This window comes from Carettochelys insculpta, chromosome 2, assembly GCF_033958435.1.
Source record: "Carettochelys insculpta isolate YL-2023 chromosome 2, ASM3395843v1, whole genome shotgun sequence".
Lineage (NCBI taxonomy): Eukaryota > Metazoa > Chordata > Testudines > Carettochelyidae > Carettochelys > Carettochelys insculpta.
This window is the reverse complement of record NC_134138.1, coordinates 108859890-109004068: the sequence shown is the minus strand read 5'-3', so window position 1 is coordinate 109004068 and position 144179 is coordinate 108859890. Positions and strand designations below refer to the sequence as shown.

Sequence of the window (144179 nt, the reverse complement as noted above, 5' to 3'; positions counted from 1 at the left end):
CAACCGGATGGTTAAGCTAGAATAGGGCAGGGAAGGAGCTCAGTACATGCTTTGCGATCGGGCAAAGTAGCCCTAGAGAAACCAACCCTCCCTAAACAACACCCTGAGGTAGAAGCAGCCTCAGAGCAAGGCCAGATGTCCACCTCCAGGGAAGATTCACACCCTGGAGAGGGGAAACAGGAGCATGTTCTGATGAGTCCAAGGGGAAGTGACCTTGAGGAGGCAGGAGGGGTTGGCAGCTGCCCTACTTCTCCCTCCCCAGCACTCTATATGTGGGATTATGCCTCAAAGGCAGGCCGGCCTCTAACTGACAAAGAGATGGAGTTCCTCATGCAGATGGAGGACAGGCGTGCACAATGAGAAGTAAAGCTGGCCAAGATAGCGGCAGAGATGAGGAGAACGGAACTAGAGGCCCAAGTTGCACTGGAAAAAGCTAAGTGGATGGATGTTTCAGGTACTCCACCCAACAACCCCACCACCATCACCATTCATCCCCCCAGGAGACTCCCCATGTACCAAGTAGGGGATGATGTCGAGGACTTTTTCCTCAACTTTGAGAGGACCTGCCAAGGGTAGAACATTCCTTCTTGTCATTACATGATGGAGTTAAGATCATGAATCACTGGTCCTCTACTAGCGGTGGCAGCTGACCTGCCAGGGGACATGGTGAATGATTATGAACTGTTTAAGCAAGAGGCCAGACTCAGGATGGGACTCACTCCTGAACAGGCCCCGTGTCGCTTCAGGGCCTCCAGGTGGACCCCAACCACACCCTTCCCCAAACATGCCAGTCGTGTACTAAAAAACTGGGAAACATGGCTCTCTGGAGAGAAAGCCCACACCCAAGAAGAAATATCTCTCCTGATGCAGATGGAACAGTTCCTTGAGGGGGTTCCGGGAGAAATTAGAGGGTACATCCTGGATGGAAAACCAAAAAACTTAAGAGAGGCAGGAGTACTCGGAGTCCGATGGATGGAGCTGAGGGGGAAAAGCAGCCAGGAGAGCAGTCTGAGAGGGACCTTCGACAACCGGCAACCATCCAGACCCCCACCTTGCAGGGAAGAGCCCTACACACCTCCAGCAAGACTCCAGGGTTCTCCCATCCCTCCATTCCATCCCCTGGGAATCTCCCCCACTCCAGTGGTGCACCCATGGTGCGATGCTTTAAATGTAATGAAATGGGGCATGTCAAGGCCAACTGGCCCAAGGGTACCAATAGGCTGCAGCTCATCACTCCGGGGTTGCCCCCAGAAGCCTCAGGCCCCGATGTCTCACAGATCCCCCCAGAGCAGCGGGAGACTGTGAGTATGGGAGGGCGGAGATTGTTGCATGGAGGGACACCGGATCACAGGTGTGAGCGATCCACCAATCTCTAGTGGACCCCAAGACCATTGACCCAGAGACTCTGGTCACCATTCAACCCTTCAAGGCTAACCCCTTTGACCTGCCTACTGCCCAGTTACCAGTGCAGTACAAGGGCTGGTCAGGGACTTGGACTTTTGCAGTCTATGATGACTACCCTGTTCCTATGCTGCTGGGGGAAGATTTGGCCAATCATATGAACCAGGTTAAGAGGGTGGGAGTGGTCACACATTGCAAGGCTAACCAGACCTCCACACCTAAAACCTCTCCTGAGCCCAACAGGGATCAGGCTGTATACCCAGACACCCTGGACCCTGCAGTGATGGTGCCTGAACTCAGACCAGTAGCTGCAAACACGGCCTGTGACCCAGTTCCTGAGCCCCAGGCAAGGCTGGCTCCAGAGCCAGAGGGGGTGGGACAGCCAGTGCCAGGGTCAGAGTTGGCCACGGGGGACACCATGGAGTCGACAGTGACAGCTGAATCTACAATGCTTCCCCACACCCCGAAAGAAAGTGATCCCTCCCCTGTACAGGTGCCCTCCGCACCTACATTGCCTCTTGTAGGACCTGATCTGACAGCTCCAGCTCTCAGAGACCAGTTCCAGGCAGAACAAGAAACAGATAATAGCCTCCAAGGAGCTTGGACGGCGGCCAGAAGTGAACCACTGCCTCTCAGCCCTTCGAACAGAACCAGGTTTGTGGTAGAAAGAGGACTTTTATACTGGGAGTCCCTTTCCCATGGACACCAAAAGGACTGGCATCCTCAGAGACAGTTGATGGTCCCTACTAAGCACTGGGAAAAGCTCTTAAGCTTAGCCCATGATCACCCTAGTGGCCATGCTGGGGTGAGCCGAACCAAAGCCCGGTTGAGAAGGTCATTCTACTGGGAGGGGATGGGCCAGGAGGCCACTGGCTATGTCCGTACTTGTAAGGTATGCCAGAAGGTGGGGAAGCCCCGAGACTGGATCAAGACACCCTTCCAACCCCTTCCCATCATAGAGGTCCCGTTCCAGCGGGTAGCTGTGGATATTATGGGGGGTCCATTCCCTAAGAAGACCCCCAGAGAGAAACAGTTCATACTGACCCTAGTGGACTTTGCCACCCGATGGCCGGCAGCCATGGCCCTAGGCAGCACGACAGCTAGGAACGTGGCCCAGGCACTGACAGATGTCTTTGCCAGAGTAGATCGACCCTCAGAGATCCTCACTGATTCTGGGACCAATTTCCTGGCAGGAGCAATGAAACGCCTCTGGGAAGCTTTTAACCAGCTCAAGATGGCTCTTATGTCTGAGCCTGTGCTGAGGACCCCAGACTATGACAAGCCTTTCGTTGTCACCACAGATGCTTCTGAGTGTGGCATAAGAGCAGTTCTGATGCAGGAAAGACCAGATCAACAACTTCACCTTGTTGTATTTCTCAGCAAAAATTGTCTGAAAGAGAAAGCCACTGGTCTGTCTCAGAGAAAGAGTGCTATGCGATTGCATATGCTCTAGAGAAGCTAAGACCATATGTGTGGGGGTGATGCTTCTATCTTCAGACTCACCACTCTGCTCTTCAATGGCTTCATTCAGTCAAAAGAACCAACAAGGAACTCCTTCAGTGGAGTTCGGCACTCCAAGACTTTGACTTTGATGTCCAACACCTTTCAGGAGCCTCTAACAATGCAGCAGACGCCCTCTCCCGAAAGCAATTTCTGGACTCAATTACATAGGACATTCTCTATATCTGTGTTGGTACTCCACGCAAGGAGCCATGACAATTGCCCTCTCACAGTTGACCATGGTAAAGTGCCTTACTTCTAAGACATGGGGATGGGAACAGAAAACTTCCTGTTAGCTCAGATGGCCCCAGGGTTGAGGGATTTGTTGAACTAGGAGGTTAGAAAGCTCTGTTACCCAGGCTGCATGTGTGCAGTAGAGCTCTTTGCACTGATCTGACTGTGGAGCTATATAAGTAGGCACAGATTTTGTTACAGTTCCCATAAACAAAACTGCCAGTATATCACAACAAGTAGAATGCCTAGATAAGATCACTAGCAGCTTATTGTGCACTTCCCAACACTGTAGGGAGCCTGCGCACACACTCTCCCTGATGGTCTAGGTTTCCCTGTCATCAGCATTTCCTTCTCTCTTTCTGAATTCAGAAAATCCAATAGAGGAGGAACAACAACAAAATCAGTGTTTGACATCTTGTGGCAAAAGCGCACTCCACCACTTATCGTTGTGGACTCCATTCCACAGCCTCAGGTTTGCATTTCATGCAGTAGAGGAAAACAAGCACTGACATGGTTATTTAGAATTCAGAACAAAACACAGTTACAAGATCTTGGAATAAACTTTACTTCGTTCCCCAGGAGACTTTCTCTCTTTGAAAAGGTTTAATAAGTGAAATGACCTAGGAAAATTTTTTCTGAGCCCCAGAAGTCTGAGCTTTAGGCTGCCTTCACCTGACACAGACCTCAGTTTAACTCATGACATTCTTCTGCCATTCACTGGATTTTGTTTAGTTTTTTTTCAGGTTATGAAGAGTAATCCTCATGAATAATCAATATTTCAGAAAACATTCAGTAGAAAAGTGAAAGGATGATTTGCACTTAGCGAGGCTTTAAGATTGCCTCAAACTAAAGCAGCAGGCCTGGGTCTTGGTAGAACTTTACTGGCAATTGGAAAGTCTCGGAGAACCTAAGAACCCAGTGGGCCTGGTTGTCCATTGTCCTACACCTTGTGAAGTCATTTAAATCTGTGTAAAGTGAGAAGCCATGCTTCCACTCACATGAATGGACAATACCAATTGCATGGTGTTTTACACTTGATTTGCATTGTGGCAAATGACTACAGATGCAAGGCAGTGGAAAAACAGGCCCTGTGTCTCCAAAGGCCAGGGATATGTGAAGAAAATAGGCCTTCTCATGGCTCATACCTTGTGTAGCCACTTACAATTGTGCAAAGTGAATGCCAAAGGCACCCCAAAATAAATAAATAAATAAAATAGGAGCATTTTACACTCACTTTTCATAGATGTGAATAGTTAGGCAAGGTGAAAGATGATGAAGACTCAAGACCCAGCTTGGCATATTCATTCTTATGGAAAGAAGACTGAAGGGGGACCTGACAGTTTTCAATATGTTATGTGCTGTGTCAGGTGAGGCTAAATTGTTCCCCGTAGCCACAGAAGGTAGCATGAGAAATAAACAGTTTAATCTATAGCAGGAGAAACTTAGGTTATATGTTAGGAAAATCTTTCTGACTCGAAGGACAGTTATGTGCTGGAACAGGTTACCACATGAGGTTGTGGAACTGGATGACCCCTCTGAGATTCTTCATTTATATGATTTTACATGACCTTGTACTTTTTAAAAGTGTTGATGCGTTATAATCTCCTCCGGGCTTGGGCCCCTGCAAAGTAGGGTCAATGATCTTTTCAACTCTGTGATTATTTTTAAAACTTCAAATTTTGTGTGATAAATAGTGACGGACGATGATGTGTGTATCACCCAGTATGTGTGATACAAAGCATTTTAAAAGTATCTGCTGCTAGTGTTTTAAAATGCATGTAATCCACGAGCATATTATGAATGCTGCTCATTTACCCTTGCTTCTTCCTTATGAGTTAGAACTATAACTGAGTTAGACGCATAATTCTTATCCTGTTTAAGTTGGCCATGATTTCTCTGTGGTTAATTCTGAGAAGGTAAGGACCAATTTTCCTTTTGGGGATACCATATAGCCACATTAAACCTGTAGGAGAACACTTCAATCTCCTGGGACAGCCAGGAACAGATTTCATAGTAGCAGTCCTACAATAAAAAAAAATCAAAAATCAAATAGAGAGAGAAATCTCTGAGCAGCAATTCATTTGCAAATTTGACTCCATCAACCAAGAATTAAACAGAGACTGGGAGTGGCTGGTTCCTTACAAAAGCAGTTTCTCTGCTCTGGAAGTTCACACTTCCACATTAGAATCTGACAATGGGCCACATCCCCCCTGACTGATCTGACTTGTTTTTTCTCCTCTGTTGTTGTATACTACTGATAATGGGCCATTTCCACCCTGACTGAATAGACCTTGTCAGCTCTGGCCCTCCCTTTTACTGGGACCCCACTCTTTAAATACTCCTCAGAACCCCCTCCCCCTGACTCATGCATCTGACGAAGCGGGTCTTTGCCCACAAAAGCTTATGCTCCAAAATATCTGTTAGTCTATAAGGTGCCACAGGACTTCTTGTTGTTCTTATATATCCATCTTAGTATTTAACTGCCACATCATAAAAGATATTTCAGAATCACCGGGAATTTGATTAGCCAGTGGCTGAAAACTCTACATTAGTCATAGATCAGGACTCCACTATTTGACATGCTCAATAGATCTTCTGGAGTTTGATTTCACTGCATGTGTGAAGATGCGGAAATATCGATCTCTCTGGCTCGGCTGTCAGCCTTGGTACTCTACACTATTGCGTGGAATGAGGGATATCAGGGTGAGCCCGAAGACCCCCCAGTCTACACTCGGGCATAAAGTCGATTCTGATGACATAGCTAGAATTGTGTATCTGGGATTGACTTTGTTCCCTAGTGTAGACCAGGCCTAAGCAGAGAGAGAGTGAGACACACACACACACACACACGTAAGGAATTTACATTCTAAGCAAAACATCACAGAATATTTTAAATTCCCAGCTGTAGTTGATTTATGTGGAAAAACACAGGCCATACCTCTCTCATTTCTTCTTCTTGAATCCGCCTGATTTATATAACCCATATCAGCAACGTGTAAGTTTTAGAAAAGAGCAAAGGAAGGTGTTTTTCAATAGTGGTGATTTCAGCTAAATGTGTATGTCTGAAAAAAATTCTTGTCTGGCTACTGCATTCACACCTTTATCTATTTTATGCTTCTCTGTTTTATATAATTTACAAACAGCACTGGACTGCTTCTCCATTCAAACATGAGAAAGTTGTTCACCACTCCCAAACTGCGTGTTCATGCAAGTTAATTTTTTTTTATTTTTATTTCTAAGTGGACTTTATTTCAAGAGTTATCTAACCCTGGCCTCTACCTTCTACCTTAACCATAGACATAATCACAGGATGCTAATTTCTATGAAGCAAACACAGTACACGCTTCAAGTAATACCATAAAACAGCAGGATAGTAGATATCCATAGAGTGGATAGCTATAGTGGATATCTTCAGAGCTGTAATACTTCTATTTCCCTAGTATGATTGATAAATATTTCAAAATGAGATTTATAGTGGTTACAAGAACATAAAATATTGCATATAAATAATGACAGATCTGCAGTAATAATTAAATATATTCAGCCAAATTAAGCTTTTTTACACCTGTGAAATCCCACTTCCTTCAAGATTTTCAGGACCATAAAAGAGTTGAATTTGCCTGGTTGGTTGGAGAAGTCAACAGGCTGCTGCTCCTTACCAGTGAGTGCTCCAAACATTTGCTCATAGCTGCGATAGCTCTTGTGTCTGCTTGTTTCTAGTTCTCCTGGGCCTGCTCCACTCCAGCTAACCTGGTCCTGTTGTTTGGGGTTGATTCCTGCTCTGACCATTGATTGTGACTGCCCATATCCAAATCACTTGAGAGCTACTCCACACCAAACTGATGCAACAGACACAGTTCCAAGCATTTCCCCTCCCATCTTCATCTAACTCAAGGAGGGGAGGAAGTACTGAGCGTGCAACTACTTTTCTTCCCCTGCATCATTAGCTATGTCTATACTAGAGAGTTTTGTTGAGAAAACCCCAGTTTTGTTGACGAAACTCATGGACCGTCCACATTAAAAGTGCATTTTGTTGACATACTGTCAAAAGAACTTGGCACTTTTGTCAACAGTCTTTTGCCTCCCCCATGAGAGAGAACGCCTCTCTTGACAGAATCTGTTGACAGAAAGGCCATGTGGACGCTCCGGGGGAGGTGGGGGGAAGGGGCGCTCTCTGTTGACAGACAGGGCTTCTGGTTCACTAGCCAGCCCTGTCTGCTGTGCTTCCAGTTGGCCATTCTGTTCAGAGAATGGCCAGGCAGTTTGGCTGCTCTTTGTCAGCAGAGCAGATTGACAGAGCGTTTCACTTTCATGTGTGGCCGTGATCTGTTGAGAAGTTTTGTCAGAAGATCTCTTCCGACAGTAACTTCTGTTGACAGATTGCTGTAGTGTTGACGTAGCCATTGTGTATAATGGAATTGTAATTGAAAGCATGAAATCAAAAGGATTTATTTTAAAAAAGCTTAATGAAGTAGGAAAAAGTTGCAGCAGCAGGACTAGATGTCTTGGGAGATTGGCAGTGAGCTGCATCGTTTTATAGTGCTGTAAGAAAGGGTTGAATTCAGTAATGATTCTTTGGTTCAAATTCAGTGGTGACCACAGCAAGTTTGTAGACTCTCAGACAGGAGTTTTCAAGCTTTCTCTTTCTGAGGCCTGCCCAATATGCTATTAAAACACCACCACCCATCTGTTTTTTTACATATTCAGGAGATTCTAAGTTGCATTAAGTTGCTAGTTATACAGCTAAACACACACACACTCGTACAGTGTAAAAAGAAAAGGGTGCTATGGATACAAAAATATAAACCTGAACGTTATTTTTGTTTTTACTGTCTCAACATGGAACTTTTTGGTGGTGCTGATCAACAGGATAGACGGCCGCTGAGATGAGTCAGGGAGTACAGGTGGTACTTCCTCTCCGAGCGCTACTGCTCAGGGCTGAAGCCCAGTTTATTTTGGCAGCCCCTGAAACCTGATTGCAGCCCCGTCCCAGGAAGGCTGCTGACCCCTGGTTGAGAACTGCTGCTTTCTGGCCTATGGTGATTTCTGCCCAGTTCCTGTGGGAAAGGTGTCACTACCAGAACTGTCATGGAGTGGCGCCTTTCTCAGGATAGATCTTCACAACGAGGAAGATGGACGGTTGATCTTCTGGCGTTTGATTTAGCGTGCCTAGTAGAGATGCACTAAAACGAGCTTACAGGGTACCCCCATTGACTGCAATATTCCTGCCCCTCCCCCACAGGAGTATGGGAATTTGATGGGAGTGCACGGTGTCCTGGAGCGGGGATGGCGTGGAAGCCTGAATTAAGGTATGTTGACCCCAGATACATAATTAATGTAGCTGGAACTGCGTGCCTGAGTTCGACCTTCCCCTGCTGTGTAGACCTGCCCTGAGTCTAATTAAAAAAGACAGCAATCAGAAGGATTTGAGGATGGAATTAGCTTCTCAGCACTAAGGCCTGACCTACGCTACAGGGGAGGACTGATCTAAATTATGCAGTTTCAGCTACATAAATAATGGAGCAGAAATCAACTTACTTAGATCTATTTCCCACCATGTCTTCGCTGCAGTGGGTCAACAGTAAATGCTCTCCCATTTATTCCCCTTGTGCTTCTCAATCTGATGGAATTCCAGAGCTGATGGGAGAGTGATCAGCAGTTGATTTATCAGATCTATACTAGAAACAATAGATGGACCCTTACTGGATCAATCGCTGCCTGTTGATCTGTCCTGTAGTGTAGACATGCCCTCAGTCCTTCCACTTGGAGGCACAAAGATGGGGTGGGAGAGAAGCTTGTGTTGCCACTCTCCAGTCTGTTTCTTGAATGTGAATAAAAAGCTCATTTCATTTTGCAGGTGTGGCATCTTTGAGAGGCATTACATTGCTGTCAGGAACGACAATAAATGAAAGAAATGCAGTAAAGTCAAAGTTCCTGCTGCCTTCATTTCTCCACATTTCTGTAGTCTTGAGGTGTTGACAGCCTTTGCCGAGAAGAAACTATTCTCTAAATATTGTATATTCAGAGTAAGATCATGTAGTCAAATTTAATACCATTTCCTTTTTGATGGGGAGACAAATGGAATTTGCATTGAGTAATAGTTACATAATCCTGGAGTTTCTCTGAAAAGGATAAATGAAAGAGTATTTTGAGTTTGGTTTTACAAAATTTTAAATTAAGTCATGAGAAAAGGCTATGCTAAAGTGTCATTTGACATTAAAACAAAGAATAATGCCAAATCCGAAGGTACTTGCTTTTCCGGGGCTTTTGAATGTTTGAGAATAAAATCTGTAAGTTATAAAATGATACTGTGACCCCTTCTAACAGACCTTGACCCTACCATTTCACTCTCCATCAGTTGAACAAGAGATGGCATTGTTCTACATAGTTTATCACCATTATTAGAAGCTTGAATACACTTGCTTTTCCCCCAAAAGAAGAACTAAATAGAGCTGATACAGAAATTTTTTCACAGCAGCTATGCCAAATTGTTGTTTTTAAACATGTCTGTGCTAAGAAGAAATGGCATGTATCCATCTTGCTTTCCAGCCAAGCCATTTAACCAGAACTGGGAATACTGACAAACTTTCTCAGTCTCTCTCTCTCTTTCTCTCTAACATAATTGTATAAAATAAAGAAACCTTTTTGCACTATCAGTAGGGAAACAGCTACAAAATTGACATTAAAATACCATGCTTCAGTTTGCTTCATCAAAGTCATAGTAATTTTAATGTACTACTAAAGAAGCCAACAGGCACGCATCAGACGTGCATTCACACTTAAAATAACGGGGGGAATGTCAATATGTAAGTCAATGACTGGCTGGATGCCATTAGCTTCTGGATGGTTAGCTGAAGACTGGAATCTTGTTTCTTTTATTATGTTCTGCTCACAGTGGTACAGAGCCAGGGCTAAATAACCAGTCTAGCTATGAGAAGGACCCAAGCATCACAATGTAACTCACAAAACCACTAATGAACATTTCTGCACATGGCTGCTTCTTGTAACCAACCATCGAGTATAAAGAGGCACCTGCAGTTTACACCTACCCACGTTCCAACATAACCTGCGCTAAAAATGCAGCGTTCACTTTTCTTTGGTAACCCAGGCAGTACAAAGCTCACTGAAGAGCAGATTTCATCCCATCAGTTTATAATTCTCCACGCAGATAATCCTACAGTGAAACTGGAGGTTAATTCAGAGACAGGTGAGGTCTCCTCAGCAGTAGAATAGTAAAAGGAAGGAAGATAGTTACTCTGAGTTAATAAGTTTTATTTAAATTTTAGTTATAATTGAAATAGCCACGGGAGTCAGTAGATACTCCTGACATGTGACAAGAATATTAACTCTTTGTACACCTGACCCATGTCACATGACCTGGGCCAAGAAATAAAGCTCAGCTTCTTACCAGTGCTTCTAGGTACCATGCCATTCTATAGTCTGGAATTCACTAGGCTGGTTACCACTTTTCCAAGCACGATATATTCCATACAACTTCATTATGTTCACAGACTTCTTTATCCTCAACATCAGTCCCCACGTCAGTCCAGAAAAAATGTCTGCCCTACTCTTCTGCAGCAGAAACATAATCTGAGGGGACCAGGGGTTACTTCCTGTGTTGGGGTCCCTGACCTCTTCTTTCCTTTACTCCTACCTTTACTTTTCTTCATTGCTTTTAGTTGTTTACCACTTGCTGCTGCTGCTACGTTAGGCTGCTGCTATTGCTACAGTAGTTGTAGTTATTGCAGTGGCTTTGCATCTAGTTCTTCTTGCATCTGCTTTTCTTCAAGAAGAAATGCTTCTAAGTACACTTTAGCCAGTGTAGAAAGTTGGCGTCAGCTCTCCATCCCTGCATCCCTTCTGTAGCTGACCTAAATGCATCTTTAAAAGCAGCAGCTCTATTAACTGTAAGTCCTGGTCTACACCTAAACATTAGATTTGACTGGGTGACATTGCTCAGAGCTGTGAAAATTTTGCAGTCTGTGAGATATAGGTTGATCTAATTCATCTAATGTGGACACAGCTAGGTCAGTGGAAGAACCTGACCACCTCTCGGAGAGCTGGATTTACAATATCTGTATGGAGGAAGCATCTACACTATGGCACTACATCGCTGAGCTAGATGCAGGACTCACTAATGGCCCGTGTTATGCAGGAGATCAGACTATGTGATCATAGTGGTTTCTTCCGGCCTTAAGAGCTATTCATCTATTCCCAGCCCATTAAAAATGGCCAGACACACTTTGTGGCAGTGTCCTCTCCCAGGGCTCTATATGTTACTTGTGACTCTCCTGTTAGGAGCAGAGATGGACAGTCCAAGACTACTCATGCTGAGCTGCAGTGGCCAGGCCCTGAACATAATCAGACATGCTTCTGGGTTACCATCTACTTTCATTTTAACTGGGTGCACTCTTGGACTCGCAGGAACCCGAAGTGGTAATTTATTACCAGTATTAAATAAGGCTAATCATTTTTCCTCCCTACAGCTGCCCTTCTGGATTTGTGGAATGTGGATTTTATTGCTGATGAGAAGACTGGATGGGACATTCTTTGCAGCACTTTGAAATACTTAGATGACATCTGCTGAAGAAGAGCCACTTTGAAACAGTGAATTCACAGAAAAATAAAAGGCTTGTTGCTAAGAATTATAGATATTGTCAGCTACTGAGTAAGCAGCTGGAAATCACTGGCATTATTCCCTGAATCTATAATACATTCCAAGCTTTATTATTTTGGACTAACTTATGTTATTGCCACAGCAAAGAATTCCATCAAACTTCTTCATTGTGATCCATTCACTGTGCATCTCAAGCTTCACAGGAAATTGGCTATGAATTATTTTGTAACCATTGACTACGGCATGTTGGCTTTAAACATCTGGGATGAATATTTGAAGTCTTGGTCTAATTTTGTCACAACCTGCAAATAACTGCCACTTGCCTTAAAAATTTTCCTGGAATGGCATCTCTTGCAGATTTTTAACACGTTATAGAGCGTAATCTGCGTTAAACTTGAGCAGTACTTCTACAGGACAGACAGAAAGAGAGGTATTTTTATTGTTAGTAATTAGAAATACATTTCACTGTATCAGGAAAAAAGTAAGTTTCATTCTGCTCATCTTTTGTTGTTGATTATAATTTACTCGTATGTTTTATATCATGTAAACATCTCATTCTCCTCACTCCTTCCCCCACCCCACATGTACTCTAGTGATGTCTCAGTTGCCTGAATCTCAGCTGAGGTAAATGGACACAGCCCCACTGAAGTTAGTGGAATTGCAGCTATTTACACTATCTCAGGTTTGGCCTAAAAATGTTTAAAGCCAGAAGCGTGTGGCATATTGCCTAATCCTGACACAATATCTTTGTGCTCAGACAAAGCAGATACCCAAACTAGTGGCTCTTGTTTGGTACATTTTGACTGGCTGACAATCACTGCTTTACAGTGTTCGCATAGCCCCCTCTCACTGTGAGGGAGGTGCCAAAGAGGACAGAGAGGCTGTTCTCAGTGATGATTCAGTGGTGACAGATGTCAGAATGAGGAGCAATGGATTCAAGTTGTAGTGCAGGAGGTATAAGTTGGATATTAGGAAAAAAAATCTATTTCACAAAGAGGGTGATGAAGCACTGGAATGGGAGGCGGTGGAATCTCCATTCTTTTTAAGTTCCATCTTGACAAGCCCTGGCTGAGATTTAGTTAGGATTGCTCCTGCTTTTAGCAGGGGATTGGAATCAATGAACTCCAGAGGTCTCTTCCAACCCTGTGATTCTATGAAGACAGTACAGGCAGAGCTGGTAAATTTTCTGCACCAAAATTTGAGAAAAGTAAAGAGTATTTCCCCATCATTTGCTGGAGAAATATGCAAAGCAGAAAATTTCAAGCCAAGTGACAAGCTGGGCGTTTTTGGAAGTTTTCAACCTAAATAGAAAAATGATGACAAAACATTTTCCACTTGATGTCGTTTCAGAGAATAATTTTAGTGGAGGCTTCAGAAGAGGAAGTCTTTTAAGGTAACCCCATTACACTGCACTTATTGACTCTCAGATGGATACCTACAGAGGAGGTGTGGGGCAAATTGACACCTTATGTCATCTGTCTTAGTTCCATGGAGCAATATTGATTTACACCACCTGAGTTTCAGACATGGTATACACATTTTGGATTGGGCACAAACACATACCACTGCTCGAGACAGTCAGAAATGGAAAGAATCTGTGATCACTGATCTGTGTTAATTCTTTTGTGGATGCCGTGTGAAGAGGCGAGCTTGTTTTGAATAACAGAACATGAGCGAATGGTATTTCTTCCCTTCTCCAGACACAATGTAGAATTTATATCCTGTCTAACTTCCTAGGACTTGACCTTCCTTAAATAATAACAAAGGAACACAAGCTTCAACTCTTTCTCCCCAAACTTTGCCATTCCTACAGCTTCTTGGTGAATCTCTGTATTTCCACCCCTCATACGTTCTGACCAGAGGCTTGCAACGCACACCTCTTTTGTGTCCTAATGAGTCAAGAGGTCACATTTGTCATCAGGAGTCAGTAAAATTTACACCACAGCTTCATAGGAGAGTCCTGTGGGGTTACAGATTGTGTCATCTGTTAAATGGGGCCATAAGGAACTCCAGGGGTATGTATTTCTAAAGGCTGAAACAAACAAGTATTTTATAAAATACTAAAAAGCCTACCTGGGATTGCTCAGGTCCTTATGTGAAATAAGTTTTGTTTTTCTTCATTTAAATCTTTGTTCTGGGAGTGCGGCTGTGGATGAGGACTTCAGTATGCAGGTTGCCCCGGGGAGAGAGGGCAATCCCAGCCCTCTCTCACTGCAAAAACTTGAGGCCAGGTGAGAAGCACCTACTCAGGGTTTCTACGGCAGCCGGAGGCACATCTAGGGGATAGGTGCATGTTTACTGGCTGGGGGACAGAGACACGCACACACACACGCACACACACAGACAAACTCTCTGAAATACATAGTAAATTGCTGTCCCTTTCTCCACTCCTGCTCCCTTCTTGCCCAGTGGGATTATAGCTGTCCTGGTCCCCATCTCTGGCCTCTTGAAGCCCCTCTTTGGTCATTCTGCAACATAACTGTCCTTCCTGACAGAACCCTACCTTTCCATTTTCTGAAAAAACAATCAAATTCCAGGCACATCCCATTTTCCTGCCACAACCAAACCCTTACTTTACTTTAAGATATGATACGAGGAAGCTGCTTACCAAATTTGGTAAGCCTACCTCTTACCATTCAGGAGGAGTTCTTGAACAAACTGACTCACAGGTGGATGGAAGGACAGACGGACACAGAGTTTCTAAAATAGGTAGTAGACACATGGGATGGCTAGTTATTTATGAGAGAATTAAATGACGATTTCATATTTCACGCTGCCATGGGTTTGTCTTGTTATCTGCCTGGGAACTTACAGGACCCCCATCTCCATAATATCTCACAGACACGAATGGATTTACTCTCATAGCACTCCTATGAGGAAGGGGAGTCTATTATCACCACCCCAACCACCTCTCTGTATTTTTTTACATTCAGATGGGGAACTGAGGCTCAGAGATATTATGGTCAGTAAGTGCCTGTCTTTTTTATGTGACTTGCTGAAGGACACAGGTACAGGGGTTACAACTTAGATCTGCCACTGGTAGGTGCTTTGAGTGTGTAAGTCTCAGTCTCTCCTGTTGATGCTCTACAGCTTGGTAAAAATACTTTACGATTCATTGCGCCAAGTTGTAGAAATGGTCTCGTTCTTTTTACCTTTGGCCCAAAGAATATTTAAAACACCATCTTTACGTGTTTATACAAAAGTAGAGCCTGAATGGCCTAAGTCTCATGGTTAGGTTACTCAGGTAGGAGAGGAGAGAGGGAAGCTCAAGTCCTTGCTGAAGCATGAAGAGTCAAACCTGGATCTCCCAAGCAAGTGCCCAAGCCATGGAAATAAAGAGATGAAGTTGTTTGGCCTTCAATGAACTTTTTCCAGTTTGCTGGCAACTTCAGAATACTTCTGAACTGAATTCACTTTTTCTCCTGATTTTTCCATTTGCTGAGCAACCCAAATGAATCAAACTTTCACTCAGCTCTTCTCCTGTGTTCCAGGCCTAAACCACCAAACCAGCCTTCTTCTGGCCTGGTTTGCATTACTTTGTTGTTGTGACAACATATACCCTGCACAGTCTATTAGCATAGAAGTATTGCTCAACAGAATGATTCTTTAACTTTGATGTGCTGCTTTTCTGTGGTCTGCAGAATGGAACCTTTTGAGAATCAGGCAGTGTCAACTTGCCCATGATCCCTCTACTACACAGTACTCAAAAGAATGGAAAAATTACAGTGGAGAACTATGACCATCTGACTTTCAGGATGAAGCAAATACAGTATTGTGAACGGAGTTTAGAAATGGGAGACAGCATGGCAAAAGAAAGGTGGCAGTGAACTCAGTTGGACTGTGATTGGACCAGTCCCTTTACTCTCGAACACAGTGATCTTGGATGTGACCAAAGAAAATAAATGGTGAAAAAAGAGCCAGCTTTGGATAAGTAAAAACAGACAGTAATTTACCAGAAACTGTAGAACAGGTCTGAGGATTAATTCTTCAAAAAGTTCAGTTTGCTTTTAATATTTTTATCATTATCGTGAGTTTTATGCATGTTTACAAGTCCACACATTCCAATGCAAGTAGCTGGACACAGAATTCCACGGTTTGAGGGTGCAGTATTGCTGGGAAATCCATTTTGTAGCAATATAACAAATTAACACTGTATTTTAATATTACCCTGTATGGTACAATAATTATGACTCACCTTAGTAGCGATAGCAAGCAATACTATGTAATAATTTTAATTAAAATAGTATATTAGTAAATAAAAATCAGCTTTTCAATAAAAGAGCAAAGTAATGGAAGAGATTTTCTGAAACTATTATGGGAAACAGCTTTGCCAAAATCAGTTCAGTATTTCTTGTTCTACAATTTAATCCACGACTTACCTAAATAAAAGAGGGGGTTTTCACTCTGTTCTTTATACAATTTTTTCAGAAGTGTGCAGGAAATTACAGTAATTTTGTTTACAAATCAACACACGTTAAAATCAACTGGCTTTGGAGAAGTGATCATGAATCATTCATATTGCATTATTGTTCATCCTGGCTAATTCATACACTAGTGCACATGTGGTTTGGAATATACAGGGGGAGAGTACAAACTAGAGAAATCTGCGCTGCAAGTAATTTCATGACACTCCATCACTGAAAAAGGGAGTGACAAATTAGTATGGCATAAATTAATTCTATATGCAATCTCAATTTCTCAGAATGCAGCAAAGCAAATGTAAGAGTTCTTCCAATGGACTCTGCATGGGCCTTCTCCTCCTGGAGCCTCATCCACATAATGTGACTGTGTATGGGTGCTCATGTTGCAGGATAGGGGCTAAATGTATGCAGGGCAGAGGGTTAGGCAGTTTCAAGGCCCTCACCAATTTGTTATCCAAATGGGGCTGTCTGGCAAACACATCAGTCATCTTCTGCCTCCTTCAGTACAACCCATGTGACTGTTCATTCTATCAGGAAGTCATGAGATTTTCCAAAATCCAAGTAGTAAGATTGATTTTCCCTCTACATCCTTTTTTTATTGCTCTTTTCTTGCTGAATTGTTTGCTTCCTCTTCTCTTTCTAGGGACTTCGATGACTCTTGTCCAGATAGTATCTGAGGCTGTGTCTACACTAGGCTAAGAACATTGATTTCAGATACACAATTCTTGCTGTGCCAATTGTGTCACTAAAATTGTTGTATCTGCACTCGGCTTATTTGGTTGTCTATACAGGGGAATGGCAACGAGTTTCTCCCATTGATCTTCCTTACTCCTCACAACTCCTGAGGAGTACAGAGGTCGAATGTGACCAGAACGGTGAAACCAAACCCCGGAAGATCGACCATAGCAGGTTTCTCTTCTGGGCTAGTGCAGACCTGCCCTGAGTGCTTTGCAGTTACTCATGGATTTTAACTTTTCAACAGGCTGTACACTAGCAACTGACATCCATTTCTAAGTTCCTGGGTTCTTAGCCACCACTTCTCTGGGCAGAGACTTCCATCCCTCTACTTCCTGACTGGGGGATTGTTCCACGCTGTTCAGTTGTCTGCCTGCAAGTGGCTGCTGTTCAAAGCAAAGTACTTACCTATGCACTTAAGTGCCACTGAAGTCAAACGTCAGCACACACTGAATTACTTAGGTGCTTAAAGTTAAGCATGTGCCCAAGTGTTCTGCAGAAGCCTTTCTCCTTCACCTGCTCCAACGCCAATTAAAATTAATGGTAGCGTTTCCAATGACATTACGGGGCTTAGCCTACAGTGGAGCTGAGCTACATATGAGAATAAACATAATTGAGAGAGTTTTGGCTGGGCTTTGACCAGGCCCACAGTTCCAGTGTAGGAGACACAGCTGTGAATGAAACTAAACATATATGCAGGAGATTTTTCTGGATCAGGCCCTTCATCTTTATTTGGTGCTCTCAGGGCTGGCGACAGATTTCTCTGGGCCTTTGCAATGTGTGTGGGTGAGAAGAAGAAGGGCTCAGCTCTGGGTGTAAGGAAGGGGTAGAGATAGGGGAGCCAGCCCTCAGGGCTGCCCAGAACATGCTGAGCCTTCCCCAGCCAGCCCCCAGCACCTCCTAGACCATGCAACATGGGGCCCCAGCTGTGATGTAAAGGGCCCAGAGCCCCAAGCCTTTTAAATCACTGGGCCCCAGGGCAACTGCACCTTTTCCCACCACTGGCCTTCCATCGGCTGCTCTGAGTGCTATGCACCTCAGATATGTACAGTGGGGTTGAGAATTTAAGGCTTTAAATGGTGAAAAGAGAAATGAATCTATTCTGTAGTCTTTTAACTTGCAAGCTTCAAAAAGGCTTAGAGAAAGTCTGGAAGACTTTATCCTTTCATAACTGTAAAATAATTAAAGATTTTCACAAACTCATTTATTTTCACATAAAATATTCTGTTCCATGCCTGCCAGAAAAGCTGTTTCAGAAGCTAGTTGTGTAAGGCAAGCAGATGTGTTCTGATAACAAAGCATCTCATTCCGATTCACTGCACAGCAATTCACTAAGCCAACAAACTGAATTTGTAATAATATAATTAAAATTGTTAGAGTACAATTCCTAAATTGCAACATGTACCTATTTATTTTGTAAGAGAAACATTATGAAAATGCCTGCAATGTTGGCAGACTGCTTGCAATATTTAAAAATAATGTTCTTGTGAGTGAAAAACTGAAAACTCATTTTATTTTAATTATTATTAATGTAATAATTGAAGGCTGAAGAAGAGATCCTAATAGTATATTCATTTTTAATTTAGAATATTTATGGGCTTTGTGTTTGCTATCAAAACTGCGATCACAGAATCATGATTAACATATTTTTCTATGCTTATATTACTTGCTGCAGTGGCTTTCAGAGGATTGATAAAATGGCTTTCTCCATGGCTTTCAGAATTTAATTCTGAATGAGCACTAATATCAGAAATATCTGGCACAATAAACGTCTTTTTTTGCTCTAATAATATTTTAATTTTGTACTTAAAATTCAGTTGTATTAAAGAATTAAAATGCAACATTTGGTAGCAAATATGCAGAGGGGGAATACATTTTGGAAGCGCTAGCTGATTAAAGGACAGTTTGCTAAGTGCTTTCTCCACTTTATATGTAAGTCCAGGGATGAAATAAAACAAAACAAAATAAAACAACAACGACAACAAAAGAGACAAGTCCTGTTATTAACACTGCTGTATGTCTGAAACAACTATTCACTTCAAAAAAGGACTCCCTTGGCTTCCCATCAGAATGCACAAAGCTTCTACTAAACTTGATAGTGGATCCTCTGAAGTAATTGTTGTGAGAGTTTTGGATACTTATGTGGATGATATCTGTGCATGAAACTAAACATACATGCAGGAGATTTTTGTGGATCAAGCCCTTAATCTTTATTTGTTGCTCAGTGACTATCATGACAGACAAGCCTGGGGAGAACTGAGACTTCAGGCCATGATAAAATACAATTTGCTTTGTCGGTACCAGTTTCAGTACCTGTTCTGTTAGGATGTTCTAAAAAGCCCAAACATCCTTTATTTTAGGAAAAATATAACCTGAATTATTGTCTATCTAGAAATGTCTTGCTCCAGGGAATTTCCAGAATCCACCAAACAATCCTATTTTAAATGTATTTCACATGGGATTAAATTATGCTATAGACTGAGGTAAAGCATCATGCATTATGCAAGGTAGAAGGTGCATGTTTTCCAGGACAAACTAGTCTACCAGACAGAAGTTCTGACTGGAATCCAAGCACTCTGAATTCTGACCATATGTCTCTTTGACTTGATTTGTGGCCATGGCCAGGTCATTTAAATTCCCTCTGCCTCTTTGCATGTAAATGAGGGACAATAATATTTTCTCACTTCCCAGAGATATTTATGAGGATTCATTCCTTTGTATTTGGCAAAAAAGGGTAAATGCAAAAGACCACTCTGATAGGTTCCATTGCACATATATATTTGAAAGTTAACTAGTTTATGAGGCATTAACAAGAATTAGCAAAATAAGAAATCAATTTATTTATTGTATTTTGCTTTGGACAATGAAATAATAATAAAATAATAATAACAATGCTCATATTTCAAGCTGCTATATATGAACTTTGGTAGCATTTCAAATCTACCTGTTAAAGATTTGGTCACAACTGCATTGTAACTTCAAGATGAAGATCTTTAGAGGAGCTAAATTGTTCAAGAGAATAAAGTAGGATACTAAATTTGTTCAAGGGAATAAAACAGCATATCTTCAGATAAGTATTTCAACTTTTGAGGTTTGGAATGGCTCAAAATTCATTACAATCTGAAGGTTGTTTACTGGCCTTAGTAAAATATTTTGGTTGTCTCAGTCTAATTCTTATTGGACAAGTGCTCATATCTCTAACTCACTAGGTATTACCAGGGACATTTGTTAGCAGGGTCAGTGAACAATATAAAGGTATCAGCAACAGTAGTCCCTTCTAATTGCTTTCACAACTGAGGCAGATTACTAAAGTGGTGTAGGGAAGGGTGTACCTTTGTTTCTCAGAAATAGAGAGCTTCATTCAATCCATATGAATCAAATGTGCAAGGATCTTTGACCACCACTAAATTCACCCCATCAGCTTCAAAATTAATGAAAAAGTACTGTCTTAGTACACTGTTATTGTTTATATATGCTTTGTTTTTCAGAGTAAGCCACCTTTACCCATCCCAATCCCACCACACCAAAGGAACAGAAACCTCAGTCCACATAGGTGCTTAGGCACCTGAATCTTGGTTTATCCCCTGTAGTGAGCCGGTATGGCCTCCGGCTGACTCAGAGGCAGAGGAGGCTGCGCAGAGGCCCTGGTGGGTGGGCCCGGAGCCAGAACACCAGTGGCCCACCCCTCAGAGGGCGGGGCCTAGGGCTAGAAGGGCCAAGGGCAGGGCTCGAGACCCATTAAAGCCTGGGCCTCTGGGCAGGGAGGAAGGGCCTCCGCGAGCTCCCTGGTGCCAGGGGCAGAGAGCCCGCTACCGGCCGGCCGGTCCGGAGAAGCAAGCCCCCAACGGCCTTGACCCGCCAGGCCAGCCACGGATCAGATGCCCCAAGGGACCTACCCGGACTTCCCAGACCTGCCAGAACCCTCACGCCGGTGGAGACCCCCGGCCTTGGAGGAAACCCCGGACCCTGCCAGACCGGCAAGGGTGAGCGACCACGAGGCCCCAGGAGTGGCCTGCCCCGGAGCTCCGGCAGACCCCTGCAGCCCTCAGGCCCAGGATCGCCCTGGGCCCACCGTGCTACCGCCGCCAGACTACCCCAATGATGTGGACATGACCGACTGGCTGGAGCCCCAAAAGGTGGACGATCTGGAGGAGGCCGACCCCGTGGGACCCCCTGACCAGATGGACTGGGACCTTCCCCCAGTGGAGGTAGAGGTAGGAAGTGGCCCGGGGAATGATGCTCCCGAACCCATGGCAGTGTGTTGCGGCCTGGATCCCCACCGCCGTGGTCATGTGTGAGCGACCCCCAGGGCCCCGGGCCGGGTCACAGTGGAGTGGGAGGTCCTGCGACCCCCTACCCCCCTCCTTGACGGGGAGAGCCCATACTGGGCCTGCGCTCCAAACCCTTGTGCTGCTGCCCCGCCCCAAACTGAGGGCTGGGCCTGTGATCAAACCCTTGGGCTGCTGCCCTGCCCCAAACTAAGGGCTGGGCTGGGCTTGTCTTACAAACTGTGAACTGCTGCCCCACCCTGGACTGAGGGCTGGGCCTGTACTCTAACTGTGAACTGCCGCCCTGCCCCGAACTGGGGGCTGGGCTGGTGTTATAAACTTTTTTTTTTGGTTGCCGCCCTGCCCTGGGCCAAGGGCTGGGCATCCCAGGACTCCTACACCCCCTAAATCCAGACATTTGGCTACACTGCAATCTACAAAACACAAACTGTGTAGGTGCCTAAACTCACTTGGCACCTATGTTTTCAGTGTATAAAGTTCTCTTGGCTCTGAAATATCTGCTCCGGAGCCCATGGACTGATGATACCCTCTACACTTCCAGAAGCCTATCTCTCATCAAAGCACAGAGTGATCCATGACCTGCGGGGAAGATAAGCATGTGGCCACCTGTCTGTCACGTCAGGTCCAGTCCAATCCACGCATTGCGAGAAGACCACTCACCTATTTTATTTGTGAGGCCTAATCTGGCAGACATGCACAGAGGATGTCTTCTGGTTCTGGTCCCACTCAAAATCCAGCCACAACTGAAAGAGTAGGTGGTTGTAGTGCTGCCCACTTCAGAAGTGTTTGCCCAGTGACTAGAGCATTCATTTGGAATACTGGAGACACAGATTCAGTTCCCCTCTCTGGCTGGAGATAGGAAGAGGAAGGGGGAAGGATTTGAAGGAGGCTCTCCCACACCGCTTAGAAGAGTGCTCTTATCACTGAGCTATATTCCTTCCTAGGTAGCCACTTCCCATTTTGTATGGCTAGTGCTAAACTCACCCCAAGTGCCAGCAGCTTGATGCAAATAAGCAGTGTTGAAAATTCAGAATGGATGCTCATTTGCACATCTGAGTGGCTCATTTGCATATTTCTGACAGAAAACAAGAAATGAAGACGTGATTCTGATGGCAAAAAACCACTTTGTTGGCTTCCCCTTACCCCTGATTTTTTCCAAGCACAAGGGGCTGGCAACAGAGGGGGGGGTTTGCCAGCAGAACCACATCTTCATTGCTTGTTTTCTACTGTGAATATGCAAATAAGCCACTTGGATGAGCAAATGAGCAGCCATTTTGAATTTTCGACACTGCTCATTTGAATCAAGCTACTGGTATTATGGGTGAGTGTAGCACTAGCCTATGTGATTGTTTCTTTCTCAGTGGAGTAATTTGCATTTGTCCTACTGCATTTCAGTCTGTTTACTTCAGATCATGTTGCCAGTTTGTCAAGATCATTTTGAATTTTAACCCTACCCTCCAAAGCACTGGCTCCCAGCTTGCTATCATCCACAAACTAAGTATACTCTTTATGCCATTCGTGACATAATCAACAAAGATACTGAACTCAAGCAAGGAAAGCTATTAGGTTGGTTTGACACCATTTGTTCCTAATAAATTCATGCTGACTATTACTTATCACCTTGACACATATTCTAGGTGTCAGTAAATTGATTCCTTAATTATCTTTCTGAGGACAGAAGTTAAACTGCCTGGCTTGTAATTGCCCAGGTTGTCCTTATTTCCTTTTTTATAGATAGACACTATTTTTGCAATTTTCCAGTTTTCTGGAATACGTTCCCTCTTTCATGACTTTTCAAAGATAATGGGTGGCTCAGCTATCTCCTCAGCAACTTGAGTGTTCTGCGATGTACTTTGTCAGGTCCTGGCGTCCTGAAGACATCTAGCTTGTCTGTGTAATTTTTGACCCATTCTTTCCTTATTTAGACCTTACTCCTGCCTCATTTGCACTGGCATTCATTGTGTTAGAAGTCCAATAACCTTTTGAATGAAAACTGAAACAAAAATATAATTTAACACTTCTGCCAATTCCACATTTTCTGTCACTGTTTCTCACCTTCTTTCAGTAATGATCCCAACCTGTCTTTGGTCTTCCTCGTGCTTTTAATATATTTGTAGAATGTTTTCTTGTTATACTTTATGTTTCTAGACAGTTTAATTTCATTCTGTACCTTGGCCTTTCTACATAGCCGCATTATTTGTTTATAGTCACCCTTTTTAGTTTGTCCTAGTTTCCACTTTTTGTAAGAATCTTTTTTGAGTTTCAGATCATTGAAGATCTGAATGAGGAAACCCAACTTCAGTTAATCCCATTGCTCAGTGGTTATAAATAAATAAATATAATATATGTATGGTTAGAGTGCTTTTGTGGGAGAAGCTCATTAAAATTCTTTCTTCCCCCTTTGGCACAAGTCTTCCACATCTCAAGCGAGTACTCTAACCACCTGCCTAACCTGACATCACTTTGTCTTCTTCAGGCCACCTGTGAATGAGGGAGACACCTAATTTATTTCCACAAGAAATTACTCTGAGGCCTAATTCATCTGACAATGGAAGGGGTTCCTGTTCACTGATCACTCAGCATATATCTTCTTGGTGGTCACGCAATAATGAGTAGGATGTCTTCATGTCGCCCTCCTACTTCTGACTCCATTGACAGCAGATTAGCCCAGTTCTGGACTGCAGATTTTACCACAGAAGGAGCAGGTGTTGGTAGCTGTTGGAGGGGTACAAAGCAGCTTTTGATGCCCTTTTCTTCTTCTCTGACTCTCCTCATCTGCACTGCAGCAGGACCTCTCAAATTGTACCGCCCCCCCTCGCGGATTACTGTTCTCCATTGGTGATGGTCTTGGGCAAGGCTCTCCCAGCTGTCGACACTGATGCTGCACTTTTTTATTTGTGTGCCTTCAGAATGTCCTTATATCACTCCCACCGGCCCCCAGCACTCCTCTGTCCTTCCTCCAACTCAGAAAACAGAATCTGTTTTGGGAGGTGCTGATCAGACATCTGAACCAAATGGCCAGTCCAGTGAAGTTGTTGATGAATGATAATGGTTTCAGTGCTAGTCATGTTTGACTCTTCCAGGATTCTAGTGTTTGAGGATACTCACCTTGTCATAGTGAGTGGGCCTGTGTGTACCAATGAACCTGAGAGCAATGCTGTAGGGAGTCTTGTATCAGAGGGATAGACATATTAGTCTGTATCCACAAAAACAATGACAAGCCAAGAGCAACCTTGACAAGATCATGGTGGTTTATGTAATGCTAGGAAGGAAGATCAAGGAATATGAAGCACCAGTGGTGGTCTTGTCCATCCTCCCTGTGGAAGAAAGGGGTCCGATAGGGATCGTCAAATCACAGAGGTAAATGTGTGGTTGCATAGGTGGTGTCACAGAGAAGGATTTAGTTTCTTTGACTATGGAATTCTCTTTCATGAACAGGGATTGCTGGGAAGAGTTGGGATCCACCTAATGAAGAGAGGAAAGAGCATCTTTGTGAGCAGGCTGGCAAATCTAGTGAGGAGGGCTTTAAACTATGTTCTCCGAGGGATGGTGACACAAGCCCTGAGGTAAGTGGGGAAGTAGGAGGGAACAATCAAGTAGGTTTCCTGGGTGAGGAGGAGAAAGTGGACCAATCAACCACTTCTCTAAGATGCTTATACACAAATGCCAGAAGCCTAGGGAACAAACAGGAAGAATTAGAGGCCCTGGCACAGTCAAAGAAGTATGAGGTAGTTGGAATAAAGGAGACTTGGTGGGACGATTCGCATAACTGGAGCACGGTCATGGAAGGTTATAAACTGTTTAGGAAGGACAGATGGGAGAGAAAAGGAGGAGGAGTTAGTTGTGCTCTATGTGAGGGAGCAGTATGATTGCTCAGAGCTCCAGTATAAGGATGGAGAAAAAACAGTTGAGTGTATTTGTGTTAAGCTTAGAGGTGGAAACAACAGAGGTGATGTTGTAGCTGGTGTCTGCTACAGACCGCCAGATCAGGGAGATGAGGTAGATGAGGATTTCTTCAGACAACTAAGTGAAGCTTCCAAATCACAGGCCCTGGTTCTCATGGGAGACTTTACTCATCCAGACATTTGTTGGGAGCAGCAATACAGCAGCACACAGACAATCCAGGAAGTTTTCGGAGAATGTTGGGGATAATTTCTTGGTACAAGTGCTGAAAGAACCAACCAGGGGCCATGTGCAACTTGACCTGCTGCTCACAACAGGGAATAACTAGTAGGAGAACTAGAAGTGGGAGGAAACCTGGGCTGCAGCAACCATGAGGGAGTAGATTTCAGCATCCTGACAAAAGGTTGAGCAGCAACATACAAACCCTTGATTTCAAAAAAAGCAGACTTCATCTCCCTGAGAGAACTGAGGGGCAGGATCCCCTGGGAAATGAAGATGAAGAGGAAAAGAGTTCAAGAGAACTGGCAGTATTTTAAAGAAGTCTTACTGAAGTCACAGAAACAAACCATCCTGCTGTATAGTAAGAAATGCAAACAGGGTAGGCAACCAGCTTGGCTTAACAGGGAAATCCTTGGTCAGCTTAAACTCAAAAGGGATGCGTATAAGAAATGGAAACATGGACAGTTGACTAAGGAGGAATATAAACATATGGCCAGAGAATGCCAGGAAGTAATCAGGAAAGTGAAAGCATAGTTGGAACTGCAGCTGGCAAGGGATGTGAAGGGCAAAAAGAAAGGTTTCTACAGGCATGTTAACAATAAGAGGGTTATCAGAGAAGGTGTGGGGCCATCACTGGATGAGAGAGGTAACCTAGTGACAGATGATGTAAGAAAAGTTGAAGTACTCAATGTTTTTTTTTGCCTCCGTCTTCACGGACAAAGACAGCTCCCACGCTACAGTGCTACACAATGTAGTATGGGAAGACAGAGGGCAGCCATCTGTGGGGAAGGAACGAGTTATGAGCTATCTAGAAAAACTAGATGTACATAAATCCATGGGTCTGGATTTAATGTACCCAAGTGTACTGAGGGAATTGGCAGACGTCATTGCTGAGCCTTTGGCCATTATCTTTGAAGACTCTTGGAAATAGGGAGAGATCCCAGATGACTGGAAAAGAGCACATATAGTGCCCATCTTTAAAAAAAGAAAGAAAGACAATCCAGGCAACTATAGACTGGTCAGCCTTACCTCAATCCCTGGGAAAATAATGGAGGGGATTCTCAAGGAGTCCATTTTGGAGCACTTGGAAGAGAGGAAAGTGATTAAAAGTAGCCAATATCAATTCACCAGGGGAAAGTCCTGCTTGACCAATCTCATTAGCTTCTATGATGATGTAACAGGTTCTGTGGACATGGGGAAGCCACTGGATGTGATATACCTTGACTTCAGCAAAGCTTTTGATACAGTCTCCCACTTTATCTTTGCCCATAAGTTAAAGAAGTATGGATTGGATCCATGGACTATAAGATGGATAGAAAGCTGGCTTGATGGTCAGGTCCAATGGGTAGTGGTCAATGACGCAAAATCTGGATGGCAGTTCGTTTCAAGCAGAGTGCTGCAAGGCTCGGTTCTGGGGCCGGTGTCGTTCAACATCTTTATTAATGACCCAGATGAGGGACTGGATTGAATTCTCAGTAAGTTTGCATACGACATAAAGTTAGCGGTAGAGGCAGATACGTTGGAGGACAGAGATAGGACCCAGAGTGACCTGGATAAGTTGGAGGATTGGGCCAAAAGAAATCTGATGAGGTTCAACAAGGAGAAGTGTAGAGTCCTGCACTTGGGACGGAAGAATTCCAAGCATTGTTATAGGCTGGGGATCAACTGGCTAAGTAGCAGTACAGTGGAAAGGGACCTGGGGGTTACAGTGGATGAAAGGCTGGATATGAGTAAACAGTGTGCCCTTGTAGCCAAGAAGACTAATGGCATATTAGAGTGCATTCGGAGGAGCATTTAGAGCAGATCTAGAGAAGTGGTTGGTCCTCTCTGTTCACCACTGGTGAGGCCACACCTGGAATATTGTGTCCAGTTTTGGGCCCCCCCAGTATAAAAAGGATATGGATGTGCTGGAGCAGGTTCAGTGGAGGGCAACAAAAATGATTAAGGGGCTGGAGCACAAGACTTATGAGGAAAGGCTGAGGGATTTGGGATTGTTTAGTTTACAAAAGAGAAGACTAAGGGGTGATTTCATAGCAGCCTTCAGCTTCTTGATGGGGAGCTCTCAAGAGGATGGTGAGAAACTGTTGTCAGTGGTGAAAGATGGCAGAACAAGGAGCAATGGTCTGAAGTTGAAGAGGGAGAGGTGTAGGTTTTGATTTTGGCTTTACTGGAAGTATACTGGGCTCACAGAAATACTTCTGTAGTATAACCCATTGTGCCATTTTTAAGATTAGTCACCCATTAGAGTTACCAAAATGGAGGGAGTTCCATCCATGGAATGTTTGCAGAATTTGATCCTGAAAAACACCACTGTAAATATATAGGCTTTGTCTACATTAGCCCAAAACTTCGAAATGGCCATGCAAATGGCCATTTTGAAGTTTACTAATGAAGCTCTGAAATACATATTCAGCGCCTCATTAGCATGCGGGCAGCCGCGGCACTTCGAAATTGACACAGCTTGCCAATGCGCGGCTCGTCCAGACAGGGCTCTTTTTCGAAAGGACCCTGGCAACTTCGAAATACTCTTATTCCTATCTGCTGTTAGGAATAAGGGGATTTCGAAGTTGCCGGGGTCGTTTCAAAAAGGAGCCCCGTCTGGACGAGCCGCGCAGTGGTGAGCTGTGTCAATTTTGAAGTGCCACGGCTGCCCGCATGCTAATGAGGTGCTGAATATGTATTTCAGCGCTTCATTAGTAAACTTTGAAATGGCCATTTGTATGGCCTTTTCGAAATTTTGGGCTAGTGTAGACACAGCCATGGTAACACAAAACAGTGTAAAGGAACACTTTATAGCAATGCTGAATTTTAAGATTCACTAAACAGAAAGAAATGTAAAAACAGAATGAAAGCCAGGGACCATGTTTCAATAACAATCCCCTAAAAAATGAAATGTTGCAAAATCACCTTTGCAGCTGGGTTAGTTTACTAACCCAGCTATTAGTAATTATTTATGGGACATGAACTTCAAAACAAAAAACTTTTAAAAAATGAATTACTATAATGTAAATGTTGAGCATTCTTTTAATAGTTAAAACAGTTGCCTGTCGGCCTTTTCATATACTTTGAAAAACTATAGCATTAGTATGTAATTGAATGATCGTAAATGACTCATTAAAGATAATTAAAGACTGTGCAATTATACAATTACACTCTTTTCACATAACAAAATGGTTACAAAAAGAGTAGTGTGCTACACCTTTTCTACAGCATGTACTGGTAGCAAATCAAATGTTCCTTAGACTGCCTGCAGCAGATATAAATTCAGTCTTGGCATACTAAAGTAAAGCATGTTACATCACCCTTTTCAAGTCATCTGGGTTTTGTTTTGCTTGTATACTAGGAATGTTCACATGCCTTTCAAACAAGCTGTGGGAGTATTTTTGTAATATCAAATTCTGCTTTCTAGGGACATTTATTTTAGGTTAATGTAACCATTCTGATAAGTGGAAAATTAAGGGGCATGAGAAGTTAGCTCCGTGTGAAATCACAGATTTTAGGCACAATGAAACAGCCTACTGTAATAAGGAACCAATCTGGCAGTCTTTCAGCAAAAACACTCCCAGTGATCCTAATTACCTGACCAAAGAATTATAGTGTGGGACCATAAGTGTCCCTGCCCTGATTAGTTTACAGTTTCATTTTAATAAAACGACACATAAGTGAGTATAACAAACAAAAGGAGATGATGGAACTGGAGCATGAGAGTAACTGTGACACAAACACGTATTCACACAGATTAAATATGTGCACCGCTTGATGGGTCTGGGTCAAAAAGACTTATTTTTTCCAAAAGAAAGCATTTAAATAAAGGTGATATAATCAATCCTGCTGGCACAGCTATAAATTAAGACATTAATCTGAAAAGGCCATGACCTTGCTTGGGAAAAGAAGAGTAATTTAATTTACATGCTCAATAAATCTCATTACGTTTTTAAGAGACACCCAGCTGCACCACAATGTTGTCTCTTGGGCATGGTGTCCATGCAGCCAAAAGAACGAGGCTTACAAGCTACAAGCAAAAAGATCCTGACCCAAATTTGACTTCCTTGAAATGAAAGCCAACCACATTAATTACGTCATAGCATGTTTTCCGAAGTACATCGTTCAGGGTGGAATTCTAAGCATACTGTAGTTTTATAAAACAGATGAGTGTGGACCTTATTCTGATGAACCTGCATAACTATTCAGAAAAGAGAATGCATAAAATTGCAGGACAGGTGTAGTGCTAGTGATCAGAAGAGTCAGCATGGTTTAGTGGGGAGGGCACTTAAGTAGAAATCAGGTGATCTGTTTTCAGTTCCTACTGAAACTGTGTGTACTTGGCTAGATGACTGCAGCAGTCTGTGCCTCCTAATATTTGTCTGACTTGTCTATTTAGTCTGCAACCTATACAGGGCAGGAACTGTCTCACTTTGTTTATGAGTGTGACTCCCCTGCTCTTGTGCATGTATTTGCAATAGCTCTCATCACACTAGTGCAAATATAAAGAGCAGTGTAGTAGCCCAGGCATCTGGGACACAGCTTATCCATGCCACAAATCTACCCCCCGTCAGCTGCAGGCAAGTACAGATTTGCAAAGCTAAGCCTCTGCTGCTGCAAATCGTGCTACTGTGGCTTACTCTGCTTGTTGAGAACTAGCACAAATACATGCAGATGAGCAAGGGAAACATATCCACCACTTGTAAAACCACTCTAGGTTGGGACCTTGGGTGTTTCTTTAATGCAACCTACAAGCAGTATAAAATGGTACACTTTATTAGCAAGCATTCGGATATAGTCCAAATCACAAGCCAGTCCATAATGAGTATGTTCAATGATCTTATCTAGCTTTCCAGCTTTTGCTGTTATCTAGCTCAGTGGTCATTTTATAATTAAAATAATAAATATTAATAACACGTGCAACAGAATAATGAATTGTTACATATTTATTTGATTTTTCTGCAAACAACATGCACTTTTACTGCAAAAAACCTATTTTTAATATTATACACATTTAAAAGAGGTTGTATTGTCTGTCTAAGACTTCTGCACCTTATTATGCAGCATTAAGCTTTCGCAGCTGATTTGAGCATGTTAGACTCTGCCACAGATTTCCCTGAGGTACTGTATGAAACCACATTATAAAGTGAGTATTGTTGAGACTTGAACAGAAACTGATTCTTCAGATACTTGAAAATAAAAATGGTCTGTTACTAAAATGCACCCAACCGTTCTATTAGGCTGTGAAAGTTTTCTTTAACATTGCCAGTCTTAAAAATCAATGGTGTGTATTGTTATGTCATCTCATTATTGATTAAACATGGTGTATGGGAGTCTAGTTAAGAAAGTGTGGGTGGAAATGTTCTTTATACATAAGGGAATCACCAGGCTCATCAGAGGAGCATCCTTCACCTGACTCCCCACTGAATGAATATTGCTGTAGTTATTTACCATCCTACTTTCTGTTTCTCAACGGCTTATAAATCTGTTATAAACACTCATCTGAAGTTGAAACACTGTGCATGAGATCTCATCACAGAAGCAGGTTTTTTGGGGTTTGGACAAATTTTGAAAAGAAAAACTGGTGAGATGTGTTTAACTATAAAACAGAAAAAAAAGGATTTCTGCTAAGACACCTTTCGATGCTTCTGTACATTAAAAACTGGGTTTAATATTTTTAAAACTCCCATCAGCTAAACTTACTTTAGCTTCCAGTCATGGTGAGCAACTTCAGGCTTGCAGGCCACATGCTGACAACTGGGGCACCACCTGCAGACTGCAGGTCCCCTGGCTGCCGCTGACCCCCACATGCCTCTCACGCAGAGGCAGTGGAGTCCCACACTTCCTTCACTCCCTCTTCTCTCCCAGCACCTTAGGAGCCCTGCAAATCACCTGATCCACTCTCCATCCCCATTGCTTCTGTTCCAGAGCTGGAATGCCATGAATGAGCTCTTCATGGTGTTCCAGCTGCTGGAGGGAGGGGGTAGAAGGGGGATGGAGTGTGAGTCGGGCCATTTGTGCTGTCTGAAAGTGCTAGGAGGGACAGGGAGGAGCATGTAAATGCGGAACTCCAGATCGTCTGTGCACGAGATGTGCATGGGGGGAGGGAGGAAGATGTGGGGCGGTGGGATCATAAGTAGAACCCCAGTGGGCCGCAGGCTGCTGCAGCCCACTGGGATGGAGGAGGACCACTCATGTGGCCCACCCACTATTAATGGTTGCTCATCCCTGGGTTACAGGGTAATATCTATCTAATCTAGATGTCAAACTAGAGGTATGATTCCTAGCTCACATACCCATACTCATGCTAGGTCTCGCCAATTTAGTGCACTAAAAATTGTAGTGTGACTGTGGTAGCACGGGCCACCCAAGACACCCCAGGTTCATACACACTGGCTCTGAGCATGCTTGTATGTGGGGGAGCTAGCTTGTGCTGCGGCTTGCTACTACCTATTCTACGGAAGTTACACATCAGTTTTTAGCATGCTATCTCAATGACAGCCGGCATATGTGGATACCTCTAACTCAAAGGCTGTGGCCACTCTACTCCTCCCTTTTGGAAGGAGCATGTAAAGTACAGCCGTTTGAAAATGCAGACGAGGCACTGCTAGCATAATGGCAGCCACGTAAATGTTGAAGCTGCTAACTTCGAAGTGCTGACTCATAGTCTAGCCACTCGTGCTTCGAAATATGCGCCCAACTTCGAAGTTCCTTTACTCCCAATTTGTTTTGGGAGTAAGGGAATTTCAAAGTTGGGCGTGTATTTTGAAGTTCTCGCAACTAGACTGCCGGTCAGCACTTTGAAGTTAGCAGCTTTGAGATCTGCGCGGCCGCCGTTATGCTGATGAAGTGCTGCATATGCATGACAACTCCTAATTTGCATTTTCAAACAGCCGTAATTTACATGCACCATCCGAAAGGTAGGGGTAGTTCAGCCACAGCCGAAGTGTTGCAACTGGTTTAATGAAGATGTATACAGTTGAGTTCAAGATGGTTTGGAGTGGTGCCCATGTAATTTGGAGCCATAGATTTTCCATTACAGCCGTGCTTTTTTTTTTCCCCCTTTGGTAATTCACAGAATTCTGATTCTGTTTCTCATCTTTTTAAAGTTTAAACAACCTCTGTGGCAGAATAGCTCGTTTGTCATATAAAACTGAAAACCATTAGGATAAAGCAAGGCACTTACGTAGCCATAAGGTAACACATGCCCTGAGGGAGCTAAGCATTTGATATAAAACCTCAGATTTGACTAATCTCCAAAGCATTTTCCCCAGCCCTTGAAATCCTGAATCATAATTTAGAGGACAAGTTTCCTATTTTTAAATTCTAACAATAGCAGAGCGAGCCAGCAACTGATACATTTTCTAAATTTGTACGGCTCTTAAGACTTTGCACTGCTGGTTGCAAATTTAAAAGACTGGATAGGAACCAAGAAACTGTACTGCAGGAAGGCAGCACTAGTCTTTCTGATTTCTCTCCATACATGTTTAGCACTTCTTCAAATTGTAAATATAGTAGCTTTAAAATATTCTGTTAATATGAAGACACTGTTGCAGTAAAAATTACTACTCTAATACTATGTCAATTGGCTGTGTATGAGAACTTATACAGGTTTTTTAGACTGAGTAAACACAGAAGATTTTTTAGATAGCAGCTTTGCAACTGGCTAACCTGTTCTTTTATGGGCTCAGAGCGGTAGCCATGTTAGTCAGTGCCGCCACAAAACAAAAAAAGCAGTACTGTACTTAATTTAATTTATTTAATTTATTAGGTGATGAGCTTTCATGCGACAGACCCACTTCTTCAGATCTGGAAAATTCTGATAAATGAAAACTGAGATGAAGAGAATTTAACAGAAAGATAGAAAAAATTAAATAAAATGAAATAAAATTCTTTTATGATTTGGATTCTGTTCTTTTATGATTCAGGTTCAACAAAACATGTATACATGTGTAACTTTTAGCATTTGGGCAGTGCCAGTTAACTTAAATGCAACAACTCCGTTTAAAGTTATGCAAGTTGTGTTTTTCTGAATCAGGATCTAAGCTGGCAAATACTCATGCTACAGTCTGAATGCATAGTTTTAGGGAAAAACAGATTTTCTGGCCTAGTGGACATGAACAGCAAGTTACTGTGTCAGAGACCAGTTCTGCAAACACTCAATCATATGACCGGGTTGAGTCATATACACTGTCTCAATGAACTCAAGGGGCCTATTCAGTTAAATAAACATACATACATGCACAAGTGCTTAGAGGGTCCAATCTTTCAGTGAAAGGAGCTAACAAATGTTTCAGTTAAATTATTACATTGGCATAATTCTCTCTGATTTAATACTTCAGTTGCATAATAAATGGGCTAGGCAAGACTTTGAAAGTATTTTTAAAATAGGTCATTTATTTAAATGGCAGAATATCCTGTCATTAATTAGGGAAGCACAATTAAAGCCAACTAGCATTGGCAGCTTGTCCCCTTGAATGTAAGTGGTGTTGTGTACCATGGCTCCTGCCATGGGAAGCTAGCCTACAAAATGGAAATGATCCCGCATACATCAGCGCTTACATAATTTGGCAACCAGCATGAACAAAACCTGCTGGCTAGCACGAACTGTCAGTACTAAAAGAGCATTTTATGCATTTGACGTTTGCTGCACATTTTTAACATCTGTAATGAAACATGGTGTGTGTCTGTATTTGGACTGCTATCTAGCTGGAATAAAATTAGAATTGTTCTTGAAGTTAATGGTATGATGCCAGGAGCTGGGATTTCCTAGTGCAACAAAAGAAGGCAAGGTATGGTCTAAACATCTTGACATTTTCTAGAGGTGCACAAATGTAAATGATGTTATATGTTGTTTCTCATATGCAATTGTTTTATTTATTAATGTTTGTTACACGACTGAAAAATCTCTGAGAAAAAAACCCAAACCTTTCAAGAAGCTATAATTGTGCTCAGCAGTCTTGAAAGCTCCTTTGGAATCATTCTGATCAACTGCATAATACTAGATTGTTTTGAGACCTATTTCCAGAGTGAAGGGAAGGTGAGATTCTCCCGCAAAAGGCCTACATGTTGGGGTGGGTGTAGTTCTGCGTGGAGCACAGGGACTACATAGCCGCTCTTTCTCCTTCTCTTCCCGCCCTAACTCCTCACCAGTAAGGAGATGGAGGGGATGAGAAGTAGGCAAAGCCAAGTGCAAGGGGGCTGTTGACCCCTTACTGAAACTCAGTGGGGAGGATTTTGGTTGGCTACCTTCCAGTACCAAATGAAAGAGCAAGGAAATTGGGACCCTGAGACACAAACTCGTGGAACAATGGGGACAAGCTAACGCTTCAGGTCTGCTGATTGCAGTGTGGGCTGGCTAATGAGAGGGTCAGGAGCTGGGGGGATTCCATTCTCTCTGAGCTGGCATTGTCTGAGACAGAGTGGGGCTGAGCTGAGGACAGGCCTGAGCTGGAGAGCAGGGCTGTGCAGACCAGAGAAGCAGCTCAGGAAGCAAAGCAAACCAACAAAAGCCAGGGAAGAAGCCAGGAAGCAGGTCAGTTGCGGGAGCAGACCTGTGTTTGGAGGTGAGCTTTAGGGTCCAGAAAAAGTCGCCCAGGGGGCTGGAGGCAGAGCAGCAGGGGTGGCATGTGGGAGGGACATACGGGGTCCCATGCCCCTCCCTAAAGCAATGAGGAGGGAAGGGGAGATGCAGGTCCAGGGCCTTTCTTCTTCCAGTTCTGGCCATGCTGCCTGTCTGGAATGCTGCCCAGTGCAGAGCAGAGCAGAGCAGAGCAGTGCGTTGCCTGTTGTCTCCCAGGCAGTGGCAGTGACTTATGAAGGCGGTGTGGAGGGACGCTGCCTGGGAGGACACCGAGCGCCCCCACCCACCAAGTAGTGTGCCATGGGAAGGGTATGGGGGGAGTGGGCTGGGCGCAGGATCAAGTCATGTTGGGGTGGGCTATGTTCTCTCCCCAGCTGTTGCTCTCTTATGGTCACCCCACTAATTGGCTCTGCAGAGCAGCATCAGTGCCGAGGCACAGTGGGGCTGGAGCAATCTGGAGCTGGGTGTGGTGAGAGCAAGGGGGACCCTGGGTAATACGCCCGGTGTTGGGAGATGCTACCAGCCAAGAAGATTTGCAAGCCAGATTTAGAGGCCGGGTGTAACTCTGACTGGGGGAGGAAGACATTGGGAAGGAGCGTCCTGCACCTAAAGCCTGAGGGCGCGTGGCTGGCATGTGAGCTGGTGTTCAGCACACAGCAACCCTGCAGTACAGCCACGGCCTGAGGAGACCTGCGACATGTCAGCACCAGACTGTGACCTGCCTTTATTTTCCAGACTGGCCACAGAGCAGGACTTTGTGTTTTCTTTTAATCTTTTTCATGTTTCCCTTATGTTTTAAATTGATTGCAGTTTAATAAATGGCATTGGCTTTGAACTGTATGGGACTTTGGGCAGCAAAGCGTCCAAAGAGGAGAGGGCACCCTCACCCTACCCCAAAGGGACACCAAGCAGGCTGATGACTGAGCCCAGTCTTGTTAGGAATACGAGACTCTGCCACATGAATGGGAGAATGGAAGGGGAGTCTCGATGGCAGACGGGCCTCTGAGTAAAGGAAGTGGAGGTGAAGACTTGGATTCCTTCACTAGTTTACACAGTCACCAACGCTGGGGTGCTCCAGCTGCAGGATAACCACTGAGAAAGGTTAACAGCTGCTTAGCATAACAGCCCACAGGCAGACTTGAACCTGGGACTTCAGGAGCTTAGTGCAAGCACCTCTGCAGCTTGAGCTCAAGACCAGCTTCTGCTCAAGACCAGCTTCTGCTCAGATTAGCCTGTAGAGGACACTTATTCTAACTCTTGATTTCTTATGCCTCTTGATTATTTCAACCCATTACCACTTACCTGCTTGCTCAAGATGAATAAATCATTGTGTGAGCTAATGGAATTATTCCTTTAATCTTTGGGGATGATGGCCATTATCTCCAGGTAGCTGCCATATGGCTCGGACTGTAGGTGGCTGTACTCTTCTAGTGTCTGTCTGTTTCAACAGTCTTGATTATAATTAAGTACAGGAAGGTCTTCTGCCCACCTGATGATGGCAGATGAGAGCATAAAAAGAAGAAACTGAGATGGCTTCTTTCAGCTTCACTCCATAATGGGGGTTAGGTGAGAAGGACGTAAGGCTCATATGTACGGGGGGTACCAAAGGGGTAACCTCATCCACGTTCCACCCCACCTGCTTCCCACTCTGTGGCCAGCTCTTCCCCTTTGCTGAGACCCTGAGTCAGGCTGGGGTTGGTGCTGTGCCACCCTCCTGCTGCTCTAGGGTTGGGGGAAGGGGCTGTGGATGTGCTGGGGCTGTCTTGGTGCTCCAAGGCTGGGGCTGCACTGCCTGTGAGGGAGGGGAGGGCATTTTTGTTGGGGGAGCTCAGGCCTCTGGCAGTAGGAGGCACAGAAGGGGTTGGCCTAGTGAGGTAAGCTTCCCTGAGCCAGTGGTGGAGACTCATTTCAGCACCGTCAAATTCAGGTAAAGCAGCAGTAGTAACATTGTTTCTCCAATCCTTTTACATCCCATTGATGTCCCTTCAACATCACTCAAGTAAACATGCAGGCTATGGTTACACTACAGCACTCTGTTGACAGAAGCCACTGTTGGAAGAGATTTCCCAACAAAACTTCTGTTGTCAGAGTGCAGCCACAAACAAAAGCCAATTGGAAGAGCACTCTGGTCTGTCGACAGAACAGCTGGACTGCTCTCTTGACAAAACAGGCACCTGGAAGCACAGCTGACAAGGCTACCCATTGTTCTGGATGCCCTGTCTGTCAAGAGAAGGCCCCCTAGAGTGTGCACCCAGCTTTTTATTGACAGAATCTGTCAACAGTAATGTTATGCCTCATGGCCGAGAGGCAGAACACTGCCAGCAAAAGACCTGAGTTTATCGACAAATTGTCAACAAAATGCATTTTGTGTGTGTGGACGTTTCCACCAGTTTTGCCAGCAAAAGTGGGGTTTTGTTGGCAAAATTCTCTAGTGTAGTCCCATTAACTAATGCAGGTGGGCTAAGAGTTCTCCCCCCACCCTCCCAGGCTCATAAATATTTATGACAACTTAACAAGGATTAGTTATTTTATAATTTATTTTAAACAGAGCAAATTGGATCTGCAATAATTTCTATTAGTTTGGATTTAGAATAAGAGTAGAAAACATAAAATGAGAGCATGCACTTTTTAAAATATAAAACCAATTCAAAACAAACTCTAAGGCAATCAACTAGAACATAAGTGTATGGAGACAAAGACATTTATGGGATAACAGCTCCCAGCAACTAAGTTAGACATAAATATAACTGATAATTTAACAGAAAAGAAACATGACCACTCTGCAGCCCATCTTGTCTAATTATTTCACCACAGGAAATTTAACATGACCAAATGCAGTCAAAATTGTAAGGATGACTGTTCTGCAGTATCTAAAAAGTACTTTTGAATTCTAAAGTTCAGCAATCACAAATGTTACTTTGCTTCCACTTTTCTGGACTTATCCAGGCCCTAGCTTTTGTAATTTGGATGTAATTCAGATTCTGTTCAAGCGCTCAGTTGTCTTTTGGGATCTGGCATTATTAAATTAAAACTATGTCAATGACTTTTCATAATTTAAAAATGAAAAAATGTTGATGTGAAAACAAAACAAGGAAACAAACTTTCTTCTTGTTCTGGCAGAAAGGTTCTTCTCCACACAATGAGACAGATGCAGATAATAACATCTATTTCTGTCTTGTGCCTAAACAAATTAAAATGCTCATTAAACAGAATAATCACAAAATCCAAAATGGCATTAAGAAAAACCAGCACACTGACAAAAACAATACTACAATGTTCTATATGAAAATGTTCATATTAGGCTCCAACAGGTCCCAAGGTGAATGAGTGCATTCACATTGAGTAAAAGTTGAACAACAATGATGCAAAAAGTTATAAGAACTAGCATTTTGAAACTAGTTTCTTTTTTCTTCTATTTCATATGTAAGCATTCAAAATACTAATTAAAACACATAAAGGGAGCTGGAATCTATACAGTAAAGACCCATAAAGTATCTCATCTTAGTTCCATTTATTGTGATACAACTAAACAAATCTCTCTTGCAGTTATCTGTATCTTTTGTGAGTTGTTGGAGAAGGCTGTCAAAATTAGTGGACAAAGTAAAAGTAAACTTAGACTATATAATAGATCTTATTAAAACATTTGATATGGTTCCCATGAAATATTACTTTAAATATGAATTCATATTGACATGATCATATTAATGAAAAACTGACTGAAGAACTGTAAAGAAAAAAAAAATGAAACCAGCAATTGTCATGTTAAAGAGGTATCTAATGCTATTTTAACTCGTAATTTGTTATGCCTGATAAATAATTCCAAGAAAGTGAAAATCATTAGTAACCATAAATGTTATGGATTCTGGCATCAAACACAGAATCTGATTAGTTCCCCAAGAAAGATAATGGTGATTTTGTTTCAAGCCATTATCTAGACAACGGCTACATCTACACTTGAGAATTTTGTAGACAAAACTGCGGTTTTATACACAAAAGTCGTGGAGTGTCTACACACAAAATGGCTGTGTCTACACTAGCAAGTACATTCAAAATTGAGGTTGAAAGATGGCCTTGTTTTGAAATACCTCGCAGAGTGTCTACACACACACTAAGATCTTTCAATTTTAACTTTGAAAGAATGGGGCTGTTACATCGAAGTTGGTCCTCTGTTCCCGCAGTGGGAAGAGCATGCCCCGTCGAAAGGCATCAAGGCATCAAGGGGAGAAATTATATTACCTATTATGTATTACATTACATACACAATATTAAATCAGAAAAATTACAGCACTTAACACAATGCAGCCTTGATCTTACTTGGGGAAGCTGGGCCCTACTGGTACACACATGAAAGAAAGCTGGAAACAGGTTCAATATGCAATTTTGACAATGTTAATCTTACATCTCATAGCAAACATCTTTGCTATGGATGCCTCAGGGCCACTCACAGATTTCAGTGCTATAGGGAAGGATTTTAAATGTTCTAGGACAGACTCTCTTTGTAGTGAGGACATCCTTCAGTTGCTTGATTTCTGAAGCTGAAACTGGACTACTCTGTGCCTTCTCAGGGGTAAATGACTTATCAAATACAACGACTGGGCTGGATGAGGACCTTGGATACTACAGACACAGTGTGCTCACCAAGTGCTTTCCTCAGGCAGAATGAAGAGAAGGTATTTATGTCATTTTGAGGAGCACATCTACCTCATGGAACAAAGAGGTATGAAGTGCACTGTTTGACAGAGACGGAATGCCTATCTGTCAATCATCATTTTATGTTGAACCTAGAAGCTGAATGAAAAAGGGAACTTTCCGTAACACTCTTCTCTGTATTAAAACCCTGTGATTACTATTTGTTTATATGATGTAAACACTGTTATCCCTTTATTTGATTATTTTTTATTTTTGACTCATGTAAACTCATTTACCTCTGATTGTTTGCTATAATAGACTGTCTTGTAAATTTTGGTTGACAACTTTTAACTGTCCACCTAATAAGTAAAACTGTCCTATTTCTAGCATGCTGTCTGTATGCCTAATGTAGCTGAATATTCTTCCTTGAAAGACAAATATTAATAAAAACCCTCCACATTCTGAGCACGGGTAACTCAATCTTAAGAACATAACAATGGCCATACTGGATCAGACCAAAGGTCCATCCAGCCCAGTATCTTGTCTGCCGACAGTGGCCAATACCAAGTGTCCAGAGGGAGTGAACCAAACAAGTAACAATCTCCTGCCATCCATCTCCAGCCTCTGCCAAACAGAGGCTCGGGACACCGTTCCTTACCCATCCTGGCTAATAGCCATTAACAGACCATGAATTTATTCAGCTCTTTTTAAAACCCTGTTATAGTCCTACCCTTCACAGCCTCCTCTGGCAAGGAGTTCCACGGGTTGACTGTGTGCTATGTGAAGAAGAACTTCCTTTTATTTGTTTTAAACCTGCTGTGCATTAATTTCATTTGGTGTCCTCTAGTTCTTATACTATGGGAACAAGTAAATAATTTTTCCTCGTTCACTTTTGATTATGGAACTGTATAATTTTTAATGCTTCACATGGCAGGCCAATGTATTTATTAGGTCTTATCACTGTCCAAGTGTGCGTCTACACTTGCATTCCTCTTTTGAAAGAGGTATCCAAATGAGCTAAATTGAAAATGCAAATGAGATATAATTTGCATATCTGGAACCTCATTTGCATATTCTAATTTCAAACAGCGCTTCTTTCAAAAGATGAAAGCCAGTGTAGACGCTGCTCTTTCAAAAGTAAACCCATCTTTGAAAGAATCCTTCTTCCTTTTATTTAATGAGAAGAAGGATTCTTTCGAAGATGGGGTTTACTTTCGAAAGAGCAGCGTCTACACTGGCTTTCTTCTTTCGAAAGAAGCTCTTTTGAAATTAAACTATGCAAATGAGGTGTCATATGAAAATGTATACCTCATTTGCATTTTCAATTTGCCTCATTTGCATGCCTCTTTCAAAAAAGGAATGCAAGTGTAGATGCACCCCAACTGCCTGGCCACCATGCGCTCATCCTTACACGAAATGAGGGACATAACTTCGTCTGAAGATGGTCTGGTGAATTTAACTGTAACTTACATTAAAAACTAGATTCAGCAACTCACAGAAACGAGGTTGCATTTGGTTTGAAAAAAAAAATACAATCGTAAATTTGAGCCAAATCTGAGCACTACTAACTGTGGGAATCTTTTATTGTTCAATATATAGTTTGTTTGCCAGAAAAGGCCAGACAAGCCAAATGCAAGTTTTTGAAGAAACCAAGAACTCCGGCTTTGTTTTATTTTATCCTAGTATACCGCTTGTTATCCTTGTAAAGGAATCTTGATACACACAATTTATAAAGTAATTGTAATCCTTAAGAATTGGAGATGACATATACAGTAGTATTTTTATTCAACAGAAGACTCTTTCAGGTTTATATCACAGAAATACCTGATTTTCCTTTCTATGCTCCTTCATATCCACATTCTAGATTGCAGGCTTACTTGTTCTCGATTTTTTTGATTTTGAATAACATCCTCCTCCTTCCTGCTAACAAAATAATAAAGTAAGTTAAATTAAAGCACTTCATGCTGAGTAACACTAAACCAACAGCTAAACTAAGATGTCATTTCTGCATATAACAATTTGATTGAACAGTAAAGGAAATAGAAAATAAGCATACATTTCATTGATCAATTAAACCATATTGCAACTGAACAGTATGTAATGGAAGATTAAAACTAAAATTGCTTAAAAGATCCTTTTAAATATGGATCAAAAGTAATGGCCAAGCATTCTAAGAGCAACTCATGACTTTTGAGTGCCCAACCTAAGCTATCGTAAAGGGACATAATTTTCAGAAGGTGGATTCTTAGGTTAAAAGGGATTTACTAAGGATATACATGTTGTCCTGGATCAGGGCACATTATGAAATAGAATATTACATCAAGGGTTAATTTGAAGATAGGGTTTCAGAAACACACTAATAACTACTGCAATTTTGCTAATCAGGACGGGAAGAAAAATAAATCAGAATGAAAGAAGATGTGGATAGACAACTTTTGCGACTAGATGCAACTGACATTAAAAATGTATTGGCAGTTATGAAAAATGATGATCCAGTACAAGTCATGATGACTTACTTATGTGTTTTGCAGAAGTTAGTTGTAGAGTTTAGCTAACAGAGTGGACTTGAGATCAGTCCTCCGGAGCTATCCTGGAAGAGACTCTTGTTTTATTCTAATGTCTTTACTCTCTGCAGGGAGGTATTTGGCCAACACTGAACCACCATTCATTACTCAGCATTGTCCCAGAATATAGGTAAGTATCTGGGATGTTCTAAACCTATTGCTTATGTCTGCATGTGCTTAAATCTATAAAGGGCAGTGCTAGACAAGAGCATTCTGAGGGTGTATACATTACTCAGTTTTGCTGACACAAGTTATGTTGATACCCAACAGGTGATAAAACAAAAATCACCACAGGGTTTACATGTTTCCTCTGTCAACAAATCATGTTCACATTGTAGGTATCATCAACAATGCGAGTAATGCACTTTGGGAATGTGTTCCACAGAGCAGCACTGTGAAAGGCAGAGGTGAGCCCTGCACATCTTGGGATTCCCTCCAAGTTCTCCCACAGCCTCCTCAGCTACTGGGAGTGGCATCACGAGAAGCTCAATATTGCATCTGACCAAGCGGGCCTTTGCCCAGAAAGCTATTATGCTCCAAAATATCTGTTAGTTTATAAGGTGCCACAGGACTTCTCATTTGTATGAGAAGCTCTGTGAGCTATTAAATGTCAAAGCATCAAGGTAATCTGTGCCTCTGACCCCACCCCACCCCAACCACTAGCAGCAATCTGCCTGTCACTGTGTTCCTAGCACAGGGCAGAACAGGAGCACTCCATTTGTTCTTGTTCCCCAAAAGGAACAGCTCACTCAGTTGTCAGATACCTCCCAGGACTTTGGTGGGAAGGCACAGAATCATAGAAGAGTAGGACTGGAAGCGACTTCGAGAGGCCATCGAGTCCAGCCCCCTGCCCTCATGGCAGGACCAAGCACTTTCTAGACCATCCCTGAAAGCCATCTATCTAACCTCTTCTTAAATAGCTCCAGTGATGGAGATTCTACCACCTCCCTTGGCAATTTGTTCCAGTGTTTGATCACCCTGACAGTTAGGAACTTTTTCCTAATGTCCAACCTGAACCTCCCCTGCTGCAATTTCAGTCCATTGCCTCTTGTTCTATCCTCAGAGGCAAGGAAGAACAAGTTCCCTCCCTCTGCCTTATGACACCCTTTTAAATACCTGAAAACTGCTATCATGTCCCCCCTCAATCTTCTCTTTTCCAAACTAAACAAGCCCAATTCTTTCAGCCTTTCTTCATAGGTCATGTTCTCTAGACCTTTGATGATTCTCATTGCTCTCCTCTGGACCCTCTCCAATTTCTCCACATCCTTCCTGAACTGCGGTGCCCAGAACTGGACACAATACTCCAGCTGAGGCCTAACCAGTGCAGAGTAGAGCGGGAGAACGACTTCTCGTTTCTTGTTCACAACACACCTGTTAATGCATCCTAGAATCATGTTTGCCTTTTTCGCAACAGCATCACACTGTTGACTCATATTTAGCTTGTGTGCCTACAGGGACGTGCACCTACAGGGCAGCAGAGATCAAAACATTGAGTAGAGCCCTCAGGACAGGCATTGTGGGATACTGGTAGAAGCCAGTTCCCACCCACAAAACAAACAGCAGAGATTGATTGTTGACAAAAGTAGGGGAAAAGAAAAGTCTGTGGAGTGGAAGTTTTTTGTCACTGAAACTGGATATTTCTCCCCACAAAAGGCACATTGCTGTGTGAATGCTTTCATTGTTTTGTTGCCAAAGGGCAGTTTTTGGCAACAATACTTGGTAGTGTAAACATAGCCTGACCTGAATTTAATCCTTGATCAGACAGAATTCCTATATTCCTATTTATTTATTCCTGACGCTGCCCGTAGTGAAACAGTTAAATTAGCAATAGCGGGGTTCCTGAAACCCCACGGTAAAACACAGCAGGACCATAGATTAATATAATATACTTCTTAATTATATGGAAAAAGTGTCATACAATTATTTAGAAAGACTATGATGAACTCCATAAGGATCCAATCAAAGTAAGTGAATGTTCAACACAGCAGATGACATTTACTGCTGAGAAATGTAAATATAAAGGAACTACACATACATACTGCTAGATTCTCAAATAACTATAATTGCTCAAGAAAAATACATATTATTTATGTGCCATGGGCCATGTCTACACTAGCCAAAAACTTCGAAATGGCCATGCAAATGGCCATTTCGAAGTTTACTAATGAAGCGCTGAAATACATATTCAGCGCTTCATTAGCATGCGGGCAGCCGCGGCACTTCAAAATTGATGCGGCTCGTCCAGACGGGGCTCCTTTTCGAAAGGACCCCGCCTACTGCAAAGTCCCCTTATTCCCATCTGCTCATAGGAATAAGGGGACTTCGAAGCAGGCAGGGTCCTTTCGAAAAGGAGCCCTGTCTGGACAAGCCGCACTGCTGCGAGCCGTGTCAATTTTGAAGTGCCGCGGCTGCCCGCACGCTAATGAAGCGCTGCATATGTATTTCAGCGCTTCATTAGTAAAGTTCAGAATGGCCGTTTGCATGGCAATTTCGAAGTTTTTGGCTAGCGTAGACGTAGCCATGATGTGAAAAGATAAAGGCACTGCAACTTATAAAGGTTAACAAGACTCAGCTGGTCACATGGCTGTAACTTGGTGCAGTATGAAAGGAGGTTGGAGGGGAAGCTGGGTCAGAAGGAGCTAAGAAGAAAGGTATGCTTTTTCCTCCTAGCTGGCTAAAGTAGGGGAATGCATTTGAAGAATTATTGTTCAGTGCTTCTAAGTCCATTTAATCTTTGTGTTTATTATTGTTTGGCAGATAACAAACAAGCCCTGATAAGAGTCTTTAAATGATTGAGGCCTGTTTCTGTTCCCTGGCTGGTGAAATTGCCCACCAGTTTACAAGTACTCATAATACAAACCAACAGTTAAAACATAAAAAGAAGAGAATAGAAAAATACTACTGAAAATATTATACCATAATATAAATGGATGGCATTCACTCATATTTCGTATTCCTTCCCTTTGGGTTACTACATATAAAAAGAGGAGGTTATAGAAATAGAAAAGGTTCAGAGACAGGCAACAATATTGCTAAAAGTCATGGAAAGACTTCCATCAGGAGAGAGGAACAATTAGGACTTTTTCATTAAGAAGAGAGAAATAAAAGAGTACCTAACAAAGTACATAAAATTACGAAAGGTATCTAGCAGTTACTCGGGTGCTCTCATTGATTCTTTCTGGTACTACAAGAGTAAGTGGCTTACAACTGAAACAGAAAAAGAATGAATTTAAACCAGTGAAAGGAAATACCTTTTTATGATTTCCTCAGTGCAAAACTAGCCTATAGAATTTATTGCCACAGGATATTGCCGAATCCAAGAGTTCAGCAGAATTAAACCCAATGAGACCTTTATATAACTGAGAGCATCCACATTTACATTAAAATCTACAAGATATTTTAGAGAGTCTGTTTGCTCAAGAACATCTTCTAAATCGTAAAAGGCAGGATCACCATATTCAGTATACAGCTTCCTCTTACAACTTAAAGCAAGGTAAAGGTTTGGCTGTATCAGGAAAATGGGATGTGCCTAGAATGGGATTGCTTCTCGTAAAATCATACAGAAAAGAGACAGAATCACCACACAGGTTGGCTGGTTGGGGGCACTCCCTCTCCCTCTGTCTGGGACAGGCCCAGCTCTGAGCCCATCCCCAAGCGTGCTTTAGGGAGGGCGAGGGGACCTGAAGGTTTCCCTACTCCCCACCAATTTGTATGGCAACATTGCTGGCTGTTCACCTTTATTAGGGAGCCAGGAGAAAGTGCAGAGGTTGCTGCATTCCTCACTCTGGCTGGGGAGTGCAGAGGGCAGACGAATCTGGACCTCTCTCAGCCAGGGATCATGCAGCCCTCCCCTGGCTGTGCCTGCTGGGAGCTGAAGTGGCCATGGAGAGGTGCCTCTCACCTGGCCTCAAGCTGCTACGGTGAGAGAGGGCTGGTATAGTCCTCTCTTCCCAGGGCAGCCTGCACACTAAAGCTGTGTCTACACGTGCACGCTACTTCGAAGTAGCGGCACTAACCTCGAAATAGCGCCCCTCGCGGCTACATGCGTCGGGCGCTATTTCGAAGTTAACTTCGACGTTAGGCGGTGAGACGTCGAAGTCGCTAACCTCATGAGGGGATCGGAATAGTGCCCTACTTTGACGTTCAACGTCGAAGTAGGGACCGTGTAGACGATCCGCGTCCCGCAACGTCAAAATTGCCGGGTCCTCCATGGCGGCCATCAGCTGGGGGGTTGAGAGATGCTCTCTCTCCAGCCCCTGCGGGGCTCTATGGTCACCGTGGGTAGCAGCCCTTAGCCCAGGGCTTCTGGCTGCTGCTGCCGCAGCTGGGGATCCATGCTGCATGCACAGGGTCTGCAACCAGTTGTCGGCTCTGTGGATCTTGTGTTGTTTAGTGCAACTGTGTCTGGGAGGGGCCCTTTAAGGGAGCGGCTTGCTGTTGAGTCCGCCCTGTGACCCTGTCTGCAGCTGTGCCTGGCACCCTTATTTTGATGTGTGCTACTTTGGCGTGTAGACGTACCCTCGCAGCGCCTATTTCGATGTGGTGCCGCGCAACGTCGAAGTTGAACATCGACGTTGCCAGCCATGGAGGACGTGTAGACGTTATTCATCGAAATAGCCTATTTCGATGTTGCTACATTGAAATAAGCTATTTCGATGTTGGCTTCACGTGTAGACGTAGCCCAAAGCTGTTATCCTCAGACCCAGCTCACAATGATTTAAATGAAGCATGTACATTTTCATTATATTTTCCAAAAAACAAAAATTAATTGAGCTAAGGACCCACACAAAGACAGATAAATCTTCTAGTAAAAGGATAAAACAAAAGTGATACAATTCTTACTTTGTAGGGTGTAAGCCATCTACTAACAGCTTGGGGCAGGAAGAAAACTCCTTATGCGCCATTTCAAGAATTCCATTCAAGCATTGGTCACAGGCAAAGATGGTATTCTAGATCAAATATACCAGTGGTCTAATGATATAAAGTATTCACTATATACCCAGTTAGTGCTGTGTGGGATTCAGCACTGACATGGTCAATGAAGCTGACAGTTATGCACCTAAATTTCACATCTCAAGAGTTTGGATTAAGGAGATGGGGATGTTCTATAACATACCTGGATTCACCACAAATGGAAATAACTATATAGAACCATAAAATTAATCAGTGTTTACTATATGTATTGGTATTTGAAATAGACAGCGTCTTCCTTTACTGTAACAATTTCTTTGAATTATGATTAAACAGAGTAAAATGTGTGTGTAGAAGACGATGTTTTAAATAAATGACATCTATTTCAGCAAGCAGGAAAAGCTTTCATGCAGTCAGAATATTCTCATTAATATGGCCAATATTCAGTGGATTAATAAATCCCAGAAATAAATTGTATAGTTGTGTTCATGTCTTTCCTAACAAGATTCTTGTGTGGAATAAGAAATTTTTCCCCATAAAACTTACAATAAAACATTTACATTTAATAATTGTGTTAACCTTATTAGTGTTATAATGTAATTCCTGAAAGAGTATGTTTTCAAAGTTTTAAAATTTGACAAAAAAAAAATCTGAAAATATAGGAATAAAGTAAAAATGTTATTTCACACAGGCCATAAGGGATATTTTGTATTCCCTCTTTTGTACAGCTTTAACTGATGAATATGTTTAAATAAAAAATTACATACTGTACTGGCTACATCTGTATACCACACTGCTGCCAGCAGGGTCATGCAAATGAGAGCACTCAACAATGCCAACGGCCACTATCTGCATAGTTGCATGCCTCACTTGCATAGTCACGCAAGTGCACTGTCCTGGCAGAGGCTTCTGTAGTCCCCAGACAAGCCATGTAGATGAGGTTCAGTCATCCAAACCGCCTCCCTTGTTGACAGCTCCTTATTCCTCATTTTTTTCAGGAATAATATGCTACCAACAGTGAGGGTTTTGGTCAATAGAACCCCATCTACACAGCTTGTTTTGTGACAATAGACACTTCTGCCGGGACAGTGATCTTGCATGACTATATAAATGAGGCATGTGACTATGCAAATGAGCAGCCATTTGATTTGTCAAGAGCCCTCATTTACATGACCCTGCTGGCAGCAGCATGATGTGTAGACATAGCCACTGTGTTTTTCATCACTTAGGATCTGTAGATGTGAGTTTTTTACCTGCCTTCTTTTCCCACAACCTTTCTTTGACATTGTCTCCATTTGTGAGTAAATCTGCTTTGAAGTCACTGCTTCACAATGCAAGGAATCATTCACTGTCAAGATCTTTAAATAGAAAAATTGATATGTTCTCATTAGGTACAACTCCAGTGCTAGTGTAATGGTTAGTATAATACTTCTGATAGACATTTTTGACTACTGAATCTCGCAATTACAATCCACACTGACCTATAAGTTGTATTAACATAAACACCAATGTGAATTGTGCAGCAAAGTCCCATTACTCAGGGTATATCTACATAAGCAGCCTTATTTCAAAATAAACTGTTCCAGAAGAGCTGGAGTGAGATGTGCATGGCTGTTGTGACAGCAGCAGTTCCAGGGAAACCCAGGCATTAGGTTAAAGTGCGAGAGGGCTGAGGGTGCCTGGGTCTGGGGGAGGGGTGGGTGTATTAGGTTACAGCGGGGGCTGGGGGGGGGGGTCACTGGCTCTGGGGGAGGGAAGGAGTATTGGTTTACAGCAGGGGCTGGGGGCGTGCCTGGAGGGCATTGGTTTAAAGCAGAGGACCCCCCACCCTTTGGCTCTAACCCAATGCCTAAGGCTCATTGGAGCTGCACTGCTGCTGCCACATGCTTCTCCCGCCAGGCGCTGGGGCACATGCGCAGAGCGGCAGTGAGCAGTTTGGGCATGTGACTCCAAGAAGGTGCCGCATTTCATTGAGCAAAGAGCCGCATGTGGCTCGAGAGCTGTGGGATGGCCCCTCTGATCTATATATATAGAAATATAGAGATATATAACATTAATCTATAGCATGTGAGTCTTTGCACCCTATCCACAGCTATCTTGGCTCTTAGTCTCTAACTGGGTGGCCACCCCTGCAGTAGATGAATGGAAAACTGCACTCACAGAACACATGCAAGAACCCTTCCAAGCCCAACCCTCGTCTTCAAACCTCCCCTCATAACAAACAAACCCCAAGAATAATGAAGCATGTCAGAGGAATAATTACAGCATTTTTAGGATAAAACATCTTTTCATTCTCTTTTGCTGAAGAGCTTTATCACTAGCAGCAATAAAAGGTTCTATAGCCTATAAGGACAGTATAACAAGAATGTTTGGACAATTTTCTTAAAGTCAAACCTCTTTATAGATACAAATTAACAGCAAAATTAGGAGAATCAAAGAACAATTTACATTCTTGAAAGTCTGAAAAGACTTGACACTAAATTCAGTTCTTGCTTTATTAAAACTCAAGGGCTACGTCTACACTAGCCCAAAATTTCAAAATGGCCATGCAAATGGCCATTTCAGCTGTTAGGAATAAGGGGATTTCGAAGTTGGTGGGGTCCTTTCGAAAAGGAGCCCCGTCTGGATGAGCCGCGTGGTGGTGAGCCACGTCAATTTCGAAGTGCCGCGGCTTCTGGCATTCTAATGGGCTAGTGTAGACATAGCCAAGAGGAAGTATCATGAAGCTCAAATGCTGTCAACAATTTTGTTTTTGCTAAACTAATCTAGATAGCTATTAGATAGGCAAAAGTGTTTGAAACTCTCTAGTCTGGCACCCTGAAGACCTGACTGGTGCCAAAGAAGAGAATTTGCCAGACCATGGAAGGTCAATATTGTCTAACAGCTTTACCAACACTTCCACTTCTTACTAGACTCTTAGAACACATTTGGGGTAAATTACAGCTAAACAACAACACAGAACACAGAGACATGACTGGTGGCTGTAAACAAACCTTATGCAACCATGAGAAACTTGGCCAGACACATTTAAGTGGTTGTCTGGCTAACTAAAATCATGCCTGAGTACTGATGTTGCTGGACAAGAGAGTGCCAGACAAGAGAGATTCAACCTGTAGTAATGGAATCTACCAAAATTTCAAGATTGTATAAAAGCATGTGGTTTATTAAGTCTGTAGTCTACAGCTAGTAGTACGTAATATAATCTGGTTTGCCTTTACTTGAATACCACCCAGTAGCTGATTGTAGTACATAACTTTACGTAAAGATAGGTTACCGCAGAAAATTGAAGAATATTATTGCTTATATAAATTTTTCTAGGCCTGTTTAATAAAAATCTGGAATGATATTAAAAGGAATTACCCTCCTTTCAGTAAGTCAGTTACAAAAGGTACACATCTCAGATGGTAAAACAATTCAGTATTTTACTGTAAAAGGAGGCAATGGTAAAAGATTTTAATGCAAATTACAGCACATATTAGAAACATACAATCTATCTGGCAGAGCTGAGATACAGAATCAAATTGAATGAATAGTCAAATTATCTCAACACACACACACACAGACTTGGTGAGATCTATTAAAGGCGAAACCTATTCTTTACTCTACCTGCTCATAGCTGACTTGTGAATGGTGACTGGTTGTCTTGGTGATATAGTCCTTTGATGGTAGTGATTGTTGATATTCTTCTCTTTTGGTTCTGTTCACTGTATTATTTAAAACCAATCTGAGAATATTGAAGCCTGCTCCTTCAATTGTGTTCTTCCTCCGAGGCTGTGATATGCTAGTGTTTGCAATTTCTTTGTCTGACTCAGAAATCTGCATATGTACCTTCTTTGAACTGTGACTGTCCCCACGTAATTTTGAGGAGTTTTGATTTGCTAGCTTTCCCTCCCTTTTTGTTGTGGAACTGTTTAACATATGTTTTTTCAAAAACAGATTGTCATTTGATAGATGAAGTAGTGATTTATCACTACAAGATAATGAAGAACTATTTAGCTTCTCACCTTTGTCTTTACTTGAATTCACACATGAAGATGGGCTATCAGAAAAAACAGAATTTGCCCGCTGTTTTCCAGATTCTTTTTTCTGGTCATATATGGGTCTACCAATTTTTACACTTGGGTTCCTAGTCATTTTCTGAACAACAAAGCTGTTAATAGGATTTTTGAATAAAGTTTTGACAGGTGTCTGTACCTGATTTATACTGGAGCTGCATAAAGTAAATTTAGACACTGTGTCGTCTCTAAATCCTTTTGGAGAATGATGTAAAACACTCACTTTTTTCTTTCCTTCACTGGCTTTTGTGGCCTTTACATCCATTTGCGACAGCTTTCCTTTGAAGATAGGTATAATTCTAGTGGTATCTTTCCTTTCAGAATCCAAAGGTGAATTCTTAGACATTATTAAGGATTCAGCTGAGTGAACTGGTATCCCTGATCCTCCCCAAGTCTGTTGCTGCTGTTTGTTCTTCATTGTTTTGTTCATGGCCTCAGCAACAGTATCCCCTGGACAGGGAATGAGATTGGAGAAAATACTTTGCTTTGGCCAATTGATCAAAAGCTCCATCCTGTGGCTGATTCCTGAACTGCACTGTGAAGATCTCTGCTGCAAAGTCCCTCTTGTTGGAGGTACCTGAGCCAGAGATACCTTGCATATTGGTTTTCCAGTCAGGTTTGCAGGTTTAGCATTTACTCCCTGAAACACACAGCAGTTGCCAAACAGAATAAATTGAATGAAAAGAGTTTGTTTAAAATGCTAAAATAACAGCTTATACACAACGTATGCTGTACACCTTTGTATATGGGTTATTTTATAATTCTATTTTTTAAGAAACAACCTTGATATACAGTATAAATATTGATTGCTATTAAAATATTTAAGAAAAGATTTTTTCATCTTTATAAATGATAAATTATATGTATGTAAATATCTGATTGTCAAGATCACAAATCCATTGCACAATATATATGCTTTCAAGCAAAAATTAAAAAGCCTACTGCTAGCTATATATAGAGATTACTTCACCCACCCATGAAATGAAGCTATAATAATATTGGATAGAACCCAGCAATCTTTTAATATCACACAGCAACAAGACAAGACATAAGGGGATTTTTATTTTGTTACAGATACAAGTGTGGAAGCCATTCAAGAAATCAGAGGGGTAGCCGAATTAGTCTGGATCTTCAAAAACTACAAGAAGTCCTATGGCACCTTATCTCATGCATCTGGCAAAGCAGGTCTTTGCCCACAAAAGCTTTTGCTCCAAACTATCTGTTAGTCTATGAGGTGCACAGGACTTCTTGTTGTTCATTCCAGAGATGTGTCCCTTTCATATCTGTTAGATCAGATCATTTTATTCTCTCTCTTGGAAAAATCCACTGAGAAACTATTCTATGTCATCTGCCACAATGAGTTCCTGCTACAATATCCAAATATACAATTTGTATTTCTTACAGCCTATTATTCTAAAAGGCTATGTCTACACGGGCAGCCAACATCGAAGTTGCGACATCGAAATAGTCTATTTCGATGAATAACGTCTACACGTCCTCCAGGGCCAGCAACGTCGATGTTCAACTTCGACGTTGCTCAGCCCAACATCGAAATAGGCGCAGCGAGGGAATGTCTACACGTCAAAGTAGCACACATCGAAATAGGGATGCCAGGCACAGCTGCAGACAGTGTCACAGGGCGGACTCAACAGCAAGCCGCTCCCTTAAAGGGCCCCTCCCAGACACAGTTGCACTAAACAACACAAGATACACAGAGCTGACAACTGGTTGCAGACCCTGTGCCTGCAGCATAGATCCCCAGCTGCCGCAGAAGCAGCCAGAAGCCCTGGGCTAAGGGCTGCTGCCCACGGTGACCATAGAGCCCCACAGGGGCTGGAGAGAGAGCATCTCTCAACCCCTCAGCTGATGGCCGCCATGGAGGACCCAGCAATTTCGACGTTGCGGGACGTGGATCGTCTACACGGTCCCTACTTTGACGTTGAACGTCGAAGTAGGGCGCTATTCCTATCTCCTCATGAGGTTAGCGACTTCGACGTCTCGCCGCCTAACGTCGAAGTTGGTGCCGCTACTTCGAAGTAGCGTGCACGTGTAGACGCAGCTAAAGAGTTGTAAATTCTGCTCCTTCCATTCCTCTTCACCTCTGTAGTGCAAACTTCACCCTGATGGAACCATTTAAATGCTTCCAGTAGTAAGTCAGGACCACTGTCGCCTCCTCTTTTTCTTTTTAAAAACAAGCAAAAATATTGTGATATTATGGTGGCACCATTAATATATAAATTCAGGAAATGGAAATCTTAGACTCCAATGGAACTTGGCTACCTCCTGTCCATATTTTGTTTCACAGTTATGATACAAACCATAATATGTCAAGCTACTCATTTACATAGAAAAACACAAGTATTAACAGTTATTTATGGTGGAAAATACTTTTATATTCTTGCGGTGTTCTGAAAATTCACCTGGGAAGAGCACTCATTATTATGAGCAACACTGTGTCCAGCAATATAAATACAAAACTTCTTACGTGCATGGGCGGTTTGATGAGTTCTTTTGTGGCATACAATGCTTTGCTTGTCATTTTTACTGGAAATCCACATAGATGAGGAAGTTTAGACTTTAGGTCAGAAATAAAGGAGTTTAACACACCTTCTGAATCAATTCTAGTAAAATATTGTACTGGTTGGCTTCTTATGCAACTTAAAGGATACCTGAATAAGTGTTAAGGGCTATGTAAGACGGCTCTTTGAATTTCATACAACTGAATTATTAATCCTTTTCTTGAGTCAAAACTTACATACTCATCAAAACTTCTTCAAAAGAAACCATTGTTAAAACTGTTTTACTATTTTTAAATGAAACAAAACTGTAGCAGTTTTAGAGGGCCTGAGAGATTTGAAAGTTGTACTTTTAGTTAAACATTTTCATTCACCTTGAGTAGCACTTTACTGTTTCAGCAGTCCTGTTGAAATCAATGGGATACCTTGTTGATTATAAGGTATTATTCAACAAGAGTAAAAGTGATAGAAACTTTATTTATGACAACCTCCTGGTTTTCCTCCTTTCCTTCTTTTCATAGTTTAATTATTTTCCCATTCTAAAGCACAACCCAATATGCAATAGGTTTTTAGTCTCACTTCTTTTTATGTGAGCGTGGTTCTAAAATCAAAATTTTCTAGTTAGTTTGAAAACCCTTTACTAACAGTCATTTCAGCAGTAACATAAAATATTTGAAACAAGTATTAGTAAAGCTATTTCTTTCAGTACACTCCTCTCTTGCTATACGAGCACAATTGGTTCCCAAATTTCTTGCTTGTAGGCGAAAACTCATAAGAACAACACTAAATTCCCATTAAAATATGTGTAAAAGTCTCCAATTTGTTCCAAGTGCTTGTAACTTGACATAAACCAATTGAGTTTAGGTACTTTTCTGATGTATTTGAATAGTTTGGCACCAGAAATAGGATGTAGTGTATGTATGTAGAGCAGGGATTCCCAACCCATGGATCAGGACCCAAAAATGGGTCCCATTAGATTTGTTAAAGGTTGCCAGCTGGGCAGTTCCCAGCTGCATGTGGCTGTTAGAGAAGCCATTTGCAGTTTCTTAACACTGCTGACTCAGGCAGATATCTATCAACAGAGATAACTGCTGGAGATCGCAGCTATCTCTGTCACCAGGGATAGCAATTACCCTATGCCTAGGTGCTGAAACCTTAACACTTGGGTTAATCGCTAGGAGAAGGAGGGCTGGGGGAGCCACCCAGCTTAGCAGCCCTGGTGAAGAGGCTGCAGGAGGAAGTACACTCATAGAGGCTGTGTCTACACTTACAAAAAACTTTGAAATGCCCATGCTAATGGCCAAATCGAAGAATACTAATGAGGCACTGAAATGAATATTCAGTGCCTCATTAGTATGCCACCAGCCACAGCAGTTCAAAAGTGCGGTGGTTCGCTTGCCCACAGCTCGTCTACATGGGGGTCCTTTTTGAAAGGACCCTGCCAACACTGAAATCCCCTTATTCCTATCAGCTGAACCCAAACAGGTCTGGTTGGTCGTGGTCAGAAATTGTCACTCTCAGGACATTGCAGGGTCCTGACATGCTGGCCTGAGTTGTAAATCATGTGTAGTTTGGCTGACATCAGCGAAAGGTGGCTATCTTTCCCAGGGTGCAGTTTTGTCAGCTGTGGTGTGTACTGGCAGGAGAGCAACTTGCAATGGGACCTAGACACCCTCCTGTGGTTGCTTGTCCTAAGTGTGGAGTGTGCCAATGCAACCTTATCTACCTATTGCTTCCTGCATCATTTGTTTAGATTGTGAGTTCTTCAGCTCTGTTCCATGTCTGTAGGACACCCAGCACAATGATGTCTGATTTGATTGGGCAGTCAGGCTGAGCAAGGGGTTTGCAACACTGGATCTGAGTAGTTGTCCCTCTAGACATGTCTCCAGCAGGACCAGTGCCAACTGCTTCAGAGGAAGGCACAAGAGTCCTACAGAAGCAGTAGTAGGATAAACATTGAGCTTAAATGGCAGCAAGAGATGTTTAGCTTGGACATTAGGTAAAACTTCTGAATAGTCAGGGTAGTTAAGCACTGGAATAAATTGCCTTGGGAAGTTGTGGAATCTCTGTCACTGGAAAGCAGGGATGGCCTAGATCACATTTAGTCTTTTCATGAGTGCAAGCGACTGGATTAGATGACCTCTCAAGATTTGTTCCAGGCCTATGATTCTATAAAACAGGTTGAAGAAAAAGGACTGAACTAAATATTTTGGACCATATTTTCTGTTGACATAGCCTCATTCACTTCAGTGGAATTACAAACGCAGAGAATTTAGATTAGAGTTTTGATCTGAGCTAGAATGGTAAAAGAGAAAATAGTACAACACACACATATAAAAAGGATATGTAAAGAGTTGTTCCCCTATCAGTTTGAAGTAAACACTGCAATATATTTTTGTCTCTCCGTGATCCTCAGGAAGGACATACCCATACTAAAAATATACATGTAAATGAAATGTTATTATAAACAATGGGATTAACATCAAGAAGAGAGAAATAAAAAGAAAACCCTCCTAATACTTAAAAAAATAAAATCATGTTCTTTCCTACCAGATTTTTCCAGTGCACCTGCAAGTCTTTGTATGAATGAAAAGGAGATTCTGGTGGAAGTATATGGCTGATACTTATGATCTGACCCATTTTCATGCTGTACAGGGTAAAGAAAAGACATAAAGCTAGATAACACTAATACAACCCCTAATTATTTAGTAAACTGTCTTTATTGGAAATAAAATAAAATCATACCTTGGCAAAACATAGCACCAGTTACTTAAAATGGAATGACTTTGAATGACTGTATTTTCATTGTTGTCAAATATTTCTAAGATGTTTGCTGAAATGTCAAAATCTTCCAGCTTTAAACAGAAAAGAGTTTTGTTATTTTCAAACATTGCTTCATTTATACAAAGTGAAAGAGGAACACACAAAACAGCTAACATGCATTCAAATAGACTATCAAAACTTACACATTAATATTAATTTATCAGTCACTCTAAATTGCTCATTTAGAATTATATTAATATCATCATATGACAGAGTCTATTTCAAACTTTAAAAACCTATACTTTTGGGAACTGCCTACAGAATTTAAGACTTAAAGTATTTTGAATAAGGCCTACCAGCTTTTAATATGCAGGATAGTTGATCCGGAAGGACTCAAAGAACAAAATAAATGTCTTCAGGTTAAAACTTTCCTTACTATCACTGTAGTACTTTTAAATTCTACACAGAGACCAACATACTGTAATGTTGGACATCCTAGTTACACTCTTGCACCGTAATAACCAATGAAGTAAAAGATCCCAATAACACAAAGAAATTATGTGCCTTTTGCCTATTGGAAAAGCCAAGAGAGATGCCCAGATACTGCTAAAGCCATGGACACTCTTTTACCTGAAGAAGAATTCTATTCTGATTCTGTTATTTATCATGGTTTGGATCCACCAAGTGACAGAAAAGTCCTTTACATTGCTGTGTTATCTTCAGACTCTAGTAAATTGTGGACCACAGTGGGAATGTACTGATTACTGAGAATGAAACTACTGCATGTTAATTTCCATCATCATTATCTGTGTCATTTTCAAGACCGGGTGTCCAGCCTTTTTTCCATCGGGGGCCACATGGAAATTTTTTGTGTGTTCCAGGGGCCAAAAACAAAACATCCCCAAACTGCTGTCTGCCTGCTCCCAGGCTTAACATCCCCCTCACAGCCCCAAACTGCTGCCCCCTCAACCCCAGCTTAAACCACCTCCACCTCCGGCAGCCCCAAGCCACCCCCAGCCTTAACTCCTGCCCTGCAGCCAGGCACCCTACACCCCACCCCTAGTGACTCACTGGAGCTGTGCTGCCAGAGCTCTGAAAGCTGCAGCACAAGCCACACTAAGCTCCAAGTGCCGCGCCACGCCCAGTCACGAGAGCCGCCCAGCCACCTTTTAAAAATGACGCCCCTGCTGGCTCCGTGGAATGGATTAAAAGACTCCACGGGACGGATTCTGGCCTGGGGCCCACATGTTGGACAACCCTATTTAAGACGGAGGTCTTAAAGTTGTCTTTGTTATTCTATGCTATTCAGCTAGGGGAAGCGTGTGTGTGGCGGGCAGATTCATTTCTCCTAAAAGCAAAAATGTTCTAAAGGAAATAAATGGACTGACAGATATCCTTGTATTATTCTATGCAGACTACCAGAAAGGGGTCAGAAACCCTGGTATCGAAAGGGTTTTTGGTGTTTGTGGATGATATTGTGCTTAAATCTCAGTGCCTTTATCTGCCTCTATTGCTACTAATTCATCATCATCCACAGAGGACTGTTCTGTAACACCTTTGCCCAGCACTAAAGTTCTCCCTAATTTTTTCCAACCATGTGCAATTTTTTTACTCATATGCAGACTATATATTATTATGTGCACTGAGGCATGTGCAAATATCCACCACCAATAGAAACAAAAAACCTAGCTGTGGGTACTCTAAAAAAATCAGCTGGGTGGCATCTGAATCTCTCTCCTAAGTGGCAGCATAACGTGCACAGCTTACAGGGAACACTGGCCAGCACTTATATGTTTCATGTGAAAAATCTACTATCCTAGGGAAGATAGTGCTCATGCTTCTCTTTCCTGTGCTTCTTACTGCTTTCTACGAAAACCTCTTGAAACAGTGACTGTAGGGAAATCTCATAGCTCTGCCATTTTGATTGGCTTGACTGTCAGTCTCCCATGAGTACAACTGTATCAAATAATATATGGGATATATACATAGATATATATTCAGTACAAGATGAATATAAGCAAGTAACATATGCTATGTTCAATAGTAATTGAGAGTAAACGTCTTGATCGTCCATATCCCGGGTAAAATACAGCCAATTAAAAGTGCAGGTAGGATGAACAAAATGAGCCATATACATTTGAACTGTTCTGTACCTTGGGTGGTGGCAGTCGAATTGTGTGAGCATCTACACTGATGCAAAGCTGGGTCTCTGATACATTGAGGTCCATAACTGAAATAAAATCAAAACCAAAACCAATCTATCTATAAAACTGTCCCTAAAATGAAAAAGTAAAGCCAAAATACTTTTTTTTTAAACCCTCCATCATTATGCTCAGTGCAGTAGTACAAAAAATAAGGATTCCTTGTCATGTATAAAGAATAAAGTATATTTCAATTTTTAAAAATCAAAATAAGCATTTGCTGGCTAATTCCTAGTATCAGTGACTAAATTTCACCTGTAAAATATATGTAAATATATATGCGTGTATATTCAAAAATCACTGTCATTTGTCCAAATGGTCACTTGAACGCACAAATACCAATTTGCACAGGCAATTACTTGCTCCCAAAAATATTTCTGAGACTCAAATTTAGGTGCCAATGATTTAAAATTTAGTTCCTAATATTATTATTTGAAGTAGAGAAATAAATACGTTTTTCTATATATTTAGTCATAACAGACTAAGGAACAACCCCCACTGTGCCCTGATGTTTTGAAAACTGTAAACTTAAGGCAGTTAATCCTAGCTACTTGTTTTACTCTACCTACTGTCATTAAACTCCATACCACCTTTATAATCAGGACCACATTTGCCTAACATTATCTTTTACAGATTGCACCTCCTGGTCCGGCATACTCAGGACCTGACTAGTCCTGAGCAAGAGAATTTGCTGGACTTGGGAAGGCTCCCTGCTTAGGCTCTCAAGCCAACACCCATCTGTTGCTGGGGTCCATCTGCTCACTCATCTGCTGCTGAGCCAGCTGGACTCCGGTCTCAGTCCTCACTGCCCCCTGTGGGGAGGCCATAGGATGCTGGCTCCAGCCTGGCCCAGCAGAGCTGCCATAGTCATGGCTCTAGCTCTGCAGACCTGTCCCCAGCCCCATGGGGCTGCCAGGGGGATGCTGGCTTTGCCCCTGTGTGGCTGTCCCCTAGGGAGTTGCCAGGGGATGCCAGCTCCAGCCCCACCGAGCTGCTGGATCTTACAGGCTGTCTGGTCCAGGAACATACCTGTTCTGTCATATGACAGAGGGTGCCAGACTAGAAAATGACAGTTCTAGGAGGTGCAAGCTGTAAAACCAGGTCCTTTCAATTCATTATTTCAATCTGTGTTCATAGGTTAAGATTAATAGTATAAAAATACTCGTTTTTCTCTTAAAGAGGTGCAACTTGTTTGAACATTCTCCATATAATTTAAAGAAGAATCTGCCAGCAGGTATCATATGATTGAAGTTATTTTTATGTTGCAAAATAAAAAGATATTGTGTTGATACACTAGTATCACAGCAGCTCTAGTAACATGATACTGTTTTTATCAAGATCTAGTATATTTACAACACCGTATTGTACTTACCAACAGCATTTTGCCATCCCGTATGAGACAAAAAATTTCTTCCTTAATAAGTAAAATAAATATGTATTATTTTTGGAAAGCGTATGCATAAGGCTAGTATACTTTAAGACTTTTATCTCAGATATGGCAGCGAGACTTGGACCCTGTATGCCCGCCAGGAAAAGAGGCTGAACGTCTTCCACTTGCACTGCCTCAGGCACATCCTTGGAATATCATGGAAGGACAGAGTGACCAACACTGCCATCCTTGAGCCAGCTGGAATCCCAGCCATGCACACCCTCCTCAGGCAGCATCGGCTCCACTGGCTTGGCCACATCCACAGGATGAATGATGGAAGGATTCCAAAAGACATCCTGTATGGTGAGCTAGCCTCTGGCAAAAGACCTCCCCCAGTTGCGCTACAACGATGTCTGCAAGAGAGACCTGAGAGAGGTAGACATCGAGCTGGACAACTGGGAAGAACTAGCAAATGACCGCAGCAGATGGAGGCAGGGGGTACACAAGGGCCTTCAGAAGGGCAAGATGAGGATCAGACAGCTAGCAGAGGAGAAGCGAGCACACAGAAAGCACACTAAGGACTTGCCTGACACCCACCACATCTGCAAGAAATGCAGCAAGGACTGTCACTCTCGTGTGGGTCTTCATAGTCACAGTAGACACTGTAAATGAAGTCCTCAATTGAAACTATAAAGGGCGCGATCCATAGTCTATGCAGACTGAAGGATGCCTACGACTACTACTACTATTTTATGTAGCAGAAATTTAAAAAGTTAATAGCTTATTTTGTTTTATGGGGTTGTTGGGTATTTTGTTCCAAGGGGAAAAATGCATATCGGTGAATTTTTCATTGAATTAAAGGTGACATGTAAATTAATATAGAAATATGCATGAAAGCACATTATGAACACATATCTACATGACGTTAATCTCTCAGTACGGAATTTGTACAGACAATTGTTTTTCACTAGGTAACAGTTGTTAATGCAACTTCCACTACCATGAATGTGAGAGAGAGAAGGGGGCAATTTGTCTGGACAAGTGGCAAAAAATGGTTGTGGCTCCTTTAAGGTTTCTCCCCTCCTTGAAACTGAGGTGGGTAGGAAGAACGAGTCATTACCTAAGACCAGGCTGTCCAGAGGACATAAGATAAACTGTTTGACTGCTGTAAAGCAGGAAAAAGGTTTATATGCTCTATTCTGCTAGACAGAACACTCTCTCCTGTATCAGCAGCTCCCACCCATTGGACATGTAGAGAACAGTATTTTTGTGGTCTGTTGAGGGCACTGTGTTAGCTGCCTTATTTAGGACTGTGAAGGAATTTTCCTTTTATTGTCAGATTGGCTGAAGTAGTGTGGTATTTTTTACCTTTTGGGATCTAACTGGGTCACCCACAAGGTAAGGTTAAAATGGTTGCAATCTGATTAATAGCAGATGTCCAGTGTAATAATTATTCCACACAGAGTCTGGTTTTCTGATTAACTGGAGTTGGCAGTGAATTTAGGGAAAGACATTTAATAAAGAAGTTGGGGAACAGGGCTGGGGCACCTATGTTTGGTACTCCCTTTCCATAGCCTTTTAACTCTCACACGAGGGAAAGGCAGTGGCACCCTAGCAGTGTCTGCAATTAAAGTTGGATTGTAGCCAAGTCCCAAACAGATGGAAGTAAGTGAGAAAGGAATGCTAACCTGCACAGTGTAAGCTATTTTGTGATCATTCCCAGGTGAATTAAGTTACAAAAGTTTCAGCCTAAAAAAGCCACATTCCTCACATCTTCAACGTCTGGAACAAATTCTTCAGTCTCAAAAGGGGAGCTGCATAGAAGCATTGCTCTGTGTTGTGCAGCATCCACCCAAACTAGCTGACCGATTAGAAGTAACCCCAAAGTTACCATATGTGCTTCACAAGCATAAGCTTTATTCTAAGTGACACTTTATTCTAAGTGACACTATGAAATTAAGAATGAAATAGCGTTCTTGATTCCAGTAGGGTGGAGGGCAATAACAACAGATTGGTGGCTATCTCTGAAAGTACCAAGATTAGTTGGGATAAAGGTTTTGGTAGAGCTTCTCACACTGCTTGAAAAAAAAGCTAGTGTCTGCTTCGTCACTACTTTGTCATACTAACCAGCCTGCCCTGCTCTGCCCTGTGCCCATGGAGAGCTTGTGTAAACATTCTGCCTAGGTCACATGCAGTGCACTTGATAAGAGGAAAGAGCTGGATTGAATACTCTTCTTCACTAGCATTCCTGTACATAACATGCTACAGTGTAACCTTCAAAATGGAAAATAACTGCTTTAGAAATAACAAGAAGTCTTGTGGCACCTTATAGACTAACAGATATTTTGGAGCATAAGTTGTCGTGAGCAAAGACCTGCTTCATCAGATGCATGAGTGGGGGGGCAGTTTCAGAGGGGTATTTAAAGTAAGTCCCAGTCCCAGTAAGAGGGAGGGCCAGAGCTGACAAAGTCTATTCAGCAAGGTGGAAATGGCCCAGTATCAACAGTACTTATCAAAAGAGGAAAAAACAAGTGAGATCAGACAGGGGGATATGAGCCTTTGTCAGAGTCTAATGGGGAGCTATTAACACCCGGAGCAGAAAAACTGCCTTTGTAAGCTGCGAGCCCCTCCCAGTCTCTGTTTAATCCATGGTTAATGGAGTCAAATTTGCAAATAAATTGCAGCTCAGAGATCTCTCCCTCCATTTGATTTTTAAGATTTTTTTGTTTTGGAACTGTCACCCTTAAATCTGCTCCGGAGTGTCCAGGGAGATTGAAGTGTTCCCCCACACACAGAATAAATGGATATAAATCAGACATCAGGAACAGTAATGTACCGAAGCCTGCAGTACATCTTCCAGGTCCAGAAGCACCTGGAACAGGTAGGGGCCCTCACAGAGGAAAACCTGAGAGCTGCACAGGCGTCCCAAGCCCGAACCTATAACCAGGAGGCGCGGAGTCGCAGCTTCGAGCCAGGTGATCGGGTCCTGGTCCTGCTGCCCTCCAGCGAATCTAAGCTGCTGGCTAGATGGCAGGGACCTTATGAGATTATTCGAGCCATGGGGCCTGTCACCTATGAAGTTTACCAACCCAACCGCTGTAAGAAGACGCAGCGATATTACATCAACCTCCAAACCACATCTGCCAGGGTCTAGTTTTCTACATGATCTAGTTCGCCACTCTCCTCCCCTCGTTCAGTTAGTGGGGGGAGCCACAGTTATGGCAAGAATGACATCTAGCCTGAATAAACGTGGTGGAAAGGCATGATCAAAAAGCTTATTACCTTCATTCTAAATAAGTGAAGTGTACAGCTTCCGTGCAACAGAGGTGCTGATGATAAAGAGCTGATTTTGAAAACAAATTTACATTGTTTTCATAAATCATTTGCTGTACCACCAAATTTAATTTTGAAATTGTTAACTGAATATGCTTTGGTTAACTTAAATGGTTATTAAATCAATTACGTAAAGGAGAGCGGAGACAGAAACAGAATTACTTGTCCTTTTCTATTAGTCATTTACATATTAAACTGGGATAAAAAACAGAGAAATACAAAAATGTCAGACTAATTATCAAAGAGTAGGCAGCATATGCATGGCAAATGTAATTAAAAATATAATATAATACTGAAAGTCAAGTCAAAGGGTCAGAATCTGACCCAGGTGAGTAAGATACCTTGTACCAACAGATGTCCAGCCTTATTCCATCTGGGGGCAAGCCTGGTCATAAGCGTGTAACAGAGACAGGGTTGAAGGATGGCTGGGACAACTCTTTCTGGAGCCTCAATCTAGTAATATTAACCATAGGAAAAAGAAAAGTGTTAAATAATTATTTAATAAGCAGCTTTTAGAACAATTAAATCAAAGAATCATTCTCTTGCTTGGGGCCAAATCCTGAAAGATGCTGAGCATCTGTAACGTACTCTATTCTAGTTTGAAACTGCAACAGATTTGAGCCCCTTAGCACGTGGCCTTTTACTGGACACCAAGATTAGGATACATTCTTATGCATTCTGCATTTTTTTAGAGGGTCAGCAGGTTTGGGGGCCGTGGAGGAACGACAGAAACAGTTATATACAGTTCTTTTTAGTATAGTTCTGTTTATATCTCATTCCAAACTCTAACTAGTGATTGCTGACATATGCACATATTAAAGCCAGCTGCCTGTCTTGCCTAAGATTGAGGATATGTTTGATTGGTTAAAAAAAATAATTATGTTGCTGCAATATGTCTAGACATCAAAGCAAAGCATGTGACTCAGTCCTACATGACAATCTGTTAAAAACAGCATTGCATAAAATTAATGTAGCCTATATGAAATGCATTTGCCATTCCAGGTTTCACTTATTTGTGGTTCACCGTGATTCATTGCTCCTCGCTGTGCTTCACTGCACCATCCTGAGCATGATTCAGCATGCTCATGCTTTCTCAGAGCTCCTTCACAACCACATTAAGGATCATCAAGCCTTTCTCATGACACCAGAAAGAAAAGTGAATGATGAAGACATTGGCCAGCAGGTTAAAAAGGGGAAAAAAAAAAAAGGTGATTATATTAAGCCAGAAAGTTGAATTACTGGATAAGCTGGAAAGTGGTCACACTGTGGCCTCAATTACTTGCCTGGCATCAATGAGTCTAGGTATGGGACAGTGTTACTGCAATGCTGCCATACTAGAAATTTTAAAAGGACTTAAAGAACAAGACTAAACAGCTTCCCATCACATTTCTTTGTAAACCACCTGTTAATCTTCTCCTCCCAGAGGAACAGTAAGATTCCCAAGCAGAGAGCTCAAAGAACTATTTTGGGTGAAGTTGAGGTTAAAGTTGAAGTTTGAAGTTGATTGTATCACCTTTGTATTCCAGTTTGACTGATAATTTACCACTTTTAAGAAAAAATTGCTTGTTGACTGTTAAACATCAGGCGATAAAACCTTTAAGGACAATGTGTTGTTTCTGTGTTGCAAACACCTCCCCACCCCTGGTTGTGGTATTCGCCATTTGCGGCTTTCTCTGGGACATCACGCCTGTCAATGGCAAAGCCTTCCTGTACTTAATTATCTGGAAGAAAATGTAAAATAATTGCTAATAAAGTGTTTTTAAAATAAAAATTGCTATAATGGTAAACATAGATGGAATCAGATTAATTATACAATTTAACATATCACTTGGGCTGGGTCTATACTTGCCTACAACTTCGAAGTGGGGCATGTTGATCAAGGTGATGGGAGATTACTAATGAAGTCCTGCGATGCATACACAGCACTTCATAAGGCTAATTCTCTGCTGTGGAAACTTTGAAGTGTCCAGCTTCAAAGTGCTGGTATGTTTGTAGCCGCAGGCACTTCAAAGTGCCCTTGCTACTATGAAGTGCCTTTACTCCTCAAAATTTTGGGGAGCAAAGGCACTTCAAAGTAGCGCAGGCACTTCAAAGTGCCCGCAGCTATACACATGCCGGCACTTTGAAGCTGGACACTTCGAAGTTGCCACGGGGGAGAATTAGCCTAATGAAGTGCTGCGTATTCACTGCACCACTTCATTAGTAATCTTCCATTGCCCTGATTAATATGCTCCCTTCGAAGTTGGGGGCAAGTGTAGACAAGCCCTTGGTGAAGTAGGCACATCTGAACAAAGAGGCTTTTTCTATACAGGCCACTTATTTTGGAAGTGACATGCTAATACACGGAGCGAAAGATGATAGTGAGGCGCAGATGCAAATTCCCTGCACCTCATTAGCATAATGTCACGTGATTTGGAGTCCAGAAGACCCTTCTTCCGGACTCCAAAATACCATGTAGAATTGCAGCCCTGGGGAGCTTCTGGAAGGAAGTCCTTCTTCCAGAGGCCCCTTCTTCCTGAAAATTTTTGGGAAGGGGCCTCCAGAAGAAGGACTTCCTTCTGGAAGGCCCCCTGGGGCCGTGCTTCTACACGGCATTTTGGAGTCTGGAAGAACAATCTTTGGGACTCCAAATCACGTGACATTATGCTAATAAGGTGCAGGGAATTTGCATCACACCTCATTAGCATCTTTTGCTCCGTGTATTAGCATGCCACTTCCGAAGGAAGTAGCCTGCGTAGAAACAGCCAAAGTGTTTTAATGTTGCCAAATGCAAGGTCATACATTTAGGAGCAAAGAAAGGTAGGCCACAATGAAGATGTACAGGTTGGTTTTGATTATAATTTGGTTTACTACTTAGGAGTTTCTGAAAGTCCATGCTCAGCCAGACAAATGTATATCACAGTCAATGTAGAACAAAAGAATCATACATTGCAAACACAAAACAAAAAGCAGATCATGGACAAGGCTTCACAAAGTTTTATGTACTTTGCAATATTTGGTACTGTAAGCCACTCCTATCATACATGACATATGCATTTAATGCAAAATTTAGGTAGAAGATATTTCCCCTATTTTCCTCCCGACTGTTGGAATAGGAATTACAAGCCCCGTGAAAGACATCAGCTTCAAATACTGTGATTACAAGTACTGGCAAGAATTAATAAATATAACAGCACTAAGAGTCACTTACTGTAGCACCATGTTTCTCTACATAAGCCTGACATTTTCCTGTTTTGTAAAAAGATATCTAAACAAAAACAAAGAACAAAAAAACCTGAACCTTTTCAACTTAAAGGGAGTAGTCAAACAATTACTGGTGCAGCCTTTTTATATTCTGTACTTGCTGTTCTTGCAGAGCCACGGCCTTGATCTCTATCTGTCTTTAGTTGTCTTTATTGGCGGGGTTTTGTTTTTCTGTGGAGCCTTAAAGAACAAGTCATGGACCAGGACCCCAACATGGTACAGTGGTCTAATGAAATTGCTCTAAAGCTACCATAGCCATGTTGAAGTGTATTGGTTATTAAAAAGGCTATAATGGACCCAGGATGGCTGCTGTTAGTCTCTTCCCTAGCTGATAACTCCAGTCTAAATGTCAGCTGGAGAAAAAGCTATTTTTCTTTGTCCCTCACCAATGACCAAAATAAAACATTTAGTGAATTTAATGGAATGAACATGTCTTCCCAGGAATGGTTCTAGGTTTTTGTTCAGTTCTGCACATCTCATGACATTCAGGAGCCCTTTGTGCCTTCCCCATCCATACACAAACACAACTACAGCTTTTGAGGCTCTCCCCTTGCTGCTGGCAAAGAAAGAGAGAATTTTTTAAAATGACAAACCTAAATTCTCTGGTATTTATACAGGGGGTCCTCGTTATAAGTTGCTTCGCTATAAATTGTTTCACATATAAGTTGTTAATTATTTCAGGAATTCAGATTCATTATAAGTTGCACTGATCCACACTTATCTCATTTAGGGGCCAATGGACCAAAAGCCAGGAACACAGCAGAGCTCTGTGGTGACTGGGCAGCAGGGGCTGTAGTATAGGGGCCCTGGAAGTGAGCCCTGAACTCATTGGGGCTGGTGGAGGGCTGCAGGAAGCCAGGAGGAGTTGGGGGAACTGGAAGTTAACCAGGGGAGTTGCAGGGAACTGTGGGGAGTTGGTGGGGAGCTGCAGGGACAAGCAGGAAGCTGAAGAGAGCTGGCAGGTAGCTGTGGGGGCAAGTGAGGAGCCAGCAGGGAGCTGCGGGGACAGGTTGGGATCCAATGAGGAGCCACGGAGAACCAGCAGGGAGCTGCAGGGACAGGCAGGGAGCCAGCAGAGACAAGTGGGGAGTGGAAAGGAGCCGGCAGAGAGCTGGTTGGCGTCCAGCACGGGACCAGTGGGGAGCCACTAGGGAGCCAGCAGGGACAGGTGGGGTACAGTGGGGAACTGTGGGAAGATGGTGAGGAGCCAGCAGGGAACTGCAGGGAGCTGACAGGGATGGGCAGAGAGCTGGTGGAGAGCCAGTGGGGAGCAGCAGAGAGTCGACAGGGACTGGCAGGGAGCTGGCTAATCTTTTTCTATTATTATTTATCTACAGTAAACCCTTAACATATGCAGCTTCAAGTTGCACATAACTTGCTTTAATGACAGTTAAGTGCAACTTGATGCTGCTCTGCAGCCCCTTCTCCCTGCCGTCTCCCAGCTGCATGGCTGTCAGGCTAACAGCCGCGCGGCTGGGAGAAGAGACTTTTAGCTCACTTAGCTGCCCGCAGCTGCAGACAGCTAGGCAAACTAAAAGCTTTTCCCCTGCCTTCCCCCAGCAGCACAGCTGTCAACCTGACAGCCATGCTGCTGGGGGAAGGGCAGGGAGAAGCAGCCAGGAAACTGACCAGCCCTGGTGGGCTGGTCAGTTTCCCAGGTTGGCAAGCAGAGGGGAGCTGGGAAACAAGTGGCAGCCTGGTTCCCATCTCTCCACTGACTTGCGTTAAAATTTGAGTTATGCGGGAGTTGCAGGAACACAACCCCCCACGTAACTCAAGGGTTCACTCTATTTATTATTTTTGAGGGTTATTGGCACATTACATGTACCACACGTGTGTGAACTGTATGTGTTGGGAATGTATCTCAAGCTAATTACATTATTCCTTATGGATATTAATTCCCCTTTATAAGTCATTTCACTATGAGTTGCATTACTTAGGAACGTAACCTGGACTTATGAGGGGGACCACCTGTATAGGGGAAAAATACAATTTGAATTAAGTGGAAAAGTTTTTAGCCATGTTCATTTCAATTTTTGCTGTTTAGGAGCAACAATTAGGTTTTATGACATTTTGTACAGAGAGATTATTTTATACATTAAAAAGTGAATACATAAAGTCTTTTCTCAGTGTTAAACTTCAGATGGGGCAAACATCTTTATTTTATCAAAACTTGCTCATTAACATACAAAGTGAATGATAGTTTAAAAACACGGGCACAATATTTTAAAAATATATAAAATATATAATAGAATTTAACAAATAATTGTGTAATTCCATTTACAATGAAAATCAAAAGACTTCCCTTACAATGCAAAATATAGTCCCAAAGCATTCCCACGTACTTTGGGTAAAATCCTGATCCCACTGAAGTCAATAGTTTTGGCACTAACTTCAACCTGGCCAGAATTTCACTCATCCTCATTAGTTAATTGTAGCCAGACAGCCAGCCCCCTCTCAGACCAGCATTGCTGGGAACACAAGGGAGCCAAAACAACAGGGCACTTAACATAAATTCCAGCACAGCCTTTGAAGCTGTGAGAAAGCACAGGTGTGCTGCTACAAGGTGCCTCTGGGAACATATACAACGATTAGGCTCACAGCAGACAGAGAAGCTGTGACAGACATGGCTCTTAGCCCCTACTAAATAACGTGATGCACACACACCCACATCCTAGGTGGGAAAATATTTACCCTAATAAAAGAATGTCCAGTAGTCGAAACTTATTGTTTCTCTCCCTTGCAAGTGTAAACTACTCTTGCGAGAGCTGGCGTCGCCCAGACAGACCAGCCCCAATTTGGCATAAGAAAGGAGAAAGAGAATAAAGGAGTACAGAGGTATAAGTATGGGACCTACAGCACCATGATTTTTGAGTGCTTTTCACTATCTATCTGCTGGTCAGATAAGTGACAGCCTCCCAAGGCTTCTGCAGCTAAAGGGGTCCCTAAGCCTTGTCCCTTATTCGTCTTTCCGCGGAATTGAGTGACCGATCCTGGCTTGGCACCGCTGGAATCGAGAGATGCAAGGAGGGTAAGAAGCACCCACACCTGATCTCCGAGCTTTAGTGTACACATATTTTGACATAGAGCTCTATACTTTGTTTTCTTTCTTTGGGATCGTGGCTTCAGTTGTGTAACTTGTTTGTGTGTGTAACATCTATACATTTAAATAAGTAGGCACTAGCAATTTTGTAACCATATGATTAGAATCTAGTTTAATAAATTTTGGGTAACCGTTTGTGCATAAGCCTGACTTGTTTCTCTGGTTTACTGTAAAGCAGCCAACACAATTAAAGAACCTCAGCCGTTTTGCCAATAAAGCCTGGCCATTAGGTGAGAGTACTAAGAGCCTAGCGTTGAGTTGTGCCGCCTCCACGGGGCAAACTCTTGGGGCGCCTGTCAGTCAATCCTGACTGCCCACTGCGAAGGGGCTCTGAGCTCTAGCAGTTAAAGTCACGGGTGTGGAAAGGCTCTTAGTGTTGCCATTGGGGCACCTGTCAGTCAGTGTTGACTGCCCACTGCGAAGGGGCTCTGAGCTCTAGCAGTTAAAGTCACGGGTGGTTAGGACCTTGGGGCATCCGTCAGCCTAGCCCGGGCTGCCCGCCGCGAAGGGACAGTGCGTCCTAGCGGTTAAAGTCACGGATGGTATAAAACGGGCATAGCTGGCACCTCACCAAACATCCTTGGCCGTTGGCTAACATTAATGCACATGTCACTGTACTTCTCTGTATAAAGTAATGACACTCATCACTTACCTCTGTCTTTTCAAAGGGCCATTTCTTCAGTGGGAGAAATAATATGCCACCTACATTACTAGTGTCAATTTATGTATTTTGTATTGATAACCATTTATATTTAAAGTGTCTCTATTTACTTAGAGTAGTTCTGATAACAAAAAAAAACAAACCTTGGAATATACAGATAGAGATACCATAAATAGTATAGATTTTGATACTGACCGACATTACAACTGAAATTTGATTCAATGTTCCGGGGACAGGTGAGGAAAGGATGTCTTGATGAAGAAATAACAATTGCCTATGAAGATAAAACTTTTAAAAATCAATTGTGAATCGAATTTCTTCTAAGCTGGGCTTGCCATCTCAGCATCAGGTTATCTTTATTTGAGTTATGTTTTCCTAAAGCTTAACCTACATTTTCCAGTAGTTCAGTATTAAAAGCTGGCTAGCTCAAGTTACTGATTCACTTCCCACCCAGACTGGTCAGTCACACAAATATCTGATAATTGTTTGGGAGCCTTTGTGAGAAGGAACAAAATCCATTTTCAGAACAGGCATTCCCTCTCCCAGAAGGCGGAAAGGTAAATGTGAAAAAAAACCCCAAACAGTAGGTATGGTAATTGGAGTATGCTGGGAATGTGAGTGTTCTTTTTGGAAAAATATTATCACTTTATGTCTCTCCTAAATCTCTGTAGAACATGGCATTATCTCAGTTGACACATTCAAAGAGTTACAGCTTTGCATATGATCAGGGAAGTATTTTAAATCTTTTATTATTCCCTTACTAATTCACTGGTCTGCTCATGACAGATGTCTTAAAATTGAACACCTCTATAAGCTATAGAGGATTTTGTTGCTTTTTTGGGAAAAAAAGTCATCTTACACCTTACCAGAACAGTTGGAGGAAAAAAAATACTATAAACTTAATTGGTCTCGCTACAGTGAAATACTTTAAATAAAATAAAATTACTTCAAACAATGCCAACCCTTAGAATTATTGCCTTTTACCTGCAAATCTTCATCTGTGTATTCCTAATCTCACTTTCTGCCAATTTAGAACTCAGTGTAATCCTAATGGCACAGAGTTTTTGTAGCTCAGGCAGACAGACGAAGAACAGTGACTGGCGTCTAGTGTCATTCATGTTATTTTGTTAACTATTCCGACTCAGTATCTTAGTCTATAATAAAAGAAAAATACTATTTTATTATCAAAAATAAGAGAATATGGTTAGGATATTGTGAAATTATGAGAAAAATCAACCATATCAATCAATACAATTACATTCTGATTAATATCAGGTGGGAGTTTATAACAATAGTTTAGTCAACCTGAACAATTTATCACATTTTATGCTCACTGTGTTCAAAAGTGATGGGAACCTCAAAGATGATGTTAAAGTAATGTTATAGGCCCATTTTATGTTAACAAAAGCAATAAGCTTCAGATTTAAGGCAAGAATATGTTAAGGACCATGTCACTCTGGTGTCTGCATTTGGGACCAATCAAGTCCCTTTGACCCATGAATGGAGACATACTGTGTCAGGATCTTCCCTTCTTTCATGGAAAGGCAGGTCTGATTCCTCTGCACTGTACCGTTTTTCCTTATTCCAGAACCCTAGTTGGGATCTCACCTCTGAGTCAAACAATAGTAATCGGCAGGCTGAGGAGAAGAGTGTGAGGCACATAACTGTCCTTCCCCATCCTGGACTCTGCTGAAAATATAATATATCCAATGGGCTTTATTACATTTCAGTGTACCCCACCAAAGTTTGTCCTTTTAATACTATATTTTTGTTCTCACCCTCTATCCAGGAGAAGTGTGTGCAGATTGTGTGTGTGTGTTTTTTTTTATATAAATGCAATTATGTTTATGTTACTGAAGACAAAATCAACAAAATATTCTCTGGACTAGGAACAGAAGGTGGTGAAACTTGTGATGATCCTTAGGAATTCATTCCAGTCTCACACTACTTTGGAATGTCTCTGGCAAAGGTGCATTTTATGCTTATTATATTGCTGCTAAAAATCATAGGCAGATGGAGTTTCCTAAGCATTGAAGGCCAACATCAAAGCAGGGAGATCCATGCTGAGAATTCTTCCTCTTCAGCTCCTTTGTGCTGGTTTTCCCATAGAAATGGATGATTATCAAGATCTTCAGCTGGTGTAAATTGTCATTGGCTACACTAAAATCAATGAAAGCTAAACCAATTTATGTTCAGTGGGCAACCTGTGGGCCAGTTCATCGGCGTAGGCTCCTGGTGGGCCACCGGACAGGCTGTTTACCTTGCGTCAGCAGAGACATTGCCTGCAGCTCCCACTGCTGCAGTTTGATGTTCCTGATACTCACTGACCTTGGAACACAAACCGTGCCCCATGGGAGCTGTGGGTGGCTGTACATGCAGATGGAAGGTCAAAAACCTGTTTGGCTGTTCCCCAGCAGCTTTCCCTCATGAATCACATGCAGCCCAAGGGCCACATGTTGCCCACCAATGATTTACGTTATCTGAAGATTTACCCCTTGGCCCTTAATTATTGCAGTGAAGACCAGTCTGGAGGCTATACTGTAACCTGTTTAGAATTAGATCTCCTAGAACACAAGAAGTTAATGAACAGCTCTTTCATTGTTCATGGCAACTTATTCCTTTACCATAACAATTGCCACATCCCAATTAACAGAAATATTCCATCAAAAAAAAAATAGTGATCTAAGAAAGACTATTTATATCCAACCTCACATTTAGGTATTGCCTGATAAGTGCAGCTGTTCTTATGCTTCCCTAGCTCCCCAGAATAATCATGAAGTATGGAATGTACTTACCTGAAATTGAAATAGTAACAATAATAAAGAAACTTCCCTGTTAAAATTCTGCAAAGTCACAATTCTTCTGAAAAGACTGTTTGTAAAGTATGACTTTAAAATACCTGGACAACCAGGTATTACGAAACAAATATCACAAATGAGTGTTACATTTGTAATTTTATTCCAGGCTATAACATTTAAAATCCAATGACATGTATTTAAAAAGAGTTTAAGTATGATTAAATCTGTGGCCCAAAACTGAAAGACCAGCCATCTATCAACTGAAAAATCCTGTGTAAATAAAATCCAGGATGAGATGTGGAGCTGCACATAATGCAGTCCCAACCATATTAAAAGCTGAAACTAAACTAAGAGCACATATAAACTATCCTGAAGTTTAGATTACAGGAGTCTGAATAATAACAGAGAGAAAGCCGTGCTAGTCTGTATACTATCAAAACAAAAAAAGCAGTCAAGTAGCACTTTAAAGACTAACAAAATAATTTATTAGGTGAGCTTTTGTGGGACAGACCCACTTCTTCAGACCATAGCCAGACCAGAACAGACTCAATATTTAAGGCACAGAGAACCAAAAACAGTAATCAAGGTAGACAAACCAGAAACAAATTATCAAGGTGAGCAAATTAGAGAGTGGGGGGGTGGGAAGCCAAGAATTGGATTAACTCAAGTATGCAAACGAGCCCCTATAGTGACCCAGAAAATTCCAATCTCATTCTGTTAATGACTTAAGAGTTTGCGTGTTACTGAAGAGGAATTTTCACAACACACTTCAAAGAGAGGCTGCTGAACTGTCTTTTTATATTCAAATTTGACACATTAACACGTGGTTTGAACCAAGGTGCATATTAATACCAAACACAAAGAAAAGCCGGTGCCAAACAGGCAACCAACACATTCTGCAGATAAGACCTCCATGCCTGAACGCTCACTTGCTCACCCTGCAGATGGCTAAGCAAAACTCTGCCTTGCTCCACGATGGCACAGACTCTTTACAGCTCCTCTGCAGGGTTCACTAGTGGAAGCTGTTTGAGGATCCCCTGCAAACACAGTTTGAACCCCATGAGTTAGTTTTGCCCCAGCTATTTCTTTCCCCAAGTCCTTCTACATGGCAGGAAAAAACCTGCCTCAAGCAGCCGCTTTGCCGAGCACCTTTCTGCTCACAGGCTAGAGCCACATCTGGGCGCCCAGCCTTGGACTTAGGCCATGAGGGAGGATGGCCACGGGCAGTGGCAGAACACCCCTGACAGAGACTCACTAGTTCAGCCGCTGAGCCTCTTACCCCAGTGTGAAGGGGTTAGTTCTGTGTGTGAGGCTGGGGTGGAGGGAGCATTACTAAAGCTGAGCGGGAAACTGAGGCAACAGCTTATCCGGGGTTGAGGTTGCAAAAGACAGAAGAACCACCACACCACACCAACACTTGAAGATGGGGGCGTCAAACTAAGCCACGGGCAGCACCTAAGCTCGCCCCAGCTGCCCCCGCGCGGTCCCGCTGTGTGCGCGCCACCCGTCGTCTCGGCGTCTACGCGCGCTCCCGACTCGAAGGGCTTCGCGCCTTTCTTCCCCCAGCCGCCCTCGCCTCGCGCGCGTTCCCGCCCCCTGCCCCGAGGCGGGAAAGCGCAGGGCGGCAGAGAGAGGAGAGACTGGTGGGCGCGCTCGAGGGGGGTCTGAGCGGCGCTTCTAGCTAAGCCGCAGCAACGTCCTGCTGGGAGGGGAGCTGCTGCTCCCTTCTTGGCCCACAGCTTGTCTGAGCGCCGCCTCACCACTCCCCTGCCAAATTGCAAGGTACCAGCTGGCCCTCTGCGCGCCCAGGCCGGGCACTTGGGCAGTTCGCACCTCCTCTCACCCCGCCCCGCAGCAGACCGAAAGGAAAGGAAACACTGCAGTGTGCCCACAGTGCGCCCTGTGGGCTGTCATGCTAAGTGACGCAAAAGGAACATTATGCAAGTGGATTCCCTGAAGGCGAGTGTGTAGTGGGAGGGGACGCCAATGCCATACCATAGCTGCTGAGTTCTAGCCTGAATTTAATTCAGTATAATTAAATTGCCTGAATAAATTAGCAAGTGGAGATTAGCAGGGGGATTACATACACCTGCCCCCAATATATTACAATATGTTAGAACAGTTCCTCTTCAAATAAACCTTTACTTGTATTTGGCATTAGAGTCTGACTTTGCTGAGGCTTTGAAGAGCTGTGACTGTCCCACTACAACTGAGAATGATGTAACTGTTTACTGCAGGATTGCCCAAACTTTATATAGTTGGGACATGGTTTTTGTACCTTTTTATTGGCCCAAAAATATAAACATGAAAAATGAATAATTTTTCACTTTATTATTGATTCACAATAATAATAGTACATAGCAATAACTTGTATATTTTCTGAGAACTGGCATTTTTTTTCAAGGACTGGTAGGGGGCCGTGGACCACACTTTGGGAAATGCTGGTTTACTGAATGGCTTGGAAGAACAGAATGGTTCATGTAAACTCTGTGATCAAACCACCAGTAGAGAATTCACCGTTAAAAGTAATGAAATGCATTACACTGAAATGTTGGTGATATTGTGTGTATGGCTAAAAAAATCAAGTTAAGCAGCCATAGCTGTCAAGCTATCAAATTATAGTTGTTTGGAAAATACTGAAGGAAACCAAACAAAGAGGGTTGTCATGGAATTTTACCCTCATTTTCAACCAGATTCATCAAGCTAGGGGGCTAAAATAGGATTTCACCCTAGGCCTTGGATGTCTATTTCACCTTAGGCAGTAGGTGTCAACGTACCTGCTTGTTTGTAGCATGCATTTCTAAACTGGCACTGGGCTGCTACCACCCATACAGAATTATTTATTCTGTTTCTTTCACTTCTGAGGATATGCTCAGCTTTTCTTCATTTTAATGGCAATTTCTTGCTTCACAGATTTCATTGAAAAATCCTCTCCTTACACCCCTCCTCTGCTCTGGCTCCACAATAGACTTTCCCTGTGAAGTGGGACTTCTCATACTTCAGGGGAACGTAGGAATGTGCTATACAGTAGACCCCCCCAACTTATGCAAGGGGTTGCATTTCTGCAACCCCCGGCATAAGCATAAGTCAAATTGCCTGAACAGCACAGCACTCAGTTGCATTAACTCAAGTGCATGTATCTCAGGGGTCTATTGTACTGAATCAATACACAAAGGCTACATCTACACCACAGAGAATTTTTGAAAGAAGTCCTTCCAGAAGATCTCTTCCAAAAGAACTTCTTTTGAAAAAGAGCATCCACACAGCCCTCACTCTTTTGAAAGAATGGGCCAGGAATCAAAAAAATCAGGCCCCATGAAGTCTGCTCTTTTGGAGGTGGGGGGGGGGGGAAGGGCCTGCAGAGCACCAACATGTTTTCTTTTGAAATAAGCTTTTCAAAGTGGGCACTCTTCTTGAAAAGGAAAAGGAAGAGCAATTTTGAAAGGAGTGCCGCATTCTTTTGATTTACTTTGGAAAGAATGCTTTTTTGTGTGGAGATGCTCTACTGGATCTTTCGAAAAAGCCCCCCAAAGAACTTTCTAGCATAGACGTAGCCAAAGAGACCTGGCATCTGGCCGTGGAAGATCAGAGACCTGCAAGGCCTATGGAAGAAGGAAGTTGAAAGGTGTCTGTTGCTCCAAAGCAGCTTGAGGAGTGGTACCAGAAGCAACTGACAACAGACTACCTTTGATTTTTGTGAGGGGGCGTGGATCCTGCGGTCCCGGCCCATGTTACCAGCGAGCAGCAGCTCTGTAAACCGGTTCATACAGCGGGAAATGAGCACGGAGAAAGGGTCGTCCGATCAAGGGTAAAAGGGCGAGCACCAGCTCAGGATCAGGCAACAGGGACAGAGCTAAAACTCACGCAGTGCTGAAGGGCGGGGAGGATGTTTAAGCACTGGCAGCGTCACGTGATCCGGAGGCACATGACCGCCGTGCGCGGGGGAGGGGGGTTGGCTTGGAGGGACGAGACCACGCCCCTCTCCGCCGCCTACTGATTTCACCAAGCCGTGACGCAACAGTTTTTTTAGAGTTAAAGTGACAAAACAGCTTCTCAGGCTCTCATTCATCATTCGGCCAATGAGGGGCGCCGGGGAAAGCCCGTGCTCTCATAGGCCGGGCGCGGCCTCAGATCCAATCGGCTTCAGGGCGTAAGGAGGGTTGAGACGGAGTCACATGGTGTGTCCCTCCTCCGCCCAGAGCCCCGGGATTACTAGGAGGGTCGGGCGCGCGCGCGCGGGGCGTTGTGCTGCTCAGCGAGGGGCGATGGCGGAGGGTGCCGGCGAGGCCGGGTGTGAGGAGTGGCGCGGTCGTTACTACCGGCTGCAGGAGATCCAGGAGCACAACCACAGCCAGAGCACCTGGATCCTGCTGCACTATCGCGTGTACGACGTCAGCAAGTTCCTGGAGGAGGCGAGTGCCGGGGCGCGGGAGGGGGCTGCGGGCGAAGTGCTCCCAGCTTCAGCCGCCTGGGCCGGGCGCAAAGCTCCCGACCGCCCGTATCGTGCTGGCTGGTGGGTCCGCGCCTGAATACCGTGGGGGGCGCCGTTGTGGAGGGCGGAGCGTGCGGCGCCCTAGTGGGAGCACGTGGGGCTGCCCTTGAAACCGGCGTGAAGAGGTGCCCGGGTGTGTGGCAGGGGAGGAGGAGGAAGTCGGGCGATGCTGCTTTGGAGTCCCGTGGGTGGGCCAGGTTGGTGGGTTTGAAAATCGCCCTTGGTCCTGGACAGGGTTTGCTAGAAAGCACCCCCGTCCCGCAGCGAGAAGGACGGTGCGTTTGGCGGCTGCCTCAGCCTTTGTACAGTTCAGCGGTGGGACCCTTCCTGTTACCTCACGCGGGTGCACAGGCCCTGCCCATCAGTTGGAGTCCTCACCCTCTTCCGCACCCGGAACCCCTCATTTTTGGCCCTACTGTGGCGCTCAGGAGAAGCCTGAAGCATTTGCGCTCCCGCTGGGCTGTGTGTAGCCTGTGACTGATTTTTTTTTTCCTGGGGGTTATGTAATCCCGACAGAGCGGGGCTGTTGTCAAGAGGGATTGAACCTGAGATCACAGGAGCTAAAGCCCTGTGTTCTACCACATGAGCTAAAGGTTAGTAGGTTCTCCTCTACTGCGTTGGCTGAGAGACTTCACTTACCTTAGTACTGTCTCAGTGCCTCTGGGTTACAGTCAGAACAGAGGCCCCTGAAATACCACAGTCTAAGTTTTGCACATTTATTCAAAGGATGCACAGGTGTGATTTAAATTAGTTCGGTGGAGTTACTCCAAGTGTATTCTAACTTTGAATAGTCTGACCCATAATATGCATGGGTCTGCAAAATGGAGGTGGAAGTAATTTCATAATCCTGTATTGATGCTTTAAACACTTGTGCTTTAGGGACATAAGCAGAGTACTCTGTGGTTTTGTCTACATGAAGGTACCTGTATCTTTAACTAACTACTGGTGCAGTTTCTTTTGTGAAAGTTCTAGTGTAGACAGCAGAGTTGTCTTCAACACTATGAATATGAAATGTGCAAGTCATATATCCACAAAAGTTTTTAGTATTTTGGTCTGTCAGAGTGATTCATTACTGATGTGACAGGCTAATGTAGACACTGCCATAGAGAGCTCGGATTCTTATGGTTTGAAATATATTGAAAGTCTATTACACATAAAAGTAAATGTAGTTTGCAAAGCGAAATGATTAGGATTACAAAAGTGCAGAATTGAGTTGCATGTACAGTAAGGCCTCAGAGTATGCAAACTCAGAGAGCGCAACCCCGCTCTTACACATCTGACCCTGACCCCACCCCCGGCCCAGTTTAAACCACCTGCAAGCAGCTCTGGTTTGAGCCACAGTGGCGCAACCCCCCTGCCAGCTCACAAGCTGCCTGCCTGCCCGCCCCACATGGCTCTGGTGCGATGCCGGCTCAGAAGATGACTGCCCACCTGTCCTGCATGTCTTGAGCGCAACTCTCATGCCAGCTGACAAGCCACCCCCCACCCCACGTGGCTCCGGTGTGACACCCCCACCCCCCCATCAGCTCACAAGTTGCCCACCCCATGCAGCTCCGGTGCAACCCTCCCTGCTGGCTCACAAGATGCCTGCCCCTTGTGGCTCCAGTGTGATTTTTTCCTCCCCTGCCAGCTCACAAGCTGCCTGCCCTTCCCTGTGCGGCTCTGGTGCAAACCCCTTGCTGTCTTTCTGGCTCAAACCCCCACCCCCACAACCCATCCCTTCCATCCCCGAGAGACATCCCCCTCACAAACCACGTGGCAGCTAAGCTGTGGGACTCAGACATCAAACACTCCCAAGCAATAGGGGTTAAGGCACTGTGGGATAGGTACCGAGAATGCATTGCTCACGAGGTTGAAATTGAATAAGGAAATGAGGATGCAGAAACTTGACACAGACACATGGTGTCTAGAACATTTGTAGATGCTTGAAGAGAAATTTATAAAAACAAATTTAAATAATCGCTTCTCATAAATATTGATTTTTTTAACTAATAGTCTAGATGCAGCCTTTATCTGCTGTTGTAGGTAATGCCTCAAATTTCCATCAAATAAAAGATTAAAAGGGAAAATTATCTGCTGTGCAGTCTAGATGATAAATAAGACTTGGGTTATGTAAATACTTTCCTCTTTCAGGATGGAAATTGAATTAAATTAATATACATCTGAATAGGGTTAGATGTTGTGAGAACATGCAAGACTTGCCTATGCTGCAGATCCTGCTGTTGCTGGGATCAGTGGAACTGCATATGTGGTGAATACTGGCCATCCTGCTTGTGTAGACAGGGTCTGTATATATCTGATGAATTCTCTCTTCACCCACAGTATTTCATACAGTTAGTGACGTTAGTAATTCTTTCTGACTAAGCCAACTTTTGCCTGGCAGGTAGCAGTACTGAAAAAACTTCTGACAGATGTAGCTAGTGACCTGGCAATAAAATAAATATTTGCTCGGAAACAACAACTTAAATCATTCTGTTCCCAGTGTGCAGTGCAATTTGTAAATGTTAAAAGGGACAGTACAGACAGTAGACTGTCAATATTACAGACCCTGATTTAGTGGACTTTGGGAACAACAGACATCTGTTATTCCCCAGGTCTCCTGAGATCCGTAAATCCTGCCGCCACAAAAGAAGGAGGTGGGGGAGATTTACTGCTGCCACATACTGCACCCTGGTGGGAGGAGCGCATGGTGCCTCCAGCGGCAGCTCCTAGAGGCCACAGGGTGTCCCTTCCAGCGGCACATGGCCGGCACCTCCATGCATGGCGAGGCACCATTAGCCACGTGCAGCGGGTGCCTCAAGCCGCATGTGGTGAGGCAGCTGTAGCTGTGTATGGCAAGGTGCCTTTAGTCCCGTGCAGTGAGTGCCTCAAGCCGTGCGCGGCAAGGTAGCTGCAGCCAGGTGCAGCGGTAGGGTCCCAGAGGCGAGGTGGGATATGAGCCAGGGCAGGATCCAGTGGCTCCTTAAATGGTGGCTTTGGTGAGTGGCAGGGTTGTTGCTGTTTTTGTTTTATTTTATTTTGGGGGGGGGGGCGGACTCTGGCTGGGAGAGCTGGCGGGGCAGTAAGCCCTCAGTTAATGGACTTTTGGAAATAACGGACACCCCTCCCCCCATTAGTCCGATAAATGGACTGTTTACTGTACAAATGTCTTATTTTTAGTTTTACATTTAAAGTATTCCAGTTTTAATAACCATAGAACAGATGTGTGAGCCATGTAGAACTGCATATCAAAGAATATATTTGCAAGATTACCTACAAATCAGTCTACATAAGGACACTTCAGTTTTTTTAGGTTGAATTCTGCTCTCACCCTGCTGTAGCTAATAGTCATAGAGAGGTAGCCATGTTAGTTTGTATCTCCACAAAATAAAAAAGCAGTCCTTTAGCATTTAAAAGACTAACAAAATAATTTGTTAGGTGATGGATGAGCTTTTGTGGGGGAGACCCACTTCTTTGGATCTGGAAAATTCTGAATTTTCAGAAAAGTTCAAATATTTCCAGATCTGAAGAAGTGGATCTGTCCCATGAAAGCTCATCTAATAAATTATTTTTATTAGACTTTTACGTGTTACAGGACTGCTTTTTAGTGTTGTAACTAAGAGCAGACTTTGGTCGAGAATGTATGATATCCCTGGTGCAGGAGGCTTGATAATGCAGCTATTTATCTTTCTATAGAGAAAATATATTGTGCGAAATGTGGTGTTAACGACCATAGTATGTACAGTTTTTCTGAGTAATAACATTCTTACTAGTTTACCATATTTTTCTTTCAGAGCTGAAGCTGCTGTTTCCCTTATGCTTTCAGGGTCAGTAAGCAGTTGGTTCATATATAGCACAGTAGTCATCTTGCATGTGTCTGAAAACTGTTTTTATGAGCTGCTGCAAATGTGTTAGTCTGGGAGCTCATGTGGGTGTTGCTATAATGAGGGTACAGTTTGATCTAGACATGTAAAATCCTGTTGAATATGTTAATTGGTTAAACATTAAATTTAACTGATTAAAGAAGGGAAGCCGCTCCAGCCCAGCCAGGCTGGAGTGGTCCCCCTGCCATGCACAGGGTGTGCTCCAGCCAGGCTGGAACAACCGTTGGCTGGGCCTTCTGCACATACGGACTGCTCCAGCAGGGCTGGAGCCACCTCCTGCCCACAGCAGGCAGGGGGCTGCTCCAGCTTCCACAGGTTAAAAGTAGCCAGAAAGCTTCATCCATTTAAAGTCCACGTATCAGACCTGGTTCACCAGGTTGCCACTGCTTTATTTACCTGCACCTTTGCATGTATGCCCTCTTGAAGCTCCTGTTGGATTGCCGTTCCTGGCCAGTGGAAGCTTGAGGAAGTGGTGTCCTGCTGCACGCCTCTTTCTTCTGCTCCCGTTGGCTGGGAATGGCAATCCACGACCATGGCAGCTTGAAGTTCCCAATATCTGTGGAGATTCAGGCAAATGAAGAGGCTGTGGGTCCTCCAGAGGCTAACCGTGGTTAGCTACCTCCATTGTATTGCCAACTCCTGATTTAGGGCTGCTTGATCTTGCCCCAGTGCAGGGGGCTGGACTTCTCAAGATCCCTCCAGCCAGTTATGTGATGTAATTAGGGTGACTACCTATTTGCCATAGGCAACGTGAACTGGACTCTGGGGAGTGGGGCCTGCTTTTTCATGTCACGGCTCATCAGTGGTGGGGGCAGCTGCTTCACAATGAGGCACCAGGGATGGTGGCTCCACAGCCTCCTGATGAGGGGGAGTGGAGGATGGGGGCTCCACAGTCTGCCACCAGGGAATTAAGAGGCTGCTTCATGGCAGAGCTTACTGGGAGTGGGGGCTCTCTCTGGGGTTCCAGAGAGTGGAGCAGCCACCCAATGGAGGAGCCCCCTGGCAGTGGGGGCTGCTGCCTCAAGAAACCAGGTGCCAGGGAACAAGCGCCCCACAAAATACAGGACAATTTACCCATTTTCTTAAAGTCAGGACATCTGTGAGACAGCTTAAATAAGGGACTGTCCTGGGAAAACAGGAGAGAGAGTCACCTTTGAGATAATGCTTAACAGAAACAGCTGAGAGGGCATTAAGAGTTCATAGTTCTGTGGTATTATCACCCACGTTCTAGAAAGCTGTGACTGATTCTGTGGGTCTTGGGGCAGCTGCTCCAGTTTGTCCAATGGTCAAGTTGTCTCTGTCTCTGTCCCTGGTGCAGCCTGCATACTGAACTTCTCATTCCCACCCCAGAACAATGATTTAAATGAAGCATGTGCATTTTTTTTTTAATTTTTAAAACAAAAACAAAAATTGAGTTAAAGACTTGAGCAACTCCAGTTAAATTTTTAAGTGGGGTATGTTCTGGGTCCTGGGGAGATCTGACAATGAAGACCCAAGTGCGTGTGTGTATTTTTTTTTTTTTTGTGAGCCGTTTAGGGTGATAGAGATTTCTCTGAAAAATGAACAGATTTATTGAACAGGTTTATCTCTTGACCATAATGGAAGGTCAGCAAAGACTTAAGCTTGTGGAGAGCTATTGCTCTGCAAGTCATTAGTGTGCGACAAGCATTTTCAACATAAATTTCTAGGTGGAAAAAGTGATAGATAAAACTGAGGCTTTTAAGCTTAAATATATTGTACTTAAGTGATTCTGGAGCTGGTCAGTACCATGATCTTGTGACAAAAGAGATTTTAAGATACCTTGCACGTAGTTTTGGGTCCTGCCTTTAGGAAACTGTCATGACCCCTCTTTGAAAACCACCCTGGAGGAGTGGGGGAGGGGGAGAACCAAGGATCAGGGCTTCCCCTGGCCAGATTAACTCTTCTTGCAGACTGGGGTTACTAGATTTTTGTGGGCCTCCCCATGGCTCTGGAGTGGGAGCAAAACTTCGTAGTACTGTGTGTGGGAGGAGACTGCCTGGGAATAGGATGGTGACAGGGGTCTGAGGTCTGGGTGGGTACGGGAGACATCTAGGGCAGGATTTCTGTCTGCTCAGAAGAGATTCAAATGCCTCATGACTGATTAGCAGAGCACCCACAGTGAGGTTTTTGGGTTTTTTGGTGCTGCACATAAAAATAATTCCATGCAAGGATGGAAAAGGTTATTGGGAACATTTGTTCTGGGGGTGAGGGTTTGGGATCTGAGAACCAGGGAAGTTTGGGGCTATTTATTTCCAAGCGTTAGGTATATGGATAGATACAGGTATAGATATATAACAAAAATGTTAGACTCTTTCAAAGCTGGAATCACTCTTACTGAAGACAATTTAATGCATACAACTTCACTGTCCTACAGGTTCTGTTGGTTCAGTTTGTTATACATGCTATAAACTTCAAGTTAGTCAGGTTCACTGCTCACTTAAGACCTTTGTCCTGACGGTTCACCGCCTACTTATCAAAACCGATTCAAGGTCGGGATTTGTAGTGGATGCCAAATTTGCCTTTTGTAACCTCTCTTCTGCATGCCTTCTTTTAACCTTTTGTGCTAACTTTCAGTGCATAATCCTTACTCTCTGCCCTCGTTTAGCCTCTCTTTTTTGCTTAGTCATTGTGGATAATCACTAGGTTTAGTTGGCACAGATCTGACTTTTTAAAAAAAAAACAACAAAAAACCCAAACGTCTGAAGTTTTACAATAAACGTATTTAAAATAATGAGAGCTGGTAATGGGAAATTAGGTTCTGCTACTAAAGTTTCAAGTAGTGTAGCAGTAATTGTTTCCTTGTCATACGTGTGAATAGGGGATTATTTTTTTCCCCTTTGGAAGGGAGATGGATAGTAAACTGCTATGCCGTGGTGTCCAAACAGTTCTGAAGCAGAATCTACTATAGTGGCTATTGCTGTAGCGAGCTAGTCACATTATTCTGAAAAAATATTGTTCACTAAACCGGCCAAATAGTCACATGCGGCTAATGTGTTGGACACCATGGCTGTAACACCTGTGCATGCTACTCAGGCCAGGTCTACACTAGACAAAACAGTTGATTTTACATACATTGATTCTGGCTATGCAGTTGCCGTAGCTAGAACTGCCTGTCTGAAATTGACTTACCTGACTGTCTTCACTGGTGAAGGTCAATGGGAGTGTTTCTCCAGTCAACCTCCCTTGCTTCTTGTGATAGCAAGGATTACAGCGGTTGACTGTCGACCCCAGACAGATCGATTTTGTGTGTCTCTACCAGATGCATGAAATTGAACTCTGAAAGATTAACCCTGACTGGATAGACGTTCCCAAAAGTGAAGATGTGCACTCCTCTCAGAGCAGCTAAAGGGTGTAAACAGGGCTTGTTTATTCTCTGCTTCAACTATGGAGCCACTTGTCCATACTTGAGTAAGCTGCAGAAACTTGGAAGACGGGGGAAAATTTTGTCTTGTTTTTAATTCATATTTTATAAATATACAACTATATTCCCCCAATCTATGTTAAAACCTTATGCTTTCAAAGTAGAGCACTTAACAGTTAGGCTAGGTATACAGTAAAGGGAAAGGTCGAATTAAGGTATGCAACTTCAGCTACGTTAATTATGGTGCTGGAGTTGATTTACCTTAATTCAAGCTTTTGTGTTGTCTGTGCTGCGGGAAGGTGATGGGAGCAAACACTCCCATCAACTTCTCTAACCCTTAGGAAGGAACAGTAGTACCAGTACCGATGGAAATAGCCCGTAAATGTGATTTAGTGCATTCCTACCAGACGTGCTGAATCAGACTCCAGAAGATTGACCGTGGCAACATCATTGTTCTCAGTGGTTAAGAAGAGCCCTTAGGAAATGGCAAAATTAAGGTTGCCTGTGCAACTTTGTCTCCCTTTTACCAGATTCAGAGCCATGAAACTAATCATGGGCTGTGAAGTCTGGTCTGTCTTGTTCTTTTACTCATGCTATACAGATTTTGCATGGAAGACCAGCATTGCTTAAATTGATGCCCTTTTCCCAAAAGGGAGTTGCTGGAGGGTTACAAGGTCATATGAGGGAGTTGGCAGTATTTTTTTTAAATGTTCTGCACTGCTGCGTACCATCAAGCCACCATCAGAGTGGGGTGGTAGGAAAATAGCATCTGTTGTCCACTTGCCCAGTTCTGAATGCAATCCTGCCAGCAACATCACAGAAGTAAGTATAGCAATACATACCATGCCACCCTTAATTCCATTCTGCTGTTTTCAGAGCTTGGCAGTGAAAGAGTGGTGACTGCTGACTGAGGCTGTGTCTACACTATGAGATGAATTTGAATTTATTTACACTGATTTTTGTAATTCTGGAATTAATATGTTTGAATTTGACCATCCTCACAAAGTTGCCCCACGTGCTCCTCACAAACATCAACTGTTGCAGTAGTGCATTGTAGGAACATATTCCACAGTTCTCTCATCCCCATAGCATTCTGGTTATGCTCGCTAGTCTTTGAGATCATCTTCCCACATTGCATTTTCCTCATTCCCCTCCTGTGGTAAGCAAACATCTATTTCTCCTGTTGGAAGGAAGGAAAAGTAGGGCAGCCACAGAGATGGCAAAAAGGTTTATAGAAATGTCTGTCTTCTGTAGCTGAATTCTCAATTGGCCATCCAGTGAGTGTGTCTCTCCCATAATTGCATCCGATCCCTGAAAATAATAGAGGAACCCTGAAAAGCTTGAAGAAAGAAAAGATGGGAAAGCTTTTCAAAAAGGAGAGTTGCCGAGGAGAGAGCGTTTGGCTTTTCGGTGCACTGCATAAGGCTTCTGTGCATGGTCTTGAGGAGCAAATATGCTGTGCTCCAAGCCCTAAATAAGGGTGGAGGTGAGAGATGAGTGAAGTGTTGAACTTGGGGGGGAAGAAAAGGAGTGCTGCTTCTCGGTGATGACCCGCACCACTGGGATTGATTTTGCTATTATGAAACTGGTGTAGTTATAGCCGTGGTTTATACCACGCTACTAACAGGAGGAATAGGATTACACCCAAAAGAAAGAGAAACACTCTCTGAGGTTTTTCTAACTCCCAGTAGTTATCTAAAACAGCCCATGGGTTGGTGGAATTCATTGGCTGTTACTTATCCTGATTTCTAAGAGCTGTAATCTATCCCCAGCAAGTGAGACTTTCGAGTTTCAGGGGATAGGACTTTAGGGTTAATAGGAGAGTGTGACATACAGAAAAAAACAAACCGTCCTGTAGAACACGGAGGTTCAGTGGACCACGCTTCCCAGCTGAGGCAGCTTGCTTTCAGAACTTTCCGGTCATTAGATCAAAGCCCTTTCAGGGGTTCTGGGGCATCTTTGCCTCAGCCTTACACGTTACCCTGACAGGCTCATGAAACTAAAGACATACACACAGTAATACACATAGCTATGGCAAGGTGCTAAAAGGAAAACCAGAGATAAAAATGCAAATGCTAACTTTTACTTACACAGCTGAGCAGGTGCAGGAACAAAACACTGCATCTGGCTATGTAAGCTATACTGTTACATATTTCTTCTTGGTACCAATAGGTATTCATGCACTACTCTGTTTAACTCACGAGCAGGTGGGAGGAGCGGTGAAGGGTGATCAGTCCTTGTCGCAGACAGCGTGCAGTTTCTCCGGGATTCGGGAGTTCCTCCTCCTCCTCCTCATGTTGTTGCCCCCCTTTATGGTCTTGCAGTTTGCTGGCTCCACCTGAGGCCTGACACATCACATCCTGGTTGCTTTTTCTTCTCTTTGCCTTCAGCCCCTCTCAGCTGCCCTCCCCATTTTACACAACCATACTTCTCATGCTTATTTTTTCCTTTTAAGGTATGCAGCTGGCACCTCTGGGCTGCTAGGTCAGAGGCCATGGATCTTTCCTGTATAGGTTTTTCCTGTTTGTCAATTTTAGATGAGGGGGGAAGGCTGCAGATAGTGCAGTCTGCAAGCAATTCAGTAAATTCTGTTGCTGACTGGTTTAAGCTTGCCCAATTCACTTGGTTCCTCAGTTCCTGGTGTGGAGCTAGTGGTTTAGCCTGTTTGTGCTGAGGCATATTTCCCTATAGCAATTTAAAAGGGTCTCTGGACCCTGCCTCCACCCCACGTACCACACTGCATTGTTCAAGTGCCTATGCAATTCTCCCTAACATGCCTGAGCGTGGCCGTTCACTTAAGGGTCACCAGGTAATTTTGCACAAGTCTGTGTTCTCAACTGGCCATCCACTGAGTATCCCCCCACACACACACTATTGCATCTGATCCCTGAAAATAATACAGGGACCCGGACTGCATTCTCAAAGTTAGAAGAAAGAGGATAAAAAAGGCTAGGAAAAAAGATTTTTCTTCTTCACTACACAGTATTGGAATAAAGTCTGGACACCGTGTGTGAAGCAAGCAGGAGAGTTTATTACACACAGCTCTGGTGAAGTGCCGCTTCGCCCATCAGGACTCAGTGAAGAGCTGCCAGACAATAGATTACAATTGATTATATAGATTATTGATGGGTGGGGGGAAAACTACAACATAGGTGTCGCCCACCTGGATAGGTTCTAGCGGCAAGACGAAATGAGCACAATAAGCCAATAATCTAAAAAGGTTACAGAGTATCTCCCCCCATAGCTCATAGAACATCTTATCTCTAGTACAGGTGCTTTCCTCTACATGTTAAACAAAACAGATACACAATGACCAGTTCATGTCAAGATGGGATAGAGGATGTGGCGATGCTTCCACACTGGTGCATCTGGGGGGGTTTATCTAGAAGATTTAAAACACATGATATCAACAACATACAGCACTAACAATTGGTTTCCACATGCAGGGCCTCTTCTTGGAATGTAGTTGATGACTCAGCTATTCCTCCCTTCAGACTTCAAGGCCCTTCCTGCCTGAGCTGGGATGTCCTTCTCTGGGTCTTGTGAGAGAGATAAAGGAGAAGGGGCCCAGCGAGGTATCTTTCCACTCAGGCTAGCTGGGTTTTTATATCATAAGCCTACTCCAGACTTTAAGAATTGAATAGGAGGTCTTCAGCACAAACCATGGCCTGCCTGGGGAGATTTTTATTCTACAGCAAACATTGCGAACGTGAGTGATGGCAGTGAAATCTCATGCACTGAATTTGTGATGGAAACAGGAATCTCAACTAGCTCTCCCTCCGATTTTTTTTTGAGGGGGGTCAAAGAATGAAGACAGACAGAAAATATTAACAAAAAGAATTTAACAGAAACCTCAAACCAGCAGGTGTCTGCAATGGACAGCAAGCCTCCGAAAATATTTTTGGCAGGGTGGGGATGGGGGTGCTGTGGTCTGCAGCTGCAGAGCCGCTGGGAATGTTGAAGTAGCTGAAGTAGTCCTTCCCTCCTCCCCGCCCCCCACAACTATCTTAGCCACTGAGGGAAACCTTCCCTCCAGCCACAGCAAGCCCCCAAGTATCTTAGCTGCCGGGAGAGACTTCTCTCCATGGGCTGGAAGCACCTCTGGTCCCTTAGTAGAATTGTTCTCTTCCTTGTCTTTCCATCTGTGCAGTATGTTCAAAATATCTTAAAAGAGAGGAAGGTTGAATTGGTTTTGGCTCGGCTTCTTCTTTCTTATGAATTAGTAGACTTCATTGTCCAGTAACCTGTGGGCATCTGATCCGAGTGCTAATTTTGCTTTCAAATACTTGTTCGTTTCAGATTAACTCTGCCTTCCTGTTCTTGGACACAGTCTGCTGAAATTTCAGTGGTCTGACTTGCACAGCTTATAGCTATCAAAATAAGTAAGACAGAGACTTAGACTTAGGTCTGCCTGTGCGTCTGGGTACATTGGGCAACAAGTGCTCTCCAGAGATTTCAGTCTGATGCCACTGTTTCCGCTTCTTCCCACATTATACCAATGTTCTTAGTCTTCTTTAATCGTGCTTCGCCATGTTTTCAGTGGTCTTCCCTTCTTTCTCTTTCCTTTAGCTGGTGTCCATTGCATTGCTACCTTTGGATGAAGATTATCTAAAAGATGCAAGATGTGTCCAGCAACACGCAGTCTACGCTCTGCCACAACATTCTGCAGTCTCCGCAGACCACATCTTCATAGAATCTCTTTGTTAGTAATGCGATCGATATAGGTAACACCAAGGATCTTACGCAGACATCGTTGGTGGAACACATTCAGCTAACATGATATTCTTGCAATGTTTCATTGGCATAGATTGCAGTGGACATGGCAACAGTGCTATAGAGTCAAAGCTTTGTAGCAAGGCCAATCGTTGTCGCAGACCAAATCGGGCATAGTCTTTGGAACATTGCCAGGGCTTTCCCAATTCTGCAGTTGACATCTGCCTCGACATCCCCATCATTGGACAGAGTGCTGCCAAGATAGGTGAACCACCGGACATCTTGTAAGGACTGATTTTTGACCACTGTTGGCATGTTTGCCTGAGCTTTTCCGATCTGCATCACCTTTGTTTTATTGCTGTTTATCCTCAACCCAACTTTACCTGCTTCTTTTTCTAAACTTGTTGTCACGTCCTGGAAGTATTCGCCCATTTCTGCAAGCAGCGCAATATCGTTGGCGAAGTCCAGATCTGTGAGCTGGCACTGGTTTTCCCAAGAGATGCCAAAATTCATGCTGCACATTGCTTTCCTCATAATGAAGTCCATAGCCAAAAGCAATGAGAATGGTGACAGAACACAGCCTTGCTGCATACCAGAGTCGATATTGAAGAAATCTGTCATATCACTATCAGTCCTCGCACAGCAACTGGAGTTGAGGTAGAGATTTTGGAAGGTGTTGATGTAGCGTTGAGGGATACCATAACTATGTACTATGTTCCGCAGTGACTCTCTATGTACACTGTCAAATGCCTTTTTGAAATCGATAAAGTTTGACAGCGGCCGTTGAAATTCAATACTCTGTTCAATGATGTTGCGCAACGTGAAAATTTGCTCACTGCATGAGTGTCCGCTCTGAAATCCAGCCTGCTCCTCCTGCAGTGAATTATCCACTGCGGCCAGAAGCCTCCTGAGCAGGACAGTACAAAACACTTTGCCTGGGACTGATAGGAGCGTAATGCCTCTCCAATTACTACAATTGGCGACGTTCCCCTTTTTTGGTAACTTAACAATCACTCCCTTCCTCCAGTCACTTGAACGCATGCTGGCAAGCAGAGTATGTCCCAGCAACTCCGTTAGTTCTTGCACTACACTGTTGCCCCCATACCTTAGTAATTCGTCCGTGATTTGGTCAAGACTGGCGGCCTTGTTGTTCTTCAGCGATCTAATGGCTTTATCAGTTTCTTCAAATTTGGTCACACCTAGGTCTACTTCTAGTTTGTCAGAAGGATTGTAATTACTAAAATCGTAGGTTGTGGCTGGAGCTGGCTGGTCCTAATTTCTCTTTGAAGCGCTCTATCCAGCGTGTATCTTGCTCTTTACTAAGTAAGATCTTCCCGTTCTTATCCCTGATAGCATTGGAATTGCATCTTTCACCCGTTAATTCTCAGACAATACGATACAGCGTCTTGGTGTCGCATTTCTTAGCTGCTGCTTCTGCTTCATCACCCTTACATTCCAACCATTCTTTTTTGTCAGCCCGACAGCTTTTCTTAACTTGACGATCCAGCAGTTGGTACTTTGCAATAGCCTCTGCTATCCTGTTTGGCGATTTTGCCTGGTCTCTATGCTGTTTCGTGATTTTTACGCTCATCTATCAGTTTCCAGGTTCTGTCTTGTATCCAGCAGTTCTCTTTGCATGCTTCTTCTCCGGCCAATCGTCTCTTTCATGCTCTTAGTCACTGCTTGTTTGAACCACATCCACTGGTCTTCAAGTTCATTTTCACGATGCATTTGTTGGAATTGATTCTTGAGTTCGAGCTTGTACTGTTCAGCCATGGCCTGCTCTCTCAATTTTTCAGCTGCGAAGGACCGGAGTGGTTGCCTTTCTCTTTCTCTTTTTAAATGAAGGCGAAGCAATGCCATCAGAAGATGATGGTCCAATCCAATATCAGCTCCACGATACACTCTTGCATCTAATAGCGCTGATCGCCAGCATTTGCTGATACAGAGATAGTCGATTTTGTTGTTAGTGATGCCATCAGGAGACTGCCATGTTTTCTTATGAATATTTTTGTGTGCGAAATAGGTGTTTCCAATACACAAGTTACTCATACTACAGAACAGCAGTAGGCGCTCTCCATTATCGCTTGTCTGTCGCTGATCCGTATGGGCCAATCACGTGTTCCCATCCTTGTCTTTTTTGGTATCTATTCGTGCATTCATATCGCCCATATGTAGCCGCATGTCACGATTGGGGACACCGTTGATAGTGTCTTGCAGCAGGTCGTAAAATGCGTCTTTTTCGGTTTCGTGGGCATCCTTAGTTGGTGCATGTACTTGAATCATGGTAGTCTTTGCATGCCTCGACTGGAACCTTGCTGTGATAACGCACTTGCTCACTGGCTTTCATCCAATTAATGCCTGCATTGCATCCTTGCTGAGTACCAGACCTACACTGTGCACATGTTGGTCATCATTTCCAGAGTATAGAATGGTCTTTCCATCACTGAGTATCCTGTCACTTCCTAACCATCTCATCTCACTAACGCCTAGGATGTCCATTTGGTAGCTGTCAAATTCATGAAGTAACTGCGCTAGCTTTCCACACTGGTATAATGTTCGTACGTTCCAGGTTCTGACTTTCGTTTTGGTTTTGGCACTAAGGATTGAGCTCTGCATCAGGCACTGAATTTTCTTTCGGCTTTCATTTAGCGCCATCATAGAGGAAGAGCTGATACCTTTGTGCTGAATTAGGCTTTGTTTATTTTGTTTGGTTGCACTTGTTTCCGTAGCAGTTGATAGGTTTTACGGATCGGGTTGCTAGCCCAATGTCCAAACTTCCTCCTTTTTCATCCGGGCTTAGGACCGGCAGTGGCAAAGTTGGTAAGACAGAGGAAAGGCTATTATTCTCTTTTGCAGAATTAGTGCATTTTATAGCACTTATACACAGCAATGGTAGGAAAATATGATTTTTAAATCACAAAGTTGTCAGGGAGGATCTGCAGATGTAAGCGTTCTTGACTTGTAGCATTCCCCTGAGTTACATTGTGGCTGTGTCTACACTACCGCCTTCCTTCGAAGGAAGATTGGTAATTAGGGTGTTGGGAGTTTAGTAATGAAGTGCTGCCGTGCATAGGCAGCACTTCATTAAGTAAATTCACCCCTACGGCAACTCCGAAGTTTTAAACTTTGAAGTACCACCATGCATCTAGCTGCGGCGCACCTGCTGGTACTTCGAAGTGCTGGGGCAACTTCGAAGTCCCCTTACTCCTCAAAATTTTTCGAAGTACCGGCGGCTGAGCTGCGGCTAGACGTGTGCAGGTACTTCGAAGTTTAAAAGTTTGGGGTTGCCGCAGGGGTGAATTTGCTTAATGAAGTGCTGCCTATGCATGGCAGCACTTCATTAGTAAACTCCCAGTTACCATCCTTCCTTTGAAGGAAGGTGGGAGTGTAGACAAGCCCTGTGTGTAGTTGTGACATACAATTTTCAGACGCATCTGAGTTCTGTTGGCTACAGTTACTGACCCGAACTGCCAGCCGCACTATGCAAGTGGCTGGTCTCAAAAATGCAAGTGGTCACTCGTGCATATTTCTAGCCAGCAAAGGCTGCTGCTGGCAGGGGAAAAAAAACAGTGTAAAAGTGGTTCTGATGACAAAACCCCCACATTTTGTCGGCAGCCTCTTATGCCTAGAAGAAAGTCAGACATAAAAGGCTGCCAACAAAGGGCAGGTTTCGCCAGCAGAACTATGTTTACACTGCCTTTTTTTTTTGTGCCAGCAGCAGCCTCTGCCAGCAAGCAAATATGCGAATGAGCAGATATTAGCATACTGCTGCTTGGAGTTTGGGTCAGTGTAACCATAGCCTTTGATTTGAATGAGTCTTAGGCATCTGTCATAAACTTTTGAACACTGTTAGCCAGGTAATTTAGTTTTCAGTTAGCAGGTGTCTAGCCCTGATTTACAGATATCAGGGAGACTAACAATGTAGCAAGCTTTGATAAATTAAAAAAAAAAAATCATCTGTTGCCTTAGTTATTGAAGTCCATAATGTGTAGTACGCTGGGATTTGTTTTGACTCGCACAATAACTGTAAATAATTCGTATTTAGGATGAGTTGAGGGTTAATTTGCTTAATGTATTCACCTTTTTGCCATGGACTACTTCTATCAGGAATGGTGAGATTCTACTTCTAGCTATTTAAAAGTATGCAGGTGGAAGTTTTGAAATAAAGAATTAGTAGTTTAAAATGTAGGAAAGAAAACAGTTTTGCAAAAGGTAATTGGAAAAAATAAGAGAAGGGATTTTATTTTCACTCATTTGGGTAAACAGTGGAAGTATTTAAAATAGTGAAAAAAGTGAATATTCTTTAGAACTTCACCAACTTACTTTTTCACAGTCCAAGTCTGGTTTGACATCTGAAAATAAATCTTCCCACCTTCGGTGATTTCTAGAAGATAGATTTCCAGTTAGAGCACGATAGCTGATTTTCCTTCCCCCCTGTCCTCTTTACAGCATCCAGGTGGTGAAGAAGTCCTAAGGGAACAAGCTGGAGGAGATGCTACTGAAAGCTTTGAGGATGTTGGACATTCCACAGATGCCAGAATGCTGTCTGAGACGTATATTATTGGGGAGCTTCATCCTGTGAGTACATTGTTAATATAGTTTTTGGGCTTGGACACTTTTTTTTTTTTGAATAAGCACGTTAAAAATAGCATAGATGTGAAAATAGCTCCGGATATGCCTTATTTTCCCATCATTCTTGCTACCTTTGGTTGAAGACCACACGATCTTTCCTGCTTAGGCAGAAACTGTGGGCAGAATGCTCTCTGTTAGTGCTTAGATAATTTGATGTCAAATCCCGATAAGGATATATTCCCTCTCCTTTTTGAAATGCATTGTAGCCAAGATTTTAAGCTTAGGTTGACAAAAGTAAAATCCAAAAAGACTTCTAACTCCTTTGGTTGTTAAGGTAATATTGAAAATGTGAGAGATTTCATGGTGATCAAAAAAGAAGCTGGAGGTGAAGATTTAGAATTCTGTTTTAACCATGTAACCATCACAGTTCTACCTGTCACTCATTCCTAAAGTGTGGGCATCCCCTTTGATTTAGACCTCTCATTAGTTCCTTATATCTGGGCTATGTTTTAAAAGTTCAGCAAATTCCTGCAGCATGACATCTCTAAGATGTAATCTTTTCTGTTTGTCCTCTCAATTAAAATTCTTCCAGACTCTTGACTATATATGAGAGAGGTTTTTGTCTGTGTCCATCCATTCATCCAACTTTCTATGAGTCCATTTGTTCAAGAATTCCTAAACAGTAAGAGCTAGGACAGCTGAATGCAGCTTTGTTACCATAACTTAAAATAAGGTGTAAGGGTTGGTTATTACAAGACAATGGAATATGTGTTGAATGTGATTTGGTTTCCCTTCAAACAGAGAGGAAGGGCTCTGGTAGCAGGAACAGTTATGTTCCAGAATGATCACAGGGGCATAGCAAGTAAGTGTGCCCTGGAGAGCCATGGAGCAGCTATCAGCCATGCAGTGCAGCCACCGTAGCTTCACCCTAGTCAGGGCAGCTGCCTCTGACTGACTGGCAGCATGGACACCTCAGGCTGGACTTGGAAAGCATTGCCACTCCACCCCTAAAGTTTCCCTATACCCCCAATGTCTTCACTCTACCCCAGCCCCACAGACCTCCAAGCCCCTGCCATGACTCTTGTACCCCAGCCCCTTGTCCTGAAGGACCCAAGCAGTGCTCCATACATTTTCCAGTCAACCTGTGTCTTAGTTACAGGAAAAAAATCTTTTTCTGGCCTGGACAAATGCAGTCATGCCCTATTCACATCCATTTACAGTGCTGCTGCAAAGGTGATTTTCCTGGCCTGCTGTCTCTTTGACTATCTCACCCTGTTTGCATCCTTCCACTAATTCCATCTTCTATTTCATCTCAAACATAAACTACTCTCAAGGCCCTTCATGGCCTACCCTAACACCTTTGCTCTGATGCCCATTAAAAATTTCCAGTGTTCATGTTGCTGGTGTGGTGGTGATGCTACCTATTGTATCGATCGATATTGTGTCATTGTTTCCTTGTACTCTCCCTTTTGTCTGTATCCATCTCTTGTCTTGTTCTTAGCTTGTGAGCTCTTTGGGGTTGGGAGCCTCTCTTTTTTTGTTCTACTTGTACATCATCTGGTACTGTGAGGCCTTAGTACATAACTAGAATGCCTAATTTGTAGGGTGTTACTAATAAAATGATTCAGTTTCTCCCTGAGGTTGGAGAAAAGTTTTTAGAACAAATATGAGGTGAACAGTCACATTCTTCATCATGGGTTAATTCTGAAATAGTGTCAGAAGTAACTTATTTTTGAGTATTATAGTAGAAATGTGCAGCCAATATGCTTCATGCTTCATATAAAAGACCCAACTGTCCCTCACTTTACTGCCAGTGTCCAGCTTCTGTCATCTTGACAGCTTCTGCACATATAGCAGACAGAAGACACTGAGTTAATACTATGTGCGTGATTTACAAGTAATACATACATAAGCTGCCTTTTAAAAACTTCCCTAAATCTGTCAGACTTCATCTGCTGTCTTATGTGCTGTAAAATTCAGGGCCTATGCAACTGAATGCTGCAGATCACGTAGGATCTGGAGTAGTTTGCTCCTATATATTGTCCTTGTGTAAATGGTGGAAGGAACTATCAAATCCAGGGACATTTTTCAGTTTGTTATGCAGTTGATCAAATGCATGTATTCCTTTTAGGAACATAAGAAATCAAAATCTGTTGGTGCACAGAATTTTGAAATGCATTGATGAGCTTCATTCACTTGAATAAGGAAACATTCTGGGAATTACTTTACAAGGAAGTAAAATGGTTTGTGATTCAACTTAGGTAACTTAAGATCATGAACTGCCTTCAACTGCTTTAAGTCTGCGCTGCAAAGGGAAAAAAGAAATTAGCTGAAATTAGTAACCTTCTGATCATTTTCTTTTGTACACTGGATTCTTATCTAAGCTTCTTCCCCTTATTTTCTTGCAGGATGACAGGGAGAAAGTGCGGAAACCCACCGTAAGTGTCCTTGTGTGTATGTGCGGGCGTTTTGTTTTGTGTGTTGTTTCCTTTTTTGAAATCTCATGTCCAGTTCTCCGTCTGGACACCAAGGTTTTTTTGCACGCGGTGTGCCCACTGAGACTCCCAAGGACAGGAAGGCCAAGTTTCCTATTAAAATAGGTCACTAAAGTAGTTTAAAATACCGTGCTTGCCCTGAAACTCCCATAAACGTGTAGTTCTACAGTAGACGTTACCTAGTGGCTAAAAATGTCGTCGTTTCAGTCTTGCTGAGACACCTCTTCCCCCATCCACCCCCTTGGGGGAAAAAAAACACCAAACAAACCAGAAGGGAAATTAATTCCAGTCTTTCATTGTTTTACTGTATAGTAAAAGCCATTAAATACACTAGTGAACTATTTTTTCATAGTTTTTAAATAAAATTTAAGTGTGTAACAAGTGAAACTTCTAGGCAGAGTTTATTCAGTTGTCTGAATGCGGGGTTGCTAATTACCTCTACTTCGGAGTGTAGCTTTTGGCATAATGGACACAACTCACACATTCCAAGCATAACAGTTACCAATCCTGTGCAGAAGTAAGGTGAAACAAGAATAAAGTAGCATCAGGTGTAAGTTAATATACCTTCTCTGTCCACACCATTAATGTTTTAGGTTAGGTAAACTCAGAATGCCACTTTTAATCTTACCAAGAATTTTTTTTTTAAGCGTCACATCTGTACCTGAAGGATGCATACCCATAACAGATGCCTTTGGGTATATCAACAATTAAAATAAAGCCACATGAATTGGTAGAAGTAGTGTCACAATTTAGAAGTAAGCAGGAAATTCTGAGGGCCAGTGTGTCTTGCTGCAATTATAAAGAGTCATACTTTTGAGAACTCCCAAAATACATTGTCTGAAAAAAACCTAAATTTCCTATTCCTCTGTACAATGTTTTAAAAGTACACTAAAAACATTAACTCGCTCTCTGTATTTTTAACTAAGCTATATATACTGTATAAAAAAGTTCCAGGATTGTCATTTTCTATGTCACTCTGAAGCCTGTTATGTTTCTAGAGTCAGCATGAGGTTCTGGAATCAGCTACAAACATAATCTAGAGCTTTTCTTGCTCAGAGTATCACCAGATTTCATGATCTGTCACCTTCCACTTTGTATCATGTACTCTCCAGGTGGTATCATTTTGATTTTACAAAGTACACTTGTGTGGTATACAGCTACCATAAGGCATGTGTCCATGCCTTGTCAAGAGTCCTAAATCAAGCATTCTTAACTCTTTTTTTTCCTTTTGTTTGCCACCTAACATTCTGTAGGGCTTCAGCATAGGATAGTTAGGGGCAGGTTTGAGGTTCTGGGCTTCAGTGTTGCCACCCTTAATGTACAGTTATTTTACATGCAACCATTTCATTGCTTGTATGGGAGAGACTGTACAAATAGTGGATTGTTTAGTCCATGCGCCTCCTGCACAAATCAGTTCAAATCTCCCAGTACAACCATCCCAGACAAAAATCAATGCAGGCACCTACATAACAATCCAGCAGACAAAGCATCCTGAACACAACTGCCCTGCATAGAATCAAATTCCTCATTTATCACCCTTGCACACCTTTACAAACCACACGACCCATGGACAAATTTGCACAACCACCCACACAGCAAAACAACCAGCATACATAACTGCAAAAACCACTCAAGCCTAGAATATCTGAATCAGTGTGAAGTAATGGAAACAACTACAAGCCTGGTTGAAATACCTCTTTGTGTAGAATATCACCAGTTGCAGTCGTCCTCTGGCTTTGTGGTTTATCATCATCCAGTCTGTAAGTTCTCTGCCATTTTTAGTTTTTAGCTGTATGGCTTCACAGCTATTTCTTCAACTGCTCAAACTTTCAGCTGCTATTAGGTTTTAGTAACTGCTACTTTGAACATATTTTAATTAGAGCATTAACTTTATTTTCTGACTTTCTGTTAAAATGCAGAGGCTTGGTATTACAGTTCTTTTTATTTGTCTCTAGTTGTTAAAAACTTGCAAATGCAAATGAGGTGCAAATTTGCATGCCTGCCCCCTCATTTGCATATTCTTTCAAAAGTAAACCCCATCTTTGAAAGAATCCTTCTTCCATTTTTTCTGGGAAGAAGGATTCTTTCGAAGATGGGGCTTACTTTTGAAAGAGCATTGTCTACGCCGGTTTTCTTCTGTTGAAAGAAGCTATTTTGAAATAACATGCAAATGAGGTGCCCAATATGCAAATCTAAGATGTGCCTCATTTGCATTTTCAATTTACCTCATTTGCGTACCTCTTTTGAAAGAGGAATGCAAGTGTAGACACAGTCTTTGTGTTTGAGGGAGGTCTACACTGCAAAGTTATTTGGAAAGAACAGCCATTATTTATTTTTAAATAACTATCCAAGCATCTATGCAATACAACTGCTATTCTGAAGTAATTTTGAAATAGCAGTTGGCTTACTTCAAATACGGTAAACCTCATCTTGTGAGGAATAGTGCCCATTTTGAAATGTCATTTTGAAATAGGCTGTATCTAAGTAGATGCTGTATTTCGAAATATGTAAGTTCTGTTTCGAAATGCATTTTTGTGTGGAGCAGCATTATTTTGAAATAAAGTATTCCGGAATAGCTTAGTTTGAGATAAGGCTGCCCTGTAGACATACCGGCTGTGTCTACACTTGCATTCTTTTTTCAAAAGAGGCATGCAAATGAGAGAAGTTGAAACCACAGAGGAGGTGCAGATTTACATATCTGGCACCTCATTTGCATATTCTTTTAAAAGAAGAAAAGCGGTATACGTGCGGCTCTTTGGAAAGTAAACCCCATCTTCAAAAGAACCCTTCTTCCCTTTTTTTCTGTGGGGAGAAGGGTTCTTTCAAAGATGGGCTTACTTTCGAAAGAGCCGCATCTACACTGCTTTTCTTCTTCAAAGAAAATGCAAATGAGGCACCAGATATGTAAATCTGCACCTCATTTGCATTTTCAATTTCTCTCATTTGCATGCCTCTTTGAAGGAGGAAGGCAAGTGTTGATATAGTCATTCTGAATGATTTACACAGAGTTCACTCTTTCAATGTCTTCCTTCTGTGCACGGTCTCAACAGCCTTTGTTTTTGTTGATCAGGGAATGCTATTGATTATAATATCCCTGCAATAGTGCTGGACTTTGTAAAGTGCTGGCAAATGCTTGAGTCTATTCAGTAGTGACTTTTTCCAGGTGTTCTTAATCTTCAATTCCATGTTCTTCGGGAGGGATAAAATTTTTAAATCGTGATTGTTACATCAATGTTTATACCGTTTTATTTCTCTGTTGCTAGTTATTTGTCTTCCCATTAAAAGCTAGGCATGGGCAGTAGGCGATGGATCACTTGGGCTACATCTGTACTAGAGTTTTGTAGACAAAACATGCATTTTGGTGACAAACTGTCGACACAAGAGTTGCGTAGAGGCTCCGGGGAGCCCTTTTGTTGACAGAGCAGATCAAAACATCAATCTGCTTTTATGTGTAGGCGTGACCTGTTGACAGAAGTTTTGTCGGAACCCCTCTTCCAACATTAACTTCTGTGGACAGAGGCTTCTGGTGTAGACGTAGCCTTGGTGATCACCTGTTCTGTTAATTCCCTCTTGGGCATCTGGCATTGGTGACTGTCAGAAGATGGAATATTGGGCTAGATGGACCTTAGGTCTTACACAGTATGGCCGTTCTTATATATTCTGATAACATCTACTTCACCAATTTATACTTGTTTTTTAATTGTTAATAGAATTTCTTTTTCTCTTTAAATTTTTCTGCACATTAAGGGCTCTGTCTTTTTTTTTTTTTTTTTTTTTTTTTTTTTTGTCCCCCTTGCAAACACCACAACATTGATAGCAAAATAGCCTGTGCTACTTTTACAACCAACACTATCTGCCGCTAGGTTGCACGTCCATAAATCAAAACTGGAATGTTTTAGCAGACTATACTCCTCTGTTAGGAGTTATTTTGAAATCACTGGGATTTGTGCTCTGAAGTCTTCAGGGTGTTTTGAAATCTCACCCTTACATGGCTATCCAGGCGTCAGAGGAGCTGAACTTTAGACTCCAGATTTCAAAACACAGGCCTGTGTACATTTAAAAAAAATCTGATTTAGACTGGCAATACATTAGTGGAGAATTAAAACAATACGCTTTTGACATGACGTCAATCTACTGTTACCAATGGAGTTGTTGAGTATAGGTTGAACTTCCCGATCTAGAACATTCCCTGGAAAAAACTGTTGGACTGGGTCAGGAGTGTTGTGGAACAGGGAGCAGGGGGTCAGTGGCACCCCAGGGACAGCAGCAGACCCTCTCTGGCCTGTGGACAAGAGCCCTGGGGGGCGGGAAGGATTGATGTCCATGAGCTAGTGGTTGGTAGTGGAGGGGTTGTCATTGACCTCCCCCAGTCTGGCAAATTCTGTACTTGGGTCCTGAGGGTGGTGGATGAGGGAGGTTCATTCAACCTGTACAATGTTAATGTTTGATGTAATGAACACTTAACCATGTGTTTAACTTCAAGCACGTTGGTAGTTCTAGTGACTATTCATATGAATAAAGCTAGAGTCTAAAATATTGAATATTTTTTTTGCCTATAGCAATTTCAATTTGAATAAGACATCTTAATAAAAGTATTTTAGTTTATAATATTTAAAGTTGCAGCAGCACAAGGCTTCAATAGGCTGTAAATTATTCAAGTGAATTAATTACAACAGCTTCTTCAAAAAGGAATATTTACATATATATTTTGGAGTATGCTGAATTATTGACAACCAGGAAGCGTGGGTCTTAAAAGGTGTTTCCACTGCAATAATTCAATCTTCTGAACATTTTCCTGATTCCAAAACCAAGCATGGAAAGCTTAAGCCCCAAAAAAATCACAATATGAACGTTTAAACAATTTAAAGTCTTGGTATAACGCAACAGTAAATGCCATGTAATCATTTACTAGTAAGAGAGAACCATTAAACTACTTGGCAACAATTTAAGGTTATTACAGATAGGCTATATCTACACGGAGCAGTGCTGCTAGCAACATGATGCAAAGGAGGGCTCTCAGAAATGCATATGGCCGGTAATTTGCATACTCTTGTGGATCGCCCTGCTGGCAGAAAACACGCTGTGCAGATGTGGTTCTGTTGGCAAAAACCCCATTTGTTGGCAGCCCTGACCCCTAAAAAAGATCAATAAGAGGCTGCCAACAAAGGGGGGTTTCACTGACAAAACCACATCTACATGGTGTGTTTTCTGACAACAGCAGCCTCTGCTGTTACTCCTGCAGGATCATCCTATACAAATTAGTGTCCATTTACCTTTTCAAGAACCCTCCTTTGCATCAAACTGCCAGCATTACGTCCATGTAGACTTAGCCAGTATGTATAAATTGCAGCAGGAAACATGGGATCAGAATGTTATCTGTAGTAATTTGCTAATCAGAAGCTTTGAACTGTAAGGCCGACTTCATCCAAGCACGATAACTGCATTTGTGTCTTGCTGTAGCTGGTTGTTGAGAAAAGATAGCAATCGGTGTTTATGATGAATCCATTTCCATTAGCCAGCTGTCTCTGGAGAGGTAGGGGGAAGTGACAACCTATGTTCTGTATCTTAATTATGATTTTTTTTTTCTCCCCCTTTCAGGAAACACTTATTACCACTGTGGAGTCTAATTCCAGGTATAGTATGGTTTGTGATGCTGTCAACAGAAAACATGCTGTGCAGACGTAGTTCTGTCGATAAAACCCCCTTTATCGGCAGCCATTATCCCTGGAAAAGATCAGGGATAAGGAGCTGCCAACGAAGGGGGCTTTCACGGACAGAACTGCATCTGCTCGGCGAGTTTTCTGACACTAGCAGCTTCTGCTGTTACTTCTGCAGGATTGCCCTATTCAAATCAGCAGTGTAGACTATGCAAATTGGCACTCTTGGGACCTGACCAGTCCTGAGCCAAGGGATGTTGGTGCCAGGCCCGATGCTCCCCTGGGGTGCCATCTCATGACTCGTCCCTAGTCTAGCAGTGCTGCTTGCCCCAGCCTGCTGGTTTTCCCTCCATGACTGTGATAGCCCAGAGCACCTGTTGGGTTGCCAACAATGCCAGATCAGGGATGTTGCCACGTTAGCGGGGAAAAGGTCACAGGGCTTGACACTTTAGAAAATAAGGTAGTAGATATTAGGGGCTTATCAATGCTAGATAGTACACTTGGAGTAAAATAAGGAGGGAATTTAAAACAAATAAACATACTTGATTAATTCCCTGTATAGATGCTCTTTATTCCAGATTGAGTGTGTCCATACAGAAAAGCTAGATAAAACTTCCTGTGGTATCAGACCCTAGGAATATGACATGTAGGCTCTTGTCATCATGAGTAAATAGCAGGTTTGCTTCTCAACATTCTGCAGGGCATGTTGTCATCTTACCATGAAAATTCTACACTTCATAAAGTTAAGAATTTAGCTTCTTCTAAATTGCTGGTGTCAATGTCTCTTTTCCAGAAGTGCTACTAGTGCAGGAGACACTAGTGCTCCTGCTGTTACTGGCAACTCTGTAACTGCCTTATTAATAAGCATCAGCTCAGAAAAGTGTTGTTACTTTTGTGTCTAAGATCAATAGGATGTGGAGCTACACACAGAGTAGCACATACAGAAGAATTTAGAAACATGCACAAATGTTCTGGGAATTTTAACACAATCCAGCAAGTACTTCATGCATTAATACTCCTTTTTACAAAGAGGAATCCTGTGATTCTTAAAAACCTTCCACATCACATCCAATAGAGCAATTGAAGTACCAAAAGCCTTACTGGGAATGCTTGCTTGTATGTGCTTTTCAGTGGGTGGCACTGTTTTGTGGTAACAAGCCATAGCTTTTAAAATAGTTGATGGATCACCATTCCAAACAGCTAAATGTAGTGCTTTGCATGTTGATTCGTAACAGAGAGAAAGCCGTGCTCGTCTATAGACTAGCACGGCTTTCTCTCTGTTACGAATCAACATGCAAGTCACCAGCTTTTAAAAGTTTCACTGGAATGATCTTGTTCTCCAGTCAGCGAACTTCAGACTTTACATAGCATGACAGTGACATTAAAGCTTTTATAAGCTATCTGGCAATAGCATGTCACTACTATTTGATATTACATGTTGAATCTCTCTAGTTCAGCTCCCCCAGGACCAGACTGATGCTGAACCATGTGAGGTTAATATTGTCTAGCAGCATTCCCAACACTTCCACTTCTGAGTGAGCTCTTAGAAGACATTTAGGGGTAAATTAGAGATGAATAACAGCAAAGACTGCTGAGAGACAGAACTGGTGGCCGTAAACTTCCTGAGACTGCGGGAAACTTAGCTGCACCCAGGATAAGTGGACAACCAGCTAATTTAAAACCATGCTGGACCACGGACGTTGCCAGACCAGAGTGTGATGGACTAGAGAGGTTCAACCTGTAGACCAACCCAAAGGCTCTCTTATCCTCATTTGAAGAGTGGAAAAGGACGAGATTACAAAGTAAACTTACATAACCAATAAAATATCAAATTTGTAAGTTTAGCAGCTGGTAGACATTGAATGAAAATAATTCTCGTTCTGATTCCTTCTAGTTGGTGGAGCAGTTTGGTGATCCCAGCAATAGGTGCAATTGTTGTGGCCGTGATGTATCATTTCTACGTGTCCGAATAAGCAGCCTTCTGAGAACCAGTTAAAGGAGAGACTTAACTTGGGAAAGAAAACAGAAGCCATCTTAATCGACTATATTTCCTGACAAAAGCATAATATCGGAAAAGAGAATTTTCAAATCAAACTTTTCTAGAAATCTTTCTGCTGAGCACTTTCTTCTTAATTCTACCTTCTACTCACTGTTTAAGTGTTAAAGGTAGTATATCTTTTGTATAACACTGTTTTTATTATCAAATGAACCATTTCAAATAATTGTGGATTTCTGTACTAGAACAGACATTATGTATGTACCACCCAGAAACTTACAACATTTCTTTAATGTTTAAAATTCTGGATGAGTTTATTATGAATCCTTGAGCCCTAAATAACTGAAAACTGATGGATATGTTTTCATGAAAATATTGTTCATTTTACCTTTTACCCATAATCTTGTATTCTTTGCTTTGCCAATCAGTGCTTTCAAAGAGATTTGGCTTTTTCTTTCTACATAAAGAAACAAATTTTTTTTTTTTTAAAAAAAAAAAAAAAAAAAAAGCTCAGAGTAGTGTAGGTTAGATCTCCCTGACCCAACACCCTTGGGACCTGACTGGTCTCAGACTGGGGGTGTGGGGAGTCAGTGCCGCTTCCCAGTTGCCATGGCCACTTCTGGCTCAGGCTGGGCTCCTTGCCAGTGGAACCTGCAGCTCCTGGCCTGACTGTGTGTCTGGCTTGGTTCCTGACTGCTGGGGTCTCTCGTCCAACAAGATCCATGGTCCTGATGAATATGGCTGGATCAGTGTCCTGTAGCAGGTGTAAGGGTCTGTGAAGTTTGTAAACATATTTAGAGTCAGTCTCACACAATGTGCACGCCTACATCTCAGGCTATACAATGGCCTACGTAAAAGACTTTCCTGACATCTTGGTACCTAGGACTAGTACTGGATGCCACCATAAACAAAAGCCAGGTTGCTCTTTCAATTTGATTTCGGCATCATTGAAACATAGTAAAAGTTAAATTTAGGAAAATTGTTTATATGAGATGTCCTAATTATTTTCCTATCTATTTTGGGGCCAAAAACAAACAAACCAACCTTTTTATTGGTTCTGCCTTTTTGGAGGAAAATAATTTTGTGTAAATTCCACAACAGGTAACTTTTCCTAAGGGGAGCAAAACGCTGGTTTTATCCGCCAAAGCTCTGTGCTGTTGTGACTAACTTATTCTACAACTTGAGTTAAATATTTAGGAAATCTTCGACTTAAACCTATGGCACCTAGTAAATAAATGATGATCTAAATCTGTACTAATTACCCAGTTAACTCTGCTCCCTCTTAATACTAAGGAGAAAGAATCTACCACTTGTAATAACTGTGTGAGAGGAATCTTGCTGTTCACCTTTCTAGGGCAATGTTTTTAACCTATGCTACTAATTCTTCTAAATAAATTGTTATGTACAATATTTCTGAATAAAAACATAATCAGCTGACCTTTATTGGAACCCAGGGCTTGAATGTCTATACTCCTTAGTCTAGATTAAGGATTCTCTGTGTTCTTGAAACCAGGGCTCTGGTGTTCACACTCCAAAGTAACCCTGTCCAAGAGCAGCTCAGACCCTGCATCTTACAGTATCAATACTCTAGCCCTACAAATGTTACGTGGTGGGACAACTGTTCCCACTCTATTTTGTTCTTTTTTTAACTGGTTGTGCTGTTGGTGGAACTCAGATGTACATAAGGAGTTGCTGAGCTCAGAAACTACACAATTAGCTCTTGATTAGGTGGCTGTTTCAGTAGAACGAGTGCAGTTTGTGAATACTTTATACTGAACTGCTGTCTGATCTAAGAATTGGGGTCTCTATCTCCAGGCTGAGTCACATAGGTAAGTATTTTGTTCTGAGAATAATTAGAACATCAGCATCCAGGGCTGTTAGACTATTAAAATGAAACCTTACTATGGGCTTTTAAAAGGGGACATAGAGTGCAAGTCTTTTTGTTGGGTTGTTTAGTATTTGTCTAACAAATTTCACCAGAAACACGCACTCAAGCCTTGCTATTTCTGTCTCATGTGCCCCTAGGCTTTGGGTTGCATTGTGCTTGAGCTACTGGCATCCTGGTGGAGGGACCAAGCAGCCACAGGGAGTGTGAACAACAGACCTTACTGCCCCAGAACAACAGTGAGAGGGACCCACCTTCCAACTGCCAGTTTGGTTTTGGTCAAGCTACACAGTGGCAAAGTGGATCTGGAGTGCTACAGGGAAGCTCTGGGCCACACCATGTCTGCTTGCCTCATCCCTCCTGCACATAGCCTCCAAGAGAGCAGTGGAGACCAGCTTGCTGCCCTGCAGGGAGGAGGAGCAGCCAGACCACCAGAAGTCATTCCTCCACCTGGCTATGCTGAACAGGAAACTGCTTTTTCTCTTCCTCCCCTGCAAGGTAGCCACTTGCTTTCACCGCTGTCTGACCCTTTGTTCCTGGGGCTAGGTGTGCGGTGGTGCCCAGGCAATGTGCATTGGTCAGCAAAGCGGGGAGCCCCAAAACCTCCCTGTAGTTTTGAGTGGTGGCAGTGGCAGTTCTAACTCCTCACAGGGAAGGTTTTGGGGTTTCCCACATGCTGCCAAGCTGTGCCTGGACATGAGCTCCAAATGTACCAAGTGTATCCAGGGAAGGTTTGATTTACAGCTGTGTGACAGCTGGGAGCCACTTCCTGTCTGTCATTGCTCCCAGTTTTCATAAAGCTCTGCTACAGTGAAGAAGAGCAGGGCCTGCTGCTGCCGTCATTGGGGAGTAGGATTTGGCTTGCCCAGACGAAGGGTGCTTCTAGCTGCTCTGCTGCCTGCCTGCTACGTTATTCCTCCGCTCTCAGGAAATCTGATACATCCAAAGGATTTCTGGGTGTTGAGACAAGCCAGGACTGTGCATACAGGAAATCAGTAAGGCTCCAACCCTAGTTCCAAGCTCTACAGGGGTGCAGAGACAATTGTGTGGATGGGAGGGGTAGGGGTTGAGCTTGAGCTGGGGATACAAAAATGTCATAACTGGTTAAACGGTATGTTTAACAAGTTGATCAATTAAGTGGGGGCAGGGCATGGTGGGGGAAGCTGCTCCAGTCTAGGCTGGTTTCCCCAGCTCTGCAGGCTTTGAGCAACCTCCTCTCTGCTGTGAGTGGGGTCTGCTCCAGTCCCAGCTCCTTCCAAGAAGTCTGAGTGCTGTCAGCGAAAGTTCTCCCACTTCTGTAAGGGAAGGGAGAGGATCAGAGGAGAGCAAAGACCCCTGCTGGCTGCTCAACTTCATTAGGGATTTCGGTTCCAGCTCGAGTCAAGTGGTTTAGCCTGTCCCCAACCATGCCTGCCACACCAGATAGTGATAAAGGCCTGCATTCCCTATAAGCTGACAGCGTGGATCCCTGCTGGCAGCCCCATAGTTGTGGGGGTCTTGGCCAAGGCCAGGGGAGCCCAAGAGCCCTGCAGGAGTGGGGTCCCTTGTCCAGGCAGCCTGCAGGCCTGACTTCCACTCATCCAGCAAATCCCTTTGTTTGGGATCACTTAGGAACTCAGGTGCTCAGTGAGGGACGTACAACTTGTACTTAGTACTGACTGCAGCAAAACATTGTTTCAAAATGCTAATGCTTTCTTAGAACTGTTTTTTTTAAAGCGTCAAAAGACGATTAAGTTCCTCGTTTGTCATCGTTCTCTAGATGGTCCAACAAGTAGTTTTGTAAAAATCTAGGCGCATCTGTGCCAGCGTCAATGTTTTGACTCCTAGTTGTACTTTAATATTCTGGTAATTGGAACAAAAGAACTGTACAGCAAATCCCTCTGAAGTCAAAAGTCAGTTAAGTTCACTGTACTGCCCCTTTTTACTTTCATCTTTGGACTTTTTTTTCCTTGCCATTAGGCATGTTGAGACTCCCATGTAACTTTTTTTATTCCTGTACACATTTTTTCCAGCATTTTTAGTTGATTTTTTTTTTTCTTTCCAACTGATCAAAGGCTAAGAAATTACAGTAACATCTCAGAGTTACAGACACCCCAGGAGTGGAAGTTGTCCCTAACTCTGAAATGTGTGTGACTGAACAAAATGCAGCTCCAGCTCCAGCAGTTACATTAGGGGCAAGGTTCCAGAGGGAGCAAGCTCATTTCTTAGCAGGCAGCATCGTTCCTGAGCTAGGGGAGATTGTTCTTCTAGTAGGGGTGGGTGGGATGGAGGTAAAAACAACAGCACCACAACTTACAGAAAAGCAATGCAAACCCCAATGCTGTTCCTGCTCCAGCTATCGGGCTGACGGTTTCGCCTATGAATCTCACCATCTTCAGCTCCCATCAGTAAGGGGGTGCGCTGCACATGGGGATAGGGATAAGGGTGGAAACAAGGAAGCCCAGCTGTGCCTACTTTTAAGGTGTAGTACAAACAATATGGAATTTGCTTTTTAATTTTTTCATCTCCATTCACACCTCATTGGCTCCTTCCAGTTTCACGTGGTGTCCAGTTGACCAGTGAGTCCATAACTCTGGTATTCGTTCTTTTAGATTCTATTCTAGAGCAGTGGGTGGAAGTGAGGGTGAAAGTTTTGCAAAGGTGATACAGTAGTGCATGATATACTGAATGGGATAAAAAATACTATGAGATAATTTTCTGAATGCTGTAAAATGTTCTCTGGAAGATGAGATGTTAAATAAATGGCAGTCGCTTCTTGGGTTTGACAAACAAGGCTATTGCTTTCCTGTTCACAGTACTTTCTACTAATCCTTTGTTCCACGGATAAGGGTTGAATAATATTAAGTCAATAGGCCAGTGAAAATGAATTTCGATATATTATGGGGAGCTGTACCTTGAATTTAAAGGTGTTTCAGAAGCAAAAGTGAAGGAATAATGCTCATGTTTCTGGCTTTGATGAGGCCTGAAGCAAGTCTGACTGTTTTTAAGCATTGCAGAAATAGGCCAGTCTTAAGACTCTCGTTTTGTATTGTGTTACATTAGTTTTCCTTCCTTCTATATTACACATTCAGTCTTTGACCTTTTTGTGTTGGTGAAACAGCCAAAAGATTTTAATTCATGAAATGTAGTTGAGCCACAGCTCACAGTAGGAAATGAAGGCTGAAATTTTTTGTTCACTGAGCATGAGCCACATCTGCTCTTAATCCTCCATTTAACAACTTGACAGTAATTAAGAGTTTCTTCATCTATCCCAGCTTTCACAGCTGGACAAACAAAATAGAACCATTAGTCTCCTGGGACAACCAAATATCAACATACAGAGCTCACCACTGGAGATGGGCTGTGCCCAAAATTATAACTGTCCTTGCCTCCGTAATTAATGTTATCCCCTATTGTGTCATTTCTTTGCCTGAGCTATGTAGTTAACACTATACTCATGCAGACAACGTAGCCCAAAAAAACTCCCTTTTGTTTTGTCTGCTATGAGCAAAATTGGAAAAATGCAAGCCCATGCAAGGTAAAAAAGCAAACTAATGATCTGTACAGGGCAAAACTGGGACATGGACATTGGTGTTGTTACCTTATTTCCACTAGAAACCACCCTAGGGTTACACTGATATGTATTTTATTAAATGACACTGATGGATTAAATGAAAAAGGGGAACTAGCATGCACTCATAGACGTACACAGGTGAACTCATGCAGTGGAAGACTTGCCCAGAGACAGTGGAAGTAGCCAAGGCATAATGGGGCCAGTGTATCTGTCTGAAGTCATGAATACAGAGCGGTGAGCTCATTGCATGATCCCCTTGTCAGCTTGCTCTCTGTTCCTGAGTACTACACTGACAAACCTATACCATCCATCCTGGGGAGAGGGTTATCCTACCTCCTCAGCCAGCCAAGAACAACTCCTGACACGTGGTGATGAAGAGCTCCCTTATAGCTTTGCACCCAACTTTTTTTTTATGTTTCAGTCCACAGCTCACGTCCTGTCCCACTGCCCTGGGATGCTAGTGTGACCATGAGCCATCACCATTGTTCCAGGGCTCTGTATGACTACAAGTGATCAGCTAACTGCAGATGGGACTTTGATCTTCTCTAGATGGGGCCTGTTTCTCAGATGAGTTCTTTCGCATGGCTCAGCTCTTATTATTCTCTGCCCATCAAGGTGTTACAGGCACCTGGTTGTGCAGACAGGCTGGCTTTGGGAAATGATTCCATTGCATGGGCACACACACACACTTTCCTCACTCACACAAAGGCAGACTCGCAACAGAAAAGGCAATTTCTTCTACAAAGGAACCAGCCAGGATTTTTTACAGACTTGTGGTATCTATAAACAATTTCTTACTAACGTATAATACTTAATATAGACCTAAGAGCTGCTACAAAACAAAGCTTACAGAAAGTTACAGCACTTAATACCAATGATGACTAGAACTTACATGTGTTTTGTACTGGATTGAGTCCAAGCTTTGTAAACTGGGTGTAATGTAAGCACAGTACCATAAAAGCTGCAAAAATAGCTCAACAAAGTCAGGAGGAATTGCTCAGTCCCTAAAATAACCAGCCATTTTTTCCAGTGGTGTTAACACCTCAGGCTGAGTGGCTGATTGGCTTCAATGTGAGCAAGCACAGTTACAAATGACCTCAGTGGATTTGTAACTCCTTTTGTAAGAGCTGAATTCAGGTTTATGCTATTAGTTGTTTGATGTGAGTAGGCTACATTTCTATAGCTTTGGGAAAATAACTCGCAAACTGCTTAGAAAAACAGGAAGAGGTAGTCTGAGTGCGTGAAAGTAAGCAACGAGGAGAAAGTTTTCTTGACTGTGATTCCTGCAGACTCAATCAGCCCTCCACAGTTGTACAGGTTTTTCTCTTTTCACATGTAATCACCCATAATAAAGACTGCCCAGGCCAAATTATGCCCACATATATACCTGCATAACCCTAGTAGATGGGAATCAGGCTTGCACAGGTGAACTGAGAGCATAATTAGGCCAGTAGAATCCTTATTCCTGGGAATGTAGGCAAGAAGGAAAGAATTAACCTAACTTGACTGTTGGTGTTTGAAGGGTGTTTATGGCACTTTTAACAAGTAAAACATTTTTATTTGTAAATATAGGAAATCTAGAGTATCAGGCTACCTTTTCTTGAGTTTCTTTTCAGAGGTGAATTGCACGTCAGAGTGAAATATCCTGCATTAATCTAAAGAGAAAAAAGAACAACATGAGTAACGGAGCTCTCTGTAACAAAGGGACCTTGGGACACAGATAGCCATGACCCACAGTGTGTGATGAATGGAAAGGTCTTATGTGCTTTTTAGTTATTTCAAACTACAGAACTAACTTTTGATCAACAGGGAGGTAACAAAGGTGCTTTCTGAGAACCAGAAATTTCAATGCAGGTACACCTCCAGAACTGAGTCTATGGGCCTATGGGCATCGGTTCTTACTTGAAGCCTCACATTCCTTTTCAGAACAGAATTTAAGTGGTTTGGTTTTTTTTCACCCCATGGTCAATACTGTAATTGATGGAAAATAACTCCTGGGACTCTTGACAGACTATTCCAGTAGCTTCACAAAGAGAGAACTAAGGATCCATCCCCAGTAACACACACTCCCACTCAGCAGGAGTGTGTCTGACATTGCATTTAAGTTCCCTTTATGCTTTTCTTACAAGTTAGAAGCTGCTTTAAATAATGCTGGAAGTTAGTAGCGAGGTGGGGAGTAACAGTAGTCAGGTATGGATGGGGTTCAGAAGCATTTGGCTCACACCTTTTGTACATCCCATGTGCTGTGTGGTTTAAAAGTACCTATCCTGGTCTTGTGACATCTGACAATTTTTTTATGCTGGATGATCTTCCTGTGACAAGCTCTGATGTTTTTAGGGTCCTAATGTGATTCTAGGTTGAGGGGTGGGCCCCCTTGGTGGGGACATGAAATTTCATAAGGGTCCAATTGACTGCTGGGTCTTAGCCTTATCCATCTCATTAAAATGATTATGTTACTCTTTTTATATATGTGTATTCACATTTACGTGCCAATTAATAAAGTTTTTACATTCTACATATTTTCTTACACATGCTGAAAGTTTTTTTTTTTCATATGAATACAACTGAAACTTCTGTCCTTTTGGATTTCACTAGACATATTGGGGGAACCCTGCTAATTACAGGGACAAAACATGGGTCCTGATGTAAAATTTACTCACCCCTGCCCTAAGGCATTGCAAAGTGGCCCTGATTAAGGGAGTGAAAGTAGTCCTGAATATTTTTGGTAACTAGCATAGTGTCTTTAAAGGCCCTGAGCCAGCAACTAAAAGAAGTAATTAAACGACAATTTATAATGAAACTGATTTAGGAGAAAGCATAACATTGTTAGAAATGCTAAAAATATGCTGCAGTTTGAAACGGGGGGAGGTCTGCTGTTGGCTTTGTTGTAGACATTAAAACCATCCTTCTATGATATGGTTGTCTTCCCTTCTTTCATTAGTGTAGTACTTTCTACTGTAAAATCTGATCACTGCATAACAATTTCTGATTAACTTGATATCAACAAACAGAATAGACTAGCAGCTAGTCTGTTTTTTTTTACAAGGCATGGCTCAAGGAGGATTTGAAGTAAAGTCACACTTAGAATTGGCTTCTCTCAGTTTTGTCTTCAAAAAGTTAATCAACCAAAATGCATTACTGATTCTTGAATAAGCAGAATTCTGCAGAAAATTCCAAACTCGAAGATTATGGATACTGTGCACAAATACCATGTACTGAGAGAAAAACACTGTTAATTTAATGGGTCAGGCCATGTATCTGGTTGGGTACTTCCCTGAAGTTGAGGAGGTTTTGCTTTTGCTGTTTTAGTACAGTCTTTTACAGAGGTAGGCCTGAATTATGCAGTTCAGCTTATGTCTGAATTCTTCCAAAGTTTAGGGATGAGGTGAGTGCTGCGAAGGGTTTTGATTTACTATTAACAGTTTGGGCTCATTTCTAATTCCCTCTCAAGCAAAAGTATGCATTCCCAGACTTATTACAGTCATGTAAGTGATAATTGCCTCAACCCAATTATCAAATCATCATTGATTATGTTGATTATGATTGATTACATTGATTATGTATTCTATATAAAATACTGTTATTTTTGGAGCTTCAGCCTCTAATCTAAATGCAAATAAATCATAGTGTATTAGAGATTATCCATTCTTAATTATTAATATTTTAATATGCTTTAATTCCAGTGCAGTATTTCATATGTTGATCTGTACAATTATGCATCCTAGTTACACCATTAATCACAGATATTCAACCTCTATCTAGGATGTATTTACCTCAGGGCTGGCATCAGACTTCCACAGACAATGCAGCCTGGATTATGCTGCATGAGGCTCTGGCAGTGATTTAGAGGGTCTCGTGCTCTGGCCATTACTACTACAATAGTGGTGTCCCAGAGCCCTGGGATCTTTTGAATAGCCAGGTTCTGGGGCAGCTGTCCTCTTTCTCCCTCCAGAGTTGCAGACCTGATTTACAGGTGAACCTCTCTCATCTGGAACCTTCAGGACCTGATCGGTGTCAAACGAGAGACTTTGCTGTACCATGGGAGGTCAATATAATCGAGCACATTACCAACACTTACACTGCTTACTGGGCTCTTAGAACACATTAGAGGTAAATTACAGCTAACTAACAGCACAGGATGCTGACAGCCAGGGCTAGTGGCTGTAAACAAACTTTATGGAGCCAAAGGAAACTTGGCCAAACCCATGATAAACTCTTGGCAGCTAACTGAAATCATGCTGGATCATGGATGTTGCCAGATGAAAGAGTTCTGGATTAGAGAGGTTCAACCTGTAGTACTTGGAGAAAAGAAAAGAAGACTTAAACACTGCAGAACAGGGTCTATAACTTCACATGTATTTGTACATTGCCTAGTGTAAAGTAAACCCAACAGTGATTGGGATGCTTGGGAAATTCATTCAGTAAGCAAAGTTAATTTGTATGTGACTATACTCTGTTTAATCAATAAGTCTAAACACCTGTATGTTAGAATGCAGAATTCTTTACTCTGCAAACCATAAAAATAGAAAATGTATGTAAGGAATAAGAAAAATTAGTGTTCTCACCAAGCATTCCGAGCACAGAACGGAGTAGAAAATATGAAAGTTCAGCACCTGAAACAAACTTAGACACTAATGGCTGATGTACTGGGTCTGCCCCATGAAAGCTCATCACTGAATAAATCATTTGGTTAGTCTTTAAAGTGCTACATGTCTGCTGCTGTGTTTTGTTGGAGTGGAGACTAACATGGCTACCTCTCTGTTACTATCCTAGAGAGTGTTATCTTTAGGTAAGCAGTGTGGAAATATCAATGTCACAGACTGCCCCAGTAGTGGTGACAGACACTTCTCTAATAAATACCCTAATCATTCTATGTTCTTTGGTTAAAAACAAACCTGTAATTCTTCCATTCCAAATGAGCTTGTATTGTGCAGGCATCCTTCAGTCTACGTAGACTATGGATCGCGCCCTTCGTAGTTCCATTTGGGATCATCATTTGCAGCATCGACTGTGATTGTGAAGGGCCACACGAGACTGACAGTCCTTGCTGCATCTGTTGCATGTGTAATGGGTGTCTGGCAGGTCCTTAGTGTACTTTCTGTGGGCTCGCTTCTCCTTTGCTAGCTGCCTGATCCTCATCTCACCCTTCTGAAGGCCCTTGTGTCGTTCCTGTCTCCATCTGCTGCGATCGTCTGCCAGCTCCTCCCAGCTGTCCGGCTCGATGTCTACCTCCCTGAGGTCCCTTTTGCAAACATCTTTGTAGCGCAGCTGGGGGCGTCCGGGAGGTCTTTTGCCAGAGGCTAGCTCGCCATACAGGATGTCTTTTGGGATCCTTCCATCATTCATCCTGTGGATGTGGCCAAGCCAGTGGAGCCGCTGCTGCCTGAGGAGGGTGTGCATGGTTGGGATTCCAGCTTGCTCAAGGATGGCAGTGTTGGACACTCTGTCCTTCCATCATATTCCAAGGATGTGCCTGAGGCAGTGCAAGTGGAAGACGTTCAGCCTCTTTTCCTCGCAGGTGTACAGGGTCCAAGACTCGCTGCCGTAAAGGAGGGTGCTGAGGATGCAGGCTCTGTAGACTTGCATTTTGGTGTGGGTGTACAACTTGGTGTTATTCCACACTCTCTCACTGAGTCTGGACAGAGTTGTGGCTGCTTTTCCGATCCTCCTATTTAGCTCAATTTCCAATGACAGGGTGTCAGTGATGGTGGACCCGAGGTAAACAAACTCTTGGACGACCTCTAATGTATAGTTGTCAGTGCTGATTGATGAAGGTTCAGCAATGTCCTGACCAAGTACGTTTGTCTTCTTTAGGCTGATGGAAAGCCTGAAGTCCTTGCATGCTTTGGAGAACTGATCCAGCAGTTTCTGAAGCTGGTCTTCTGTGTGTGACACGACAGCAGCGTCATCTGCGAACAGCATGTCTCTGATGAAGACTTCCCGCACCTTAGACTTAGCTTTCAGCCTTGCAAGATTAAACAGTTTCCCAGCAGATCTTGTGTGCAAAAAGATGCCCTCTGTTGAAGATCCAAAGGCGTGCTTCAGGAGGAGTGCGAAAAAGATCCCGAACAATGTCGGGGCAAGGATGCATCCTTGTTTGACGCCGCTGCTGGTGCTGAAAACATCCGATAACATGCTGTCATTTTGGATGGTTCCTCTCATGTCTTTGTGGAAAGACTGGATCATCTTGAGTAATTGTGGTGGACAGCCTGTCTTGTGGAGCAGTTTGAACCGTCCATCCCTGCTGTCCAAATCGAAGGCCTTGGTCAGGTCAATGAAGTCAGTATAGAGTGGCTTCCTCTGCTCCCTGCATTTCTCCTGCAGCTGCCTCAGAGAGAAGACCACGTCAATGGTACATCTCTCTGCACGGAATCCGCACTATGATTCGGGATACACCCTCTCAGCAATCTTCTGGAGTCTGCCGAGGATGACACGAGTGAACAGTTTACCAGTGATGCTTAGGAGGGAGATTCCATGGTAATTGTTGCAGTCTCTTCTGTCTCCTTTGTTCTTATACAAGGTTATGATGTTAGCGTCGTGCATATGCTGTAGAACCTCTCCCTCTGTCCAGCACAGGCACAGTAGCTCATGTAGGGGTTCCAGGAGGGTGTCCGTGGCACACTTGATTACCTCTGGTGGTATACCATCCTGGCCTGGGGCCTTTCCTCCTGCAATGCTGTTGATGACTTTTTTCAGTTCGTCCGCAGTTGGTTCCTGATCCGGTTCGTCCATTACTAGTAGGAGCTCGACGGCATTGAGGGCTGTATCAACCACAATGTTCTCGCGTGAGTACAGCTCGGAGTAGTGCTCGACCCAGCGCTCCATCTGTTTGGCTTTGTCAGCGATGACTTCATCAGATTTGGATTTCAGAGGTGCCATCTTGTTCTGGGTGGGTCCTAATGCCTTCTTGATGCCCTTGTACATTCCCCTGAGATTACCAGGGCCAGCACTGGTCTGGACGCTGCTGCATAGCTCGAACCAGTAGTTGTTGGCAAAGCATCTGGCTGTCTGCTGTACTGTTTTTCTGGCTGCTCTGAGTGCTTGCAGGGTATTCTGGCTTGGTGAGCGTTTGTACTCCAGGAGTGCAGCGAGCTTCTTTTCGATGGCTGGAATCATCTCATCGGAGTTAGCTTCGAACCAGTCATTTGGGTTTCTAGCTCTTCTTCCAGACACCGACAAGGCCGTGTTGTAAATTGTATCCCTCAGATGCTGCCATGTGGATGTCACATCGACATCCCCAGGGCTGCTGCGCAGATTCTCCTCGAGGGTCTCTCTGAACTTTTCAGCTCTCTCTGAGTTTGCTGACTTTCTGGCATCAGTGCGGGGCCTTCCAGTTGGTTTAGAGTGGTACAGCTTCTTGGGTCTCACCTTGAGTTTGCAGCAAACTAGCAAGTGATCTGTATCGCAGTCGGCACTATGATAACTGCGTGTCAGAAAGACGTTTTTGAGGTTATCACATCTAGTGATGACCACGTCTAGTTGATGCCAGTGTTTCGAGCGTGGGTGTCTCCATGACACTCTGTGCTGTGGCTTGGTTTGGAAAAATGTGTTTGTGATGCACAGATTGTGGTACGTGCAAAGTTCAAGAAGACGCTGTCTGTTTTCATTCATTTTTCCCACACTGAAGTGGCCTAAGCAGGAAGGCCATGAGTCACGATCGGCTCCAACTCTTGCATTGAAGTCACCCAAAATGTACAGTTGTTCGTGAGCAGGTATTTGCGCTATGGCAGCACTAAGCATGTCATAGAACTTGTCTTTTACTTCTGGTGTGGCGTACAGGGTTGGAGTGTAAGCGCTGATCAGGTGGACAGGACCAGCGCAAGTTTGAGGTATGACCTGAAGGAGTCTTTCTGATCTGCCCATGACTAATTCCACCATTTGTAGAAGGGTGTTTCTGATGGCAAAGCCAACACCATGCTCCCTGGGCTCTTCTTGGGCTTTACCCTGCCAGAAAAAGGTGTAGTCCTTTTCCTTTAGAGATCCCGAATCTCCAAGTCACGTCTCTTGCAGAGCAGCAATGTCAACTTGGAGCCTCTTCAGTTTCTCATTGATGACAGTGGTCTTTCGAGTGTTGCTGATGTCCTGAAGATCTTCAGTCAAACTGGTCAGCATGGTCTGCGCGTTCCAGCAAGGAAGCTTAAAACTTTGATGGTTTCCTTTCCTTGTTCATTTTCTTATTGGTTTGCCTGGTGCTTGAATTTCAGTCACTTGTCAGGTTTGGGAACCTTAAGCCTCATGCACCCAGTAAGGCAGGTGAACTGTGATGGGACAGTAGCCTACTGGCTGAGGGCTGCCCAGCTTGAGGTGGGCGGTGACTGTCCAGTGAGGAGCGATGATCTCTCCCACTGTCAAAGGCAACCCCTGGCTCTCGTTCCCTACGCCAATTGAGCAAGAGCTTGTAATCGGTGTCTGTTACCTCCTGTGTTGGTTCAACACTGTTAAGCGACGCTGGAGTACCTCTCCAGGAGCAAGCCTGGGCAATTTTTTTTTTTTTTGGGACCCTGGGCTGCCCAGACACCAGTGTCCCCCTCTCGGCTTTACTGATATAGTCCAAAGGAGAGGATAACCTCTACGTCTGGTACCAGCTCAGGTGCAGGAGCTGCCGGGTCAATGCCAGAAGTTGGCACAGAACCGCCTTAGGACTCCCCTCCAGATTTTCTGTCAGGGTTTACTCCCCTAGCCTTGCTCCTTCCCAGGATAACCCACAAGGCAGTGGGACGAGCTTGTATTAGGCTATTAGAAATTCAGTAAGTTTACTTTTGATTTGATAGATTTAATTAGCGAGTTTGTAAAGTGCTTTGAAGATTTAAAGCACCATAAAGCTTCCAAGTATTATATTTAATATATTTCTCTGCCTTGCCACATAGGAGGTTACCAGATGTCAATGACCATTAATCTCAAGGAGGAAACAAGATGTCCACAGAATCAAAATGCTAATAGTCATGCAATATATGCCAAATTCTGCCTTGTATGTCATGTTGTGTCCTTATCATATTCCTTTCCAGTAAGCAGTGGACAAAATAGGTATTTCCCCAATCATATTGTTGTGCTGAGTCCAGTGAAAGGAACCAACACAAGCTTTAGTTATGACCCTGCCAGTTTTTTGGCTTCTTCTAGTTTTTTAAATTAATTGAAGGGTTAAAGAAAACTTGCCTTTTGGGGGAAACTGCTCTCAGAATACCACAACAGCAGTAATTAAGTCCAGTCATTTTCTTTAAAATGGGATATCTAGGTAATGAAAATTTATTTCACTTCAGATTCTTTTTTATTGCTATTAGGGATAGAACATGTAGCAGGACACAGATATATTAGTGGTTTCCCTTTCAAGGGCACTATTTGTGCCAGAAAGATTTGTCTGTGAATTTTACATCCATAGTTGAGTTGCAAGTGCAAATACACTGCCATTCTTCTTTAGCTACCCGGTGCTGTGTGGCACTTTGCACAAGCATTTTATTTTAGGACACAAAAATGTGGGCATGCATATCATAAGCGCAATATGCAGCTCTAAAATGGGAGCCTGGGCAGCTATTCTTTTGAGAATTTACTGTACAGCTGCAATCCTGAAAAGGTTATTTATACACCCATTAATCAGTAGACTATGCGAAATGAGTTGCTCCTCTCAGATGTTTCTAGTAAGCATCTCCAGATACCACCATAATAAGTAGTGCTAATTATTACCTTCAGTGGCAGAACAGCTAAGGATTGAATGAACATGGAAAGTGAACTGTCCTTTGAACCCTAAAAGACAGCTCTGATTTAGAGGGGCCAAGTGATATTGGCAGGGCAGTGTATATCGACCTCTTGCAAGTTGCTGGCCAGACTTCTGTTCTGTTGTCTTCAATCACGGAAATGAATCTGTATCAGAGAGGTAGCCGTGTTAGTCTGTAGCTTCAAGAACAACAACAAGTCTTGTGGCACCTTATAGACTAACATATATTTTGGAGCATAAGCTTTCGTGGGCAAAGACCTGCTTCATCAGATGCATGAGTGGGGTGGGGGGCGGTTTCAGAGGAGTGTTTAAAGAGTGGGGTCCCAGTAAGAGGGAGGGCCAGAGCTGACAAGGTCTAGTCAGCAAGGTGGAAATGGCCCATTATCAATAGTACTTACCAAAAGAGGAAAAAACAAGTCAGATCAGACATGGGGATGTGAGCCATTGTCAGAGTCTAATGGGGAGATAACACCCAGGGCAGAGAAACTGCCTTTGTAAGCTGTGAGCCACTCCTAGTCTCTGTTTAGTCCATGGTTAATGGAGTCAAATTTGCAAATAATTGCAGCTCAGAGATTTCTCTCTCCATTTGATTTTTGAAATTTTTTTGTTTCGGAACTTGTCACCCTTAAATCTGCTCCGGAGTGTCCAGGGAGATTGAAGTGTTCCCCCACAGGCTTCTGTACAGTACTGTTCCTGATGTCTGATTTACATCCATTTATTCTTTTATGTAGAGACTATTCAGTTTGGCCAATGTAAATTGCAGTGGGGCATTGCTGGCACATGATGGCATAGATTATATTAGTAGATGTACCTGCACAAAGGCAGGGCGTGGGCATGTGCGTGTGTGTGTGTGTGTGTGAGACAGAGAGAGAGAGAGAGGGAGGGAGGGAGGGAGAGGGGTGCAAAGGCAGGGTGTGTGTGTGTGTGTCTGAGAGAGAGAGAGAGACTGGTCCAGACTAAGGCTGATGGTGGGCTGGAAACTGTTGAAATCACGGTGGAACTCTTCAAGAGTCCCCTACCCATGGGTCCAGATGATGAAGATGTCATCAATGTAGCACAAGAAGAGGAGGGGTGCTGGGGACAAGAACTTAGAAAGCGTTGTTCCAGGTTGGACATAAAAACGTTGGCATACTGTGGGGCCATGCGGGTGCCCATAGCAGTGCCACTGATTTGAAGGTATACTTTGTCCTCACATCTGAAATAGTTGTGGGTGAAGACAAAGTCACAACGCTCCGCCACCATTCATGCCTTGGTCTCATCAGGGATAAAGTTCCTAACAGCTTGGAGTCCAAAATGTTCCAAAACGGAGTCTGGTAAGCCCCCTCACCCCAGCCATCTGGGGACGGCATCCCAGCTGGTGTAAATAGATCCCTAGGCAGTCACATTCCAGGAAGGGATCCTTCAGGGAGGGGAATTGGACTATAGTTAAAGGGCGACTGACACAATTCTTTCACTACCTTCTGCTTTGATCCTGCATTGCCCACTTGCTTTGATTCTGTAGAGATGACACGAATGATCATGTCCATGCGAAGGTTACATCAGGATGCCAGACGAGCCATCACTGCTCTACACATCAGTGTATTAAAGACAAGATATCATTTTATACATCCATGTTGAGGACTACACTCTTCAAAGGACTTTTTGTGTATAGCTAAAATGTTCTGTAAATGGATGAGGTCAAAAAGACAATCAGCCAGACCAGCTCTGGCAAAGCCCCTGGGATGGATGGTATCCCTACTGAAATTTTCAAAGCAGCAGGACCAGTGTCACTTGAAGCTTTTCACAACATCTTGATCATCATCTGGGAAGAAGAAGACATACCCAAAGACTTTAAGGATGCCACAATCATCTCGCTCTTCAAGAACAAGGTCAACAAAGCTGACTGTGGAAATTACCGGGGCATCTCCCTTCTCTGTACTGCTGGCAAGATCTCAGCTCGAATCATCCTCAACCGTCTGATCACCAGCATCTCAGAGGAGAACCTACCAAAGGCACAGTACGGTTTTTGCCCAGGCTGCAGCACCATCGACATGATCTTTGCTGTTCGTCAGGTCCGGGAAAAGTGCACAGAGCAGAAGTTGGATCTGTATGCTGTCTTTATAGACCTGACCAAGGCGTTTGACATCGTCAACAGAGAAGTCCTGTGGATTATCCTATCAAAACTTGGCTGCCTGAGAAGATTCGTTAACCTCATATGCCTGTTCCACAATGACATGACTGGCTTTGTTCTTTCAAATGGCGAGTTCTCAGATCCATTTGAGATATCCAATGGTATGAAGCAAGGGTGAGTGCTGGCCCCAATGTTATGCAACCTCTTTTTCACGTGTGTCCTCAGCCACGCAGCTAGGGATCTGGACCATGAAGTCTACATGAAATATAGACTTGATGGGTCACTTTTTGACCTTCGTCATCTGATTGCTAAAACCAAGACGCTTGAGAGGCGCATCCTTGAGGCCCTTTTTGCTGATGACTGTGCACTTATGACACATAAGGAATCTGATCTCCAGCTCATCATCAACAAGTTTGCTGATGCCACTCACCTCTTTGGTTTGACCATCAGCCTAGGAAAGACCGAGGTACTGTTTCAGCCTGCTCCAGGAACTGCTGCTCTCCCTGCTTCAATCTTTAATGAAGCAACAGAGTAAAAAACAGGAGAGGAGTTCAAGTACCTTGAAAGTGTGATAGCCAGTGATGGCTCCCTTGACAAAGAAATCAATGCCAGAATCTGCCAGGCCAGCCAGGCACTAGGACGTGTGAGTGTTGAATCAGCACAATATCTGACAGTCCACTAAACTGAAAGTGTACAAGGCTGTAGTCCTGACCTGTATGGTTGTGAAACCTGGACCTTGTACAGAAAACAGATAAAACTGCTGGAGGCGCTTCCATGCACGTAGCCTGAGGTCAATACTGCACATTCGATGGCAGGACAGAGTTATGAACCTGGAAGTCCTGGACAGAGCAGGAACCACGAGCATCGAAGCCAGGATTCTGAAAGCCCAGCTTCACTGGACAGGACACATCATATGAATGGAGGAGTCAAAAATCCCTAAGCAACTCCTGTATGGTGAAATCTCCCAGGGCAAAAGGATTCCAGGTAGGCCTCGCAAGAGGTATAAAGACTGTATGAAGGCCAACATTACTCATGCTGGTTTAGAACCAGATCCTCTAGATCAGTATGCAAAAGACCAAACAGGCTGGCGTGCTCTCATACGACACGCGTATGACAACTTCAAAGAGCAGCGATGCGTACGCCTTATTGATGCTCGTGAGAGGAAGAAAGCAACAGCAGCAGCCGCACCAACAGAGCCAGGACAATTCCCTTGCCCCCACTGTGAACGCCTATGCCATTTAAAGCTTGGACTCCTTAGCCACATGTGAGTCCACAATCGATGAGCCTGTGCAAGCTCAAGACATCATCGTCGGATGCGACGGACTACCTACTAAACCACGCATGGAAACTCTTTATAACTCCCAGACTGTTCGTTAGTTCATCTGGATTGCTTATTGATTATGCTCATTTCCTTACTGTCTGCTCCTATTCTTTCCTCTGCCTATCAGATCTCTATATAACCAATCACAACTTGATGCCTGTCAGTGCATTCTGAAACTCAACCAAATTCAGAATCACTCCACCAGCTGGTTGTAATAAACCTGTGTTGCTTCACATACAGTATCCAGACTTCATTCCAACATGCCTCCCCTGCAATTTCTTCACTCCCGCCAGGGGGGCACGGCTCCCAATTTGGGAAACCGAGTTCTAGAACCCCAGCCCAGTACAACCAAGACGCATTCACGATCCTTTGGGGAGTGGGGACAAGTAATGTATGTGTTCTCACCCATACCCCTGGTACACAAGGTCCTTCTGAAAGTATACAGGGACAGGGTGGATGTAATCTTAATAGCCCCAGCCTGGCCTCATCAATACTGGCATCCAACTCTATTAGAGCTCTCAGTGGACGTGTCTATTGCACTCCCTCTGCATCCAGATCGAATACTGCCAGATGATGGATATCTCCATCACTGAGACCTCCAGTCCCCACAACTAATGGCATGGAGGCTGCATGGTTAAATCCTCTAAAGCTGCAGTGCTCAGAGTGAGAGAGATCCTCCTCAGGAGCAGGATAACCTCCACAAGGGCATCCTACCTGGTCAAGTGGAGGAGATTTTTCTGCTGGTGTGCCCAACATCAGTACTCCCCACCACATGTGCCCATACTGATGGTTCTGGACTACCTACTGCTCGTACTCTCCCAAGGCATAGCACCTTCTTTGGTCAAAGTGCAACTAGTGGACGTCTCCACCTTCCACCTGGGGCACAAAGGGTCATCTCTTGTCATGGACCCCAGCGTTTAGTAAGGGACTAGACAAATTTTTTCCCTACTCCTACCCTCTGGTGCCTTTGTGGGATCTCAGTTTGGCTGCCAACAAATTAATGGGGCCTGCTTTTGAGACAACTTGCTACTTGCTCCCTTTTACACATCTCATGGAAGGTCTAGTGTTTTGGTGGTGATTACGTTGGCCAGAAGGGTGTCAGAGTTGAAGGCCCTTACTTCTGAGTCCCCTTACATCATCTTCCATAAGGATAAGGTGCAGCTATGGCTGCATTCAGCCTTCCCACCCAAGGTTACATCACAGTTCCACCTGAAGCAGAATATTCCTCTTCTGGTGTTTTACCTGAAGCCACACACCTCCTCCAGACAACAGACACTTCACACATTAGCTGTCCATAGGGCTTTAGCATTTTATTAGAGCACAGCAAACCTTTCAGAAAATCCACACAGCTGTTTGTTTGTGGCTTTAGCAGAATACACGAAAGATCTACCGGTCTCATCCCAGCACATTGCTGCTTGTATTTCGAACTGCATTTAAGGTTGTTATACTTTGGCCTCACTCCCACCACTGACAGTCAGTGCCCACTCAACCAGAAAGCTGGCTTCCTCCACTGCGTTCTTGGCCCAAGTCACCATTGAAAAAATTTGTGGGGCAGCTACTTGGTCTTCAGCACCCACGTTCCCCACCCATTATGAAATGGACCAACAACCTAGGTCTGACATAGCAGTAGACAGGGCAGTCCTTCAGTCAGTGATTCCTAACTCTGACTCCTCCTCCAGAGTGTAGCGGCTTGGGAGTCAGCTGATAGGAATCGACATGAACAAACACACAAAGAGGAAGAGACAGTTAACTGCTTTTATACTGTACTTTGAGATGTGGTGCTCATGGCAATTCCAGTACCCGCCCTCCTTCTCCATTGTAGTCACTGGAAAGAAGAAACTGAAGGAGCTGTAGAGTCAGCAGTGGTACCTAAGGGCTACTGTATCAGCACCACTCCAGAGGGGCTCCACAGCCAACCCTGATGGTAGCTGCTAGGTTGAAAACTTCCAGTGCTCAGGGGGCCAAGATGCGCACACACTTGATTTGGAGTAGACGTGAACAACACCTCTCACAGAATACCAGTTACGAAACCAGTAACTTTTTTCTCCTGCCTCTGTGATTACTCACAATTTTGTGCATCCTGTAGCTTGTGTACTTGCCTAGGACCAGCCAGTTAGTGACAGTTATGTGAATAGTGGTCCTTTTAATACCCTCATTAAGCGATCTCTGTATTGCAAATGATAGAGCTTCTGTTAAATGTTGGATTTCGGCTTCACAGATCTGACCTTGGAACCTAGTCTCCCTCTTTGTTACTGCTGGCTGAAAGGCTGCACAGGATTAGAAAGAGGTCACAGAAAAGTAGGGAGGACTTTCTGCATAATGTTGCTTTGTGCTACACAGCAGAAAAACAAGAATTGAAGGAGTGTCCGGAGAGTGAGAAGAGGGTATGAAAGGAGAGCACCAGAACAGAACCCCAGAGTGGCTCATAAACATTCTAGAGCACTAAATGGACATACTCCAGCTACTCATAGGACTGCAAACCAAGCAGCTCCACTACTGCCCTCCCATGCAGCCACTGTCACATGTTTTTTGTGCATGGCTTCATGAGCCCCAGCATTAACAGTTAGGTGGAGTCTTCATGGATCACAATGAGCTTTTCAACTTTCCCAGTGGTGATCTTCTGGTCCAGAAAGAAAGTTCCAGCTTGCAGCTTCCTGAACAGGATGGTGTTCTGAATAATATATGTGTCATGTACTTTTCTGGAACAGTCTGCTTTAAATGCCCATGGTGAACCACAAGCACCTGGAGAACCAGGAGGAAATACTGTACCACTTCCTTTTAATGTACTCGTGACGAGATGTTCTGGTGCCAGGATTGGAATACGCATGCCATCTATTGCCCTGTTTTGGTCAGGAAAGCCCATTCGTGCAAAATGAGCTACCATGTCATTCACATTGCCCAGAGTTAGTCTTTTGCAGCAGGATGTGATTAAGGACTCTGCACACATCTGTCATCATGAGTCCAGTGGTCAACTTTCCCACCCTGAACTGGTTAGTGACTGATGAGTAGCAGTCTGGAGTAACCAGCTTTCACTGTGCAATCTCCATATGCTTCTCTAGTGGCAAGGCAGATCTCATTTTCCTGTCTTTGTGCCACAAACCTGGGTTGAACTCAGACAGATCCATGAAAGTTCCAAAAGTTCTGTAGTCACTTGTCATCATCTGACACGTGCATGACAATGTGATCCCTCTACTCAGTGCATGTTTCCCATGCCCAAAAGTAGCATTCCACTGTGGTCAGCATCTCTGTGAATGCCAGAAGAAATCACTTCATAGATACTGTGCCTAATGGGATCGGTTTCAGACATCTCTTGGCTTTGCAGCTTAAGGGATAATTCTACTGCTGCTCGTGCCGTGTTATTGAGAGTGAGCAGTATGTAGTCCAGCTGGGCAGGATCCATTTCTGCAGACCAATGTGACCGACAGCCCACTGTTAACAAACTGATGAAAGATGGCATCAATTGTGGATGGCATACAGGGATTGCTGGAATGGGAAGTAATGCATCATGGAGCATTCGGACAGGACTCAGACCCCCTCCGCCTTCCTATAACACTCAGCAGCAGAAGAGGACGAGATGCTTTGTGGGATCGCTGTCTGTGTACTGTACCAAGGACCGCTGCAAGTACCCCAAGTGTGAACGCACTATTGGGCAAACAGCAGATTGTGACCACACAATGGTGGTTTCCCTGAAATGCTCTGAGTGGTGATGTAACTTGACTGTGCAGAACCTTGCCAGCATAGACCTATCCATAGTATCTTGTTTGTTTTGTGGTGAATTTGGGTTTGCACTTTGTAATTTTGCCAAACTTGGCACTTGGGACTGAGAAGGGTGGAGCTGGTGACTGCAAAATGGAACAGAGAATTTTTCTTTTGCTCAAATAGTTATTGACAAAGGAACACCATGTTTTCTGTGGGATAGCAGTGGAACCAGTTCTTGTCTTCTTTGTTAAGATAGAATTAGAGCAATGTGCTTGTTATGTGGTCAACCTGAGTTTCAGAAACTCTCTTTCAATGTTCTCTCACTTATTTGCAGTGTTGCTGACTACTGACTTGCTCACTACTTGTGATTCGCACAGAGATTGAATGGCAGGGAAATTAATTGAACCACAGAGATCAGTCTTATCCATGTCTCTCTCTGTTCTTACTTCTATGGTTTTGAACTGAGGATAGCAAAATATTTCATTGCAAGTATGAATCTTTTGGATCAAATCCAACACAGCCGCACTGACTTTGGTAAACATGCACAGGCTGTAAAAGTCAGGGAGCTGAGATGGTCCCTGAGTATTAGACCTGACACAGTAGAGCAGAAGGGCATTGTGATTTATGCTTCTATACTGGCACATTATTGGTATAATACCCTATTCCTCAGAGGGTTATTTTAATATATTCAAGATTTAAGAACAGGGAGAAATTCTATTACTTAACCTTTTATAACAAAATTCTACAAAACACATAGACCTTAATGACCCCTACTGTACCATCACTTTTCTAACTTTCAAAAAACTTTAAATATCAAAGGCATCTTGAATCCAGGCTGTCCATTCACTGAAGTTTTCATTATTCTTCTGTTTACATATTTATCCCCTCCCTCTATTTTGATTAGCAGACACAGGCAGCTAAATTTGATCTAGTCTGTAGAAGTCTGTCTCCAAATCAACCCCTAATGGTCTGGGGGTTTGTTTCATTCATTCATGGTGGGTGGTGGAATGCACATAATATGGCTGCAATTAACTTCATTGCATTCTTGGGCATACCCACCCTTCAAATCCAGGGTTACATTAGAACCCTCTAGATGAGTGGTTCACGCTGTCTGAAGGCGGGGTGGGATTCAAATATGTAAATTGCTCACCAACCCCCTTCCCCTTGCAAGCATATTTATGTGGGGTGTCTCTCTCAGGCAGCTCCAAACAGCACTCTCAGTAAGATCTCAATGCAAGTATCACTCTGAAGTGACATGAGGGAGTGCACCTGTCTTGAAGGCGCATCAGTGTGTAACCACGGCAAACGTGTGCATGCGAAGGAGAGCAAACTCCAACATCTTGAAAGCAGGGGCATCAGAACACAGAAGGGCAGCCTGCAGATGAGGGTAGCGTGTGATGGAACACTGGAGCGACCCCGACCTCTGCACAGCACCAGCTTAGTGTGAGGGAATAGCAGCATGCGGAGTTGCTTGTCTCCGACACCTCCAGGCAGGGACGGATACCTGAATTAACATGGGGGCTTTAGTGGCTGCAGCCCACGACCCCAGGGCAGGAGGGCTCTGCAAAAAGATCTGGACTTTTGGTGACCCCGCAATCATTTTTGTTGGAGCCCCCTTAGCCCAGCAGGGCCTGGGATGCATCCCCTAAACTGTCTCTGCATTAATCTGGCCCTGACTCCTGGGCGGTCTTTTTCTACAACTGACTCCATACAAACAGTAAAGTTCACACATATATGAGAGGCAGGCCAAGGCTGAAGTCCTGATTTTGCTGCTGCTACTGTTTGGTGTTACTGCAGACCCTTAATAAAAGCCCATGCTCCTTCTCCACAACTGAAGAGCACCCTAGAAATGGGACTAGTGTCCCAAGTGAGTGAAATCCCTAATGGGATTCCAAACAACTTTTCTTATCTCCTTCCACTCTCCCATTCCAGTCATACATTTTGTCTTTGCTTGTACTTCGACTGTTTTCTCCTGAAACATACCAAGGGAATGCAATGGGTGCAAGGTCCATCCCAATGGGAGCTGGCTTCCACAAAGGGGGAGACTGCAAGCATGAATTCACCCTTCAGGCGTCCCAACTATTTGAATTATCACAGCACCTAAAAGCCCTGGTCACAGACCAGAATGCCATTATGATCAGTGTTGGGTAAACACAGAACAAAAAGCTGCTCCTTACGCTAGTGATCTTACAATATAAGACTAAAGACAACAGGTTCAAGAGGGCTGAGAGGTGGAGTACGAGGAACCAGTGAGACAAATAATGGATGAGCATACATCTTTGAACATAAATGGACTCATGCTTTGTCTGGGGGCACTGAGTCAATACAACAAGAAGTCCTGTGGCACCTTATAGACTAACAGGTATTTTGAAGCATAAACTTTCGTGGGCAAAGGCCTGCTTTGTCAGATGCATCATCTGTTTGCCCACGAAAGCTTATGCTCCAAAATATATGTTAGTCTATAAGGTGCCATGGGACGTCTTGTTGTTTTTGAAGATACTGTTGGAACAAAGTCTGGACACATGAAGCAAGTATGAAGCAAGCAGGAGGGTTTATTACGTACAGCGCTGGTGAAGTGCCACTTGCCCATCAGGACTCAGTGAAGCATTGCCAGACAGTAGATTACAATTGATTATATAGATTATTGATGGGCGGCGGGGGGGGAAACCTGAGTGTCACCCACGCCTGGATAAGTTCTAGCAGCAAGACAAAATGAACACAGTAAGCCAATAATCTAAAAAGGTTACAGAGTATCCCCGCTCATAGCTTATCGCTAGTACGGGTGGTTTCCTCTCTCTCTATATATAGGTAGTCTGTCGTGTCCGACAATGACGTCTTGAGCTTGCACAGGCTCATCGGCTGCAGACTTGAATGTGGCTGAGGAGTTGTAGCCAGACATGAACCCCTCATTTGGGCTTTTCTTCTTCTCCCCCCACTGGGAGAGACAGAGAGGCAGAGAGGGAGACAGGCAGCCTTTGATGCCCTGGGAATGCAGATGTGCTGTCTCGCCCAGACTCTCTACCATACACAGAAACCAGACAGTGAATGGGCTAGCTAATGGCCACCCTTCTGGCTGATATCGGTAATTGACACACCTGATCACTGCCCCAGGAAGAACAGGGAACCTCCGCCCATCACCTCCAAAGGTGCCCAATTGCCCACAATTCACAGGTGCAAATTGACCCTTGCATCTTCCCTGGGAAACCTGGGGTTCAAACACATTCCTCCCTGATTGGCCACTTGAGACCAGGAAGAAGCCTACGTGACCAAAGGGGTATAAAGAGGGGTTTGGCAGCCCACCCCCTTTGAGCTCCAATCACCTACACCTGCTGGCCAGGTCCGGTATTGACTCCTGAGACTGGTTTGTATCTACTTCTTCCCAAGGGATTGAGAGAAAGATTCTGGGTCACACCGGATCTATGAGGCAGGGGTAAGAATTACACCTGTATTGCACTTCTTTCGTATAGGAATTGAGGGAAAGACTCTGGTTCCACCAGGTCTAAGAGGCGGGGTGAAAATCACATCTGCAACGTGCCTTTCTTGTGTCCACATTACTTGTATTAGTTTAAGCGAACTAGTTTGTCTTAAACTTTTCTTAAGTTAAATTGTGTTGTTTCCCCTTTAAAAACCGCGGGTACTAACTGTTTTTGGCTATAAACTGCTAAAAACCATTAGCCTGTCAATCAAACTGCAGAAAGCCCTTATCTTATCTTCAAAACTTGCTTACCCCTCTGATCTATTAGAAAACTGCGATGGGCCATTACCTTTTACATAGAACAGCAGAAAATCATTATCTTGTCTGTCAAACCACAAGGGGGTCCTTACCTTAACTGGCAAGCTGCGGTCAGCAATTACCTTCAATAAACATTAGTAACCGCAAGAAAATCATTATCATGTCACTCAAACTCGGCGGCCATCTTGGTTTCATTCATAAAGTTGGGCGGTCAGTTTAAAAACCCCTTGTACTCGTGGCAGCTGCTTCTGTTGTAAAATCACTGTCAGCGGTTTTCCTATTAACCGCTGCTAAAGTTATTAACACAAAATTCACAAATTCTTGTACTTGAATCATTTGTCTTAGTTAAATTGTTTCTATCGTTGTATAAATAAAAAGTAATTGTTAAAGCCTCTAATAAGTGTAATTTTCCTTTTGCTGCTGTACCCGAACTAAATGCAAATCAAAGAACCCAGCCTGTCCTGGCTGCTTAGCATAGCCGCTAGTGCGGCATCACCCCCTTTTGCCCCACCAGACCTTTAGCTGGCACCTGGGCATCGGCTCACAGGAGTCCAAGCGTTGAACGGCATGGGCGTTCACAGTGGGGGCAAGGGAATGGTCCTGGCTCTGTTGGTGAGGCTGCTGCTGTTGCTTTCTTCCTCTCACGAGCATCAATGAGGCAGACACATGGCTGCTCTTCAAAGCTGTCATACACGTGTCGTATGAGAGCACATCAGCCTGTTCAGTCTTTTGCATGCTGCTCTAGCTGATCTGGTTTTAAACCAGCATGAGCAATGTTGGCCTTCACACAGTCTTTATACCTCTTGCGAGGCCTACCTTGATTCCTTTTGTCCTGGGAGAGTTCACCGTAGAGGAGCTGCTTAGGGATTCTTGACTCCTCCATTCGTATGACGTGCCCTGTCCAGCGAAGCTGGGCTTTCAGAATCCTGGCTTTGATGCTCGTGGTTCCTGCTCTGTCTAGGACTTCCAGGTTCATAACTCTGTCCTGCCATCGAATGTGCAGTATTGACCTCAGGCTGCGCATGTGGAAGTGCTCCAGCAGTTTTGTTTTCTGTACAAGGTCCAGCAGTTTTATCTTTTTTCTGTACAAGGTCCAGGTTTCACAGCCATGCAGGAGACTGGTCAGGACTACAGCCTTGCACACTTTCAGTTTAGTGGACTGTCAGATTTTGTGCTGATTCAACACTCGTGCTCTCAGACATCCTAGTGCCCGCCTGGCTTGGCAGATTCTGGCATTGATTTCTTTGTCAAGGGAGCCATCACTGGCTATCACACTGCCAAGATACCTGAACTCCTCTACTGTTTTTAACTCCGTTGCTTCATTAAAGATTGAAGCAGGGAGAACAGCAGTTCCTGGAGCAGGCTGAAACAGTACCTCGGTCTTTCCTAGGCTGCTGGTCAAACCAAAGAGGCGAGTGGCATCAGCAAACTCCTTGATGATGAGCAGGAGATCACATTCCTTATGTACCATAAGTGCACAGTCGTGAGCAAAAAGGGCTTCAAGGATAAGCTCTCAAGCATTTTGGTTTTAGCATTCAGACGATGAAGGCTGAAAAGTGACCCATCAAGTCTATATTTTATATAGATTCCATGGTCCAGATCCCTAACTGCATGGCTGAGGACGCACGTGAAAAAGAGGTTGAATAACACTGGGGCCAGCACACACCCTTGCTTCACACCATTGGCTATCTCAAATGGACCTGAGGACTTGCCATAACCAAAACAGATATACAATGACCAGTTTGTGTCAGATAGGGTAGAAAATGTGGCAATGTCTCCACACTGTCAACTCTGTGGGTGTTATCTAGGTAGATTTAAAGCACAAGTCATTAAAAGCCATTAACAGCAAAAAGGACTAACAATTAGTTTCCACATGCAGGCTCCTTCTTGTAGTTCCAGTGTTGTTACAATATGCAAAGTAATTATGTTTGAATGAGGGGTGGGTCAGGGCCTTGTATTCCCCATCACTGTTAGCACGCATTTATTTCCCCATATAGGAGATTTGGAGGCTGGTTGCATTGACTGGAGTTACTGTTCCCCTTATGGGACCACATCAGGGTTCAAGAGTAACCTTCCTTTTAAATGGAGGGCCAGTGCAACACCATGACTCCTCCCATGCAGTCCTATTGGGTCCCATAGGGTTGGCACTTGGCATCAGTGAATGACTGAGCATTCGGCTGTTATGGAAATGGTGATGTTACTCATTTCCCTGTTTATGTGGGCATCAGTATTGACTGTATGTGGATCCTTTTATAATCTGCTAGCCCGTGTTCCAGCCACAAGTTGGCTCTTAGCTCTGGCCAGACCTTTGTAGGGGTTAGTGCTCGTGCTCTGCAGGAGCTAAGGGTTTTGTTAGTATAACAATTAAAATGAAGCAACCCCGGTGGCAGGAGTTAGTGACTCAGTTCCAGTCTTCTCTTTCACATGGTGAACTTTCTGCCCCATCCATCAAGTGCCACAGGGTAGCAGGAGTCTCAATAGGAGCGTCTTCATGGTCATCTTTGATCCTTCTTGTGTACATGGGGAGACTGGAGAGACCTTGTTAGTATTTGCAGTTTCTTGTTTAAGCAATTTCAATTGATTTTGGTGCTCCCAAAACATCTCCATTTCCCCCTCAAGTTTGCACAGTTGTTTGTGTGTTTGTGGTTAACAAGACCCTCATGAGACATTGCCACCATGGTTTAGGATTCCTTTAACCTCAGGATAAATGCGACTCATTATTAAATTTGAAACGCAGGTTTATCTAAGTTGCTGTTATTGTCTAGCTGAGCTTGATTTTTTTTTCTTTTATTATAAAGGAGAGAATTGGCTGCTTGGAGCACCACAAGGCTGAAGCAGTTTCCTTGCTTCTAGCTTCTTCTGGTTTTCTTCGACAGACAAGGAACATTTTTCTACCCCTTTTGGGGGTGGCGGATTACGTCTTCAAATACTTCTTTTGCCAGTATATTTACTGACTTTGGGGAAAACAGAGGCATTGAATTGATTCCAGACGTATTTGGATTTTGTTCTGTGGTTAGACAAGGCTTTCACCCTTTAAGCTGGTTTAGGGTAAATTAATTACCAGGCTTGGTTAGTTATCAAAGTTTATGAGGTGGTGTTTTTAGTTTCCTTTTTTAATACAGCAGATCAAGTTTGTAATGGTTTTTCTGTTATGCTAATTCTGGACTTATTTAAAGAGAGCTTTTTATCGTGAGAGAGGTTTCTGGCTACCATTTTAACATTGCTTAAAGACTTGTATTAAGAGAAAATTATATACATTGCACCTTATTACAAGGTTACTCATTTTAAGTGTATTCATTTTTTAAACACATTGAACTATGTTAACTAATTTTACACTACTGTACATAGTTTACATTCCCCTTTTATACATTTAGGGCAGTCAAATTCCAATAGAAACCCCTTATCTTTTTTAGCAAGTTAACTGAATTATAGAGATTTAAATTTGATTATCTCTTAGCCTGGCTTATTTACAGACACTCCTTTGGAAAAAGGGCCCATTTTTCCTTTAGAATGGCTGCAAAGAAACCAAGAATTGTTCTTTATAGCATTTTACAAAGTTAATTTACAAAGTTTAACTGCTAGTTTCCTCCTAACTTTGCAAAGTTAAATTACTCTTTCCTTGAATTACTTGCTTATTTTACAAAATGACATTTTATTGGATATTGCCATTCTAAGAAATAGCAGGGATTTGGATCTTTTATGCCTGGACTTACTGTTTTTTTTCCTGTCACTATACTCCGGCCCTGGACTTTAGCAAATAGCTCACTCTTCTTGTTTCTTGTATCCAGGATAGACATCAGGCATAAGGCGACCACAGAAGTCATAGAAGGGTTGCTGAGTTTATTTTTTATAATTCACAGTGAACCACCAGGACTTTTTATTCACCTCTAGAAATGGCAAAATTTGGGCTATTGAAGGGACTGTGTCCTTTATTAAATCTTGGATTACTCCCTTTATTCCTGCCTCCACTTTGGCAGGGTAGGGATAGCCAGGGTTAAACTGAGAGCTGTTGGCAGATAGGTATTAAACCCTTCTCCTAATTTACGTATTTTACCTAGCAGACCTCACAAATCCCTGTGATCCTCTTGGGCATAAGGTGATTTCAAGTACATCTCACGCATTATTTCTGTATATTGATGTTACCTCTATAAATTAGCTAGGTTTACAACAGAAGAGAAAACTCAACCCTGTGAGTCTATTTAGGTTTTACACAATTTCTGTTCTCTGACATTGAAAGGTATCCAGATCAGAAGGCATCCCCTTCTTATGGATACACCAGCAAGACTAACAAACAAACATGCAAACAGACAGACGAGCAAACAAAACTACTCCAGTCTGGTCACAAAGCAAAGAAGCTCCAAACACAAAGGAGGAGGAGTACAGATTAGTACAGTTTCTAATTGCCAGTCACTTGGTAGCACAAAAACCAAAACAACTCCCTGTCACCACAAGGGCAAGTTGTAAGATTCTGACACAAACACTTGTTAGCAAGATGATTAATTTAAATTAAGACTCCACATCCTGAATGCTTGTGAGAGTATACTCTGTACCCTGAAGAGTTAATTGGAAAAAGAGCTCAGACAAACAGCTTTCATGTTTGCTGAACTTATTTTACCTATCTCCTACATTTATAACCTAAAGTCACAATTCCTTTCTCTCCTTGTGTTTGTCCAGACCACTACAGAAAACTGAGTCTTTGTTAAACCCATTACAGGAATCTTCCCTCCATTATTATACACGTTGGTTGCAAAGTCTTAGCTTGAATTTCCTACTTTACATACTCTGTCCTTTTTTCATGCACATGCTTTTGTTTAAGTTTCCAAATCAGCCTGCAGCTGTTTGGCTTATGCCTCCTCAGGCTGCTTGTGCTGAAATACTTCCTTTCTGCAGCATACATGAATAAAACTGCTGCTCCCAAACTATCCTTTTGCCCTGGTCACTATCTTTGTGTGAAGTATCAGAGGGGTAGCCATGTTAGTCTGGATCTGTAACAGCAACGAAGGGTCCTGTGGCACCTTATAGACTAACAGAAAAGTTTTGAGCATGAGCTTTTGTGAGCACAGACTCACTTCATCTGATGCTGATCTTGGAAATCACATTTCCAAGACCAGCATCTGATGAAGTGAGTCTGTGCTCACAAAAGCTCATGCTCAAAACTTTTCTGTTAGTCTATAAGGTGCCACAGGATCCTTCGTTGCTGTCCCCAATTTAAGAATCAAACAGGGGGTCTTTAGCACAAACCATGGCCTGCCTGAGGAATTTTCTCCCTACAATACAGACTAACACAGCTCTCTCTCTTATATTGAGTCAATATAGACAGTCTCGAGTGATGGTCACATATGGAAATGTGATCCAGACACCATTAAGACAGTAGGAATCTTTCCACTGAAGTCACTGATCTTCGGATCAAAATTGTAATTGCTGGTTTGTTGCTGAGGGTATACCCTAAAACTGGAATACCATTATCCTGGGATGCCAAGAAATATGCCTGTAGGCCGTCTAGCCACAGGTGCATGTCTTGGGGCAGTACTGTATATTTTGTTTATACAGTCTGTTTATTTTGTTTTATAGTCAACCATCAGACTAACTGCTGTTTTAGACCCCAAGCCTGACAATACTTATACCTAGTGCTTTTTTGTGCTGATACTTGCCAGTACAAAGGATTGGCACATCAGCAGCCCCAGCCATAGGATTGGCTGGTGGGGCGGTCAGGGAGCTAGCTGGGTACTGGCCCCTCTTTTTTACAAAAAAAAGTACTGCCTATACTCATGCCTAATTTTATACATGGAAGTATTCCTGTTGGTGTCAAATTAAGGATTAGAGAACTGGGCCTGCATGTACTAATGGAAGCTGATGCTGCTGCATTGTGTCCCAGTGCCCAATTTTTAGGTGCTTGCAAAATCATTGGAATTCTGCTCAAATCCATAAAGCCTGAGTTAGGCTGTACAATGAATGGGAAGGGATAGAATCTGATGCTCAAAGGAGAGAACACTGGGTGCAGAGTTGCCTGCATTAGCCAGTAGAGATATTGACAGCGTATGTTCTAAGCCCCTTTCCTGTCTTGGAGATAGTTGCCTCTCTGCAGCCGAGACTTAGGTATCTATTCATGCTTAGTGACCCAGATAGAAGAACCTGCTGCCAGGAGCCAAGTGGTGTAGGGCTGTCTAGCAGGAATTAGTTGGGTGTCTACCTGACTCCACAGAAATCGGCCAAAGGAAGAGGTGTAGGTAACACTCAGATGATGACAGTACCACTGAGGCGCTCCGTAGGACTGAACCTGGAGAGCCACGGCGAAAGCACCCTATCTTTATACTTGTAAGGTCCCATGTGAGTGTATGGGTTTTGCAATGTCATACTGCAATTGTTAATACAGAAGTGATGTTAACCTTGGCATTTTCCATAATTATTCTTTGTGTATTATCAGGCTTCCCATCATTATTCTTCTTTGTCATCTCACTCTTAGGGGTCTCTGAGGTATGTCAGTTTTGCTAATTTGTGTCTAGCATTGGGCACAGTGGATGCTTCCTGGTTGTCTTCAAGTTTCTCACTTCTTGACCACCTGGACATTTGTGGTAGCTGTCGCACGTTTCCTTAACGATGGACATATCCTCCACTAACCAGAGAATTCCCTGTCAAACAATTTTTACAAACAATTTCAAGCAGGATTACATTTTAGAACAGCTGTATGGTTACTAACAAAAGAACCTTACACCACAGTTAGTCTGTAATGCAGACAAGAGGCATAACTTGATACGTAATGCTAACAAGAAACAAGGGTGGCTGGCAGGGTGAAATGCCATCAGAAAAATACTACATTTTGGTTACAGCTGGAGCACCCACCTAGAAGGTGGGAGACTCAGGGTCCAGTCTCCTTTCTCCAATGACCCTTTATTTATCCACTGTGAAAGACCTTCAACAGGAGAGACTGAAGGTGCCCCACACCAGAATATCCCATAGCTCAGTAGTTCAACTGTTGTCTCAAGAAGTGGGAGTCCCTGGAGCAAATGCTTTCTGTTCCTCTATCAGACAGAGGGGAATTAAACCTGTGTCTTCCACACGAGTGCTATACCTACTGGTCTAAAAGTTGTAAAGTGAGTGGCACCACCAACTACTCCAGTGAGGACTGCAAGATTGTTGAATGGGACTCAATCTGCTATGTGACCTCTGAATATGCTTCCTGGGTTAGGCCCTACATGCTACTTAGATGGATCTTTCCTAGCTTTGTGAATTGCTCTGGCACTTAGGTAGACGTCCAGATCCAGATTTCTAGAGGGGGGGCAGCAGAGCATGTGCCCACAGGCACCAACTTCAGCACCAAGGAAACTTTTACCCTGAAAATCGACATCCCTACATGGTATGGTAGGAATTTTCTGGATTGCAATGGAGCCAAAACTGGGCCTTAGGCACATATCCGGCCCTAGATCAAATGGCGCCCCAGGCGAGGAGCAGCTTCCATTTGTTAAGCTTTTTAATAGTGTCCGGCACCCCAGGCAGTTGTCTGGGTCTCCTGCCTCTAAATCAGCTTCTACATTTGTGCCTAAGTACCTCTGGGGATCTGAGCTTTAGTGGTTAAGGAAAAGAGGCCGACCACTGTGAACTTTTTCCACCAAGTTCTGCTGAGGCATCATTCTTGTCTTGCAACATGCCTGCCGTTCCTGCCCCTGGTGTCTCCCAAGTAGTGCTTGCCAAACATGAAATGATTTAGTGAATGTCAGGGACTGATGGATACCATGCCTAGGCAGGGTGTTTAAACTGCGTTAATACTATTTACAATGGTAGTGTGTGTACAAAACAATTCTTTGTAGTGCACTGTCTCTGGAATGTTGTTCCTGAGTGAACTAACTTTGTCACCGAGGAAGATAATCCAGTCTATTGTTCATATGCATGCAAAGCTGCTGCAAACTAATTTGGCATGCTTCTAATGGCTATCCCACAAAGCTTTGCCTGCAAGGGTTACCGAGCTTCTTTTGACCTGTTCTGGGGTCAAGTTGATGTCTCCTCCCCCATTTAGAAAGTAGGTGCATAGCCTATTGTGTTTATAGTAGCTGCCATAATACTTCTAAGCCTTTCAACGTGCCTTGAGCAGCTCCTTGGAGCTGCACTGAGACATTGGGATGCACTAATTACCCTCTGGGATGAAGCGCTGGTACAATACCCTTTTGTGGCCAGCTACTAGAATAAATTCCTTTTTGTGGACATTGGTCCTATTCAGCAGCTATCCACAAGAGGCCATGATTGGGACACTAGATGGTGTTGGACAAGAAGCAAACAGCTCAGAAGTGCGTATATTAAAATGAAGGATAACAGGAAAAACTATGGCAGCAGAGCTGTAACCTACCATTTTTACGAGGCGTTGGACAGGATTTTACATAACTTACATGGTCTCTCAACCCAGAAAGCTTGTGGAGCCAACCGGCCACTCTGTCTTTCCTCCTCCCCAGCCCCTACCCAAGATTAACTGAAAAAGGAGCACGAGGAGGGACACTGAAGAACACTTCCTGGAAAGTCAGGCTCTCCTTGGGACACAGGAGCCTGATGTCAACCAGGAAGAAGACAAAGTTCCTGCTCTGCAGCAGCCAATGCTAATTCCCAGGGAGCAACCCATAGAAGGACTGAGGAGGAAGAACCTTAGGAGGGAACCTCAGCATGTAAGTCATCTTGCACATTTAAAAGAGCTGAATATTTAAGTTTTAACTAGTTATTGTTGTGCTATACTGCCACATCTGATGTTTGCAGCTGTGGTAAGCAGAGGAAAAATGGAGTCTTCCCAGGTTCCAGGTACCTTCCCCCATTCCTCAAGTAGCTCATTCTGCCTGTTGGCTCCCTGGTATGCCATTCCAAAATGGCAGCTATCCTGGCTCTACGATAAGCGTCCTTCTCATGCTAATAGCCTGACTACTGACTGTTTTCAGGCCCACAGAACGGAAGGCATGTGTCCAAGTACCTGTTTCCCTGTCCCTTCCTCCAGCTATTCCGCTTGGAGAACCCTGTGCACTCCCCTTCCTCTGCTCAGTCCCCATTCACCATCTCAAAAAGGCAGTTGCAGCCTTACTCCACCCCACTTCCAGAGCAGGTTTGAATGAGACAGCCATTCTTTTCATGTCAAATGCAATTGTTTATTGAGATAGCAGTTACAGGAAAAGAAGTTTGGCTTGTGCTCTCACCGCATTGTGAGACAGACATGTAGTATTGCTTGTTCATAACGCTATAGAGAGAGAGGCTCCCCTGTAAATGTCCTATGACTTGCAGGCTGGTAACAGTGAATGCATCAGGTCTTCATTTCAGATCCCTGTATTTCCCCTGCCCTTCCAATGTGTCTACAGGGGAGATAAAGCAAAAATTGAAGGCTGAGAAATTGATCAGATTTATCTCCTCAGTCTTCCCTGCTGGTAGAGTTTGCAAATCCCTTTCACTCCTAAACACTCCTGGGGGGCCATTTTGGTGCCTTCACAGTGTATGCTGGGCTGCCCCTTTTCAGTTTAAATAAGGCCATCCTCTGCCTTCTTGTCACTTACCTCAGCTTAACTTCATCCTGAATCAGGCCAGCCTAAAGGGGATTACTGTACAGCCTGACCCACTGTCACCTCACTAATCCTTCCAACATCACGTAAGTACCTCCCAGGCACAGTAACACTGCAAAGCCAGACCCTGCAAGGGGCTCACAGCCCAGGCCTGAACCTCTATTCTGCTATTCTTTGTCCTGCAGTGTGAGCCCCACAAACCAGAGGCAGTTGACCTGGTCTCTGAGACTTGCTTTCACAGGGATTTTTTATTTATTTATTTATTTTGACTGCGTAGACACACTTCCCTAACATGAGAGAGGAAGCATGGGTCAGAATAAGGAATTGAATTTTGCTGTCTGAAACTTAACCTAACATCACAACTATGTGAGACTGGAAAGATCTTTGACAGGTCATCAAGTCCAGTCATCTGCACTGAGGCAGGACTAAGTGTTATCTAGGTCATCGCTGACAGGCATTTGTCTAACTTTTTCTGAAAAACTTCCAGTGACAGAGATTCCATAACCTCCCAAGGTAATTTGTTTCAGTGCTTAACTACTTTGACAGTTAGGAATTTTTTTTCCCTAGTGTTGACCCTAAATCTCCCTTGCTGCATTTTAAACTCATTGCTTTTTATCCTGTCCTCAGTGGATAAGGAGAACAGTTTATCAGCATCCTCTCTGTACCTATATTTTATGTATCCGAAGACTGTTATTCCCTTCAGTCTTCTCTTCTCCAGACTAAACAAACCCATTTTTTCAGGTTCTTTTGTTCCTCATAGGTCATGGTAGAACATTTGCTACAACGTTTTTTTATTGCTTTCCTCTTATCATTCTGCAATTTATACACGTCTTTCCCAAACCATGGTGCACAAAACTGGATGCAGTACTTAAGCGAGGCATTACCGGTGCTAAATAGAGTGGAAGAATTACTTCTCGTGCCTTGTTCCAAAACCCCTAGTATATCCCAGAGTGATATTGGCTTTTTTTTTTTTTTGCGATAGTATTGCATTGCTGACTCATACTTCATTTGTGATACACTTTAGCCCACAGATTCATTTCTGCAGAACTCCTTCTTAGACAGTCATTTCCCATTTTGTTTTTGAGTAATTTGTTTATTCCTTCCTAAGTAGAGTACTTTACATCTCCTTACTGACTTTTATCCTATTCATTTCAGACCATGTCTCTGGATTAATAAGACCATCTTTAAGGTTCTAATGCAGTTCTCCCAAGCATTTGCCACCCCTCCTAGTTTCATGTACTCTAATTAAGTGGGACTTTACGTCACTATTTAGCCATTTCTTCTGTTGTGGTCCAGGGGGCTGCTGTATACATTTCCACCAATCCCTCTCAGCCAGGTCCTAGTTTTGATCAAATGGGACAGAGCAGAGTTGTCATGACTGTCCCAGTGTGGCCTTGCCAGCACTGTTTGGCATGCTCATGAGCATGGTGTTGTTCCCTCTTTGGCCCCTTCCCAACTGTCTGGACTTGTTATTGCAGGACCACAGTCAGCTCCTGCATCTCAGCCTTGCATACTTGCACATCTTGGTGTGGATGCTCCATGGTTGAGAACAGAGGAATTGACATACATGGAGGAGGTCCCGTGCTACTAGGAAGCAAAAAGCCATCCATGAGGCTGACCTACCAAGAAAAGTGGATGATAATTTCCTCACTGGATATTGGAGCAAGGTAGCTTTCCCAAGTCCAGTCCATTTTAGGCTACTTGTTGCAGCACAGGAACCTTGGTCAGGTGCATTTGTACATCAGAATGCATCTTGCAGCTGTCTCTACTTTTCATGACCAGATCCAGGGTGGACAGTGGCTTCCCATGACCCGATGGTGAGATTCTTGCAGGACCTTTAGTGACTTTGTCCACAGGTGTGAGATCCTGTTCCTCAGTGGGAATTTAACTTGGTCTTCTCATGGCTCACTAGGCCAGCCTTCAAACTACTTGGATCCTGCCCCTTTTCCTACTTGTCCTGGATGGTTGTGTTCCCATTGGTAGTGATGTCAGTGAGGTATGCCTCAGAGGTCAGGGCTTTAACCCTCTGTGCCTCCGTACACTATCTTCCCCAGCTACGCCCCTTCCGGCTTTCTTGCTGAAGACTGTTTCCTTCTTCCATGTCAACCAGGATATATTCCTGCCTGTGTTCTGGCCCAAGCCTCACAAGATGGCAGAAGAGAAGCACCTACACACTCTAGACACTTGGAGGGCCTTGGCTTTTTACCTGGAACGTACTAATTCCTTCTGTAGGTTGATGTAGCTTTTTGTTGCTACAGCTGATAGAATGAAAGGCTGCTGCTGTCTATGCAGGGGCTTTTGAACTGGATCACCTCATGCATATGGTCCTGCTATGAACTGGCAAAATACTCTCTGCCATAGATTTGCTGAGCCTACTCAACCAGAACTTGGGTGTCCTCACAGCTGTCCTGGTGCATGAACTACTCCAGGATATTTGTAATGCTGTGATGTGGTCCTCAGTCCCCGTGTATGTCACACTACACCATCACTCAGCAGGCCAGAGACAACATTGTGTTTGGAAGAGTAGCGCTATAATCACTGCAGCCATGAGCTCCTACCCACCTCTGTAAGTGTTGCTTGGAGTCATCTAATGTGGAATGCACATGAGCAATCACGCAAAGAAGTAAAGACAGTGATCTATTCCATAAATGGTGTACTTAGATATGTGTCGCTCATGTCCATTCCATGTGATGCACAGATCATGGTACGTGCACAGTTCAAGGAGACGCTGTCCATTGTCATTCATTTTTCCCACACCGAAGTGTGCTAAGCAGGAAGGCCATGAGGCCCAATCAGCTCCAACTCTTGCACTGAAGTCACCCAAGATGTACAGTTGTTCACGAGCAGGTATTTGCGCTACAGTAGCACTAAGCACATTATAGAACTTGTCTTTTACTTCTGGTGTGGCATACAGAGTTGGAGCATAAGCGCTGATCAGGTGGACGGGACTGGCACAAGTCTGAAGCGTGATCCGAAGAAGTCTTTCTGATCTACCCATGACTAATTCCACCATTTGTAGAAGGGTGTTTCTGACAGCAAAGCCAACACCATGCTCCCTGGGTTCTTCTTGGGCTTTGCCCTGCCAGAAAAAGGTGTAGTCCTTTTCCTTTAGAGATCCCGAACAGCACAGAGTGTTGTGGAAACACCCACGCTCGAAGCATTGGCATCAACTAGACGTGGTCACCACTAGGCATAATAAGCTCAAAAACGTCCTTCTGACATGAAGCTATCATAGTGCTGACTGTGATACAGATCACTCGCTAGTTTGCTCCAAGCTCAAGCTGAGACCCAAGAAACTGTACCACTCTAAACCTGCTGGAAGGCCCCGCATTGACGCCAGAAAGACGGCAAACTCGGAGAAAGCTGAAAAGTTCAGAGAGACCCTCCAGGAAAATCTGTGCAGTGGCCCTGGGGGCGCTGATGTGACGTCCAAATGGCAACATCTGAGGGATACAATTTACAACACGGCCTTGTCGGTGTTTGGAAGAAGAGCTAGAAACACGAACAACTGGTTCGAAGCTAACTCTGATGAGATGATTCCAATCATTGAAAAGAAGCACGCTGCACTCCTGGAGAACAAACGCTCACCGAGCCAGAGTACCCAGCAAGCACTTAGAGTGGCCAGAAGAACAGTACAGCAGACAGCCAGGCGCTGTGCCAACAACCACTGGCTCCAGCTGTGCAGCAGCATCCAGACCTGTGCTGACTTTGGTAATCTCAGAGGAATGTATGAGGGTATGAAGAAGGCATTAGGACCCACCCAGAACAAGATGGCACCTCTGAAATCCAAATCTGGTGATGTCATCACTGACAAAGCCAAACAGATGGAGTGCTGGGTCGAGCACTACTCCGAGCTGTACTCGCACGAGAACGTTGTGGTTGACGCAGCCCTCGATGTCGTTGAGCTCCTACCAGTAATGGACGAACTGGATCAAGAACCGACTGTGGATGAACTGAAGAGAGCCATCGACAGCATTGCAGCAGGAGAAGCCCCTGGCCAGGATGGTACACCACCAGAGGTAATCAAGTGTGCTGCGGACACACTCCTGGAACCCCTGCATGAGCTACTGTGCCTGTGTTGGAAAGAGGGTGAGGTTCCACAGGATTTGCGTGACGCTAACATTGTAACATTGTATAAGAACAAAGGAGACAGAAGCGATTGCAACAACTACCATGGAATCTCCCTCCTAAGCATCACTGGTAAACTGTTCGCTTGTGTCATCCTTGGCAGACTCCAGAAGTTTGCTGAGAGGGTGTACCCCAAATTGCAGTGCGGATTCCGCGCAGAGAGGTCTACCGTTGACATGGTCTTCTCTCTAAGGCAGCTGCAGGAGAAGCGCAGGGAGCAGAGGAAGCCACTCTACATAGCCTTTGACTTGGTCAGCAGGGATGGTCTGTTCAAACTGCTCCACAAGATAGGCTGTCCTCCATGGTTACTCAAGATG

General features: G+C 43.4%; 2 protein-coding genes across 3 annotated transcripts; one reads left to right on the top strand and one right to left on the bottom strand.

Annotated features, from left to right (window-relative positions):
* Positions 1-37817: 37817 nt before the first annotated feature.
* C2H18orf63 (chromosome 2 C18orf63 homolog) lies at positions 37818-71350 on the bottom strand. The gene is made up of 14 exons (XM_074985863.1): positions 71217-71350; positions 70428-70506; positions 66416-66472; positions 63567-63678; positions 59896-59937; positions 58476-58552; positions 56305-56414; positions 56110-56206; positions 55891-55991; positions 53529-53712; positions 50595-51683; positions 48246-48346; positions 41338-41436; positions 37818-38065 (listed from the first exon to the last, which is right to left on the bottom strand). Exons 1-13 carry the CDS (start codon positions 71348-71350, stop codon positions 41361-41363), a joined length of 2259 nt encoding a protein of 752 aa, XP_074841964.1. The 3' UTR covers positions 37818-38065; positions 41338-41360.
* Positions 71351-77180: 5830 nt separating this feature from the next.
* CYB5A (cytochrome b5 type A) lies at positions 77181-113240 on the top strand. 2 transcript variants are annotated; one of them, XR_012644472.1, is made up of 6 exons: positions 77181-77442; positions 93933-94061; positions 96464-96493; positions 102149-102183; positions 104102-104373; positions 106229-113240. XR_012644472.1 is itself a non-coding variant. In XM_074987525.1 (5 exons), the coding sequence occupies exons 1-5, from the start codon at positions 77206-77208 to the stop codon at positions 104178-104180; spliced, it is 510 nt and encodes a 169-aa protein (XP_074843626.1). In that variant the 5' UTR covers positions 77181-77205; the 3' UTR covers positions 104181-105641. The 2 variants fall into 2 exon arrangements, 1 of the variants encoding a protein (XP_074843626.1); XM_074987525.1 differs by lacking the exon at positions 106229-113240 and having other exon boundaries at positions 104102-105641.
* The last annotated feature ends 30939 nt before the right edge of the window (positions 113241-144179 follow it).

Bases quoted from the DNA above. Each gene is read 5' to 3' on its own strand.
- C2H18orf63 (XM_074985863.1), bottom strand. From the start codon at position 71,350: ATGAATGACACTAGACGCCAGTCACTGTTCTTCGTCTGTCTGCCTGAG. The intron at 70,507-71,216 runs GTAAAAGGCAAT...TTATCTTCATAG, and splicing joins ACACAGATGAAGATTTGCAG to GCAATTGTTATTTCTTCATC. The intron at 63,679-66,415 runs GTAAGTGACTCT...TAATATTACTAG, and splicing joins TAGAGAAACATGGTGCTACA to ATTGAGGCTCCAGAAAGAGT.
- CYB5A (XM_074987525.1), top strand. From the start codon at position 77,206: ATGGTGTGTCCCTCCTCCGCCCAGAGCCCCGGGATTACTAGGAGGGTC. The intron at 94,062-96,463 runs GTGAGTACATTG...ATTTTCTTGCAG, and splicing joins TTATTGGGGAGCTTCATCCT to GATGACAGGGAGAAAGTGCG. The intron at 96,494-102,148 runs GTAAGTGTCCTT...TCCCCCTTTCAG, and splicing joins AGAAAGTGCGGAAACCCACC to GAAACACTTATTACCACTGT.